Below are 131,881 nucleotides of genomic sequence, written 5' to 3' on the forward strand. Positions count from 1 at the left end.
TACTTATTCACACTGTAAGCGCGTCAATGCGCACACGGTAGTAGGCTATAATCGTGAATGTTCCATCAGCGGAAAACACCATTATCAAAAGTGAACGCAAATGTAATTATGCATAAAGGTTTATAAAGGTGCATTTCTATGGTGAAAATGATCTCTCTCAAACTTGAAACTCACCTCTGCTTGTGTATGCCAGTTAAATCCTACACCCCTTGTAAAGCAGATTAATGTGCTACATTTTAAGAAGTTTTATGGCCACTTTAGTTGTGATACAAACCTTATGAAAACATTTAAGCCTATGGGCTAGGCTACATGAGGTGCGAATAGGATTCGAAGGAAAAAAACGGTGTCCCTTCCCACAGGAAGGTTAAGCAAATGAAGGCTAATGTGATTAGCATGAGGTTGTAAGTCACATGAACATTTCCCAGGACAAAAACACAGTTGAAGTCGGAAGTTTACATAAACTTAGGTTGGAGTTATTAAAACTAGTTTTTCAACCACTGCACACATTTCTTGTTAAACAAACTATAGTTTTGGCAAGTCGGTTAGGACATCTACTTTTTGCATGACACAAGTAATTTTTCTAACAATTGTTTACAGACAGAATATCACTGTATCACACATCCAGTGGGTCAGAAGTTTTCATACAGTAAGCTGACTGTGCCTTTAGACAGAAAATGATGTCATGGCTTTAGATGCTTCTGATAGGCTAATTGACATAATTTGAGTCAATTGGAGGTGTACCTGTGGATGTATTTCAAGACCTACCTTCAAACTCAGTGCCTCTTTGCTTGACATCATGGGAACATCAAAACAAATCAGCCCAAAAAATTGTAGACCTCCACAAGTCTGGTTCATCCTTGGGAGCAATTTCCAAATGGCTGAAGGTACCACGTTCATCTGTACAAACAATAGTACGCAAATATAAACACCATGGGACCATGCAGCCGTCATACCGCTCAGGAAGGAGACGTGTTCTATCTCCTAGAGATGAACGTACTTTGGTGCGAAAAGTGCTAATCAATCCCAGAACAGCAGCAAAGGACCTTGTGAAGATGCTGGAGGAAACATGTACAAAAGTATCTATATCCACAGTAAAAACGAGCCCTATATCGGCATAACCCGAAAGGCCGCTCAGCAAGGAAGAAGCCACTGCTCCAAAACCACCAAAAGAAATCCAGACTATGGTTTGCAACTGCAAATGGGGACAAAGATCATACTTTTGGGAGAAATGTCCTCTCTTCTGATGAAACAAAAATATAACTGTTTGGCCATAATGACCATTGTTATGTTTGGAGGGAAAAGGGGGAGGCTTGCAAGCCGAAGAACACCATCCCAACCGTGAAGCACGGGGGTGGCAGCATCATGTTGTGGGGGTGCTTTGCTGCAGGAGGGACTGGTGCACTTCACAAAATAGATGGCTTCATGAGGGAGGAAAATTCTGTGGATATATTGAAGCAACATCTCAAGACATCAATGACCCCAAGCATACTTCCAAAGTTGTGGCAAAATGGCTTCAGGACAACAAAGTTAAGGTATTGGGGTGGCCATCACAAAGCCCTGACCTCAAGCCTATAGAAAATGTGTTTGGCAGAACTGAAAAAGCGCGTCCAAGCAAGGGGTCTACAAACCGGACTCACTTACACCAGCTCTGTCAGGAGCAATGGGCCAAAATGTACCCAACTTATTGTGGGAAGCTTTTGGAAGGCTAACCTAAACGTTTGACCCAAGTTAAACTATTTAAAGGTAATGCTACCAAATACTAATTGAGTGTATGTAAACTTCTGAACCACTGGGAATGTGATGAAAGAAATAAAAGTTTAAATAAATAATTCTCTCTCTTATTATTCTGACATTTTACATTCTTAAAATAAAGTGGTGATCCTAACTGACCTAAGACAGGGAGGTTTTACTAGGATTAAATGTCAGGAATGGTGAAAAACTGAGTTTAAATGTAGTTGGCTGAGGTGTATGGAAACTTCAGACTTAAACTGTACCCCCTTTATTTATTCTATGGTGCTGACTTGGTATACAGGGAGAATACGGTAAGAACGGCCCATGTTCTGAATTCTCTCGCTGTACATTTCTATAGTGCTTAACAAATAGTTATGTTGACTGTCCTAGCTATATTGTCTGTCCTAGCTTGCTCATTAATGTCTTAACCAAAATTATGGATTTCTTCTTATGCACTCATCGTCCCCTTATATCACAGTTTGTACTTCTCAATTGTCAGTAGAAACCACATTTGTTTAAGAAAGTCAGCGATATCAGCTATGTTTTTTTTAAAGACAGTAAATGAGGCTGAATGAACTGTTTCACTGCCAGACAAGGCTCAGCTGATAGCCAGGTGTAACAGTGGTAAGTTGTTGGGACTGCTGTTTGGCCCTAACAGTTCGTGGTCACTGTTATAGTCCAATGAATGTATTGTTTAGCGTTGTGTTGCGTTGTAACTTCAGTAGTACTTTAAATTATTTTTACTTAACTACTTTACAACACTGATGTTAGTTTTACCACATAACATTCTTGTTGAATACCCAGTTCTCTTTTGAGTTAGCATTAAATAGTGTATACTCCCCTGTATTTTAGATTTGGACAAATATACATTATTTAGACATATCTGAATATCTACCATCTGTTTGATGCTAAAGAGCCCTGTACAGCTTATTTATATTTTATGTGATTCCATAAAGGGTAGACAAGTTCCGAAGATGAAATAAATATGGACATTTTCTATCAATGGTGTTCTATATGGTCTTATGCTGAGCCACACTGTCTGCGTTTATGGCTGTGTTTACACAGGCAGCCCAATTCTATATATTTTCCACTAATTTGTCTTTTGACCAATCACATCAGATCTTTTTCAGAACCAATTAGTGAAAATGACATCAGAATTGGGCTGCCTGTGTAAACACAGCCATAGTCCTTTATCCGGCTTCAATACGCTGGCAGTGGTGTTTGGCATGGTGGCTTGTGAAAGCTGAGACTGTTTGTGCTTGTGGTGTATGGTCTTGTTTTGTAGACGTGTCTTTGTATTGTGTTTTGAGAATATGCAGAGAGAAGAATGAGGTGGCTGTGTCATTATTGTTCTAGTCTTGATTTTATACCTTTCTGGGTCCCTTGCTGGTTTTTAGATCACAATCTTGTTGTGCTCCATAATCGCAAGGTTTGTCCCCTCCGTCATGCTCTTGTACCCCAAATTCTGCCGCTTTGGTGTATTTTTCAGCAGGGCACTGTGGAAGGACTCCAGATTACCAGAGTTTTACAAAGAGAAAAGGTAAAAAGAGAAAATGGATAGACTAAATTGATTACATGGTCTGGAAGGTACTCTATGGTCACCAGCCAAGTTTCTGGGAGAGCACGATGGTCCCCTTTTGATTAGGTACCCTGTGGTATTGGTATTTATTAAGCAAAAGCAGCAGCTACTTTTCTTGGAGTCCACACTGCTAGCCAGCTGAGAACTAACTAACCAATCATAGATGATTTATACACATTCATCATTGCTACCAACACACGAACAGAGCGTGAGTAAGCTATTTCGACAATTATATTTTTAGTAACAGAGTGTTTTCCAAACCAGGGTGGAATAGATGGCTACTAGATTGAGCTACTCTTATTTGCGAATGTTAGCTAGCTTATGTTAGCTAATGTTAGTAAAAAATAGAACGAACAAACAAACATGTTTACTCTACTGAAGGTAACAGTCTAGCAGTGACTACCATGGCATAGGCAAAATTGATTGACAGTGTGTATCCAAAAGATAGCTAGCTAGCTATTTGATTTAGCTGATGGCTTTCAGAGTTCAATACAGGACTGTAATGTTAGCTAGCTAGCTAATTTACCTAGTCCAACTAGGCTGGCATGCTAGCTAATGTTATGTTATCCCTAAACAAGAATCTTATGTTTTGTTGTGAAGGAAAAAAATAGGGTTTCGCATTACTTCTCTGCTATCGTCCAAATGAATTCCCCATCCATTGGATGGGGGTCCCGAGTGGCGCAGCAGTCTAAGGCACTGCATCTCAGTGCTAGAGGTGTCACTACAGACCGGCCGCGATTGGGAGTCCCACAGGACAGCGCACAATTGGCCCAGCGCTGTCCGGGGTAGGCCATTATTGTAAATAAGAATTTGTTCTTAACTGACTTGCCTGGTTAAATAAATAAAAATCAGTTCACCCTGAAAATCCCTGTAATCCCTCTTTGGTCACTGTAAGCATTACACTGTGGCAGCATCGGGATAAATCTCTGGTAGGTAGAACAGTGAAAGATAACTCATTTTCACACTTGTTTGTAATTAGCACAGCCAGACACAGAACACCACATGGGCATGATGAGAAACATTAGTCAAAAACAAATGTTTTCAAACAAATCTTGCCTAGAGAAGTTCTGAGATTACTGTGTGCTGGTTGTCCGAAGTAAACAACGCCATCATGCAAGTTTTTGGGCAGACCCATCTACCTAGCGGGGCGGTATCTGCATTAGCTATGAATGCTGGACTTTGTGGTTCACTATGAGCAGCCGAAAACACATAAAGTCGAAACTTCCCGATTCTACCAGTGAAATTAAAATGCGCTTGTTCTAGCTTGTGGTTTCACAAATTTGGATGTTTCTGACCAAAAACGTAATGTTGTTAATATAGTAATGACTATATGTTGTGGCAGAACCAGGGTGAAATTCCCCCATTAATCTTTGGTACTTCATTCAGCTGACTAATGTTAACTAGCAAGCATTTGATGTTGAGACACTACACTGTTAGACCTACTGTGTAAAATGTTCCCTTACCTCGGTTCTTTTAACCTGTTGAGTGTAGGGGCAATTATTTTGATGTTTTAATGAAAAACGTACCCAAATTAAACTGCCTATTTCTCAGGCCCAGAAGCTAGAATATGCCGGATTAGGATAGAAAACACTCTAAAGTTTCCAAAACTGTCAAAATATTGTCTGTGAGTATAACAGAACTGATATTACAGGCGAAAACCTTAGGAAAATCCAACTAGGAAGTGCCTCTTATTTTGAAAGCTCCCTGTTTCATTGCATGCCATTTAAAGGGATATCAACCAGATTCCTTTCCCTATGGCTTCCACATGGTGTGAACAGTCTTTATACATAGTTTCAGCCTTTTATTCTGAAAAATGAGCGAGAACGATCACATCGCTTCAGTGGATGGCTGGGTGCAAGCAGAGTTTTGCATGCGCAACAGCTTGGAGCAGACATTTCTCTCTCTCTCCTATTGAAAAAGCTAAGGTCCGGTTGAAATATTATTGATTATTCATTGTAAAAACAACCTGAGGATTAATTATAAAAAACATTTGACATGTTTCTACGAATTTTACGGATACTATTTGAAATTTTCGTCTGTCCCGCCGTGACCACTTGAGCTTGTGGATTTCTCAAAAAAACGCTCCAACCAAATGGAGGTATTTTGGATATAAAAATAATCTTTATGGAACAAAAGGAACATTTATTGTGTAACTGGGAGACTCGTGAGTGCAAACATCCGAAGATCATCAAAGGTAAGCAATTCATTTTATTGCTTTTCTGACTTTCGTGACCAATCTACTTTGCTGCTAGCTGTTTGTAATGTTTTGTCTGCTGAGAGAGATGTCCTTACATAAACGCTTGCTTTGCTTTAGCTGTAAAGCTTTTTTGAAATCTGACATGCCAGGTGGATTAACAACAAGCTAAGCTGTGTTTTGCTATATTGCACTTGTGATTTCATGAAAATTTAATATTTTTAGTAACTTAATTTGAATTTGGCTCTCTGCAATTCAGCGGATGTTGACGAAAATGATCCCGCTAACGGGATGGGTGCGCCAAGAAGTTAAAGTCCTTCATAGTCGACTTTGTTGAAAGTCTTGTTCAAGTCTTCTCATTAAAATCACAGCTATTGAGGACAGGCGTGATTTTTTTTAAGGCCCTCTAAAAATGTATGTTATTGTGGTTCAAGGCCCTCTCCTCTTCTCTCTACACACCAAGTCACTTGGCTCCGCCATATCCTCACGTTGTCTCTTCTATTATTGCTATGCAGATGACACTCAACTACTTTTCTCCTTCCCCCCTTCTGACACCCAGGTGGCGACACACAGTGATGCATGTCGCCACCTGAGTTTCAAAAGGGGAAGGGGATCACTGCGTGCCTGGCAGATATCTCCGGTTGGATGTCAAACCACCACCTTAAGCTCAACCTTGACAAGCCAGAGCTGCCCCTTCCTCCGGGGGAAATCCTGCACACTCAAAGACCTTTCCATCATGGTTGACAACTCCACAGTGTCGCCCCCTAAGAGTACAAAGAACTGTGGCGTGACCCTGGACAACACCCTGTCATTCTCTGCAAAATCAAAGCAGTGACTCATGCTTTACAACATCTGTTGAGGGCAACCCTACCACACACAGAAAGCGGCACAGGTCCTAATCCAGGCACTTGTCATCTCCTGCCTGGACTACTGCAATTCACTGTTGGCTGGGCTCCCCCTTGTGCCATCAAACCCCAGCAACTTGTCCAGAATGCTGCAGCCCTTCCAGAGATCACCCATGTCACCCTGTTCTTCCGCACACTCCACTGGCTTCCAGCCGAAGCTCGCATCCACTGCAAGACCATGGTGATTGATTATGGAGCAGCAAGAGGAACTGCCCCTCCCTACCTTCAGGTTATGCTCAAACCCTACACCCCAACATGAGCACTCCATTCTGCCACCTCTAGTCTCTTGGCCTTCCCACTGTTACGGGAAGGTAGCTCCCACTCAGTCAAGACAGTCCAAGCTCTTCTCGGTCCTGGCACTCCAATGGTGGAACCAGCTTCCCCCCTGAAGCTAGGACAGTAGAAACCCTACCTCTTCAAAGAGTATTTGAAATAATTTCCCTCCTCTCCACGACCCCCCCCCAACACTTTCACTTGACCCCCTCCCTTTTTAGCTCTGACTTTGCTGATAACTACTTCATTGAGGAAAAGTGTACTTACTATGCCTGTGATGTGTGATTGTCCCAACTAGCTATTTTAAGATTAATGCACTAACTGTAAATCGTTCTGGATAAGAGCGTCTGCTAAACGACTAAAAAGTAAACTGACACTGAAATTATAATATCCCCACCTCAACATGAGTTGTACTAGCTAGTTGGTCAAGTTTGTACTGACATGACACTATGATGTCTCCTCTTTCCAAAAGCGAGTGTCACGCAGTTTACACACCAATTTTTTTTAAATATACGTTAATGCACAATAATCGGTGTGCACGATCCCAGAAATCCTTGTTAATTTGTAATTGGGAGTGTCCAATCCCAGAAATACTTGTGTCAGTGCGTGATCAGGAGTATGCAGCGATCGGCACACAAATTTGAGATATTACAGCTTACAGCTCAAATTTCACAAAATGTGTACAGTTTGGAAAATACCCAGAAACACTTTTTGATTTGTAATAATGTGATTAAGGTGTATGTTTTCTCAAACGATGCATACTGATAATGGGGGACGGCTAGTTAATCAGCTCCTGATAGATGTAGTGTATGTTTCTAGCCTGATCCCAGTTCTGTTTTACACTGTCTGCACTTGTGACAAGGAGTGACATTACCAAAACATCTGCGATCAGTCGAGTATGTTACTAGGGATATAAGTGAAAATTCAACAGGCTTTAACACATGTCCATTCTCAAATAATGTTTGACCTTTTAAAACAGTCCTCATTGCTAGAATGGCTTATCCATGAACCTTCTGAGTTACATACAGTTCAGGCCTGTCAGGAAGCCAGCTTATCATGGAAAGCACAAGGGATTCTACCTTGTTTTAGTTATTTATCTACCAACGTCCTCTAACACAGGACGTTTACACACACACACACACACACACACACACACACACACACACACACACACACACACACACACACACACACACACACACACACACACACACACACACACACACACACACACACACACACACACACACACAGTAGAGATGACAGGAAAGATATGAAGAGATTGAGGCAAAGGGCAGTGTGCCACATCTGGCATATGTGTGCTAGGGCCGGAACATGTCATATTTATTTGCTGAATAGGGTTAAGGTGCTGTGTGTACATTTCTTTGGGAAACGATGGTGGCTGGAATTTTGGCATTTGTGGAAGCGGCAAACCCTAGTCCCTGCATGCATGCACAAAAGATTACACATGATGGTCAGACAGCTTTCATGCTCAGACTCAGCCCAGTGTATCCAACACACGCGCACACATGCGCATGGGCGCACACACACATACGCACGCACGCACGTACACAGACACACACGCACACACAAACAGCTGTGACCTTCTGAGGGATCCCACAGGAATCTGTCCTATTAAACTGCTAGTAAACTGTGTCAGGTTATACTGTTTATCATCTGTCAACACACAGATACACGCGCGCACACACACACACACACACTCAGTATAATCATTCAAATGTAGTGATTTATCTATCGCAGTTTACACACCATCTCAGGCTATGCATGCTTCCAGAATACCGTACAGTTTATATGGAGATCTATAAATTGCTCTAACTAATTGTAGGCTACACAGCCCAGGACAGACCATCCCTTTGAAGGCCACAATGTCTTCTGCTGCTGGTGCCTCTTGCCTTTACATATTTGCTGTGGCCTAGGTCGGTCTAGCAGTCTTAAGCTGCTATCTCTGGAATACTGCATCATGGGTTTTAAACCTACAGCCTACTGCTATTTCAACACCTCTTGCCACTATCTTTCCTCTTCAGCTATCCTATCCAATAAACAGAAAATACAAGAGGAGTGGGCCTTCAGAAAACAAAGAGAATTGCTATCTCAGTGCTGGACAACAAGGTTATAGGACTCTCTCCAATTAGTGTTCTATGATGACCTGTATCATTTACAGTAAGTTCTCCAGAGAAATGTAACCCATCTGTCATAGCAGCCCGTTAGGACTTGACTTCAAAAGGATTTAGAAGACAAACTTGAAAACACAAGACGTATCATTCAATAAAAATGAAAGGCTCTATTAAATCTGTAAAGCTGAAGCATTATAGCTTCCTCAATAGAAAATGTAAAGTTATTTTCCGATTGAGCCGACATATGCAGCATTTACCGTGAATGCAGTCTCTCCGCTAAAGAGGAAACCTCGCCTTAAAATTTCAATCACTCTGTATAGCCTTAACTTCCGCAATGTGGATTGAATAGAGCCCGAAGAGTTTTATCCCATTTGTTTACAGAACATGTCATGGGGTTGTTAAATGACAGACATGTACAGTGGGGCAAAAAAAGTATTTAGTCAGTCACCAATTGTGCAAGTTCTCCCACTTAAAAAGATGAGAGAGGCCTGTAATTTTCATCATAGGTACACTTCAACTATGACAGACAAAATGAGAAAAAAAAATCCAGAAAATCACATTGTAGGGTTTTTAATGAATTTATTTGCAAATTATGGTGGAAAATAAGCATTTGGTCACCTACAAACAAGCAAGATTTCTGGCTCTCACAGACCTGTAACTTCTTCTTTAATAGGCTCCTCTGTCCTCCACTCGTTACCTGTATTAATGGCACCTGTTTGAACTTGTTATCAGTATAAAAGACACCTGTCCACAACCTCAAACAAAAAACAAAATACTTTTTTGCCCCACTGTATTTGTTTGAAACCTATCACTAGATGGTTTAATTTCAGAGAGACAAACAATCATGTTTAGTTGCAAAACACTATATATCCACCTCACTCTCAAAGAAAAAAGTAGCAAGGTTTTACACAGTCAAATGTGACTATGCAAATTAGTCATTTGTGACATCAATATTTAAAAATAAATATATAAAAAAATGTATCAATACAGTAATATGAGATCTGTATGTAAAATACACAGGAGAACATTCCATTCCAGCTAAACAATAGATACATAGCATCTTGTAGCAAACCCAATTTTAATGCACATTTAAAATCTGAGTCTCATTAGGTCATTACCAAGGACTGTTTCCAAGAGACCATTCCCTAAATGTCAAACAAAACTTACACAGACCATGGTTACTATCTTCTCGGAATATTCAGTATTAATATTCTACACGTTTCAATGGACCATTGCAAGAATATTCCAGTTTTCTGAGGGTTAGGAGAATAGTTCAACGTCACACAGAATATGGTTTCAGAATATAAGACATTAATGTTCTAGACACTGGAACAAAACAATAAACGTGAATAAACTAAACAGTCCCGTGTGGCAACAAGCACTGACACGGAAGACAAACACCCCCAACTCAAAAGTGAAACCAGGCTACCTAAGTGATTCCGTGATTCCATTATGCATGTTTATTTATACAGTAATTATTATTCACAACTCTAGTTTCACAGCAATCTGATCTTCCTGCTACGCCACCATGTCTGCATCAGGTATCAGTTAATCTGACTATTTTCTCATCATTTATTTAATTTACTTAGTACAGCAATTTTAGGGTTTTCTATATACAGTAGTTGCCTAATTTTGGTGGGGCATTTTCATATGTTTTAATGCTACTTCCTTTTTTTTAATATATATTTATTTTTGCATTTTCCAATTAAGAACATTCAAAACAAAAGTGAAAAGATATTAGACAACGATAGGACAAAGTGACAGTAACAGACGAGCGTAACAAAAATAAGTTATAATTATAATGATAAAAACAAACATACAATAAGAAGAAATATATAAAAAAATAACGAGACATTGGATAACCTGCCGTAGGCTACATATTATACATTACATATGAAACATTATGTGAGGATTATATATAGATTCAATCAATGAGATGTGGGGGGAGATTCTCCATATAGTCAATAAAAGGTTGCCAAATTCTGTAAAAATTCTTTAACTTATTCCTCAAGCAGTAAGTGATTTTCTCCAAAGGGAAACAACTATTAACTTTCGATAGCCACATTGCAAATGGCAGGGAGGAATCCAATTTCCATTTCAAGGCAATACATTTCTTGGCAATCGCTAGCAATATTTCTGTTAGCTTTATAGTATGGCTTTGCCTAAGATTGGTGTTAGTAAAGTTACCCAGTAGACAGACCTCCGGGTCTAAAGGGAATGCAACCCCATGAATTGAGGATATGGTATCGCATACCCCCTGCCAGAAACCGTGTAGTTTTGAACACTGCCAAGTGGAATGGAGGAATGTTCCTTCATCTGAGCCACATCTAAAACATAGGGAGGAGATATCTGGGTTGAACTTGTGCAGTCTAGATGGGGTGATATAGAGCTGATGGAGGAAATTAAACTTTAATGCTACTTCTTAATCACTATGACAAATAAAATACATTTTCTTGAGTGTAATTTTAACAGAGCTGAGATTTATTTCAAAGTGCAAAGTGTAGCAATACATTAACAGGAAGCTCGGAATGCTGTGAACCAAGAGGTTGTGAGTTCAAATCCCAGGAGAAGACATGTTGAATAATAATCATCACTGTATAAATGAACAATGGAATCATGTGTGCCAAATAATGTATGTCAGATGAAAGAACTGTGTGTGGGTGTCCCTAACCATGCCAACAGACAAAGTGCTGTGAATGGATTACTCAAATCCAATTTTATTGGTCACATACACATATTTAGCAGACATTATTGCGGGTGTAGCGAAATGCTTGTGTTCCTAGCTCCAACTGTGCAGTAGTATCTAACAAATTACAACAATACACACACATCTTAAAGTAAAATAATGGAATTAATAAATCAATCAATATTAGGACGAGCAATGTCTGGTTCACCAATCAGGGCCTTTTTTCTTCTTCTTTGGGACCATCAGGCAACGTCCTAAGAACATCTTTAGGGACATTTTCGGAACAAGCCCGGGAACTAGACAAAAACCTCCAGTGAACCAATACAGAACGTCCTGTGCTGTAAATGTCCATAGACACATGAATGTTCTTGCAACGTTCCCATGAAACGTGTCTAGAATATGAATATCTTATATTCTGAGAACATGAGCACCAGGTTCTGTGTATGTTTGGTGTGACATTGGTGGAATATTTTCCCAACCCACAGAAAACTGGAACGTGAATGTTCATGCAAAGTTCCTATGAAATGTGTCTATAACATTCATATCTTAAGTTCTGAGAACATGGTAACATCGTTCTGGGTAAGTTCTATTTGACATGAAGGGAATGGTCTCTTGGAAACATTCCTTGCACATCATGGGAAAATTACCTAAGGAACATTGTCTACACAGGCAGACCAATTCAAATCTTTTTTTCCACTAATTGGTCTTTTGACTAATCACATCAGATCTTATCATATAGAGAAAAGAGGCATGAAGAGTGAGGGGAGCACAGCGAGAAAGAGAGAGGGAAAGACAGAGCTGGGCTAAAGAGAGAGTAGATAGAACAGATGTTTAGAAAGGGAGACAGGTATGTGAGAGGAGAGCAAGAGCGAAGGAGGGGATATCGAGTAGAGGTAAAGGGAGAATACATGGGCCGTTCCTCTACTAGGTGCCTTTTCATAAGTGTAACTTGGTAATTTTTTTTGATTTAACCTCAGTTTAACATTCTATCATAAAGAGCATACACTGAAGCCCAAGGCAAATACTTGGTATTTTGTTTGAACGACTTAGTATCTCGTTTGAACTACTAAGTCATTCAAAAGAGATAAATCGTTCCAATGAGATACTAAGTCGTTTGAACAACTTACTTGTTGTTTTTTCTAATTAGGCCTCATTGGTTATGCAGTTATGCTTCTCAGACCGTTGCTGCAGCCATATATTCACTGACTCCATCCATTGATATGATTATTCATTGATAGTTTTTTGATAGGGCTGCTATTGAATGCCACAGAATGTAAGTGGACCATGGTTATCTCACGGTTTTACCAATTTGACTTCAGATTCTGACGTTTATCCACATTTCTCCAAACGTCAAATTTCAAAGTGTTTTTGAATCTTTATTTGTTAACTAAGTCATTTAAATGAGATACTAAGTCATTAAAACTTGATACTGTCGTTAAATTTTTTAAAATTTGTTTTGCCTTTGGCTTCAGGGCACCTGTAAAAGCACATGTTCAACTTCATAAAAATCGTGTTTTCCCATCTCAAGCGGTTAAATAAAAAACAGACTAAAGCAAGTGCCTATTATATAAAATATATAAATAAAGTAACACGGTTGACCATAGTAGGGTCGACGATTTAAATCCCCTTGTGACAGGAGGAATGGATGCTTGTGGTGTGCAACAGGGAGTGGCAATTGAATTTAATCTTCATAAAGCATATATATTTTTTACATTGTTACAACATTTCTAGCCTGTCTATCTACGGGTAACAGGGTTGACGTGTTATCCTCGACTGGCTCAGTTTTCTACCACAAAACACCAGAACATTTCCTAAAATAGTAGAACCAGCTCACCTGCTTTTACACTATGATTTGACTATTAGATGTTCAGTTTTTCCTCTGAAAAAACATTTTAGAAGGAGTACTTTTTCCATATTAAAAAGAGTTCAGCTCACGTTCAAAGGTTAACCTTAAAATGAGGGCCAGACGTAAATGAATCACTAATCACATGAAATAAATAATCATCTTCAGAAATGACCTTGTCAAAGAAACCAAATAACCATGGCTTTACAATGATTGTGAAAACTTGGAGAAATGTTGGGGTTAAGTGGGTTCAAATCTTCAAAGAAGTGACACAGGGTTGATGGAGGGACATGTCAAAATGCTGAATTTTGGCACTTTAGCTATCCAGCTAGTACCAAATGTTCCGAGAACTATATGTTTCTTAGATCTTGGTATTTCTTGGAATTTCGTTACTTTAACGAAACGTTTCCTAAAAGTTGAAACGTGGTTAAATGTAATAAATGTTTTGGTAATGCTCTAGCTTCGTTCTCCAACAGATGTGACATTGGGAGTGTTCTCAAATAGTTCAGAGAACGTTAAGAAACAAACGTTCTTATGTGGGTACTTCAGCATAATGTTTCCTACAGGTTTTCTCATGGTTCTATTTAAAGTCATGTTCTCAAATTGTTCAGAGAACGTTAAGAAACAACAATCTTCTGTGGGAATTTCAGTACTTCCACAGAACATTCCGCACAAGTTCCCATGTTGTTCTATTTAATGTCCTATTTTACATATTTTTATTCTGGGAATGTAAAAAACAATGAAACAATGTGTGATTTAAGCAATGGACTCAGAACGTTCAGAGACTATACAGTTCTCCTTTATGTAATTTCTTGGCAATATTCTGGGAATGTAATAAAAAACAAGAATTCTACACATTAACATCAATTAGCTCTCAATTCTGTTCTCAGAACATGGAGAAAAAGTTCCATAGAAACCACAAGAAAACTTTAGTAACGTTCAGAAAACGTTCTAAGAATGTTATTTAAAAACATATTCATTCCATTCTCAGCGTCAACAGGGGTGTATTCATTATGTTTTGCAATGGAAACCATTTACCGTTTTAAGAACCAAACAGAAGAAATTAGAGCAAACAGAACAAAAGAGGTAGGAACCTACCTGCATTTATCTAATAGAAACTCTTGTAGAAACAGTTTTTGTGGAACAACCCATATAGAAGAACAGACTTGGGGGATTAGAGCAGTGAGTGCCAGTGACCCTTGGGGGTTACGAGTTGTTCAGCTGGACCATAAAAGTCCTAAATATACAGGTGGAGAGGGCCTTCCCACTCATAGCCTTATGGTTAACCGACTGTTAAACCTTATGGGTAAACTCTATGCGTATATTTATGGTTAGCCAGTTTCCACCCATAAACAATGACCTACAGTGTATTCTTCTATTCTATTTTTAACCCCTTTCTGTTGTTCCTCCCTTTACCCCTGTGTTCATGCCTTTAAACTCCCATCCCAGAATTGGCTTCCTATTTCGCAAAACAAAGCATCCTTCACTCATGCTGCCAAACATACCCTCGTAAAACTGACCATCCTACCGATCCTCGACTTCGGCGATGGCATTTACAAAATAGCCTCCAATACCCTACTCAATAAATTGAATGCAGTCTATCACTGTGCCATCTGTTTTGTCACCAAAGCCCCATATACTACCCTCCATTGCGACCTGTACGCTCTCGTTGGCTGGCCCTCGCTTCATACTCGTCGCCAAACCCACTGGCTCCAGGTCATCTGCAAGACCCTGCTAGGTAAAGTCCCCCCTTATCTCAGCTCGCTGGTCACCATAGCAGCACCCACCTGTAGCACGCGCTCCAGCAGGTATATCTCTCTGGTCACCCCCAAAACCAATTCTTCCTTTGGCCGCCTCTCCTTCCAGTTCTCTGCTGCCAATGACTGGAACGAACTACAAAAATCTCTGAAACTGGAAACACTTATCTCCCTCACTAGCTTTAAGCACTAGCTGTCAGAGCAGCTTACAGCACCTGTACATAGCCCATCTATAATTTAGCCCAAACAACTACCTCTTCCCCTACTGTATTTATTTATTTATTTTTCTCCTTTGCACCCCATAAAAAATCCTCTGTCCCTTCTTTAAACCACCCAAAGTCCTAGTTGTCAGCCCTTTCTTACCCTTATTTCCCTTTCATCCGTCTCCGCTCTTCTCTCCTCATTCTCCCTTACACCTCGGTCCCCATCTCCCCCCCCCCCCCCCCCCCCCCCCCCCCCCGCCTTGTCCCCCTCTCCCCCGTTGGGAGACACATGGCGCTACAGCATTCCAGGCATTCCATTATAACAAGCCACATTCCCTGGAACACTTCCTCACTCCCATCTGTTCCTGTGGTCCTGGAGGGGTGCAGATATATAAACCCTCCTCTAGTTTGTATGTCTCCTGCCCCCCTACTCCCACTATACCACTCCTTCTCCACCTCCTGCTTCTATACCCCTCCTCTCCCTCATAACCCCTATTCTCTCTATATACCTCTCCTGCCCCTCCTCTCCTCTGTACCCCTCCTTCTCACCCCCCAACCTCATCATCCTACTATATTCCTCCTCACCCCCTCCATAGTATTGATTCTTATCCTTTCAGGGCCACTACAGACCACACTAACTCCAGCCCTGTACACCGAGTTGTCTTACTAAACACACAAACGGGACAGAACAAATACTATTCTATTACCAGACTCGTCACCCCTGTGCTCAACTGAGCTGGGAAGTTCATCTTACTGTGCCCACTGCTCATCCCAGGAGAGAGGGACAGAAACAGTGGACAGAAGAGAAAGAGGAACTCCATCGATATGGGAGGGAAGGAGAAGAAGATTTTGGGCATTACTGATGTTCCGAAATACCAGGGGTGAGTGTCACTCAATCCAGTTTGCTTTTACAAATGAGCTGTTATAACCGGAAAAAGAAGACTTTGATAATGCAAAACAATAATTCCGCCAGTCTGACTTTTTTAAAACATATTTGCATTCTGGTATGGAAATAGATTAGAGCCCTTTTGGTTGAACCTCTTGTTAGCTTTTGTTATTTCTGTGTTGGTCTCTGTTATTCTACAGAGGTTCTGTGCAATCCCATGCATGCACAATAACAATGCTATGAACGTTAACACCCCAGCTAGCAAATAACGTTCTGAAATCCATGGGTTTCTTAGAGCTTGGTGAGAGTGTGGTTGTCCTATGATTATTTTGCATACAACCATCCCACAACTTTCTTGGAATGGTGCAGGACAGTTGCTTGTCTTCGGAACATTCTCAGCACATTTAACGTTAACAGAACGTTTCTTAAAAGTTTCAACATGGATACATTTCGTTTAAATTGGTTTGACGTTGGGAAGTTTCTAAAATAGTTAAGAAAAGTACTGTGGGATTTTCAGTACTTAAGGATAACATTTCATACAGATTTCCTCATGGTTCTATTTAAAGTCGGTACTAGTGCATAACGTTTCCTACATGTTTCCCCATGGTTCTATTTTAGGTAATGTTCTCAAATGATTCCGTGAATGTTAAGAAACAACGTTCTTCTGTGGGATTTTCAGTACTTAAGGATAACATTTCATACAGATTTCCTCATGGTTCTATTTAAAGTCGGTACTAGTGCATAAAGTTTCCTACATGTTTCCCCATGGTTCTATTTTAGGTAATGTTCTCAAATGATTCCGTGAATGTTAAGAAACAACGTTCTTCTGTGGGAGTTTCAGTACATCCACAGAACATTCCACAAGTTCCGATGTAGTTCTATTTATGGTAATATTTTTACTACATTCTGGAAATGTGCTCAAAATTGTGTAACTTAAGCGATGTTCTCAAAATGTCAAGAGAATATATGGCTGTCTGTTATGGCAGTTCTTGGTAATATTTTGTAAAAAGAAAATGGAACTCTACATATTAACATCAAATAGCTTTCAATTCCATCTTTGAATTTTCCATAAAAATCACAAGAATACGCTCAGGAAACGTTCTAAGAATGTTATTTAAAAACATATATGTTCCGTTCTCAGTGTCAACAAAACTATCTCTTGCCTCTCTCTTGTTAAGTATGTTCAGGTGTGCTAAAATGAACAGCTTTGTATGCATAAAAAAACATGGCATGCTAGCTCCATCCTGGCGGTGCAGTGGTCTAATTCCTGGGGTAGAGAACAGAAGATCATAGGTTTGAATCTCACTCTGTCAAAATATGTGGTTTCCATGATTAATGCCTAAATGAATATCCATGTGTCCTACTGTGCTTACACTTCAAAGATGTTAACAGATGATAAGATAACAGTGTAATTAAAAAGATTTAAAAAATTTGAGTGTGAAGAAAACTTTCACTAATAACCATAGCAAATTTTTCGCAACATTGAGAGAATGTTCTCAGAATGCTATTTAATTACCTTCAAATAGCCTGTCTGACAGATACTTTTCCAACCGCTTACAAGAAGCCTGATGCAAGCCTATATCAGTCAACCTTTGGATGAGAATGTGATGGCCAATGGTATCGAAAGCCTTGGAAAGGTCTATAAATAAGGCGGCACAATGATTGTTATGATCCAAGCAATTTAAAACATAATCTAAAACAAGCGTAGCAGCTGAAACTGTACTATGTCCTGGTCTAAAACTGGATTGGTGCACATTCTTAACTGAGAGTTAGTCCGGGATTCTAAAACTTTGGAAAGACAAGATCGTTTGGAAATTGGACAGTAGTTATCTATGTCGGGAGGATTTCCTCCTTTATGTAGGGGGAAGGCATGTGCCTCTTTCCAGATCCTAGGGATAACACCGGAAACAACTGTCAAGTTAAACATCTAGGTCAGTGGTTCTGTACAAAGTGGGGAAGAGAGCTGCAGTGAGAAGGGATCACGTGTATCAGCCCCTGTGCTTTTTTTTTTTTTACATCAATCTTTAACACAGCACTTCATACATCATAGACATCAAAGGGTTGACATGAAAATAAATAGGTGGCCAGCTGAAGCAAAATGGCTATTAAAAGCTTTACAATTTTCCATTTTTGTCTAGGGACCACAGGCTGTCAAAACTTTCTGGGGCAATGAGGGGTTGGAGTTTTGTTTCAAATATTTGACCACTTTTCCAGAAATTGGCTGGATTACCACCACTCTCTGAGACACAACTCAAGACATTTGTTGATTTCCTTTTTAACCAGGGATGGACGTCTATTTCTCAAATCTCTGAAGGACTGCCAATCAGACATAGAATCAGTCCATCTAGCCGCGTTTAAAGTTGGGGTGAATTAGTTGAGTTATCAGCTGAGTTAGATTTAGCTTGGTACAAATATCTTTCAGCCCATCAAATGCTGGCATCAACCAATCTAGATTAAGATCACCCACTATCAGTAAGTCAGATTGAGCATGGTTAGACAGCAGGTCACACAATTTTATTTTCTAAGAACTCATACAGTATGGAGGCAGAGGGAGGGCGATAAATTCCCACTAGCTTCAGATTGCCATTTTTACCAAGTCCCACATTTAGGACTAGACATTCGAATTGCTTAGGGACAGAGTTTGTGATGGATACCAACACATTTAAATAGCTCTTTATGTATATGGCGACATCCCCTCCTCTGCCAACTCTATCATCTAAAAACATTATAACCAACCAGATACACATCAGAGTCCTTAATAGACTTCTTTAGCCAAGATTCAGTTTAACCAGAACATCCACGTTGGTTTGAAAGGCCGGAGTTACAATAAAAACTATTATCGAAAAATAACTTCTGGAATTTACATGAATCAGTCCAAGGCTGCATCTGCGGGATTTCAGATCAGCCTGCGTTATAATACACACAGGCCATGTTCAACAGGTAACCCCCCTACTTTGAAAAATGTCAAATCATCCAACTTCCAGTAGGGGGCCTAGTCGCCTTCCGGACCACCCCCCAGCCATCCTCACATACTTTGTCTTTCCTCATATTTTGGGTGTGTATGTCACTCCTGCTGCCCAGTGTGAGAGGCCTGATAAGGAGGAGGCCATCGTTGGTTTTGTCTCCCACTTAAATTTTGGGGTTTACTGAAGCCAAGTGGGTGACTGAAGCCTGCTTGATTGAAGCAGGGTATATGGGTCCCCCTCCTTTCCCTATCCTCTCCCCATCAATCTCTGGAGTTGATTGCTTCTCATAAAGCCTAAGTAATTCACTTTTATGTGATATGATATGATACGGGCAGCAGGGTATCCTAGTGGTTAGAGCATTGGGCTAGTAACCGAAAGGTTGCAAGTTTGAATCCCCGAGCTGACAAAGTACAAATCTGTTGTTCTGCCTCTGAACAAGGCAGTTAACCCACTGTTCCTAGACCAAATAAGAATTTGTTCTTAACTGACTTGCCTAGTTAAATAAAGGGTAAAAAAAGATGCCTTTGTATAGTTTTTCCCCCCAAGCATTCGGATGGGAGATGAATGTTACAAATGATACAAATCAATGGGTCCTGCATACTGTAGGGCGGCCGTGTACCTATATTAGGCTTAATACCTCAACAAATATTTTTATGTCAAATTATGTCTCACCATTATTTCTCAACTTTATTTATCATTCGTGTTAATGTTGATCAATATTTCAGCTATGCTGGCCAATTGTAAATGATCAAATAAATGTCTGATCAATGGATACAATTCTGAACAAATTGTCATTTATAATGATAATTATGGCAGAGGCACCAATATATTGTCGAGTACACTAATTGTATACTGTTTTCATGTACATTCCCTCAATGTCTAAGTTTTTAATGTGGCCCGGGCTTTACTAATTCTTATGAAGCTAGGTATCACTGAACTGTATTCTGTGATGAGTTACAAAACAATAGAAATGCAGTTGTGTATTGCTGCTTTTTACCTGATATCCAACAGTCCATGATCAGTTCTGTTGACCATGAGATTATTTTGAGGAGAACATTTGTTGAGGCATACTATTTAAGCTCGGAGTGACATGTCGCCCATTGTTTGCCTTGTCTTCAATTACATGTGGCCATTGTTTACCGTGTTACCTGGCAACGACCACAACGGCGTTTCAAAGAGCTATCAGTCAAGGTGAGCTCGTGAATTTTAAGCTCCCCGTCCACTCAGCCTTCCTGATAGTTAGAGATGAGAGAAAAGGTACAATTTCTTAATTTCTGAACATTTTAATAGCATAAAAATATTATAATGTTTTGGTCATTGAAAAGCTATTTTTACTTGGGAAATAGGATGGACACAGGAACATTCACAGTTTAGCTATTGTAGATTTAATGGTGCCCCAAGGAACATTTAATAGATTTTTAATACTATTGGCATACAGTACATTTCAACTCAAAAACAAAAACCAATCAGGAAGGCTCTGCTGTTTGTAACACGGTACTCTGAAGGTAGTCAGCAGGCCACGCTGACAGGAAAGACACTTATATACATTTTAGGGAATTCACCTTTAAGATTATATGACAACACAAATCATTGAATATTTGAAGCTAATAATTATTCAACTGCCAGTACTGAACCCTTACGGAATTGAACCTTTGAAATGCAATGATAACAGATGCTATATTGTCTACTTCTCCACTTCTTATAGTTCAATATACCTCGTTTTTTAACTTTATCAATATAATTACTTGTACTGCAAATAATAATGGAGCAAATGAGTGCTATAACAGTTACAGTATAATGCAGACTACAACATCAACACCTACTGTGAGTCCATCTGCTGCATACTAAAATAATTAGTAATTAGTAATAATTGTTCTCTGCCGTGGAATGGAAAAGTACATTGGTTGGGAGGAGACGGGTACAGTTACACTTTTCTGCAAGGTTGCTTGGCTGTCGCCTTCGTGAAGGCTGAGGAACGAGTGTGTTTGTGTGTGTTTTTGTGTTTGTGTGTGTGAGCGAGCGAGCGAGCGAGCGAGATAGAAGAGATAGGTAGAGAGAGAAGAAAGAGACTTAGCTATCAGCAAGGTAAGAGCTACCAAGGTAAGAGCTACCAAGGTAAGAGCTACTAAGGTAAGAGCTACCAAGAGGGAAAGAGTCAAGTGCAAGTGTTAGTTCACAAAATGGGGGGGGGGGGGTTGCTGTGGAATGATTTAAGATAGTCTTTGAAGATGGTTTCAGATGGTTTCATGTGCCTTCATGTTTGTTTGCCGCATACATGCAGGCCTATAGACTTGGGGTTAGGTTATGGAGCATTTAGGTGTTGTAATCGTATACACCCCCAGTCCAGCCTTTCAGTAAAAGTAATGGTGATGATACTGTGATACTCTGATCTCTGTGTGTGTGTGCGTGTGTGTGTGCGTGCGTGTGTGTGTGTGTGTGTGAGTGTGTGTGTGCGTGCGTGCGCGTGTGTGTGTGTGTGGGGGAATGTTGTTGGCTTGAATGGAGAAAATAAACTTGCTGATAGCTCACATATTATATTCAATTTATTTGGCATTAACCTACTATTAATTAGTGAAGTGACCTCTGTCACAGTGTCAGAGAGATAACGTCACGCAATCACACATCCTCTCTTTGAGGGCCTCTAAAGAAAGGGGACAAGGGACAAACACAATCTACTTGGCCTCCTTTGGGATCTTTCTGGTAAACTGTGTTCGTGTTTGGATAGTGGCGTCAATTAGTCCGGGGGTATTTGGAGATCTACACATTAGACTCTGGCTAAAGGCCTGGGAGCTGCCAGTCAGATCTACACGTTAGTCTCTGGGCTAAAAGCCTGGGAGCTGCTAATCAGATCTACACGTTAGTCTTGGGGCTAAAAGCCTGGGAGCTGCTAATCAGATCTACACATTAGTTTTGGGGCTAAAAGCCTGGGAGCTGCTAATCAGATCTACACGTTAGTCTCTGGGCTAAAAGTCTAGGAGTTGCCAGTCAGATCTACACATTCGTTTCTGTGTTAAAAGCCTGGGAGCTGCCAGTCAGGGCCAAAACTGGGTTCAAAAATATTTGTATCAACATAACAAGGTTCAACAACTGAGACAAAAACGGAACAAGTTCCATAGACATGTGACTAACATAAATGGAATAATGTGTCCGTGAACAAAGGGGTGGGGGTGGGGGGGTCAAAATCAAAAGTATGGCCACCAGCTGCATTCAGTACTGCAGTGCATCTCCTCCTCATGGACTGCACCAGATTTGCCAGTTCTTGCTGTGAGATGTTACCCCACTCTTCCACCAAGGCACCTGCAAGTTCCCGGACATTAATGGGGGGAATGGCCCTAGCCCTCACCCTCCGATCCAACAGGTCCCAGACATGCTCAATGGGATTGAGATCCGGGCTCTTCGCTGGCAATGGCAGAACACTAACATTCCTGTCTTGCAGGAAATCACACACAAAATGAGCAGTATGGCTGGTGGCATTGTCATGCTGGAGGGTCATGTCAGGATGAGCCTGCAGGAAGGGTACCACATGAGGGAGGAGGATGTCTTCCCTGTAACGCACAGCATTGAGATTGCCTGCAATGACAACACGCTCAGTCTGATGATGCTGTGACACACCGCCCCAGACCATGACGGACCCTCCACCTCCAAATCGATCCGGCTCCAGAGTACAGGCCTCGGTGTAACACTCATTCCTTCGACGATAAACACAAATCCGACCATCACCCCTGTTGAGACAAAACCGTGACTCGTCAGTGAAGAGCACTTTTTGCCAGTCCTGTCTGGTTCCGCGACGGTGGGTTTGTGCCCATAGCCAATGTTGTTGTCGGTAATGTCTGGTGAGGACCTGCCTTACAACAGGCCTACAAGCCCTCAGTCCAGCCTCTCTCAGCCTATTGCGGACAGTCTGAGCACTGATGGAGGGATTGTGCGTTCCTGGTGTAACTCGGGCAGTTATTGTTGCCATCCTGTACCTGTCCCGCAGGTGTGATGTTCGGATGTACCGATCCTGTGCAGGTGTTGTTACAGTTGGTCTGCCACTGTGAGGACGATCAGCTGTCTGTCCTGTCTCCCTGTAGCGCTGTCTTAGGCGTCTCACAGTATGGATATTACAATTTATTACCATGGCCACATCTGCAGTCCTCATGCCTCCTTGCAGCATGCCTAAGGCAGATGAGCAGGGACCCTGGGCATCTTTCTTTTAGTGTTTTTCAGTCAGTAGAAAGGCCTCTTTAGTGTCCTATGTTTTCATTACTGTGACCTTAATGGCCTACCGTCTGTAAGCTCCGTTCCACAGGTGCATGTTCATTAATTGTTTATGGTTCATTGAGCAAGCATGGGAAACAGTGTTTAAACCCTTTACAATGAAGATCTGTGAAGTTATTCGGATTTTTACGAATTGTCTTTGAAAGACAGGGTCCTGAAAAGGGATGTTTCTTTTTTTGCTAAGTTTACAAATACAGATACGTGTTTGTTGTGCTTAAGATCCCGGAGTGCATCGTTAAGCTATGCACAGAGCTTCATTAGACCCCTTCAAAGTCTCTAGACTCTTTCTCTTGTTCTCCGTCCAGCGCGCTCTATTTCTCGCTCGCTCACACACACAAACATTTACCACGCATACACACATTGTGAAACGCAATACCACGTTGTCTCACATTTTTCTTCTCTGTATGTCAATCCTATATTTAGCACTTTGTTGCTATCCCACATTCTCCCAGACTGCTTTATAACAAACTGTCTTTTACCAATGGAGTTTTCCATTTCTGGTGATAGCATGCCTTCCTTTAACCCCTTTAACCTCTGTCCACAACCTTTGACCTGCCACCGCTCTGCCCCTCTGATGCCCCAAAATAACCCTCTTTAAAGCAGGTGATCCCCAGTCACAACTCCCTGGGGTGACCCAAAGCGCCCTTGAGAAACACTAAGGTCCCTGAGGTTCTCTGCGGTCTGTTCTGGTCTGCGTCCTAAGTGGCTCCCTATCCACAGGCCTCATAAGACTTGTCTAGCGGTCCCCCGGTACTAGTTGAAAAAAAAATGAATGGAAAGTACATTATATGGACACTGTTTAGTGCCAAAAATAAGGGGTTAAATAGATGTACAAAAAAAATAGAACAAATATTTCCTAATCTTTCTTGTATCTCTCAGAAATAGGAAATACACTTCAGAACAAACTTCCTTTATATTTTTTTTGGGGGGGGGCTATTTGTTGTTTCAAGTATTGAATCTGTTATTCAATGCGTTTGTATGGGTTAATAGCACTAAGGCCAAATAAAATGTTTCATCAAATATTTTTTTAAATATTATTTTTAGTTATACTTCAAGGGATCTTACAATTCTAAATCAAATACCTAGATTATCCTTCGGTATGACCTTCTTCAAAAAATATGTATGGTTTAGTAGAACCCCCCTCCCCTGGTTTAGACAGGGCTTAGACTGTTCAGTGCCAAAAATAAGGAGTTAAATAGATGTAAAGAAAATAAATGTTTCCTGATCTTTCTTAAATATATTTTTTGTACCTTTATTTAACTAGGCAAGTCAGTTAAAAGAACAAATTCTTATTTACAATGACAGCTTAGGAACAGTGGGTTAACTGCCTTGTTCAGGGGCAGAATTACAGATTTTTTACCTTGGGGATTTGATCTAGCAACCTTTTGGTTACTGGCCCAACGCTCTAACCACTAGGCTACCTGTCCTCCCCAGGTATCCTTATATTCCACAGATATAGGACAGACACTTCAGAACAAACTTCCTTTTGATTTTTTTTGGGGGGGACTATCTGTTGTTCCATGTAGTGAATCTGTAACGGTTTTCTAGGTGTGAAGGAGAGTCGGACCAAAATGCAGCGTGTAGATTGCGATCCATGTTTAATGAACAAAATGAAAAAACACAAATCAATATTAAACACTACAAAAACAAAGAACGTAACGAAAACTATACTAGTGTAAACTAACAGAGACAGGAACAAGGACACTAAGGACAATCACCCACGACAAACTCAAAGAATATGGCTGCCTAAATATGGTTCCCAATCAGAGACAACGATAAACACCTGCCTCTGATTGAGAACCACTCCAGACAGCCATAGACTTTGCTAGATCACCCCACTAGCTACAATCCCAATATATACACACCACATACAAAAACCCATGCCACACCCTGGCCTGACCCAATACATGAAGATAAACACAGGGCGTGACAGAATCTGTTATTCAATGCGTTTATATGAGCAAACAGAAGTAAGGCCCAAAATAATGTATATATTTTTTTTATCTTAAAATTCAAAATCAAATAGCTACATAGATTATCCTTAGGTATGACCTGCTTATAACACTTCCATATAGCATTTCTCAATCACAGTCCATCAGATCAGTTTTAGTCCTGTCCTCCGCATATGGTCCAAATTCTGACACCTCATTCTATCCCATTATCCCATTATCCTTGCATCTCTATAACCCTCCTCCTTTCTACTAACCCATCCACTCACCCACCCACCACAGACAGAAATGTGGTATTACAACCCTTGCACTGGGACCACTAAGGAGTCTGACAGCCATGTCTCTGGGCAGCTACTGTATATTCCTAGAGATAGTGATAGGAACTTATCATTGGTTTACACGTTTCCTCTTTGTGAGACGTGTAATTACCACTGTCCAGATACATGATTTGGTATAGTCTTGTAATGCTTTTGTGTAGATATTTGTACATATTTTGAACTTAGTTTTTAAATTTTTAAATTTACTTATCAATTTTTTTACTTAACACATATTTTTCTTAAAACCACATCGTTGGTTAAGGGCTTGTAAGTAAGCATTTCACTGTAAGGTCTACATACACCTGTTGTATTCGGCGCATGTGACAAATACAATATGATTTGATTTTGATTTGTGTTAGGGACAGTTTGAAATCGGTCCAACTCAAGGTGTCATAAAAAATGCCCCCTCCTCCCCAACCTTCAAAATATTTTCACATTACCCTCCCCTTGTACCGTAAAATAAATGCACACCCTTCCCTCCCATAGAAAACTAAAAATAATGTTTTACAACCACAAATAACAATAACTGTAGCGACCCTGTGTTTATAAACGTAGATATCAACTTTGCCACTTTCGCATGTTTTTGTGACACAGTCAATGCAACGCAGGGCTACGGGCCAGAAGTTGAGGGTTCACCGACCACCACAAACGTCCTCACTCTCCCTGCCTGTTCCATTAATTACAGTACGATCAGAGGCGGCTGCAGACAATGATAAGCTAGGGGGAAATCAGACTTTCCACATTTTGATGCCATATTTATAATTATGTAACATATATGCAACACGTTTTCCGCCAACAGGTTTCTGTACCAATGCACCACGCAACCAATAAACAAAGCATACCAACTTCGGGAACTTCAATACCAAGGTTTGCATTTTCAACACCACAGTAAATAGACTATGTGAATCTCAACAACCAGAAAATGCATCCCTCCCTACCTTGTAGGCCTACCCAGTATCGAAGGTTGGGTAGGCCTAAAGTCATGAAACTTTTTGCCGTTTTGTAACAGATGTATCTTTCCATTAATCAAATGGCCGCTGCAGTTTGGATTGATTTGATTTGTCGGTAAAAAAAATCCACATATAAACACAACACAGCGATTTTAAAAGTGCAATATAAAGTCGGGACATATTTCCATTGTGGTCCATTTTGTTTGTTAGTATAGATACAGAAACATGTATACAGACACATTACAGAGATACAGACAAATAAATGCTCAACCTCCAGATGAGAGGGGGTTCAAGAACAATTCTAACAAGTTTGTTTTGGCTTGTCTGTAGCTTATTCTTTAGATCAGGGATCATCAACCAGATTCAGCCACGGGCCAATTTTGTTCTTGAACGGATGTTCGGGGTGCCGGAACATAGTTATGAATAATTTGTAGACTGCAAATTGACCAGAAAAAGCACAAATAGATATGATATTTCACTAAAACATAATCATTTCAAACCTTGCTTACATTTGATTACAATGACGTGTCTCTCTATTTTGCATAGGAATACTTCAGAACATGTTCTTAAATTAAAATCACTTTTAGCTGATTTCCTGGTGTTTTCACATTCTCATGTCCAGCAAAGAAAATTCCATCCCAAAATGTTTATTTAATTTGTAGTTATTGTTGAGGAGTATTTCTGTCCTTTTGTGGGAAAAAACTCATTCTGATTGGCTGGGCCCTGGCTCCCAAGTGTGTGGGCCTATGCCCTCCCAGGCTTACCCGTGGCTGTGCCCCTGCCAAGTCATGTGAAATCTATAGATTAGGGCCTGATTTCCTTATGTGAACTGGAACTCAGTAAAATCTTAGAAATTGTTGCATGTTGTGTTTCTATTTTTCTTCAGTATATTTTGGACAAACGTATGCATACCTACAGGAGCCCTTTGTAGTAGCCTATTTAGATTAAAACATGTTGACTGGTTGTATTTATGCCACATTGTCACGCCCTGGTCTTAGTATTTTGTGTTTTCTTTCTTTATTTGGTCAGGCCAGGGTGTGACATGGGTTTATTTTGTGTTGTGTTTATGTATGGGGGTTTTTCGTAGGTTTTGGGATTGTGGCTTAGTGGGGTGTTCTAGCAAAGTCTATGGTTGCCTGAGGCGGTTCTCAATCAGAGGCAGGTGATTCTCGTTGTCTCTGATTGGGAACCATATTTAGGCAGCCATATTCTTTGGGTGTTTCGTGGGTGATTATTCCTGTCTTTGTGTTAGTTGTCACCAAATAGGCTGTATAGGTTTTCACGGTCCATTTGTTGTTTTTGTATTGTCGTGTTTATTTGTCATTAAAGATGTATCGTATTAACCACGCTGCATTTTTGTCCGACTCTCCTTCAACGGAAGAAAACCGTAACAGAATCACCCACCTGTCTATTTCCTCCCAAGTCGTATATTCCAACCTTGGTTGCTCCTGCTGCCGCTGCCTGTCACCACGCTGATTGGTCCTGGTGTGGTGGGTGATTCTGTTCCTGTCTCAGTGTTTTGTATTTCACCAGATAGGCTGTATAGGTTTTCACGTTCCGTTTGTTGTTTTGTTTTGATCGTGTTTATTCGTCATTAAACATGATCGTATTAACCAGGCTGCATTTTGGTCCGACTCTCTTTCGACGGAAGAAAACCGTAACAGAATCACCCAACACACCAGGACCAAGCAGCGTGGTGACAGGCAGCGGCAGTTGGAGCTACGAAGTTTAGAGTATACGACTTGGGAGGAAATAGACAGGTGGGCGGTCGACCCAGAGAGAGTGCCGGAGCCCGCCTGGGATTCGCTGGAGCAGGGCTATAGGAGAATGGAGTCGAAGAGACAAGCACGGCGGCGCAGAAGGAAACCTGAGAGTCAGCCCCAAAGATTTATTGGGCTGGGGCTCAGGGAGAGTGTGGCAGAGTCAGGGTTCAGACCTGAGCCAACTCCCCCTGTTTATCGTGAGGAGCCAAGAAGGAGACCAGAACCAGAGCCGGTGTTGGAGGTGAGTGAAGCAGAGACTGTGAAGGAGTTAATGGGGAAAGTGGAGGAGAGAGTTATGAGGGAGTTGCTAGGTTGGTGCTTTAGATACGATATTCGCCCGACGGAGCATGTCGGGGATTTGATGGCACCTGGGTCAGCGCTCCATACTCGTCCTGAGGTGCGTGTTAGTCGACTGGTGAAGAGTGTGCCAGCCTCACGCACTAGGCCTCCTGTGTACCTACCTAGCCTTGCACGTCCTGTGCCAGTCCTGCTCTCAGGCTCTCCAGTACACCTTCACGGTCCGGTCCATCCTGTGCCACCTTCACACACCAGTCCTCCGGTGGCAGCTCCCCGCACCAGGCTTCCTGTGCGTGTCCTCGGCCCAGTACCACCAGTGCCAGCACCACGCACCAGGCCTTCAGTGCGCCTCGCCTGTTCAGCGCTGCCAGAGCCTTTCTCCTCTCCAGCGCTGTCGGAGTCTCCCGCCTGTTTAGCGCTACCAGAGCCTTCCTCCTCTCCAGCGCTGCCGGAGTCTCCCGCCTGTCTAGCGCTATCAGAGCCTTCCTCCTCTCCAGCGCTGCCGGAGTCTCCCGCCTGTTTAGCGCTGCCAGAGCCTTCCTTCTCTCCAGCACTGCCGGAGTCTCCTGCCTGTTCAGCGCAGCCAGAGCTGCTAATCTGCATGGAGCAGCCAGAGCTGCTAGTCTGCATGGAGCAGCCAGAGCTGCCAGTCTGCATGGAGCTGCCAGTCTGCATGGAGCAGCCAGAGCTGCCAGTCTGCATGGAGCTGCCAGTCTGCATGGAGAAGCCAGAGCTGCCTGTCTGCATGGAGCAGCCAGAGCAGCTAGAGCCACCAGTCAGCCAGGATCCACCAGTCAGCCAGGATCCGCCAGTCAGCCAGGATCCGCCAGTCAGCCATGATCTTCCAGATCCGCCAGTCAGCCAGGATCCACCAGATCCGCCAGTCAGCCAGGATCCGCCAGTCAGCCATGATCTTCCAGATCCGCCAGTCAGCCAGGATCTGCCAGAACCACCACCTAGCCAGGATCCGCCAGTCAGCCAGGATCTGCCAGAACCACCAGCTAGCCAGGATCTGCCAGAGCCTACTACCTGCCTGAGTTTCCTCTCAGTACTGGGCTTCCTCTCGGTACTAGGCATCCTCTCAGTGCTGAGCTTCCCCTCAGTGCCGAGCTTCCCGTCAGTGCCGAGCTACCCCTCAGTGCCGAGCTACCCCTCAGTGCCGAGCTACCCCTCAGTGCCGAGCTTCCCCTCAGTCCCGAGCTTCCCCTCAGTCCCGAGCTTCTACCTCAGTCCCGAGCTGCCCCTCAGTCCAGTGGGGTCCTTGGTGAGGGTTATTAGGCCAAGGTCGGCGGCGAGGGTCGCCAATCAAAGGACGCGTTACAGGGGGACTAAGACTTGGTTGGAGTGGGGTCCACGTCCCGAGCCGGAGCCGCCACCGTGGACAGACGCCCACCCGGACCCTCCCCTATGGGTTTTAGTGTGCGGCCGGGAGTCCGCACCTTGAGGGGGGGGGGGGGGGGGGTTCTGTCACGCCCTGGTCTTAGTATTTTGTGTTTTCTATATTTATTTGGTCAAGCCAGGGTGTGACATGGGTTTATTTTGTGTTGTGTTTATGTATCGGTTTTTTTAGTAGGTTTTGGGATTGTGGCTTAGTGGGGTGTTCTAGCAAAGTCTATGGTTGCCTGAGGCGGTTCTCAATCAGAGGCAGGTGATTCTCGTTGTCTCTGATTGGGAACCATATTTAGGCAGCCATATTCTTTGGGTGTTTCGTGGGTGATTGTTCCTGTCTTTGTGTTAGTTGTCACCAAATAGGCTGTATAGGTTTTCATGTTCCGTTTGTTGTTTTTGTATTGTCGTGTTTATTCGTCATTAAAGATGTATCGTATTAACCACGCTGCATTTTGGTCCGACTCTCCTTCAACGGAAGAAAACCGTAACACACATATAAAAGCTAATACATTTAAAAAGTTAAATGATACATATTTAGGATATATTGAAGCATTAGGTTCTAGGTTCGTGGTGAATAGCCGCTCGGATTGGAGAAGAGGCAGGCAGAGCACACATGAAACTTTACAGAATAACTTGGCCTGCCGGGACATACATTATACAGTGGGGAGAACTGTATAATTATTTGAAACACTGCCGATTTTGCAGGTTTTCCTACTTACAAAGCATGTAGAGGTCTGTAATATTTTTTATCATAGGTACACTTAAACTGTGAGAGATGGAATCTAAAACAAAAATCCAGAAAATCACATTGTATGATTTTTAAGTAATTAATTAAATCAAATCAAATCAAATGTATTTATATAGCCCTTCGTACATCAGCTGATATCTCAAAGTGCTGTACAGAAACCCAGCCTAAAACCCCAAACAGCAAGCAATGCAGGTGTAGAAGCACGGTGGCTAGGAAAAACTCCCTAGAAAGGCCAAAACCTAGGAAGAATTCTAGAGAGGAACCAGGCTATGTGGGGTGGCCAGTCCTCTTCTGGCTGTGCCGGGTGGAGATTATAACAGAACATGGCCGAGATGTTCAAATGTTCATAAATGACCAGCATGGTCGTATAATAATAAGGCAGAACAGTTGAAACTGGAGCAGCAGCACGGTCAGATGGACTGGGGACAGCAAGGAGTCATCATGTCAGGTAGTCCTGGGGCATGGTCCTAGGGCTCAGGTCAGTTAAAACTGGAGCAGCAGCACGACCAGGTGGACTGGGGACAGCAAGGAGTCATCATGTCAGGTAGTCCTGGGGCATGGTCCTAGGGCTCAGGTCCTCCGAGAGAGAGAAAGAAAGAGAGAAGGAGAGAATTAGAGAACGCACACTTAGATTCACACAGGACACCGAATAGGACAGGAGAAGTACTCCAGATATAACAAACTGACCCTAGCCCCCCGACACATAAACTACTGCAGCATAAATACTGGAGGCTGAGACAGGAGGGGTCAGGAGACACTGTGGCCCCATCCGAGGACACCCAGGGACAGGGCCAAACAGGAAGGATATAACCCCACCCACTTTGCCAAAGCACAGCCCCCACACCACTAGAGGGATATCTTCAACCACCAACTTACATTCCATTTGCAGCTGTATAAACGGCTTTTGCACCATTATTCAAATGACATTTTCACTGAAGCCTAGAGTAGAGTTTTGTACTCACTTGAAACAATAATGCAATTATTCATTACATTGTGGTGTTATAGGGTAGTCTAGGTAGGGTCATTTGAAAATGATATTGTCTCTAAGCAAGATCATTTGGGGAGCTTTTTGTCTCATGTTTTCGCTTTTCTTTCATGAGATGCACATGCACTCTCAGCTTGTCCTAATTTGTTATTGTGGATTCATGTTGAAAATTGTAGCATTGAATGCTTTTTTTAATGTGTGTTATGACTGCTAGTAGGCCTATTGCATATCTGGACAAACGATCCACCTACCACTATTTTCACTATGAATGGTGGATAGAGGGCAGGATAGACAGTTAGACTGGTAAACTATATTGACCTGTGGTATAGTGAAAGTTAGAGTGAAAATGCGTACATAAGGCAAGTGCCAAAGGAAGTGCCAAAACACCTTGATATAAGGGAGGCGCATGCAAGCAGATGAGGAAATGTGGCTATGATGGAAGAAATGATCCAGTAAAACATGCAAAAGAGTGAATGTAAACTAGTGAAAAAACGTACAACCCTTTCCCGTGCCCAATAAAAAACAACACAACCATCCCCAAAGCAAAAAAAAAAAGTTAGACAACCCTCCCCTATTTTGGAAAGTCGACTTAGTTGACTAATTCGACCATTGAAAAAAAATAAACAAGCACACATAACTTGAAAAAGCCATACATAAATTTTTATTTTATTTCATTTGATTTAGCTAGGCAAGTCAGCTTAGAACAAATTCTTACTTACAATGACTGCCTATTTTTTAAAGCTGCCCAGAGAGGACGTCATTTTTATGGGAAGAGGCAACTCATTCCCCTCTGAGGCTCCAGTATCCAATAAATGACCTTTCCCAGCGTTATACCGGAACCTGTATAAGCACACATTAGCAACACCTGATCTGGTTGCTGTGAATGTGTGCATTCCTAACACAGGGAAAGTAAATCAGTTAGATATCTGGGCGCAGAACCATAAATAGTCCTGTAAACCAAACCCAGTCTAGGTTTGAGGCTAGGGGACACCCTAGCCTCAACAGGCAGCCAGTTAAGTTCCTGAAAGCAGCTCCTGCCTATGTAGGTATGTGAACTCACCTTTAATACTACCCTGGTCAGCTTATTCTGGGCTATCTGGAGCTTCCCTTTCATAAGCTTAGATAGAAGTACTAGCGTAGTCAAAATGTCATTGAGTGAGGGCAGTGGCTAGCACGTTCATGGAGTCCTTATCAAGCAGCTTGGACTTTCTAGACCAACAGTCTTGGCATTAACCTTCCCTAGCACTTTAGTGGCCATGCTCACACCTCCCAAGCTTCCATCAACGATACATCCCAGGGAGCTATCAGAGGTTTTAGTAGTCAGCACCTCAACCCTAGCTCTACTCTGATTTCAGAGGACCTACTCAATTTAGGTCTGGATGCAAAAACAATTCCCTCAGATTTACCTAAGTGTAGAGATAGCGTATTATCTCCAATCCATTTGTTAATTTTAGTAAGCTCTGCGCTAAGTATTCTCTCCAACATAGTTTTACTTTTGTGAGACACCAGAAGTGTAGAGTCATCGGCATAAAGGAAAAGACGGCAAGAACAACCATCTTTCATATTGTTAATCTACAGTAGAAACAGTAGAGGCCCAAGCACCCTCCCCTGCGGAATGTCACAACTCATTGGTTTTGCCTGACACAGTGAACCATTAACCTCTACTACTTGTTCCCTACTTGATAAATAGGACTACAGTGGTTAACTGTATCAAAGGCCTTTTGTAGGCCAAGCAGTACCATTCCACAGAGATTTTTCTCATTAATCTCTTTCCAGATGAATCAAATCAAATCAAACGTTATTTGTCACATTCGACGAAATGCTAACTTACAATCCCATAATCAACAATGCTGTTGTAAGAAAAATAAGTGTTAAGAAAGTATTTACTAAAATAAACTGAAGTAAAAAATAAATTTTTTAAAAAAAATTAAAGAGCAACAATAAAATAACATAAGGCTATATACAGGGGGTACTGGTAGAGAGTCAATGTGGGGGGGGGGGGCACAGGTTAGTCAAGGTAATTGAGGTAACATGTACATGTAGGTAGAGGTAAAGTGACTATGCTTAGATAATAAACAGAGAGTAGCAGCAGTGTAAAAATGGGGGTGGGGGTAATGCAAATAGTCTGGGAAGCCATTTGATTAGCTGTTCAGAAGTGTTATGGCTTGGGGATAAAACCTAAACTTGGTGTTCCGTTACCGCTTGTCATGCGGTAGCAGAGAGAACAGTCTATGGCTAGGGTGGCTGGAGTCTTTGGCAATTTTTAGGGCCTTCCTCTGACACCGCTTGGTATAGAGGTCCTGGATGGCAGGAAGCTTGGCCCCAGTGATGTACTGGGCCATACGCACTACCCTCTGCCGTGCCTGCGGTCGGAGATCGAGTAGTTGCCATACCAGGTTGACGATGCAACCAGGATGCTCTCGATGGTGCAGCTGTATAGCTTTTTGATGATCTTAGGTCCCATGCCAAATCTTTTCAGTCTCCTGAGGGGGAATAGGTGTTGTCATGCCCTCTTCAAGACGGTCTTGGTGTGTTTGGACCATGATATTTTGTTGGTGACATGGACACCAACGAACTTGTAGTCAGTCAAGTAAAGTAGACATGAATCAGTTGAGTATGTTCCACTAAAACCTGACTGAAAATCATACATTAGACTTTGTTTGTTGACATAATTCATACATTTTCTCATGTACAAATCTCTCCAGGATCTTTGATGTTATACTGGGGATGGATACAGGCCTATAATTCCCAGGGTCAGACTCTATCCCCTTCTAATACAGAGGTATAGCTTTTGTCTGTTTCATGTCCCTGGGAAAGATGCCTTGTTCAATTTGCTCAGCAGAATCTATAAGAAACCCTGCAGGAATAGTATCCAGGCCTGTGGCTTCTTATATAATGTAGAAGTTGCTTTAAATGTTGAGAAATAAACTGTGTGTGGAACAGGACAGAAATAGGCAGGAAGAACAGGTGTGTTCCTGACAGGCTGTGTGGTTTCAACATTGCTGACTGAGATTGTCTTGAAATCCAACACTGAGAAATAGTCCCTTGATTCTGAGGAAGAAGAAATAGGACCTTGAGGGGGAGGTTTAGGATGGGACGGAGGCGGTAGGACTTGTGCTAACTTGAACCTGCAGACCACTGGCCCTTGATGACGTCTGTAAAATCCTTTATGAACACTAATGAGCCAAGCCAAGCTGCACTGTTCTGACTTGGCCACGAATCCCTGTAGTTGCTGGAACCCTGCTGGAGAGGACAGTGTAATAAGATAATATCCACACCAGTGCAGTATGATTAGGGTCAGCACCATACTAACTTGAGCCTGCTGACTACTTGCTGATCTGGTGATATAAGTGTCTCACAGACTCATACAGTTTTAGGAACTATTAAGAATCATTTGAAGTTGTTGTTTGGCACAGTCAAGTTCCCAAATCATCAAAACCAGACAGAATTGGGTTTCCTGAAAGCACTAAGATCATCTTACATCTATTATAGGCAACATACAACAATTATGCTACTTAGTGTTTCGAAGCTTTATAGAAACTCACCCCAAAGGACTTGTCATGCTATAAACACTTGTTGAGATTACCTTTGTAATTGTAAAAACTGTGAACACCAATGCCGCTATGCAGTTACATCCAATGAGTGTACAAAACATTAGCAACACCCGACTATGATCATAGACTGACCAGGTGATTCCAGCTGAAAGCTATGATCCCTTGTTGATGTAACTTGTTAAATCCATAATTGAGACATGAATTGTATGTGTGTCATTCAGAGGGTGTATCAGTATAGATTCCTCCTCCGTATCATCACTCAACAGAGTTAGATTGTAAAACTGTCCCACTGGCATGGAGGATTAGCAAGATTAGTGAGGGAGAGCTTTACAGCTACCGGTATTTCAAAGCACTGCCACCATCTCCAGATATAGACTGCTTCAACAGAGCTGGAAACTGATGGATGATTGAATGATACTGTATTAGGACCTGTAAATCTGCAATTCAGTATCAGATGAGAAAAACACATTCCCTCTCACGAGCAATAAAATAGTATAATATTTGATTCTATTTCAAACTGATCTCATTTTGTTTGTTTGTTTGTTTGTTTGACGTTGCTGTTGTAGGTCAGATAAGAAGCCTTCTCCATGCTCTGAGGGTTGTGGTAGTGAGTCGACCTCAGGAAGCAGGAAGCAATATGGAAGAGTCCATCAGACCCAGACGTCGGGGCTTCCATGGTCCCAGCCCTGCTCCAACTCCTCCCCTGCTGGGGACAAGATGGAGCGGCTAAAGGTGATCCGTAACCATAGCAACAGCCTTCGTCTGGGTCGACTGGCGTTCTTCAGACACCTGGAGAAGGTGGAGACCATGAGGAGCTTCTGGGAGCTGAAGCATGTGGAGCTGGAGGGAGACCCACAACAGGTAGGCCTTACGCCCGAACACTCATTACCTGTACTCCTCATCTTCTTCTCTATACCCCCAAACCTCATTCATACCCTAACCCTCTTATATACTCATCCTCTAACCTATACCCATCCATCCTCTTACCCTTTACCCTCGACAGGTAGGGTCTTCACCCCATTCCTCAACTGTATCAAATCAAAGTTTACTGGTCGCCTACACAGATTTGCAGATGTTATTGCAGGTGCAGCGAAATGCTTGTGTTTCTAGCTCCAACACTCCTGTAAAAAGTAAGGCTATCACCCCCGATCCTCACCTTTATCCCTCTCCAACAGGTAAGTCTTACAACCAAATCCTCACCTGTACCCCTCATCTGCTGGCTTGCCTCTGAAGCTAAGCAGCTTTGGTCCTGGTCCAGCTGCTGCTGGAAGTGGTGTTGGAGGGCCAGTAGGAGCAATGGTGGGAAAAGTACACAATTGTAATACATGAGTAAAAGTAAAGTTACGTTAATAGAAAATGACTGAAGTGAAAGTCACCCATTAATACTTTAGTAAAAGTCAAAAAGTATTTGGTTAAAAATATACTTAAGTATCAAAAGAACTTGTAATTGCTAAAAATATACTTAAGTATCAAAAGTTAAAGTATATTTTACAGATAGCCAGTGGCACACCCCTGCACTTAGACCTAATTTACATAATTGAATGAGTCCGCCAGATCAGATGCAGTAGGGATGACCAGGGGTTTTCTCTTGATGTGTGTGAATTGGACAAGTTCCCTGTCCTGCTAAGCATTTCAAATGTAATGAGTACTTTTGGGTGTCAGGGAAAATGGAGTAAAATGGAGTAAATGGAGTAAAAAGTACATAATTTTCTTTCAGAATGTAGTGAAGTAAAGGTAAAAGTTGTCAAAAATATAAAAAGTAAAGTACAGATACCCCCAAAAACTTCTTAAGAAGATCCCTGTACAGGGACAGCAGCCATAACAGGGGTAAAAGTTGTCAAAAATATAAAAAGGAGAGTACAGATACCCCCCAAAACTTCTTAAGAAGTACTTTAAAGTATTTTTACTTAAGTACTTTACACCACTGAGTAGGAGGCACGACAGGCAATAGTTAGGCACTATAGGCTAATGATAATTTAACTGATGTCAGACAATACATTGCGCATATGATTTCCCACACCCAGCAGAGAATTGCACTCAGCTTGCATTTTGACTCACAGCCATAGCCTAGTCTACAGTTGAAGTTGGAAGTTTACATACACTTAGGTTGGAGTCATTAATAAAACTCGTTTTTCAACCACTCCACAAATTTCTTGTTAATAACAAACTATAGTTTTGGCAAGTCGGTTAGGATATCTACTTTGTGCATGACACAAATCATTTTTACAACATTTCTTTACAGACAGATTATTTCACTTATAATTCATTGTATCATAATTCCAGTGGGTCACTACAAAACCGCCATCAAAAAAGCCAGACTGCGGTTTGCAACTGCACATGGGGACAAAGCTTTTACTTTTTGGGGAAATGTCCTCTGGTCTGATGAAACAAAAATAGAACTGTTTGGCCATAATGACCATCGTTATGTTTGGAGGAAAAAGGGGGAAGCTTGCAAGCCGAAGAACACCATCCCAACCGTGAAGCACGGGGGCGGCAGCATCATGTTGTGGGGCTGCTTTGCTGCAGGAGGGCCTGGTGCCCTTCACAAAATAGATGGCATTATGAGTTAGGAAAATGATGTGGATATATTGAAGCAACATCTCAAGACATCAGTCAGGAAGTTAAAGCTTGGTCGCAAATGGGTCTTCCAAATGGACAATGACCCCAAGCATACTTCCAAAGTTGTGGCAAAATGGCTTAAGGACAACAAAGTCAAGGTACTGGAGTGGCCATCACAAAGCCCTGACCTCAATCCCATAGAAAATGTGTGGGCAGATCTGAAAAGCGTGTGCGAGCAAGGAGGCCTTCAGACCTGATTCAGTTACACCAGCTCTGTCAGGAGGAATGGGCCAAAATTCACCCAACTTATTGTGGGAAGCTTGTGGAAGGCTACTCGAAACGTTCCACCCAAGTTAAACAATTTAAAGGCAATGCTACCAAATACTAATTGAGTGTATGTTTTATCTTCTGACCCACTGGGAATGTGATGAAAAAATATAATAGCTGAAATAAATCATTCTCTCTACTACTATTTTGACATTTCAAATTCTTAAAGCCGAAGAACACCATCCCAACCGTGAAGCACGGGGGCGGCAGCATCATGTTGTGGGGCTGCTTTGCTGCAGGAGGGCCTGGTGCCCTTCACAAAATAGATGGCATCATGAGTTAGGAAAATGATGTGGATATATTGAAGCAACATCTCAAGACATCAGTCAGGAAGTTAAAGCTTGGTCGCAAATGGGTCTTCCAAATGGACAATGACCCCAAGCATACTTCCAAAGTTGTGGCAAAATGGCTTAAGGACAACAAAGTCAAGGTACTGGAGTGGCCATCACAAAGCCCTGACCTCAATCCCATAGAAAATGTGTGGGCAGATCTGAAAAGCGTGTGCGAGCAAGGAGGCCTTCAGACCTGATTCAGTTACACCAGCTCTGTCAGGAGGAATGGGCCAAAATTCACCCAACTTATTGTGGGAAGCTTGTGGAAGGCTACTCGAAACGTTCCACCCAAGTTAAACAATTTAAAGGCAATGCTACCAAATACTAATTGAATGTATGTTTTATCTTCTGACCCACTGGGAATGTGATGAAAAAATATAATAGCTGAAATAAATCATTCTCTCTACTACTATTGAGACATTTCAAATTCTTAAAATGAAGTGGTGATCCTAACTGACCTAAGACAGGGAATTCTTTCTAGGATTAAATGTCAGGAATTGTGAAAAACTGAGTTTAAATGTATTTGGCTGAGGTGTATGTAAACCTCTGACTTCATAGGCTACGGCTGCCTATTATGATTATTGCTGTTATATTAGGAACTGAGTGAGTAGTGTTTGGTCTGATGCTATTTTGAAAGCCAAGAAGAAGAATATATATTTTTTAAATTAAGTAAAGTACATTCCTCTACGGGATCGGTGTGGCCCCCCTCCCCCGCGCGGGATGGTTGAGCTAATGTAGGCTAATGTGTATAGCATGAGATTGCAAGTAACAAGAAAACTTTCCAGGACATAGACATATCTTATATGGTCAGAAAGCTTAAATGTGTGTAAATCTAACTGTTAATCTAGTTATTATAGTGAAATAATACCATGCTATTGTTTGAGGAGATTTCACATTTATTATCTTCAAAATGTATCAATAAACCAATTAGGCACATTTGGGCAGACTTGAAAATAAATGCAATGATCAATTTGATCAGTCTAAAACTTTGCACATATACTGCTAATTTGTACCTAACCTGAAATAATACATTATGGCCTTTCTCTTGCATTTCAAAGAAACATGTTTTTTCCTTTGTATTATCTTTCACCAGATCTAATGTTTTACATTATCCTACATTAATTTCACATTTACACAAACGTCAAAGTGTTCCTTTCAAATGGTATCAAGAATATAGTTATCCTTGCTTTAGGTCCTGAGCTACAGGCAGTTAGATATGGGTATGTCATTTTAGGCTAAATTTTTAAAATAGGGTCAGATCCTTTTAAGGCTGCCAGGCTTGCTAGGACAGACAATATACAACTTCAATTAGCACTGAGGTGTGAAGTGAGGGGTGTCGAAGCCTTTGGGCCCAACAAGTGGCAGTAGTCTCTCGCAGCCTGCCCCACCCAAATCCAGAGGCCTTTGAAGCCCCCTTCCGCTGTTCAGAGACCATCCACTGGCATTTTCTACAAGAAATCTGCCTCCAGAAATAAAAGCTTCTCCCAAAAGGGTGTGACACGTACTCCCGTTGCCTACTGCACTGCTGTTTGGATTCCACCTGGTGATCTGTTCACCATCTGCCCTGGCCTGTCTCCCCATGTCTGGCACAGGTACCTCCACCACACTCCCCCCTCTCTCCCGAGCTTTCGCTCGCCTCCAGCACGTACGCACTGTTGGGGCAAGTGACTCTGAACTTACAATGACTAGATTGTTATTGACCAAGTTGTTATATATTTAAAAAAAAATGCATTTTGACAATTTTCTATTTGCTTCATGACTCCTACCTGCTTTGTTGACTATGAACTTTCTTTGTTACCCAACCATGGTACAGACTATGTTTGTTCCTACACTCGGGACTCGGACTCTCTATTGGTTATACAGACTTTTGTTCTCCCATCCTATTCTAACCACCTCTCGCCGGCTTTGTATTCATGTTACCTGATGGAATTTCAATATGATCTTGTTGCCATTTAATGAACATTCAAATGTCATAAATCAACACTGCTAAGCTCTCCCTGTCCTCTGCCATGCCTTGATTGTATTACTTCTGATGATATCTGGAAATGTGCATGTACACCCTGGCCCATCTACTGTTGCTAGCCCCAATTCTGACTTGTGCTCTGATATCTGCTTTACTGATTTCTGCTCTCGTAAAAGCAGGGTTTTCTGCAGGTTAAAACTAGAAGATTATTACCTAAAATTGATCAATTGAAAGTGTGGGTTAACACCTCCAATCCAGATGTGTCGGTCATTAATGAGACATGGTTAAGGAAGAATGTTTTAAATACACATTTTTCTGGTTATAACCTTTTTCAGCAAGACAGATCTTCAAAAGGTGGGGGAGTGGCAATCTTTACCACCAGTGCTCATTTGTCTCCACCAAGTCTGTCCCCAAACAATTTGATTTGCTGGTTTTAAGCATTAAACTTCAAATAGCTCTTTGTTGACTGTTGTCGGATGCTATCGTCCTCCATCAGAACCTGCCCTAAGCTGTCTCCTGACCCTATGTCTGAATTTGTCCTGCTAGATGACCTAAACTGGGACATGTTTGAATCACCTGACCAAGTCTAAAGCAATGGGACCCCCTACATGTTTTCTCAGATTATTACCAATTGACTCCAATTTTTTACCTTTATTTACAAATTCTTATTTTCAATGATGGCCTAGGAACAGTGGGTTAACTGCCTGTTAATTGCCTGTCAGGGGCAGAACGACAGATTTGTACCTTGTTTTGTACCTTGTCAGCTCGGGGATTTGAACTCTAACCACTAGGCTACCCTGCCACCCCAAATAATCCTGATAGATATCCGTCTGGTGTTTTCTGTAATGACCTTAGTTATCACTGTTTTTACAGCTTGTTCGTGATGGCTGCTCAGTGAAATGACCTGTCCTGATTTGTCATAGACGCTTGCTAAAAAACTTTAATGAGCAAGCCTTCCTACATGAACTGGCCTCTGTCAAATGGTATAGAATCAGCTTGATCTCCTCTGTTGAAGACGCTTGGACATTTAAAAAATATATTTTTACTGGTATTGTTAACAAACACCCCCATAAAGAAAATGAGAATTAAAAACAGGTTTAGCTCCTGGTTCGACCGTGATCTGGCAGAGATACTCCACCTCAAGAATTGCATTTGGCGAAAGGCTCGGCACACACATACTCAGGCTGACTGGCTCTCGTTCAGGCAAATGACAAATAAATGCAATCAGGCTATCCGGAAGGTCAAAGTTAGTTACCTTAAGGAGCAGTTCTCCCTGTGGGTCTAACCCCAAGAAATTCTGGAAAACGATTAAAGACCTGGAGAATAAACCCTCCTCACAGCTGCCCATGTCCCTTACAGTGTCTTGCAAAATCACTCATTCCCCTCTGCGTTTTTCCTATTTTGTTGCATTACAACCTGTAATTTAAATAGGTTATTATTTGGATTTCATGTAATGAACATACACAAAATAGTCAAAATTAGTGAAGTGAAATGAACAGAATAACTTGTTTAAAAAGAATAAAAAATAAAAGTGGAAATGGAAAAGTACTGCGTGCATATGTATTCACCCCCTTCGCTATGAAGCCCCTAAATAAGATCTGGTGCAACCAATTACCTTCAGAAGTCACATAATTAGTTAAATAAAGAACACCTGGGTGCAATCTAAGTGTCACATGATCTGTCACATGATCTCCGTATATATACACCTGTTCTGAAAGGCCCCAGAGTCTTCAAAACCACTAAGCAAGGGGCACCACCAAGCAAGCAACACAATGAAGACCAAGGAGCTCTCCAAACCGGTCAGGGACAAAGTTGTGGAGAAGTACAGATCACGGTTGGGTTATAAAAAAACATCTGAAACTTTGAATGTCCCACGGAGCAACCATTAAATCCATTATTAAAACATGGACAGAATTTGGCACCACAACTAACCTGCCAAAAGAGACCCGCCCACCAAAACTCACGGACCAGGCAAGGAGGGCATTAATCAGAGGCAACAAAGAGACCAAAGATAACCCTGAAGGAGCTGCAAAGCTCCATGGAGTATCTGTCCATAGGACCACTTTAAGCCCTACCCTCCACAGAGCTGGGCTTTACGGAAGAGTGGCCAGAAAAAAAGACAATACTCGAAGAAAAAAATTTGCAAACATGTTTGGTGTTTGCCAAAAGGCATGTGGGAGACTCCCCAAACAAATGGAAGAAGGTACTATGGTCAGATGAGTCTAAAATTGAGCTTTTTGGCCATCAAGGAAAACCCTATGTCTGGCACAAACCCAGCACCTCTCATCACCCCAAGAAATCTATCCCCACAGTGAAGCATGGGGGTGCTGTGGGGATGATTTTTTATCTGCAGGGACTTGGAAACTGGTCAGAATTGAAGGAATGATGGATGGCGCTAAATACAGGGGAACTCTGTTTCAGTCTTCCAAATATTTGAGACTGGGACAGAGGTTCACCTTCCAGCAAGACAATGACCCTAAGCATACTGATAAAGCAACACGTCGAGTGGTTTAAGGGGAATATTGAAATGGCCTAGTTAATGCCCAGACCTCAATCCAATTGAGAATCTGTGGTATGACTTAAAGATTGCTGTGCACCAGCGGAACCCATCCAATTTGGAGCTGGAGCAGTTTTGCCTTGAATGGGCAAAAATCCCAGTGGCTAAGCTTATAGAGACATACCCCAAGAGATTTGCAGCTGTAATTGCTGCAAAAGGTGGCTCTACAAAGTATTGACTTTGGAGGTGTGAAAACTTGAGCGTAACTTTTCGTTGTTTAGTCTTATTTATTGTTTGTTTCACAAGAAAAATTATTTTGCATCTTCAAAGTGGTAGGCATGTTGTGTAAATCAAATGATACAAACCCCCCAGAAATCTATTTTAATTCCAGGTTGTAAGACAACAAAATAGGAAAAATGCTAAGCAGGTGAATACTTTCGCAAGTCACTGTAATATTGATGATGTGGTTGTTACTTACAAAAAGCACATAGCTGAGCTCTTCAATCACCACTTCGTTAAGTCAAGATTCCTATTTGACTCACCCATGCCACCTTGCCCATCTAACATTTCCTCATCTCCCACCTCCTCTAATGCTACTAGCCCCAATGCTCCTCCCTCTTTTCCCCCTGCCCCTTAAAATGAATCACTTACCTTTGATGATCTTCATCTGATGGAACTCCCAGGTCTCCATGTTAGACAATAAATGTTTGTTTTGTTCGATAAAGTTAATCTTTATGTCCAAATACCTCCTTTTTGTTTGCGCGTTTAGTTCAGTAATCCAAGTGCACAAGGCGCGGGCACTAAGTCCAGAGAAAAAGTCAAAAATGTTCCATTACAGTTCAGAGAAACATGTCAAACGATGTATATAATATATCTTTAGGATGTTTTTATCCTACATCTTCAATAATATTCCAACCAGACAATTCCTTTGTCTTTAGAAATGAAAGGGAACGGAGCTCGCTCTCACGGCCGCGCGAGAGACTTAGCTAATGTCTTTCAGCCAGACCCCTGGTTCAAACAGCTCTTAGTCATTCCCCATTCATAGTAGAAGCCTGAAACAACATTCTAAAGACTGTTGACATCTAGTGAAAGCCTTAGGAAGTGCAATCTGACCCCATAGACACTGTATATTGGATTGGCAATCACTTAAAAAACTACAAACCTCAGATTTCCCACTTCCTGGTTGGATCCTTCTCAGGTTTTTGCCTGCCATATGAGTTATGTTATACTCACAGACATTATTTTAACAGGCTTGGAAACTTTAGAGTGTTTTCTATCCAAATATGCATATTCTAGCTTCTGGGCCTGAGTAGCAGGCAGTTTACTCTGGGCACCTTATTCATCCAAGCTACTCAATACTGCCCCCCGTTCCCAAAGAAGTAACAAAGTTTCACCCTGCAGACGGCCACTGAGTCTGTGGTGCTAAAGGAGCTTCTTAAACTTGAGCCCCAAAAAACATCTTGGTCAGATGGTTAGACCCTTTCTTCTTTATGGTTGCTGCCCCTATCATCGCCAAGCCTATTTATTGACCTTTTGAGAGTCTCTCCTCTCTGGGGAGGTTCCCATTGCTTGGAAGGCAGCCACAGTTAGTTCTTTATTTAAAGGGGAGATCAAGCTGATCCTAACTGTGATATGCCTATTTCTATTTTGCCCTGTTTATCAAAAGTGTTGGAAAAAAGTGTCAATAATGAACTGACCAGCTTTCTTGATGTCTATAGTATTCTCTTTGGTATGCAATCTGGTTTCCTCTCAGGTTATGGATGTGTCACTGTAACCTTAAAGGTCCTCAACGATGTCACCATCGCCCTTGATACTAAGTAATGTTGTGCTGCTATTTCTATTGACTTGGCCAAGGCTTTTGATACAGTGGAGCATTCCATTCTTGTGGACCGGCTAAGATGTATTAGTGTCTCTGAGGGGTCTTTGGCCTGGTTTGCTAACTTCCTCTCTCAAAGAGTGCAATGACTGCTGTCTCAGCCACTGAATGTCACCAAGGGAGTACCCCAAGGCTCAATCCTTGGCCCCACGCTCTTCTCAATTTACATCAACAACATAGCTCATGATACTGTAACATTTCCATCTGTTTAAAGTACATTTGATGACATGATAATGTTGGCAAAGTTGTTTCCTACTAAATCAAATCAAACGTTATTTGTCACTTGTGCCAAATACAACAGGTGTAGTAGACCTTACAGGACATCTACGACAACATCCGGTGAAATTACAGAGCACGAAATTCAAAATATTAAAATCGTAATATTAAACATTCTAGAAAATACAAGTGTCTTACACCATTAAAAGCCTAACTTCTTCTTAATCCAACCGCGTTGTCAGATTTCAAAAAGGCTTTACGGCTGAGGATCAGAAATCACTTACCTTTGAAGATCTTCCTCTGTTTGCAATACCAAGGGTCCCAGCTACACAATGAATGGTCGTTTTGTTTGATAAAGTCCTTCTTTATATCCAAAAAAGTTTAGTTGACGCCAATGATCTCAGTAATCCACCCGTTCAACTTGCATACAAACAAATCCAAAAAGTTACAGGTAGAGTTCATCCAAACAAGTCAAACTATGTTTCTAATTAATCCTCAAGTACTCTAATATCAAAATGAACAATAATATTTAAGACAGAGAATAGTATCTTCAATAGGGAAGATAAATAACGAAGAGTGCGCATCTCATTCACGCGCCAAGACTACTTTTCTAATGAGAGACACATTGGAAAAACTACAACTACTTGTTCATTTTTCAAGAAACAAGCCTAAAACCCCTTCTAAAGACTGTTGACATTTGGTGGACGCCATAGGAACCGCAATCTGTGTCCTATCTATTTGTATATCCCATAGGCTAGCATTGAAATGGCCTGTGACCTCATAAAAAAAAATCTGGATGGATTTTCCTCTGGCTTTTGCCTGTCATATCAGTTCTTTTATACTCACAGGTATTATTGTAACAGTTTTAGAAACCTCAGAGTATTTTATATCCAATGCTACCAATCATATGCATATCCTAGCTTCTGGGCTTGAGTAACAGACATTTTACTTTGGGCATGTCAGCCAATCGAAATTCCGAACACTGACCTGTATGCTGAAAAAGTTAACCAACATTGCAGTTTTAAGAAAAAATAAGTGTTAAGTTAAAAATAGATGAGTAAAATATAAAAAATAATAGTAACAAATAATTTATGAGCATCAGTAAAATAACAATAACGAGGCTATATAATGGGGTACCGGTACAGAGTCAATGTGCAGGGGCATCGGTTAGTCATGGTAATATGTACATGTAGGTAGAGTTAAAGTGACTATGCATAGATAATAAACAGAGAGTAGCAGCAGAGTATAAGGGGGGGGGGTGCAATGCAAATAGTCTGGGTAGCTATTTAATTAGCTGGGGGGGGGGGGGGCGCAATGCAAATAGTCTGGGTAGGTATTTAATTAGCTGTTCAGGCATTTTATGGCTTGGGGGTTAAAGCTGTTAAGAAGTCTTTTGGACCTAGACTTGGTGCTCCGTTACCACTTGCCGTGTGGTAGCAGAGAGAACAGTCTATGACTAGGGTGGCTGGAGTCTTCAACAATTCTTAGGGCATTCCTCTGACACTGCCTGGTATAGAGGTCCTGGATGGCAGGAAGCTTGGCCCCAGTGATGCACTGGGCCGTACGCACTACCCTCTGTAGAGCTTTGTGGTCTGAGGGCAAGCAGTTGCCATACCAGGCAGTGATGCAACCAGTCAGGATGCTTTCAATGGTGCAGCTGTATACATTTTTGAGGATCTGAGGACCCATGCCAAATCTTGTGAGTCTCCTGGGGGGGAATAGGCTTTGTCGTGCCCTCTTCAAAACTGTGTTAGTGTGTTTGGACCATGATAGTTTGTTGGGGATGTGGACACCAAGGAACTTGAAGCTCTCAACATGCTCCACTACAGCCCCGTCAATGAGAATGGGGGGGGTGCTCGGTCCTCCTTTTCCTGTAGTCCACAATCATTTCCTTTGTCTTGATCACGATGAGGGAGAGGTTGTTGTCCTGGCACCACACGACCAGGTCTCTCACATCCTCTATATAGGCTATCTCATCGTTGTCGGTGATCAGGCATTCCACTGTTGTGTCATCGGCAAACTTAATGATGGTGTTGGAGTCATGCTTGGCCATGCATTCATGAGTGAACAGGGAGTACAGGAGGGGACTGAGCACACACCCCTGAGGGGGCCCTGTGGGGGGTGGCCCGTCAGGAAGTCCAGGATCCAGTTGCAGAAGGAGGTGTTTAGTCCCAGGGTCCTTAGCTTAGTGATGAGCTTTGAGGACACTATGGTGTTGAACGCTGAGTGTAGTCAATTAATAACAGCATTCTCACATAAGTGTTCCTTTGTCCAGGTTGGAATCGGCAGTGAGGAGTGCAATACAGATTACATCATCTGTGGTTCTGTTGTATGCAAATTGGAGTGGGTCTAGGGTTTCTGGGATAATGGTGATGATGTGAGCCATTACCAGCCTTTCAAAGCACTTTATGGCTACATACATAAGTGCTACAGGTCAGTAGTCATTTAGGCAGGTTACCTTAGTGTTCTTGGGCACAGGGACTATGTTGGTCTGCTTAAAACATGTTGGTTTTACAGACTCAGTAAGGGACAGGTTGAAAAGGTCAATGAAGACAGTTGCCAGTTGGTCAGCCCATGCTCGGAGTACACGTCCTGGTAATCTGTCTGGCCTTACGGCCAATCAAAGGATTTCTGCCAAAACCACTGGGACTATTACCCCTATCTTTACACCCTCACCACCATTACAGCCTAAAAGTGGCCCTGTTGAGGACAAGCATTAAACTGTGTGTTCACTCACCTATTCAGAGCGTTTTTTTTTGCCTGTGGTTATGTATGTGTTTGTTTGTGTGTTTGTGTTTTTCTGTGTATGTGTGCATCACAGGAAGTTGGTGGCACCTTAGTTGGGGAGGACGGGCTTGTGGTATAGCTGGAGCTGAATAGGTGGAATGGTATCAAATATATCAAAGACATGGTTTGATACTGATACAAACACTGTTCCAGCCATTATTTTGAGCTGTCCTCCCCTCAGCAGCCTCCACTGGTGTGCATTTATTTCTCTATGTATTCTGTACTGTAAAGGCACAGGTGCTTTCTTACTGTGGTGTTGTACTGCCCTCTGTTGGTGAAAAATGGCAGCTACATTTACCCTGATGAAGACAGCTTGTCTGTTGGACATAACATTTTTGCATCTGAGCTCCTAGAGTGTGCGTCTCTCCTTTATTTGTTTTTTAAGAGCTACGTTTACACAACCTTCAGCATCACCAGCTTGTTTGACGTAGGATCCCAGCTGCTTTAAATAAGCAGCTCCTCTAGTCCAGGCAGGATTTGCATCCCAAATGGCACCCGATTGGTCCTGGTCAAAAGTTGTGAATATGGACCAATTTGGGACGTAGCAGGATCTATTCTAGCCTCGCAAGCTGCCTGATCTCACAAGTTTACATGCACGTTCGCTATGTGGAACAGGCCGAACATGCAACACAGCACACGCGGGCTGATGTAATATCTCACTTCTAACACTAGTGGAGGCTATGGCTCTGTGAATCTGCATTGAGAGCCCCTCTCACACGCTACAGTGGAACTATGGTGAGGACGGCACTGAATCCAGCATAAAATTACTTAGAGCCGCAAGGTGGTGTCTAGGGACGGAGTAAAATATTTCACAATAGTTAACCAGAAAACCACAGTAATGTGCTGCTACTGAACATGCCATAATTGTGTTTCCGCTATACTGTATCTGTGTTGATTATATATATATTTTTTTTTTACATGTGCCCATATAAGTGTGGGTTTGAAGAGGTCAGATATCCAAACGAAGTGGTCTCATCACAGCGATGTATTTTTGTCAGTGCATACAACTAAAGTAAGCATAATTATCAATATCATTTCAAGTAAAATCTCCTTACAAAATAGCTGTTTGTGCACCACAGCAGAAGTGGGTTCTCTTTTGCAGGCTGAGCAGCAAATGAACTGTTCTCTGCTTTCATTTTCTATTTATACCACTGTTTGCCCAAGCAACAGCCAATGAGAGCCCAGGGAAAGGTTCCAATTAGACTCTGGGCTGCATGTAAGTGTAACTCAAGATTCCTGGCTATTTAAATCAGACTGCTCTCTCTCTCTCTCTCTCTATTTAAATTTAAGGGGCTTTATTGGCATGGGAAACATATGTTTACATTGCCAAAGCAAGTGAAATAGATGTTAAACAAAAGTGAAATAAATAATAAAAGATTAAACTGTTAACATTACATTTACTAAAGCTCCAAAAGAATAAAGACATTTCAAATGTCATATGTCTATATACAGTGTTGTAATGATGTACAAAAGGAAAAATAAATAAACATAAATATAGGTTGAATTTACAATGGTGTTTGTTATTCACTGGTTGCCCTTTTCTTGTGGCAGCAGGTCACAAATCTCACTGCTGTGATTGCATACTGTGGTATTTCACCAAATAGATGAGGGATTTTATCAAAATTGGATTGGTTTTGGAATTCTTTGTGGGTCTGAGTAATCTGAGGGAAATATGTGTCTCTAATATGGTCATACATTTGGAACGAGGTTAGGAAGTGCAGCTCAGTTTCCACCTCATTGTGTGGGCAGTGTGCACATAGCCTGTCTTCTCGAGAGCCAGGTCTGCATTTGGCGGTCTATTAAATTGTAGAATTTAACTCCCTTTCCTGGATTTTAGCGGGTATCGGCTTAATTCTGCTCTGCTTGCATTATTCGCTTTTTTTTTACTCAATTGTCATACTTGACTAAAAGTAAAGTTAAGGTAAATACTATACATACAATTCCTTATTCTAAACAAACCAGACAGCACAATGTTTTACATTTATGGTCAGCCAGGGGCACACTCCAACACTCAGACATTATTTACAAACACAGTATTTGTATTTAGTGAGTCCGCCAGAACAGAGGCACTAGGGATGACAACGCGTTATATTGATAGGTGCGTGAATTGGTGTCACGTTCGTTGAAAGGAGTAGACCAAGGCGCAGCGTGAGTAGAGTTCCACATATTTTTAATACATCGAAACTCAGCACAACCGAAACTCAGCACAACCGAACCAGCACGCTACTGGTGCACACAGACAACTATCTGTAGACAAGAGCCCACAAATACATTGATGGAAGAAGGCTACCTAAATATGATCCCCAATCAGAGACAACGATAAACAGCTGTCTCTGATTGGGAACCATGTCAGGCCAACATAGACATACAAAAAACCTAGATGACCCACCCTAGTCACTATCACAACCAGCATAGAGAATAAACAGCTTACTATAGTCAGGGCGTGACAATTGGACCATATTACTGTCCTGCCTGAGCATTTGAAACGTAACAAGTACTTTTTGGTGTCAGGGAAAACATATGGAATAAAAAGTTAATTATTTTCTTTAGGAATGTAGTGGAGTAAAAGCAAAAGTAGTCAAAAATGTAAGTAGTAAAGTAAAGTACAGATGCCCCCCAAAAACAACTTAAGTAGTACTTTAAAGTATTTTACTTAAGTACTTCACACGTCCCATGATTCATGAGCTGAAATAAAACATCCCAGAAATGTATCATATGCACAAAACACTTATCTATCTCACATTTTGTGCACACATTTGTTTACATCCCTGTTATTGAGCATTTCTCCTTTGCCAATATAATCCATCCACCCGGCTGGTGTGGCATATCAAGAAATGCATGATCATTAATTGGGCAGGGGACAATAAAAGGCCACTTTTAAATGTGCAGTTTTGTCTCTCTGTGCAGAAAACACTGGATATAAGATTGAAACTATTTTAAGGCAGTCTTACAGACCTCTAAAGTTGATTTCCAAAATGTATCAAGGTTTGATAGAGGCTCTTCCTGATGACACAAAACATGTGAACCAAAACTGTGAGGAAGACCTGAGAGACACAATTGATGATGATGAATGGATACAGATATGTTTGAATGCCCAGTCATGTTCATATCATCTCAGACATAAATTACTGCAGTTTAAGACCATCTATAGAACATACTATATGCCAGTTATACTGAATATCATGCACTCAGAAATGTAATTCTGCTGGAGGTGTATAACACAAAAGGGGACATATTTGCATATGTTATGTTCACGTGAATTCTGGGCAAAGAGTATGTTCTTTCATCTCAGCATGTGTACAGATTCTCCCAGTTTTTGTTTGCTTGGAAATGTTGATACTGGAGAGACTGACAGAAGAGACATTGTAACCTTGCACTTATCGCAGCAAAGAAATGCTGTGCCATTAATTAGATGGTTGGTTATCCTCCCACAATGTCACAATGGATGGCAGAAAATTCATGTTTCACTAGATTTTATTTATTACAAGAGGCACACTGTGCAACTCTCAAAAGGTCTGGATGCCTTACATGGAGTACTGTACGACAAAAGGAGTTGGTATTGAAAACATGCCCACGTCAGGGGAGATACAGAGCATTCAGAAAATATTCAGACCCCCATCTCTGCAGCATGGTAGAGTGGCTAGACAGAAGTCACTCCTCAGTAAAAAGGCACATTACAGCCCACTTGGAGTTTGCCAAAAGGCACCAAAAGACTCTCAGACCATGAGAAACAAGATTTGCTGGTCTGATGAAACCAAGATTTAACTATTTGGCCTGAATGCCAAGCATCACGCCTGGAGGAAACCTGGCACCATCCCTACGGTGAGGCATGGTGGTGGCAGCATTATGCTGTGGTGATGTTTTTCAGCGGTAGGCACTGGGAGGCTAATCAGGATCGAGGGAAAGCTGAACAGAGCAAAGTACAGAGAGATCCTTGATGAAAAACTGCTCCAGAGCGCTCAGGACCTCAGACTGGGTTTACCTTCCAACATGACAATGACCCTAAGCACACAGCCATGACAACGCAGGAGTGGCTTCGGAACAAGTCTCTGAATGTCCTTGAGCTGCCCAGCCAAAGCCTGGGCTTTGGAGAGACCTGAATTTCGTGATTTTCTTAATTCCTTGGTCAGATTTGTTTGTTTTTATTTGTCCTTGTCGATTGTAGGCCTTACTATGTCCTTTGTAGGCCTTTTATTTGAATGCATGTGTAGGATTTATCTGGCACCGTTTGCAATCAGTCAGTTGTTTTATGCTCTGGTTACCTTCACATTGAGGTGGGTGTTTGAAGTCGGCCTTGATAGCGTGTTTTATGCATCTATTTCATGTTGCACTGTATGCCTGTTCCACAAGTAAATGAGTCAATGGAGCCTATGTATGATGAGGTTGAGTAGTACATTTTACACGCCATGCTGCAGACCTTTGAACCTAATATTGCAGTCATAATTGATGTCTGGGGTCTTTTTTTTCTTTTCTTTTGCTGTTCTCCAAATAGCATTTTGGAGAAGAAAAAATAATAATTAATGAAGTCAAAACCCCCTCCACCCCCAAACTACAGTACTTCCCACGGCTATGGCTCTACAGTAATAGTAGGCCTATGAGATAAATGACAGTGTCCTCCGTAGCAGTCTATTTACTTTCAAGCATGGTTGGCTATTGAAGGAGCAGTGGATAAATGGTTGCCTAATATTTGTTCCCATGCATCAAACACCTCCATTTCCCCCCAAAGAACAATATGCTTGTAATGCAATTGATCAACCACTAGAAGTTGTGCATATGTGCAAGTTCCACATTTATAAATACCAACCTTTAAGGGAAAACAGGCACATGCTAGGTTTAGATTTTTTTTTTTGGTGCACACGCACCTTTGACAAATGAGGCCTCTGTTCCTTACTGAGGTCAGATTATTTTCCAGTATACATCTAAGAGGTATTGCTCTCTAACCCCTGGGTATATCCCAAATGGAACCTTATTCACTATATACTGCACTACTTTTGACCAGGACCCATAGGGAATAGTGCACCATATAGGACATAGGGTGCCATGTGGGGAGCCCACCTGCTCTATGCTCTCCCACCTGCTGTTGCCTGTTAAAGGTCCAGGAGACCAGGTTTCGACCACCGCTGGGATTTGGTTCACAGTGTGTAGAGGTGGCGTCGCACGGTTGACCGTAAATCAACCCCTCTGGCCAGACAGATAGGTGCCAGAGACCGCAGTCCAGATAGGGTGGCGATATCAGTGACAGTAGACCTGTCTCAATATGCTGTCCCCCAAGTCATCGCTTTGCCTACCATTTTACAGTGTCTTCAGAAAGTATCGATACACCTTCACTAATTCCACAATTTGTAGTCTCACAGCCTGAATTCATACCCCACAATGACAAAGTGAAAACATGTTTTTAGACATTTTTGCAAAATGATTATATAATTAAATACAGAAATATCACATTTTACATAATCGCCAAATACAACAGGTGTAGACCTTTCCGTGAAATGCTTAATTACAAGCCCTTAACCAACAATGCAGTTCAGAATTTTGTATTATTTTATTTACACAAGTCTTGATATTGTGCAATAGACAATCATTCTTGCACCCCTTTGCCGTGACACTCCAAATTGAGCTCAGGTGCATCCAATTTCCTTTGATCATCCTTGATGTCACTACAACTTGATTAGAGACCATCTGTGACCAATTCAGTTGATTGGACATGATTTAGAAAGAAACACGCTTATCTGTATAAGGTCCCACAGTTGACAGTGCAGCTCAGAGCAGAGACTATAGGACAGCACTCCGGTAAATTAACTTCAATTGAAATGTTGTGACATTGATTGTCATTGCCTTGCACGCTGAAGAGTGCTGTCTTATTTATGTTCTTTGGATTACAGTATATTTAATCCATTTTTAATTCCGGGACTGACGCAACAAAATGTGGAATACGTCAAGGTGTATGAATACTTTCTGAAGGTACTGTATGTGTTGTCTGAGCGTGTGTGTGTCAGTGAGAGAGAGAGAGGTGCACAACATATGTACTTAGCACCTTGCCAACACAGGTGTGTGTGTGTGTGTGTGTGTGTGTGTGTGTGTGTGTGTGTGTGCGAGAGAGAGACAGAGAGAGAGGAAGGGAGAGAAAGATATAGAGCTGAGGAGCAAGCGACTCCACAACAACAGAAATAGTTAGTGCCTTGTGGATGTAGGCAAGAGTATGGAGAATATACTCTGCAGGCATGAAGTGCTGTGGACAAAGTTAAAGGATACCAGGCATGAGTTGCGTCCAAAAGGGCTCTGGTCAAAAGTAATGCACTCTACAGGGAATAGGGTGCCATTTGGGACAGAGCCAATGGAGCACACACACACCTGTCCCCCTCTCGTCTCTGAGACAGCATGTTCTCTCCTTTTAGGTCCCTTGGCAGGCGGGGTGGAGGGTCGGGGGTCAGGGTAACATGGTCAATGGGGGGTGGGTTGGCACAGCGTGACTGGACAGAGACGTGCCTGTCATTCTGTTCTGAGTGGGGGGGAGTGTCTGAATGACAGTGCGATCAGATCAGTCAGAGAGCGACAAAGATAGGCCTCACTATTTCGTAACTGCTGGCGCCCGCTGTGGTTTCCATGTCAACAGCCCCAACCTGCTGCCGATCGCCCCACGAGACCCGATCGTCGCCGCCGTTGACAAGAGAGCGACAGATTGAAATAATCCAGCCCTGAGCTGAGACTATAAAGTGGAGCACGAGGAAGAGGAAGAGCAGCAGTTACCGTTACCATGGAGAACTTTCTGAAGGATAAGGATATTTGGATAGTAGGCAGCATGTGTCTGGTGGCATCATTCCTATGGCAACGGATCTGGAATTTATTCACCTTCAAGAGGAAGAGGGGCAGGGAAACACCCTCCCCAGACATACAGGTACTAGTAGTTTGCTGTCTTAATGGGTTCATTCATACTACTGAGCTGAGCCAAAGTGAACTGTGCTGGCTGGTTTATGCATCCACTATTGTTGCTGGAGGACAATGTAAAAAATAAAATGGTAGAGTTTAGGTCAGCATGATAGAGTAAATAGGGTATATGATTGCGGGGCTTTGTGCATGCTCAGGTAGTGCAGGTGTGACTGGTAGAATCTTTTTGCGGAGGTGAGTTTCTGTTCACCTTTTGACCCATCAGATTTGGACATCTTTGTTAGTGAAGCAAGTTCTACACAGGCTGTTTTCATGTTTTTCATCATCCTGTCATAATTCAAAGATGGTAGAGGATAGAAAGACAGAAAGTGAGAGTACCAGTTGGCCTGTAGGAGGAAGTGATGTCTTGAAAGATGACACATTATCACCTTAACAGACATGTTAATCCATAGTGACTTTGAAATGCATACTCAAATGGCTTGACATGTGTAAAGACAGTGATAGTTTGTAGTCTTTGTCGTTACGTGAAAGAGACTTAGAACCGGTTTCCTGTACACAGAATAAGCCTAGTCCTGGACAAAAAATGACTTTCAATGAAGATTCTCAATTGAGTATGCTTTAAAATCCAGGACTATGCTGGATTGGGAGCTCTCTGGTTTTGCAGGATCAGTTTATACAATTCTAGGCCTTAATGGCTAGGAAAGACCAACCTGGTCTCAGAGCATTTTGTATTATTCTGTATGTAAATCCGAGATACTGCATTTAGTATGATATGTTACATTTGGTATGGTTACATAAGGCAGATGTTTATATAAGGCAAAAATGAAAAGAGGGTGGTTGGGTTGGCATATAAAATGGATGTACAATGACATTCTAGATGATTATGTGCTTCTAACTTTGTGGTAACAGTTTGGGGAAGGCCCTTTCAGGTTTCAGCATGACAATGCCCCGGGCACAAAGCGAGCTCCACACAGAAATGGCTTGTCGAGATCTGTGTGGAAGAACTTGACTGGCCTGCACAGAGCCCTGACCTCAACCCCATCAAACACCTTTTGAATGAATTGGAATGCCGACCGCAAGCCAAGCCTAATCGCCCCCTCATCAGTGCCCAACTTCACTAATTCTCTTGTTGCTGAATGGAAGCAAGTTCCCTCAGCAATGTCCCAACATTTAGTGGAAATTCTTCCCAGAAGAGTGGAGGCTGGTATAACAGCAAAGAGGGGACCAACTCCATATTAATGCCCATGATTTTGGAATGAGATGTTTGATGAGCAGGTGTTCACATACTTTTGGTCATTTAGTGTATAATATGAATTTGAATTCGTAACATATCATACGAAATAGGTGATGGACATCTACAAAGTAATACAGTGGGACAAAAAAGTATTTAGTCAGCCAACAATTGTGTAAGTTCTCCTACTTAAAAAGATGAGAGGCCTGTAATTTTCATCATAGTTACACTTCAACTATGACAGACAAAATTAGAAAAAAAATCCAGAAAATCACATTGTAGGGTTTTGAATGAATTTATTAGCAAATTATGGTGGAAAATAAGTATTTGGTCACCTACAAACAAGCAAGATTTCTGGCTCTCACAGACCTGTAACTTCTTCTTTAAGAGGCTCCTCTGTCCTCCACTCATTACCTGTATTAATGACACCTGTTTGAACTTGTTATCAGTATAAAAGACACCTGTCCACAACCTCAAACAGTCACACTCTAAACTCCACTATGGCCAAGACCAAAGAGCTGTCAAAGGACACCAGAAACAAAATTGTAGACCTGCACCAGGCTGGGAAGACTGAATCTGCAATAGGTAACCAGCTTGGTTTGAAGAAATCAACTGTGGGAGCAATTATTAGGAAATGGAAGACATACAAGGCCACTGATAATCTCCCTCGATCTGGGGCTCCACGCAAGATCTCACCCCGTAGGGTGAAAATGATCACAAGAACGGTGAGCAAAAATCCCAGAACCACACGGGGGGACCTAGTGAACGACCTGTAGAGAGCTGGGACCAAAGTAACAAAGCCTACCATCAGTAACACACTACGCCGCCAGGGACTCAAATCCTGCAGTGCCAGACGTATCCTCCTGCTTAAGCCAGTACATGTCCAGGCCCGTCTGAAGTTTGCTAGGGAGCATTTGGATGATCCAGAAGAAGATTGGGAGAATGTCATATGGTCAAATGAAACCAAAATATAACTTTTTGGTAAAAACTCAACTCGTCGTGTTTGGAGGACAAAGAATGCTGAGTTGCATCCAAAGAACACCATACCTACTGTGAAGCATGGGGGTGGAAACATCATTTTTCTGCAAAGGGACCAGGACGACTGATCCGTGTAAAGGAAAGAATGAAAACCTCCTTCCATCAGCAAGGGCATTGAAGAGGAAACGTGGCTGGGTCTTTCAGCATGACAATGATCCCAAACACCCCCCCTGGGCAACGAAGGAGTGGCTTCGTAAGAAGCATTTCAAGATCCTGGAGTGGCCTAGCCAGTCTCCAGATCTCAACCCCATAGAAAATCTTTGGAGGGAGTTGAAAGTCCGTGTTGCCCAGCAACAGCCACAAAACATCACTGCCCTAGAGGAGATCTGCATTGAGAAAAAATACCAGCAACATTGTGTGAAAACCTTGTGAAGACTTACAGAAAACGTTTGACCTCTGTCATTGCCAACAAAGGGTATATAACAAAGTATTGAGATAAACTTTTGTTATTGACCAAATACTTATTTTCCACCATAATTTGCAAATAAATTCATAAAAAATCCTACAATGTGATTTTCTGGATTTTTTTTCTCTCATTTTGTCTGTCATAGTTGAAGTGTAGCTATGATGAAAATTACAGGCCTCTCTCATCTTTTTAAGTGGGAGAACATGCACAATTGGTGGCTGACTAAATACTTTTTTGCCCCACTGTACATACCATACGAAATATAACACATCATACTAAATGGAGTTTCTCAGATTTACGTACAGAATAATACAAAATGCTCTGACACCATGTTGGAAAGACAACTATGTCCAAACTGCCAGGCGAGACAACGTGCTGGGTAGACTGTGATATGTTTGATTGATCATGTCACAGGCCTTGGAAAGAAGACCTGGCCATCTCTCATCTGAACTATGTCCATGTGATCTGAGGGTGGCAGTGGCTGCATTTAGTTACACACAGCTTTCTCTCAGAGAGATCTGAAGAAAAAAAAGGTTCTGCTTCTATGGTGCAGCTACAGATCTGGTGAGGATCAAAACCATGACAAAGACATTGTGTCCAATTCAGAGGTAGTAAGTGTGCACAACATGAGTAAATCATTGATTGACGTCAAATGGAGAGTTGTCGGAACACCGCCACTGAAGTTGCTGCACACTGTTTACATGCTCCCAGTTATAAGCCTGACTCAGACTCGCGGGGTCTGACAACTTGGATGGAGAATTACTGTTGATAACAGCGGACGATATTGCCACTCCTATTTGCCATATCTTACTACTAGAAAGTGTGTGTGCTCAGGCCTGGAAGGAAGCAAAAGTAATTCCGCTACCTAAGAATAGTAGAGCCAACCAATCAGCCAGTAACCAACTCTGTTTGACTAGATACAATGCTATTTTACAGTAAAAAAATTGACAACAGTCTTTCAGCACGCTTATAGTGAAGGTCATTCAACAAGCACAGCACTTACACAAAATGACTGATGATTGGATGAGATAAATTGATGTGTTGTGGGGGTTGTTTTGTTATACTTCAGTGCGGCTTTTGACATTATCGATCATAGTCTGCTGCTGGAAAAACATGTGTTACGGCGTTACACCTCCTGTTATATTGTAGATAAAGAGCTACCTGTCTAACAGAACACAGAGGGTGTTCTTTAATGGAAGCCTCTCCAACATAATCCAGGTAGAATCAGGAAATACCCCAAAAATCATAAATTAGATGTACATTTATTGAATTGTTTTGCTCAATCTGATTGGGTGGGTCTGGCTCCCCATTGGGTGGACTGATTTAGCTTACTCAGAAATGAATGAGAGCGAGGAAGGAAGAAGGACACAGTCATAGGTAGAGTGACCAACAAAAAGATGGCCAAATTCTAAGAAAGAGATATCCAATTTGGGTTGTCAAGGGTGGCAAACAGCTACAGTATAGAGACAGGAGCTGAAGGGTTAAAAAAAAGAGAGAGTGTGTCTGTGTATGTCAGAGAGACTGAGTGGGTATGTGGTTGGTATGTGTCAGTGGCGAAAGAACGCAGCTTAATATGTCATCATGTGGTCCTGTGAGGTCTATGCGTGTCATTAGTGTGTCCGGTAATACAGTGTGACCACGGATACGTTAGGTTAACAACAGGTTAAAGGACAAGCTTGACTTCTCTCACTTTTACCCAGAAGATGTGAAGATCTCTGTCTGCCTCTCTCTTTTCTACTCTCTCTATGAAGAGTCAGTTTTCATCTACAGCCAGTGCGAATTACGGGGGTCAAACATTGGATCTCTAAATAATGCTAATTTAACCATTCTCCTATTTGTTTAAGTTGCAGCTTGTACTGCTACAGTGGTAAACATTAATAAAATGTTTACACCCCACCTCTGTGTCATGTTAAAAGAAAATGATATCAATGTTGCTGCACTTGTCATCCCGGGACAGTCCCGAATCTCAGCACCTTTTCAGGTGTTACACTCAGGTAGCCTACTTTTTGAATTGATTTGTTTGACAATATGATGAAACATCATGATTGGTTAAATTAAAAGGTATAAAAAAATATATACAGTTAAATGACATGTCTTTACTATTAAGCCCATAGAACATGTGTATTTGCAAGGTCCTGTGAAAAAAATGGTGACCCCAAAATGACACGATTCTCTCTCGCACTCGCTCTTTCACTTCTTCTCTCTCTCTCTCTCTCTCTCTCTCTCTCTCTCTCTCGCGCTTCTTCTCTCTCTCTCTCTCGCTTCTTCTCTCTCCTCTCTCTCTCTCTCTCTCTCTCTCTCTGTGTACTGGTGTACTGGACACCTGCGCAAAAAGTCATTCATACATTTTTTTACATTTCCATATGCGCTAGGAAGTGTTTGATTCTTTAGGCTTTAAACAGTTCCTTATCTCTGGTATATCTTGGCCTGCATTATTCAAGACTAAGTTTAAATAGTGTGTTAAATAGCACAATGTCTCTGGAAAGACTGTCTGGCTTGGCAATATTCAGTATAGAAAACAGTGGGGGTCGTAACCTGGATCTAGTCTCCTGAGGACTTCAGGGGAGTCTCTCAAGTTAGATTTAATTCGATTGAATTTACCTTGAATAATGCATCCCTTTTGCATAGGCTATTAAGCCAGACAAAATTAGCTGAGTTCAACAATAAATAGTGTCTGAATTTATCCTCAATCTGACTACTTTTTTCCCTCATTGTTAGGCTATTTGATGTGTATTTTATTGATGTTGTTCATAAATAGCAGCTAAATAGTAAATAGTAAAAGTTGCCAATGGTGCATCACCTAGATTTGAAGTCAACAGAGGAGAAAGGCAAGGTTGCCCAAACAGTCCATTCTCCAGCCCTTTATGTATGTACAACTTTTTCAAAGATCTCAGGTTTAAATCTGAATTTGAAAAAGTGTGACATTTTTAGCATTGAAAGGTACTGATATCACTGAAGCTTGCAGTATTCCAGTCAAAGGCACAGTGACTTATTTAGGGATACAAATTACAAAAGAAAAGGAGAGAATGAAGAACCTTTAATCTTTCCCCAGTTGTCTCAGCTATAGAAAAATAAGTTCAAGTCATGGTGAGGCAGAGATTTGTCCATTCAAGGAAGAGTTTTGGTGACTAAGGCTGAAGTCTTGTCTAGAGACTCTTATCTGTTCTCTTGTCTATTAGATAAGATACGGTTTAACTATATAAGGAAAAATAAACCTCAATGTGAAAAAATGACGTTCCTACACTGTGTGAGGGCGGTCTTACTGTGTTGATCTTCACTGGTTTTAACCAAGTCTTAATTCCAGGCCGTAAGGCAACAAAGAAACAATGCTAAGGGGGGTGAATACTTTCACAAGACACTGTAGTTTTGTGAAATGTTAGGCTTAACATAAGAATATGACCACCAAATAGGCCTGTTAATCAACATTTATCCATTACCTAAAGAAAAGCTGTACTTGCCCGGGCACTAAAGAAACCATATTATCAATTCACCATAGACAGTGATTGGTAGTCTACACTTTGTGGAGGGGGGAGAGGGGAGGAGTGCTCGAACTCCAACCTTGTGGGAGTCCAGAGTAACTGTGTTACGCCAGTGTGTCTCTGGTGTCTGGAAATGGGCCGTTTGTGTAACTCATTACTAGCGCAGATCAGCCTGGCATCTACTTGGCTTGCTGCTTGACACTTGGTCAGAACTCAGAGCACAAACAGATGCACCCTGTGCAGATGCACATACAGGAAATCGTATACACACACACATAGAAACAGATGCCTCTATCGCTTACTATGTATGTCGTCTTGCAGTATCTCATGCAATAAATTATAATGATTGCAAACTGTGCCAGTTGTGTTTCGTGTGTGTGAAAGTGAGTGTGTTTAGTAGCTCTTGCCTGTGGTCTATGTGTGTGTGTGTGTGTGTGTCTCCCCAACAACGCGGAGTCATGTGACCAGCCCAGCCGCATCCCATGTCTCCCTAAGGCCAATGATAGCGAGATGAGATGGGAAGGAAGGGAGGGATGGAGGAGGGGCAAACATACCGAGTGAGTGTGAAGGAGAGCGAGATTGTGGGAGGAGTAGAAGCTAGGGAGACATTTTGAGGGTTTCGAGGGAGGGAAGGGAAGGTGAGTGTCAAAGGGGCAGAAGAGTGTCTATTTCTTACATCACCCATGTAGCACTGGACAAAGAGGAGGGATGATGGGAGGAGGAAGTGCAGGGAGAGAGGGAGGAGAGAAAACAGTTGAATTGAGCTTTTGACTGACACACGATTACAGTAGGTAGTTAAAGAGCTATTCTACTGCAGTCCCACTTTATGGGCTGTCAGCGCGTTGGGCTTTTAAAGACGGATAGACGACTAGATTTGAAAGAGACAGACCGATAGATAGAGACAGAGAGAATTCAGAGAGGACATGGATATACAAGAAGACATCAGTGAACATGGATAAGCGAACCCACTGGGGAAAAAACTGGTTGAATCAATGTTGTTTCAACATTATTTCAACCTAAAAATTCTACGTGATGACATTGAATCAATGTGGAAAACTGATTGGAATTTCAAAAAGTCATTAATGCAAGGGCATTTATTCAATCGTTTTTTTTACCCTGTTTTTTTTTAACCTAAATCCAATGACATGGTGACATGTTTTGTTAATTTCACATTTAAATTCAACCAAATGTAAAATCAAAACTAGATGTTGACGTCTGTACCCAGTGGGATGTTTGTAGTCTATTCTTATTCAACCACTTGACTACAGAGCCAACTATAACCCTCTGATGTATGATTAGTTAACAACATTTCCAGGGACACCAATGGATTACCATGTACTTAAATGATTCAGTCGGTGTGACTGACGAGGCCAGTTCTGTAGCATCCTGGAGAGTTTGTGTGGCTCTCCTGATCTCTAGTGGTCGGGGAAGGAAGGACAGGAGTAACTCCATTAAAATATAATCTGACTTCTAATTCTGCGTAACCCTCTCTGACTCCAGTTGGAGCGAAAGATGAGTGATGGTTCTTGACTAATCCAGCTAATTAGCTACTGTTTGATTGACACTTAAGATTTAATTACAGGTGAGAACCAGGATAGAGTATGCTGACTTGCATTAGACTGTCCTTTGAGGACTGTTTGGCGGTAGTTTGTAAAATTAGGTATGTGCAGTACGTTTCTAAATAATATCCTGTTATGAGTTTTGGTTTTTAAGTATCTCAAGTTTCACCAGGGGTAACTGAGGATGGCTGGAGTTATTATTATTTTAACACCCTGGCCTTCTCAGTGTGGCCTTGGTCTGTGTGTGTATGCGCATGTGTGCATGCATGTGTCGGGGCTAGGAGGAGAAGTCAGTCTCACTGCTCATACCACAGGGTCAGAGGGCACCGTTTACCCAGAATACCCGGCTTACGGGTACTTCTTTTCCGAAAAAGTTGTCTTGAAGGCATAAGCAACGTTACATAATATAATCCTGGGAAACAGGTCGTTGTGTGTTTATGTTTGTGTGTTAATGTGTGTGTCCCCGCATGAGTGGCCAATTTAGTGTGTAGCCCGTCGGTCAGCAAGCAGCTCACAAAGCTGACATCACTAGCTACCTCTACATGGAAACAATCTCTCAACTAAATCAGATTCTGAGGTCATTCAGAATGAAGAACGTGTCATATCTGGACGTCACTGACACAGTCCAGTGACCATGAAAGGACAAACCGATACATACCAGTGACAAAGATAAACAAGCCTGTGACACATAACGTCAGGCTTGAGAGACGGGCTGTGGGTTGAGGGGGCTAGTGTACAGGACATGTTAGGCTTGTGTGTGTGTGGGGTGTGTTTGTTTATATTCTGATAATTTGTCCACTCTTACGGATATCTCTCCTTCTCTACCTTCACATTCTAGACAAGTCATCTACCTGATAAGTAATCTACAATGGCTATTAATGTATTGTAGCTAGTGGCTAAGCTATGCTACACTATCTCCTATATGTAACCCGAAACTGAATTCTAATTATGTAGCAAGTGGCTATGCTAAGCTATCTCCTACGGTGTAGGATTTTACATTTTATGCAATGTAACAGATACCTTTATTTTAGCACGACTAGCTAGCGCGGCTTAATTCTATTCCTCTTCATCTGAGGCTATTATTGTAGCCTTGTGTTCAGGCTGAGGTATGCTCCCAGTCCCTCCTCCCATGTTGTGAAGTCAGTCTATTACCGTGGGCTGACTGAGGGGATAGCTGATGGTGTATAGTGTTACAGGATGGTGTGCAGAATACAGATGATCTAGATTAAAATAACCATTGTGTATTGACTTTGTCTCTTGGTCTTGATGAGCAACCCTGGTTTAGTTTCTGGTTTAGTTGATGAGTAACCCTGGTTTAGTTTCCCTGGCACTTTTACCACATGCTAACATTTTAGCATTTGTGGCACAAATCCGATTGTAGTCACAAGACAGATATGACATTTTTCGCACATGTCTAAATCATCCAAAAGTATCTCAAATTGACAGTGAAGCTTAACAAAGTCACTTTTAGATCATGTGAATATGATACGCGAAAAATGCTAATACCCATCCCTTGACCTAAAGTGGGATTTGTGGCACGAATGCTCAAACGTTAGCATGTGGAAACAATGCCAGGGAAACTAAACCAAAGCATTGATTACTGTCATACCTTGTCCATAGACTGCTTACAAACTGAGGAAACCAATATGTCATTTTGTAATTTGGGTGAACTATCACTTTAAGTAAAGAAGTTGCAAACCTACTTAACCCCTCTTGTCTCTTATTCATTTTTGTATTCACTCAGCAATTATACTATCCGTCTCATCATAGTCGCTAATTGAGAACTTTTAATGTCAATGTGAATTAGGCCTCGAGACTTGCGCTGAGATCAGTGGAAGGCAGGCTCTCCAGGAAAGATTTGACCCTGGAACTGACCGGATGGCATTTGGAGAGGTTCAGAAATACTCCCGATGTGTTGTGTTTGTAACACAGGTTCAGAAGAGTTAATAGAGTCTTAGTGGCCTTGCATGCACTCCCACCTGTCACATGCATTCAGCACACACACACACACACACACACACACACACACACACACACACACACACACACACACACACACATACACACAATGTGAGAGCAACAACTTACGCACCAACCAAGCCATTAAAGAATCAAGTTCCTGTGTTCAAACCAACGGGGTTCAAATGGTCTGAACTGTCCCTCGCTTTTTTCACTCTTCACTGCAGCGGCTGTTTGTATTTCAATTTTTTTTGTCTTTGGATGTTGGCTGATTTGTCTTTTAGACGTGGCTTGTGTTTCAAAAGAACATTCTCAGGATCGTGACATCTGACTGGAAGCTTTTGGAGCATCTCAGATGTCACACAGATATCCCATGCATCCCCCTCCGCACCCACCAGTGCTCAACCCCCAGCCTCTAGTGCCCATCACTAGCCACTCACCACTGTGAGGTCCTGACGTCAGATGCGGGCTGCACTGTATTTCGGAGGACACCCTCTCTGCCCCATTCTATTCATAAAACTCCACCTCTGTTGAGCTGTGTAGAAAAGAGGACATACTGGCACCTCTCTCTGTTCTCTGTCTCTCTTCATAGTCTCCTCTGACTGTATTTTTGTCTTTGGGAAATTATTTTAATTTCATTGTTCTTCATTAACAAGCTGGAACTGGACTTATTGGACGTTATTCCCATTGTGAAGAGGGTTCAGTGGTCAAACAGTCAATTGGTTGGACGATCTGACGGTTTTCTGGTTGGACTATTACCACAGAGGGAGTTTTCTGTGTTTGAGGAGAGCAGGGAAGAGACGAGCTAGCTGCTGAGTGAAGGAGTGAAAGAGTATCATCTTGTAATTAGTGGACTGGACTCAGAAAGAGGTGCTGGTTTAAGATAAGGAAAAGGAACAATCACCCTGGATTCCCATTTAGAGGAAGTACAGGACGAGGAGGGTTACATTTAATTTCAACCAACCATTGACTGTTGTTTAACCAAGGATGGAACTTGCTTGTGTTTGAGAAGAGCAGGGAAGACCTACCGTAGCTGCTGAGCGTGAAGAACACAGGTGGTTACATTACGGTTTAACCAGCCATTGACCATGGTTGACCGCTCTGCTGCGGAACCCACCATGAGCTCCAGTCTGGTCAACTCTCTTGCCAAGGTGTACGACCCCAACCCTCTTCATGGTCAGAAACTGGCCGGGACAAAGCTGATACGTTCACCCACTGGACCTGACAAACAACCCCAGACACCGTCCTCACCCTCTTCCTCCTCCTCCTCCTCTTCTCCGGTCATTGTTACATGGTGCGTTGAGACTGAAAGCCGCATGGACTCTCTAAGCAGCCAGATGGAGCGTCTGCTTAACCTCCAGGAGACCGTCATCACCCGGCTGGACGGCCTGTCCCGGGACCTGGGGGGCGTGGGGAGGGAGGTGGCCTCTCTCCGGTCCGGGGCCTGGGGGTCGGCTGGAGGTCTGGGCCAGACCCAGGGTAAGACCCAGACCCAGGGGGTGGAGGTGGAGGGTCAGGCCCAGGAGGTGGCTGCGGCCTGTAGGGTGCTCCAGGGGGTGGTGCAGGAGGCCAGCCAGCGAGTGGAGCAGCAGGGGAAGAGGCTGGAGGGAGTGGAGAGGCTGGTGGAGGGAATGCATCAGGTCATCGGTTTCATCGGAGAGGTGGTGAAGAGCTCTCTGCTTGCTGAGTTGCTGTTTAATAAGCCTGGAGGCTGTAAGGGGGCTAAGGCCAAACAAGCCAGGAAGGTGAGTTTGTATGGGACACTACACACACCACACACGCCCCGAGGAAGGCGTTAGCTGAAACGCATGCCAGTGTGCGGTGTATAAAGACACGTTGCTATGAAAGAGAATGAATTAAAAGCTTCAATTGTAAATCATAATCACATGAGTGCTGACCCTTTTTTTTCTTCATTTTTATATTGAAGCCAGGGTTCTGTATCTTAATATCAGGGCTGACACACGCCATTGCTGGTCCTCTTTGTATCGTCATTAGAGGCTTCGCTAGCTTGAATCACCCCTCAACTTTGAATGTCCATATTCAACCCTGGTCATATCATCTACACAGCATTGGAGAGGACTATAGTGTCTGTGAAATGAGAAAAAAAATGATTGGTCTCTGAGAGTTAATATTAGGGTTCCTTAGCATTATGTGAGCTAAATTCAGTGTCCAGTGAAGGAGTCTAGAAGTCAGAGACTGAGCCAGACATTTATAGAGGATAATTGTGTTAGTGGATAACTCTCTGAATGTGTGACATGACTTCTCATGATTCATCAGTCTACCAGTTGGACAGTTGGCTTTGTGGAGGCATCTCCACATATCCAGCATTACACTGTGCATGTCAACCATGCTTAGTCATTTAACTATCCTTCAACCATTGTATGGAAGTCCTATTCTCAAGGCTGAGATAATATTGCCCCAACATAGAACTAAAGGCAACAGGAGTGCTAGTGGGTTTTTTAGATGACTGGTGTGGATTTTATTAACACTTTAGAAGCAGCCAACATATTTTAGGTTTGACCAATGTCGAACCGTATACCATGTGTCTGTTTTCTTTGTGCTTATGTATTCAGGCTAATTTCATATTTACATTGTGTGTTTATCGTTGTGTGTCTGTAAGTTTGTGTGAACTGAACAATACTGTACTCTGTCTGTGTGCGTGATGTGCACACATGAGTCCGGTTTCATTCATACCTGCTTTCTGCTGATTCAGTAGCTCTTGTCGGGACATGGCATGTACCCCTGTAATTGATAGCAACCGTTTTACGGGCTCCTGAACAATTCTGCTATTTTTTATTTTTTTTGCATTGATCATGATTTTTTATTTTTGGGCATAATGTTTCTGACACTGTTTACTATGACCGAAAAGAGCATCTGGACATCAGAATAGCTATCATTAACCTTCATTTGGATGAAGATTTCTACTTCAACGAATCAGAGGCCCAGGACATACTACTCACCCGGGACCAGGCCTTAATCCCCAAGACTCGGAAGAGAAAAAGGCGGCGTTAGAAGGGCGATGTGAAGGCACCCTGACAAAACTACATCCGCGAGTACATAAACCGCATCCACCCTCCGTTCTATTGGCAGACATACACACAACCACTGCAGAACACACTTCATTCAAGACTATCCTATCAACTGGACATGAAGAACTGTAATATCCTATGTTTCTCAGAGTCATGGCTGAACACGGACATGTTTAATATACTGTACATCTAGCTGGTTTTTCTATGCATCGGCAGGACAGAACGGCAGCGTCGGGTAATCTCAAGGGGGGAGGTGTATGTCTCTTTGTTAACATTAGCTGGTGCACAATCTCTAATATTAAGGAAGTCTCGAGGTACTGCTCGCCTGAGTTGGAAAACCTCATGTTGAGCTGTAGACCATACTATTTACCAAGAGTTTTCATCCATTTTTTATTCACTGCCCAAACTGATTCTGGCACTAAAACCGCATACAAGGAGTGGTATAGGGCCATCAGCAAACAAGAAAATGCTCATCCAGAGGTGCTCCTAGTGGCCGGTGATCTTAATTACGGAAAACTGAAATCCGTCTTACTTCATTTCCACCAACATGTCACCTGTGCAACTAGAAGCAAAAAACCCTAGCTCACATTTACTCCACATAGAAACACATACAAAGCTCTCCCTCACACGCTTACAAGCAAAAACTCCAACCGGAAGTACTATGTTCCAAGATTGATCCAATGGCATTGAGGAGTTTACCACATCAGTCACCAGCTTCATTAAGAAGTGCATCGACAACATTGTCCCCACAGTGACCATACATACATATCCCAACCAGAAGTCATGGATTACAGGTAACATCAGCACCGAGTTAAAGGCTAGAGCTGAGCCTTTCAAGGGGCGGGACACTAATCCAGAAGCTTTTAAGAAATCCTGCTACATGCTCGGACAAACCATAATGTAGACAAAGCATCAATACAGGACAAAGATTGAATCCTACTACACCGGCTCTGACTCTTGTCAGATGTGGCAGGGCTTGCAAACTATCACGAATTACAAAGGCAAACCCAGACACAAGCTGCCCAGTGACGTGAGCATACCAGACGAGCTAAATGCCTTCATGCTCGCTTTGAAGCAAGAAACACTGAACCATGCATGAGAGCACCACCTTTTAAACAGGTTAACATACACAAGGCTGCAGGGCCAGATGGATTACCAGGACATGTACTCAGAGTATGCGCTGACCAGCTGACAAGTGTCTTCGCTGACATTTTCAAACTCTCTCTGACCAAGTCTGTAATACCTACATGTTTCAAGCAGACCACCATAGTCCCTGTTCCCAAGAATGCCATGGTACACTGTCTAAATGACTATTTCCCCATAGCAATCACATCTGTAGCCATGAAATGCTTTGAAAGTCAGGGCTCACATCAACACCATCATCCCAGCCTCTCCGTCAGAATCAGCAAGACAAAAGAGCTGAATGAAGGTCTACAGTAGCCACAACAGCACTCTGTAGGGTAGCACCATGGTGTAGCCGGAGGACAGCTAGCTTCCGTCCTCCTCTGGGTACATGGACTTCAATACAAAACCTAGGATGCTCATGGTTCTCCCTCCATTCCATAAACTTACCCAGTAATTATGACAACTTCCGGATGACGTCCTCCAACCTATCAGAGATCTTGCAGCATGAACTGACATGTTGTCCACTCAATCATAGGATCAGAAAATGTATCTAGTACTGAAAGCATAAGCTATAGCTAGCTAGCAGTGCATAAAATGTGGTGAGTAGTTGACTCAAAGAGAGAGAGAGAGAGAATAGTTGAATAGTTTTGAACAAATCAATTTCTTCAGAAATTAAGAAGATGAGAGAGTGCGAGAGCCAGAGGGTGCTGGCAATATTTCTTTCCACTTTCATTTTCTTAGCTAGCTAATGCAGCTTGCTAGTTTAGAATATTCAAACACCCGGCTCAAACAGATGGGATGCTATGTTAGCTAGCTGGCTATGACTATCCAACACTGGAACTCTTCCAAGTCAAGGTAAGCTTTTGTTATACTAATTTACTTCCACCGGGGCCCGCTGGTGTAACTGCTAAACTGCTTACTGACTGTACACAGTACTGCATGATTGTAGCGGGTTTACTAACGCATTAGTTCTAGTAGCTATGTTGACTATGACGTTACTTTAACTAATATGGTGACAACAATGTAGCCTGTGTGTAGCGGTTAGCGGTTACGTTATCAAGGTTTTTGTTGGATTTTTTTTTTGCCTAGTCCCAGACCGCTGATGTATTTTGCATTGAAGTCCACAAATTAATGGAAAAGGTGAGAGGAGGAGAGTGCGTAGATGGCTGCTTTGAAAGTGAACTGTGCTTATGTGTGATCAGGGGTCTATTCATCCAAGCAGACGCTTGTTGAAAAACATTTCTTAAACGGAAGCAAGTGGAATGAAATTGGGATAAACGTACCTGAATTTGTTCAATAGAAACTCTTGTTTGCAACTGCAACTAGTGATTACACCCTATATCAGCTAGATGCAGGCAAGAGTGTGCAAAGTGGCATTGAATGTGTCACTGTCTGTCCATGTGTCACCGTCTGTCACCTCACATTTTTCTCTCAACCTGTGTGTCACCAACATATGCTAGGTTGTAGCAACCCCATGATGGGTATAGGAAATATTTGAATATCACGTAGTAGCCTAAACCTATCGATGTTACATTGAACTGGGTGAATGGAATATGAATGTCATCCAACATGCTGTAATAGAAATAAGGCCATGCTCATAAAAAAAAGATGGTTCTCCCTCATCTTTAACAGCACCGACCACCACTGACTGGTACCCTGTGTATATAGCCATGTTCTCATTACTCATATTGCATTTTTAGTTTTTTATTATTACGTATTTACTTTTCTATTATTTCTTTATTTTCTTTCTCTCTGCATGGTTGGGGAAGACCAGAGTGAAGCATTTCACTGCTAGTCTACGCCTGTTGTTTTTCGACGCATGTGATGAATAAAATAAAATAACATTTGACACACACACACATATACACAGTCTTGCTTAACTAACCTTGTGGGGACACACAATTGATTCCCATTCAAAATACTATTTCCCCTAACCTCTAACCCTAACTCAAAACCTAACCTCAACCCTTTCCATATTTTGTGTGTTAATTATTCTTGTTGGGACTTCTGGTCCCCATAAGTCTAGTTAGACACGCCACACACACACACACACACACACACACACACACACACACACACATACACATTAATACATGATAGCCCTCTACTGTTCCTGTCGAGGAGATGATCTGTCCGCCATGACATGACAACCATGCTTCAGTTATGATGGCAACCATAGCAAAGGCTACAAACACCTGCATCTGTTTATGCGTAGTGAAAGATACAACTTAACTGTTGCTAACAGAAATGTGCTGCTGTATGCACACTCTGTTATATAATACATGCATGGAATCTGAACTAATAGCTTTCACAGATAATTAAAGCACCCTGGCCACATGTGCAAATTGTTGGTAATGGGAGGTGCAAACGAATGTGCCAACACTTTTGGAGTCTCAAATATTTCCCTTCTAAATTTCTTTCCATCACTCCCTTCTCTTTACATTCACTATCATAGCATTAACAAGTCACATAATAAGTTGTATGGACTCAACCTGTGTGCACTAACAGGGTTTAACATTATTTGTTGATGACTACCTCATCTCTGTACCACACACACATACAATTATTTGTAAGGTCCCTCAGTCGAGCAGGGAATTTCACCCACAAAAACCAGGGAGTCCAATGCCTCGCAAAGAAGGGCATCTATTGGTAGATGGGTAAAAAAAAAGCAGTCATTGAATATACCTTTGAGCATGAAGTTATGAGTTATTAATTACACTTTGGATGGTGTATCAATACACCCCGTCACTACAAAGATACAGCCGTCCTTCCTAACTCAGTTGCCGGAGAGGAAGGAAACCACTCAGGGATTTCACCATGAGGCCAATGGTGACTTTAAAACAGTCACATAGTTAACTTTGCTTGAAAATCTATGTCAAGACCTGAAAAAAGGTTGTCTAGCAAAGACCAATTTGACAGAGCTTGAAACATTTTGAAAATTAGAAATGGGGAAATGTTCCACAATCCAGGTGTGGAAAGCTCTTGGAGACTTACCCAGAAAGACCCACATCTGTAATCGCTGCCAAAGGTGATTCTAACATGTATTGACTCAGTGGGTTGAATACTTCATAGCATTATTAAACAAGATATATTAGTGTTTTATGTTTCATGATTTTTTTCACAAATGTTCCTATTTTTCTTCCACTTTGACATTACAGGGTATTTTGTATAGATCGGCGACAAAAAATTTGAATCCTACTTTTTAACACAACAAAATGTGGAAAAAGTCAAGAAGTGTGAATACTTTCTGAAGGTGCTGTATACTTCGCACATGTTTTGTTTAGTGGTACCAGGCTGCCTTCAGACGAGTCTTGAGGCTGGTGGGTGTCCTAGAGCAAATCAAGACTCGCCTTTTCCATAGAGGGGTCATATTAGTATGTAGCCCATACTGTTCGGACGTTACAAACAGAAGTTGGCAGATCGGCGGCACCGACTTCAGAGGAGTCCCGTGATGCTTGTTGGTGTTCTTGAGCAAAACAGGTGACATGTAAGTGTCCATGAGAGTCTCACCGTTCCCTATTAGTTTGTAGGCCAAACCGTTCGGACATGTCTTCTGGTCTGACAAACACAGATGTAGCTCGGCCACCTTCTAGCGAAGATGCAGAAGGCCGACATTGGAGGATGTGGGGGATTGAAACACAGCCCATGCAAAAAAACAAATATCTCTAGCTTAAACGGACAGCTTTTCATGGGGATTTCTTCGGTTTGCTATGTGAGTTTAATGTTTCTATGTCTCCTCCTCTCTCCCTGTCAGCTGAAGGGCAACGGGATGAGGGATGGGAAGGACAAGGCCAAGCTCAGCCTGAAGTGCCTGAAAGCCCAGAAGAAGAAGCCTCCAGATGCATCAGGTAGCAGAGATAGATACACAAACTTCACCTCAACTTTTAACACAATGAAGCAGTCAAATAAATGTAAATGAACTAGAGCAGGAGTGCTCTTTGGTAATACACATCCAATGAAGGCTGCTCTTTGAAAGTAAGGATGATTGTTTCAGGAAAATAAAGATGTTGATGGGGTGAATCTACCCCAAAGCATGATGTTGTCTGCTCTGTTTGTCCCTCCTCAGACTCTGTAGAGGCCCTCCTCCTAGACCAGGTAGAGAAGCTCAACAGGCATAATGCTGAGCGTTCCCATGGTAATGGGGTGGTTCTGGACATGCCCCACATCCCTGTTGTCCAATACATGGAAGAGCTAGAGGGGAAGGAGGAGGAGAAGAGGAAAACCCCTGAGCAGGAGGAAGAGCAGAGGGCCAGAGAAGAAGAGGAAGGGGAGGGGGATATATTTGGTGAATCTGACCCTGAGGAAGAGGAGGGAAGAGAGGGAGAGGCACTGAAGATTAAGGTGGAGCACGTTCAAGAGGAAGACTGGGAGAAGAGAGGGGAAGGAGGGGAGAAAGAGTCATCAGAACCTCTAGAAAGGTACCTTTCGACACTCAACCCATCTTATGACATTATTACTATGACTGTAAATCTCAACTTCTGTATTCGCTTACCAAAATAACTACTGGCAGTTACTTACTTAACACAATTGATAGTTGTTTTGATGTTTGTTCGTTATTTAGTTCTGGGGAGTTAGGTGAGGTGGCTGCCAGCAGTAAACGTGGAATCAAAGAGGAGTATTGGGTGAAAGATAACTTGAAGAAGAGTCGAGTGGAGGAAAGGAAAGAGGGGGAAGAGGAGGAAGAAGGAGTTCCTGAGGGTTCAGAGCTTCAGGCTGCCCAATCAGAGGCAGAGAAGACGGAGAAGGAAGAGGAGGTGGATGATGGACAGCCAAAAGAGTACATCATTGGTGAGGTTCATCATTTTTCAGAATGGGAAACTGGCAAATGTTTGAAAACAAAGCTAATTTGGACTTTTGTTGCCATTCTGGCAACATTCCTAAAATAAAATAGGGTAGTGAGATATTTTCTGTAAATTAAGTTAAGTATCTTGATATTACCCTGGATGGGCAAGCAGTCTGATAAACATTCAGAAACTCTAACTACTAGTGTCTTTCTAGTTAGGGACATTAGACTTTCAGTCACTCACACCACAGATCACATTACATTAAAGGCATACTTCTGAGTACTTTCCCAGAGCCAGATGAACTTGTGTATAACATGTCTATGTCTCTGTGTCCAGAATACAGGAAATTAAAGGACATTTCAATAGCCAATGCTAGTATGCTAGTAGATACAGTTGAAGTCAGAAGTTTACAGACACCTTAGCCAAATATATTTAAACTCCGTTTTTCACAATTCCTGACATTTAATCCTAGTAAAAGTTTCCTGTCTTAGGTCAGTTCGGGATCAACACTTTATTTTAAGAATGTGACATGTCATAAATAACAGAATGATAATAGTGAGAATGATTTATTTCAGCATCTATTTATTAAATCACATTCTCAGTTTACATACACTCAATTAGTATTTGGTAGCATTGCATTTTAAATTGTTTAACTTGGGTCAAACATTTTGGGTAACATTCCTCAAGCTTCCCACAATAAGTTGGGTGAATGTTGGCCCATTTCTCCTGACAGAGCTGCTGTAACTGAGTCAGGTTTGTAGGCCTCCTTGCTTGCACATGCGTTTTCAGATCTGCCCACAAATGTTCTATAGGATTGAGGTCAGGGTTTTTGATGGCCACTCCAATACCTTGACTTTGTTGTCCTTAAGCTATTTTGCCACAACTTTGGAAGTATGCTTGGGGTCATTGTCCATTTGGAAGACACATTTGCGACCAAGCTTTAACTTGTTGACTGATGTCTTGAGATGTTGCTTTAATATAGCCACATAATTTTCCACCCTCATGATGCCATCTATTTTGTGAAGTGCACCAGTCCCTCCTGTAGCAAAGCACCCCCAAAACATGATGCTGCCACCCCAGTGCTTCACGGTTGGGATGGTGTTCTTCAGCTTGCAAGCTTCCCCCGTTTTACTCCAAACACAATGATGGTCATTATGGCCAAACAGTTCTATTTTTGTTTCATCAGACCAGAGGAAATTTCTCCAAAAATTACGATACACTAGTCTGTTTTTTTTATGGCGGTTTTGGAGCAGTGGCTTCTTTCTTGCTGAGTGGCCTTTCAGGTTATGTTGATATAGGACTCCTTTTACTGTGAATATAGATACTTGTGTACCTGTTTCCTCCAGTATCTTCACAAGGTCCTTTGATGTTGTTCTGCGATTGATTTGCACTTTTCGCACCAAAGTACGTTCATCTCTAGGAGACAGAACACGTCTCCTTCCTGAGCGGTTTGATAGCTGCATGGTCTCATGGTGTTTATACCTGAGTACTATTGTTTGTACAGATGAACGTGGTACTTTCAGGCATTTGGAAATTGCTCCCAAGGATGAACCAGACATGTGGAGGTCCACAAATGAAGGCTGCTGGGGTCTTTGCTGATTTCTTTTGCTTTGCATATGATGTCAAGCAAAGAGGCACTGAGTTTAAAGGTAGGTCTTGAAATACATCCACAGGTACACCTCCAATTGACTCAAATGATGTCAATTAGCCTATCAGAAGCTTCTAAAGCCATGACACAATTTTCTGTTTAAAGGCACAGTCAACTTAGTGAATGTCAACTTCTGACCCACTGGAATTGTGATACAGTGAATTATAAGTGAAATATTCTGTCTGTAAACAATTGTTGGAAAAATGCCTTGTGTCATGCACAAAGTGTCATGCACAAAGTAGATGTCCTATCCAACTTGCCAAAACAATAGTTTGTTAGTTAACAAGAAATTTACGGAGTGGTTGAAAAACGAGTTTTAATGACTCCAACCTAAGTGTATGTAAACTTCTGACTTCAACTGTACCTGTAGACTTCCAGACTATACACTAATGCTAGTTAGCAACTTCCTCCAAGCTGCACGCAGAGGTATGAAAATGGTATCCACGAGTTCATCTGACTCTGTGGAAATGGATTGCCAAAATTCCCAAAGTATCCCTTTAACACCATGCATGTATGTACTTTACACACATGACACAGCATATCGGATTATGAAATGCTGGCATTACGCCATATGATCTGTTTGGTTACTAAGAAAGGAATCTGTCTTCTGTATGCTCCTCCCTATCCTCACTTCTGTCCCCTCACACCCTTTCTCCCCATGTCCATGATATCCCTTGTCCCTCTCCTTTCCTCCATCTCTCTCTCTTCTCTCCAGACTCTAGCCCTCCGCCAGCAGCCCCCTTTGACCACCGCATCGTGACTCCGAAACCTCACCAGGTTACTACCTTCTACACCATTAACAGAGAGGAGGTCCTAGGAGGGTGAGTTGGGAGGAGAGAGAGAGAGACATGGAGAGAGAAAGGGAGAGAGAGAGAGAGAGAGAGTGAGAGACATAGAGAGAGTGAGAGACATGGAGAGAGAAAGAGAGTGAGAAACATGGAGAGAGAGAGAGCATGAGAGACATGGAGAGAGACAGGGAGAGACATGGAGAGAGACAGGGAGAGAGAAAGAGAGAGACATGGAGAGAGAGAGGATGGCAGGCCCAGGCAGGGGATCCATAATACACTCACAGTTCAATTAGACCCTCAAACACACACTACACTGAAACCCCCAACCTCAGCTCTCATAACATCACAGTCAGGCCATGTATTTTTACTCCACAGTATGTGAAACAACCCCCCCCCCCCCCCTCCCAGTTGGAATGAAATCAGGGGAAATCTCACACTTGTGGTGGGGCCAGTTACAGTATTTTCCAGAGCTGTTTAAAATGTCCTCTCCATGGCAGATGATTAGACGGCCCAGGGGGCATTTATTACGCAATGACAGAGTGTGTGTGTGTGTGTGTGTGTGAGTACGTGCACGCAGTGGTAGAAAAAGTACTTGAGAAACATTTAAGATACCTTCATAGAAAATAACTCAAGTACAAGTAAAAGTATACAATTATTTGGTTTTAAATATACTTAAGTATCAAAAGTAAAAGTGTAAATAATTTAAATTCCTTAATATTATGCATGTCAGACCACAATTTTCTTGTTTTTTTTAAAATTACGGTTAGCCAGGGGCACACTCCAAGACTCAGACATAATATACAAATGAAGCATTTTTTATAAGCGTTCAAAATTTAAAGAGTACTTTGGGTGTCAGGGAAAATGTATGGAGTAAAAAATACATTATTGTCATTAGGAATGTAGTGATGTAAAAGTACAAGTAATCAAAAATATAATAGTAAAGTACAGATACCCCCCCAAAATGACTTAATTAGTACTTTAAAATATTTTTTACTTAAGGACTTTACACCACTGTGTGTGTGTGTGACAGGGGTCTCTGATTCAACCAGCCAGTGTTAAAGCCAGTGTGTGTGTGTGTGTGTGTGTGTGACAGGCCTCTCTGATGCAACCAGCCAGTCAGCCAGTGTTAAACCCAGTGTGCGTGTGTGTGAGACAGGCCTTTCTGATGCAACCAGCCAGTCAGTGTTAAACCCAGGCTCTGTATCTGCTGATTACTGTATTACTGCTCTGCACGCTAACACATCTCCCAGATAGCTGCAATAGTGACACATCATTTATATTAGTGATTGACGTCATTACAGAGAGAGAGAGAGAGAGAGAGAGAGACTGTGTTTGCCATGCCTACGCCCTACGCCCTACAATGACAACCCCAAAAGCCTGATATAGAAAATAAAGATTACTATAAAGTTATTGCTGTACTATCCTTAGCCTAGACAAAAAGAACAGGGTGTCATCACTATTTATGAACGTGTTTCTCTGTTTGTGACTTTGGGTCCATAGGGGACGTTTTGGACAAGTCCATAAATGCGTAGAGAACTCTTCTGGACTGAAGCTGGCTGCCAAGATTATCAAAGCCAGGAGCCAGAAAGAGAAGGTAAAGACCTTGATCTAAATATTAGACCTGAAACAGATACTTTAATAGAGGCCTCCCAGGTATATATTTCAGAAATCGATGGCATATGTCGTAAAGAATTCGTATGTCCCAAACGACACCCCATTCCCTATCTAGTGCACTACTTTTGATCAGGGCCTTGGTCAAAAGCAATGCTCTACATAGGGAGTACAGTGCCATTTGGAAAGGGGCCATTATGTCAGTTGTACAGTATGTGTCCAATGTCCCCTCCATGAAGATGGAAGGATATTTTATAATAGCACAACGCCATAAAGAATAGAGAACCATTTTTAAATAGATATAGCTTAATCCCCCCTAATACTCACGGCACATGAGTCAGTCTCATCTCAGTTTAGTGTGACATGTGAGATGAGATAGCCATCAGATGTCTGTGGCAGTGCATCGCTGAATGGCTACGTTGTCATTTCAGATATTCATAAAGTGTAGTTAACCAGGCTCAAAGCCGTAGCTGGCTCAAGTTTCTGTGTGGTGCTGTAGGTCTCAAAAACAGACCTCGTTGGGTCTCTGTCCGTCCGTCCGTCCGTCCGTCTGTCTGTCTGACTGTCTGTGTCTAAAGTATTGGCCTGTTTCCCAGGACGTGGTGAAGAATGAGATCCAGGTGATGAACCAACTCAATCACGCCAACCTGATCCAGCTCTACGCTGCCTTCGAGTCACACCACGACATCATCCTCATCATGGAATAGTGGGTCTCCTTCTCTCTCTCTTATTCTCTGTATATATACAGGTATATATATGAGTTTGTATCTGTGGCCTTTGAAATGTTTGAATCCTTCCGTTTGTAGTGTGATTTTGAAGATTCAAATAAAGTATCTAAAGTGTTTGTGTTTCTCCTCTTTGCGCTACACCATATATCACCGGTCTATATTCCTGTGTGTGACGTGATCTCTCTCCACTCTACCATCCAGAATGTGTGTGTGTGACTGTATTTCTCACCTCTACACAGTGTGGATGGAGGGGAGCTGTTTGATCGGATCATAGACGAGAACTACAACCTGACAGAGCTGGACACGGTGCTGTTCATCAGACAGATCTGTGAGGGATTACAGTACATGCACAAGATGTACATCTTACATCTCGACCTCAAGGTACATGACACACACTTTAGGTCTTCGTTTGCTATTCAAATCGAATCCCATTTTATTTGTCACATGCGCCCGAATGCAACAGGTGTAGAAGTTACTGCGAACTGCCTACTTATGAGGCAGTTGGTGCAGTTCAAGAAATTTAGTTTTGAAAATATTTACTAAATAAACTGAAGTACTAAATCAAATAAAAAGTAACACAATAAATGTACAATAGCGAGCCTATATGTGGGGGAGGGGGGTACATGTAAATAGTCTAGGTGGCCATTTGATTAATTGTTCAGCAGTCTTATGGGTTTGTGGGTAGGAGCTTTTTGGACATAAACTTGGCTTTCCGGTACCGCTTGCCATGCGGTAGCAGAGAGAACAGTCTATGACTTAGGTGACTGGAGTCTTTGACAATTTTTTGGGCCTTCCTCTGACACGCCTAGTATATAGGTTCTGGATGGCAGGAAGCTTGGCCCAAGTGATGTACTGTGAGGTACACACTACCCTCTGTAGTGCCTTACGGTCGGATGCCGAGCAGTTGCCATACCAGGTGGTGATGTAACCGGTCAGGATGTTCTCGATGGTGCAGCTGTAGAACTTTTTGAGGATCCATCTCTTTCCCATTTTCTCCTCGAACCGTGCACTTCTCTCTATTTATCTTTATTGAAGACCTTGCCTGTATCACCACCTTTCGGTCATTGTCTTAGAATAGGTAGCTAGTTTCTTTGTCTCACTCTTGTGTGTCCTTTCCTAGCCGGAGAACATTCTGTGTGTGAGCAGAGCTACAAACAAGATCAAAATAATAGACTTTGGGCTTGCAAGAAGGTAAGATACAAATATCTACAGTATATATGGTCTATTTCTCTGTCTCTCTTCAGGGGCATTCTCTACATGTTCTTATTAACACTCTTCTCTCTTCATTCCCTCCTCTATCCCTGTCTCAGGTATAAGCCCAGGGAAAAGTTGAGGGTTAATTTTGGAACGCCGGAATTCCTAGCTCCAGAAGTCATCAACTATGAATTTGTCTCATTCCCCACAGACATGTGGAGTCTGGGGGTCATCACATACATGCTGTGAGTCCTCATAAACAATAACATTTCCAGCGACATGGTTTTAATTCAATGTGCTGACACCTAAATAACACTATTCAAAGGAAACAAGCTCCCGCGCAACGGAGCTTGCATGGTATTAATAGCTAACGTTTCAGCCTCCTAGCCTTTGTCAGAGCTTTTGTGATCACTTATCCTCAATGTCATCACTGTGGCTCACCTCTCTCGCTGTGCCTCCAGGTTGACTGGTCTGTCTCCATTCCTTGGTGACGATGACAATGAGACACTGAACAACATCCTTGCCTGTCAGTGGAACTTTGAGGAGGAGGAGTTCACCGACATCTCTGAGGAGGCCAAAGACTTCATTGCACGCCTGCTGATCAAGAGCAATAGGTAAAAGTTAGTGTGTGTTACTTTTTGTGAACTGTCTAAGGTTGTATTATTATTCAGTTGTAGACCTGTGTATCCCTGTGATAGTGTGTGTTTCAATCATGCATGTGTGTGTTTGTGGGTGTGTTCCCTAGTTGGAGGATGAGTGCCTCACAGTCACTGAAACATTCCTGGCTGTCGGACCGTAATCTTCACTACCGCCTGCATCAGAAGGTAAAACACGCACGCACGCACGCACGCACACACACACACACACACACACACACACACACACACACACACACACACACACACACACACACACACACACACACACACACACACACACACACACACACACACACACACACACACGCACACACACACGCACACACACACACACACACACACACACTATTTTCCATCCTTGAGATTTGTTTGGTATGATGCATTTAACCCATTTGTATCACAGTACACTAACATGGTAAACACACTGTACATTTTCTTACAGAAAAATAAGTGCCACTCAACGCACCCTCACCCTCCCCGAAAATCTAGACCGGTAAGCCCTCAAAACCACCCAGCCAACCAGCTCACAAACCTTATTGACTTTCCTTTCATCTATATTCACAAATATACTGTAGGTGCCAAACATCAGGGGCTTATTCAGTCTTTCTTTTCTATTGGTTTAGTCCCCCATCCAGAATGAGTCTCCCCTCCAAAAGGACTCCCAAGACCCTGTGGGCACCTTATGATGACACGGGCAGGTGCCTATTGTTGACACTGGGGCCAGGGGCGGGGCCCAACCTGGACCAACACTGCTGTACCTGTATGGCTACTCGATCACTACTCTCTGCACGGCCTCACATCCTCGCATTCGTTATCTTTGCACCGCGGCTCGCTATAGCTCTCGCCACAGATGGGAGGGCGTGAGGCCGGCAGGAAGTTTAGGGTTACATTTCTACCTCCAGCCCCCTCCCACTCTGTTACTCTGGCCACAACATCACCAAAGACTCTCAGCTAACAACCCAGCTAACAATGTCCACAGTGGCGCGCGGTTCACCATGCGGTCATTCAGTCCAGCAAGCACAAGAAGAAGGAACCTTCGCCATGACAAGGGAAGAGGGGATTGCAGGTGGGGTGGCCAACAACTGTTTGTTCAGCAGCTGAATGTCCCTTATGGGCCAGTGTATTGCTCTCCTAGCTTCAGTTGGGTAACTGAAAGAACCCCGTTGGGACAGAGCAGACATGTGCAGCCCCTGGGCTGAGGTTTAGGAGGATGGCTTCTAGTCTGAGAGGACGTCATGCACAGCCCCTCGGACCCAGTAAGGCATCATCCTGCTGAATGAAAGATGAGGCGTGGCGTGAAATAGCGGAGTGCCCGTTTTCCCCTAGTAGAAATTGTATCCAGTATTGATGTAGTATTTATCATATTGCAATGAATGTGGTGTAACGGCTACCTAAAAGTTGACATTACTTGATAAAGAAATGTATGTGTTAATAGGATGGCTACCGTCATAATAGTTTTGTGTCATTCAAAAAAGGTATTTTGCACAGTCACATGTTATAAGCATCATGCCCTGAACTTTAATGGATCACTATCGAGTACAAACGGAACCCCCATCATATTATTTATGTGCATTTTCAGCATACTGTGGATGTGAAATACCTTATCATAGGTCTAGTTTACCAAGTCTTGTCATGCCAGTGCTTTATTATTTATTTGAGGGGTTTTGAATTAGAAGTCTGGTGTGGGAGCATTTCTTTTCCTTGTATTTTCCTAGCATAGTTTCTGGAGTTAGGAGTACTGTCCATTTCTTCCTCATTTGCCCCATTGAAGTTTGTTGTATTATTTGATTGAAATTGGAACATTAACAGATTATTCCTTAGTATTTGCTCTTCCCATTGCTGCTAACGTTACTTTTCTCCTGGCACCACAGGTGTGAATTTACTATAAAACCACCTCTGTGCTTGCATGCTGTTGGCATGACCTTTGACCCTGCTTTGCTTTGGCCATTTGGAGTAGCCCTCTCACCTTCCATGAAGGCATACTACTGAACACTACCTATATGATTGAATAATTCATGTTTATCACTGAAGTTAGTCGCCATCCACTGGGCACAGATGTCAGTTCGACGTCTAGTTTTGATTTACATTTGGTTCAGTTGTCAACTAACATGAATTCAATAATTATTTAGGTTAAAATATTTATGTTAAAAGTTGGGTGAAAAAAAGATGAAATGCCCTCACGTTGATAACGTAAATTCAATTATACTGAACAAAAATATTACCACAACATGTAAAGTGTTGGTCCCATGTTTCATGAGCTGAAACAAGGGACATGTCCCCCCCCAGTTTTATCATTGGAATGTGATACTAAACAAGGCAACGGTGTGCTTTTTTAAATGTATTTTTTATTTTACCTTTATTTAACTAGGCAAGTCAGTTAAGAACAAATTCTTATTTTCAATGACGGCCTAGGAACAGTGGGTTAACTGCCTGTTCAGGGGCAGAATGACAGATTTGTACCTTGTCAGCTCGGGGGTTTGAACTTGCAACCTTCCGGTTACTAGTCCACCGCTCTAACCACTAGGCTACCCTGCCGCTCCATTTAGGACCATGCAGACGCCTCCGAGCGGTCGGGTAGGCTGTTAGGAATGTTTATCCAACTGAAAACAAGTTCTAAAATAATAATCATAATTATTGTCCCCCCCACTTAGATTATCACACAGGTGCACCTTGTGTTAGGGACAGTAAATGGCCACTCTAAAATGTGCAGTTTTGTCACACAACACAATGCCACAGATGTCTCACGTTTTGAGGAAGCGTGCAATTGGCATGCTGAGTGCAGGAATGTCCACCAGAGCTGTTGCCAGAGAACTGAATGTTAATTTCTCTACCATAACCACATCCAACGTCGTTTTAGAGAATTTGGCAGTTTGATTGGCTGGGCCTGACTCCCCAGTGGGCGGGCCTATGCCCTCCCAGGCCCACCCATGGCTGCGCCCCTGCCCAGTCATGTGAAATACATAGATTAGGGTTTAATGTATTATTTTCAATTAACTTACTTCCCTATATTAACTGTAAATCAGTGAAATTGTTGACATTTTTTGCATGTTGCATTTATATTTTTGTTCCATATAGTTTTACATGTTGATTCAACATCATCACATAGATTTTTGGGGTTGAAATTACATGGAAACAACGCTGATTCAACCAGTGCCAGTCTATTTGTGCTCTCACACCAACTTCTTCTCACTCATTGTCATGTCAATTATAATTAGCTTGACACTGACAGCAATGAAGTTGGCAAGAGCACAAACTGAGCTGGGACCAGGCTATAAAGTTAGAATTTATGTTCATGAGTTGTCTTGGTTCCTAAACAGATTTTACTTGAAACGCAAGGCTTAGCGTCCATGAGAAGGGTATATAGTAGTGTATAAGACCCAGGAGAGAATAAAACACATAAAATAAGAGTTTATTTATTTATTTGTGTTCTACTGATTACATTTGAAGTGTTTGAGGAATTCTATTGTAGATCTAAATGAAATAACAATGTGTGTATTATTGCCTCGCTATTCTCAAACTATGGAGAGTGGGTTGATTATTATTTGGTCTGATATTGATTGATTGTCAGATGATTTCTTGGTCAAATGTGCCCTCCATGATCTCAAGTTGTTCTCTTTATACCCTTTCAAAGTGGAAAAGCGTTGTGAATTGTTACAAAATATGTCATTTGTTTTTCCAAGTTTGTTTTCCTGTGATGATACCTAGATGGAAATGTAGAAAGATAAATAAATAAAAATCCTGACATGATTTATTCCTGGTTTTACTCTACAATGTGAACAATACTTTAATTGACAGTATAGAGAAAGTTAATTGAAAGTAGTTATGGAAAATCGTGAGGCAGTAGAATCCTCCTATTTTCTACAGCAGGGATGGGCAACTTGTGTTTCCCCCACCTTGCGAGCAAAACATTTTAGCATCCCCCTTTTAACAGCGGAGAGAAAAAATATAGGTTTAGAGTTCATTTCCTGCAATTTTGCAACTTTTGCCATAGGGTTGAGGGAAATGTTTACAGTTTTTAATAGGATATTTGAGTGAGTAAAAAAATCAATGGGGGCCCATGGTCGGTAATTTGACCAAGTTCAGATAGCTGGCCGCTAGACTAATTTATGAATCTAAAAATGTTTTGCTGACATGGGCTATTTGAGTGACTGAAATAACAAGAGAAAAACTGCTGAATCACAACAAAATGTCCCCTCTTTTGTATCCCTGTGGGATCCCTGTTGTACAGGGCATATCAATCAGTAATAATTTGGAGACTTTTGTTTATGTCTGATACTGGCCACCAGAGAGCAGTATTAGACGGCAACAATCAACCCTCATACTGACTGAGGCAGCCCCATATTTCAAGCAGTGCGGCTCATGCTTGATTTGTTTAAGGTCCACATCATATTGCATTGATAGTCCCTGGTGAATCAACACCATATTTCTAGTATTTTATATCTCTTTTTGAAGACGACATAGAGAGTAAGACATAGGCAGTAAGACAAGTTGCCTAAATATGGAGAAAACACATTTTAAAAATTGTATTTTATTTCACCTTTATTTAACCAGGTAGGCTAGTTGAGAACAAGTTCTCATTTGCAACTGCGACCTGGCCAAGATAAAGCACAGCAGTTCGACACATACAACAACAGAGTTACACATGGAATAAACAAGCGTACAGTCAATAATACAGTAGAAAAGAATAAATCATATTAATGTGCAAGTAGAGATACTGGGGTGCAAAGGAGCAAGATAAATAAATAAATACAGTATGGGGATGAGGTAGTTGGATGGGCTGTTTATGGATCCTATACATATTCTCTGGATAGGGGCTATAACAAAAGCATTAACACTACTTCTTCAATGCCTATTTAGAGGTACCTTTTTTTATTCACCCCACAGACATAATCATTGTGAAACATATAGTTTCCCAAACTCGTTCCTGGGGCCACTCCTGGGTACACGTTTAGTTTTTTTGCCTTAGCACTACGCAAGCTGGTTCAAATATTCAAAGCTTGATGAGAAGCTGGTTATTTGTCACATCTGTGTAGTGATAGGACAAAAACCAAAACGTGCACCCAAGGGGGCCCAGGACCGAGTTTGGGAAAACCTGGCCTAAGGGGTAAATGTCTTGGCTGGTCAGACCAGATGCTGGTCCAATAGGACAAAAGTGAGACGGTGGCTAGATTATAACTTTCTATTAGGCCTACAGTACATGATCCTAGACAACAAACCTACAGGTCTAACCTCTGCTTGATGCCTGTGGTGGGCTCATGATTAGACCACAGGACCTGACTTCTTACCATGGGTGTGCTGCTAGTGCTCCTTGTGCCCTGCCTCCAGGTATTTACCTTAAAACCAGGCCCTGAGCGATGCGGCGGGATATGCGTGCCACGCAGAGCAAGATGAAAGCATCAGGTTCTAGACGTAATTAGGCCCTCCAACTGAGAAGCCAATATATTCACTTCACTACGCTCACCTGAACAAATAAACTCTGAAGGGATGGCGGGATTGATGGGGGTGTTTTGAATGAGAGAGAGAGAGAGAGAGAGAGAGAGAGAGAGAGAGAAGGTCAAAGAATAGAACAGAGCAGAGCTGGTCGGTCACCCTGTGGTCAACCAGCAGTGTGAGAGGTTCCAATATGCCTATAGCTAAACTGTGGAATCTGATCTATTTCTACTGACATCAAAAACGAAATCAGTCACCCTTGAAACATAAACAAATGAACTCTAATTGATTTTAATGAAATCTACCTGATGTGTTTATTGACGTATAATGAGTGTCCGTAGCGGTCCATAGAGCCTGATATAGCGGGGCTTTACACACAGCAGCTGCTTCAGGGTGAGAAGAGGACTCAGGAGAAGCCAAAGAAATCACATGTTGTACCTACACTCACATTTAGTTCCAGGGTCTGTAGGACAAAGGTTCCACCACTCCTTTCTTTTGTCCTCTGTCCTTGTTTTCCTTTCTGCCTCCTTCTTTCTCACTGCGTTTCACCTGGTGTGCATTACTTTCCGTGAGGTCAGCCAGGTAGGAGTCGCTCCTGACAGGTAAGGAAAAAACTCACCAAACCGATTGTCTGGGGGGGGGGGGGGGGGGTTCATTCGCTGTCCTTAGGGGGCCTGGCCCGCCCTACCATACCTCCTTGCTTGTCCAAATAAAATAATGAAATATTGATCATTTGACCGAGGTGCGCACCGACAGAAAGACGCATCAATCTCAGATAAATCATCCAAGTGAGCGAAACAGCGCCTCCCGTATGTGTAGACCATGTATCTGATGCTGTCTGGACAAAAGGAGTATGGCAAGTCATACTTTATCTGGACAGAAAGCATCAGATACATGGGTTACATATGGTAAGACAGAGGGGCGCTGTTTTTCTCCACAGTTTCAGCAAAGAGGAAGAGGCGAATCTAGAGCTCTCACTCTCGCCAAATTCTGTCCTGAATAAGCCCGATGTGTTTCTATGGGCATAATATGCAGACCTAAGCTTGTCACCTGGCTTTGGGACAATGACTCACATTGTTAGGGTGGAAATAGAAACAATCTCGTCATAACATAAGGATCTTTGGTTTCGGACCTTTGCGAATTGGAAAAGAAAGTTGGCGGGTGCACAGCGCACTGTTCGGATTCTGGCTTCCCCTAAAGTCAATTGATGCGCATCTGTCTGGTCCTCAGCCCTGATACAGTTGAGGGAGCGCGTGAGCACCCCGATCTGCTAAAGTGATATAATGTCGCCGATAGAAAGGGGCTTAGAGAGATTAATGTGATTGAAGGAACCTGCATTTTCATCAGAATATTTTATACTGTTTTTAATTTGTCAGCTTTAGGCCTATGTATTTTACTTAGATGAGGAGAGAAGTTATAGGGCTACTACCTACACGAGACACTAATACTTTAGAGAAAAGAAAACGCTAATATTGAAATGGTTGTTCCATGGACAGACGCATATAAAAATAATCGTAACTGGCACGCAGATAGGTTGAAATAGTGGGATAAATTGTAAGCTTTCCCAAACGTGAAACTCACTAACTGTCTATGGTGCGATCTGTTTTTACATGTCTTGCAGTGAAAATGTGATTCAATGTGTTGTATGGGTTAATAGCAGTAAGGTGTATGTTAAATGTGTACCTTTGAAACAAAGTCAGATTTTCAACGTTACATACAATATCAGAAAAAGAAACAATAGGCTGGGCAGCAATGCCTACTACAGAGTTGATCTTTCTAGAGCTATTCATTTGATCTCCCAGCCAAGGTTTTAACCAAGCCTTGCTTAGCTTTGAAATCTTTGACTGACTACTCTATAATATTAGTATAGTAATAACATTCACTGTTGCTATTGAAGTCATTCCAAAGGGTCGGTTTAACGGACCAAATGAAACGTTTACCATCCTTTACAACTCATACAGTGCATTCTGAAAGTATTCAGACCCTTTGATTTTTTCCACATTTGTTACGTTACAGCCTTGTTCTAAAATTGATTCGATTTTTTTTCATCAATCTACACACAATACCCCATAATGACAAAGCATAAACAGTTATAACGCATGGTGTGCCAAGCTTGTAGCAAAAACAAAAAAATCAACAGTTTTTGCTTTGTCATTATGGTGTATTGTGTGTAGATTGATGAAAAAAATATGTATATATATGACGTCAATCCATCATATTAGTTATAATTTTTTTGTAGACAAACAGGATGTTGAATTGTGTTTGGTTGTCAAATACAACCAAATGTCAACATTTGAAGGAGTTGTATCTTCTGCTTGGATAGTTCCATTTGTGCCACTGACCCAGTCTGGTATGTTGGATTCACATCATCATCTCAACCATAAATCTAAGTTAAAGAATAATACTAAATCAAATCAAACTTTAAATTCACTTTAAATTAAGTTTCATTTGATTTTGTCTTATTTTCTACATTTAGATTGTTGGTTGTGTTGTCAACCAAACACAATTCATTACTACTTGTGATATACAGCAAATAGCCTAAAATGAAGGCTATCTTGCAAACTAATGTAACAGTATTTATTCAACCTTGGAAATAGTGACACACTCACATTTTGAGGTTACTGTAACTATAATGTCTTCTTATGTAATCATATAAAGAATGCCTGTTCGAGATAGAATGCAAAAGTTGCAGGTCTGTGGAGATCACCACCATTTCTATTATAATATGCCCAGAATCTCAAACAGCATTGATCACTTGCACTATGTACTTTTCATGTGATCTCAACTCCAATCCGGGTTTTGTTGTGCTATTAGATGAAGTACAGCGATAACATTACGTTGTTGTATAAATACAAAATATCTGACATTGTCTTCCCATTTGAACTTTGGGCTAGATTGTATCAGATCCGTGCTAACCCGACACCCGAATAACGGTTAATTTGATGGTGTCTGAGGTGGAACTGCTTTAGAGAGTCTGCCAGCATTATACCTAATGTAGACATTGGCTGCACGGAGTCGTATTAAGAGAAATCCCATGCAGCCTTATTTACACCATTATCATTATCATTATCCCAGAAACCCTAGACCAATTGCAATTTGCATACCGCCCTAACAGATCCACAGATGGTGCAATCTCTATTGCACTCCACACTGCCCTTTCCCACCTGGACAAAAAGAACATCTACGTGAGAATCTATTCATTGACTACAGCTCAGCGTTCAACACCATAGTGCCCTCAAAGCTCATCAATAAACTAAGGACCCTGGGATTAAACACTTCTCTTTGCAACTGGATCCTGGACTTCCTGACGGGCCGCCCCCAGGTGGTAAGGGTAGGCAACAACACATCTGCCTTGCTGATCCTCAACACGGGGTCCCCTCGGGGGTGTGTGCACAGTCCCTACCTGTACTCCCTGTTCACCCTTGACTGCGTGGCCAAGCACAAATCCAACACCATCATTAAGTTTGCAGATGACACAACAGTGGTAGGCCTGTTCACCGACAACAATGAGACAGCCCAATGGGAGGAGGTCAGAGACCTCAACGTGATCAAGACAAAGGAGATGATTGTGGACTACAGGAAAAGGAGGGCCGAGCACTCCCCCATTCTCATCGATGGGGCTGTAGTGGAGCAGGTTGAGAGTTTCAAGTTCCTTGGTTTCCACATCACCAACAAACTGTCATGGTCCAAACACTATGCATAGTTACTCTACCTCTACTTACATGCACATATTACCTCAATTACCTCGACTAACCGGTGCCCCCGCACATTGACTCTGTAACGGTACCCCCTGTATATAGCCTCATTACTATTATTTTATTGTTGCTCTTTAGTTTTTAGTTATTTTTCCCCCCAAAAATCGTTTTTTTCATTTTAATTTAAATGGATTGTTTACAGTTTAATTCAGTAAATACTGCCCCAACGCTTATTTTTTCTTAAAACTGCATTGTTGGTTAAGGGCTTGTAAGTAAGCATTTCACTGTTGTATTCAGCACATGTGACAAATACAATTTAATTTTGTTTGATTTTATTTGCAAGTTTGAACAGATCTACATCAATCTACATCCCCGATTAGGCTGACAGAAATCCTCATTATTTCGTTTAATGACTTCCAATTTGAGCATCATTTTTTCCATATAGCCTACCCTTCCTCATTCTGAACTTTTAACACAAGTGGCTGGGATTGGGGCGGGCATGGCTTTATGGCAATGACCACACGAGTAGCCGCTCTGATTTGACAGCTGTTACACCTCCCACACCACCAAAGTACCAGCTATGCGGGTGTCGGCTATCATCTGTTAACTCTTGATCTGATCTAGGCCTTTGCTAAGCTTTTAAATCAAATCAAAATCAAAGTGTATTGGTTGAAAGCGCAGTGATAACACGTGTTGATGACAACTAAAGCAAAAAATTCAACATTCCTCTCGTTGTCTTTTTTAGTGGGTGAATAAAAAGGTGAAAAATCGATCAATGTGCCCTTGAGCAAGCCACTTAACCCTCCGTACTACTATGGCTGACCCTGTAAAAGAACACATTTTACTGCACCTATCCGGTGTATGTGACAATGAATAAAACATGAAATCTCATTGATCAACGCCTCGACCAAATATGACCCACATTTCCATGTTGAAATGATGTGGAGTGCACAGTGGGGTATTACGCATTCATGTCAGTACAGCACATATCTACTCCCCCCCCCCCCCCCCCCTCCTCTCCTCTCTTCTCTCATCGGCCCTCAGGAGTCTGAGGCTTTAGGGGGCAGGGCTTACTGGATATCTGTGTGACAGCCGCCCAGAACACCCACACCCAGCACTTGTCAGGGGCCCAACGCCAAATTGGTGAGAAACTACATTTGAGACCCGAGAGAAAAAGAGAGATCCTCTACCCCCACACACATGCACGTGCACACACACTCTTTTACTCTGCGATCTTAGAGAGTGGAATCAAAACCAGCTGGACTTGCTGGAGCTTAACACAACAAACAGAGAGCATGGGGATTCTCTCTGAAGGAGACAGAAAGAGACCACCACAGAACATGGGCGTGCTTGTCACATGTCATTACCAATAGCAGCACCCCCTCTTGTGTAGCATTTTTAGCACTAGAACTATTGATATTTTGTTCATTAAAGTTAGCATGAATTGATTTGAGCTGAAAATGTGAGTATACGTGGTAGTTTATCATATGTCTGATATGAGGTGAGGGTTGTAAATATTTTAGCAGCTGAGGGCGGTTAGGAAGCTGAGGGCGGTTATCTGCCTGAAGACTTGGGTGGCCAACACAGTTACAAACACAAACAAACATGCACGTGCGCACACACACACACACACACACACACACACACACACACACACACACACACACACACACACACACACACACACACACACACACACACACACACAGACACACACACACACACACACACACACACACACACACACACACACACACACACACACACACACACACACACACACACACACACACACACACACACACACACACACACACACACACACACACACACACACAGGGTGTACAGGGTGTAAGGGTGTTAAGGGCTTCTCTCCTCTCCTCAGCAAGACACACACACAGTGAGACTCACATACCAACAGATATACAATGAAACACACACAGTGAGGTTCACATACCTAGCCACACACAGTGAGACACACACAGGCAGGAAGTGAGATGAAAAGATCAAACCACAGGAAAAATGAATGCTCTAAGCTTTTCCCTTTTGATCGGAAAGGGTGGATGGACAGCCTCTGTGGTTCTCAGGACCCCAGGCAGGTGGTTTTTATTTGGAAAGCCAATGAGACGGTATTTACATTTAGGTGTAATGGAATTGTATCGGTCATCACGCTGTGCAATGCACTCGGGGAAGTCAGAGTGAGCGCTTTCATAATATTACCGACAGACTGAGGTTGCATCCTGCAAACTGTTGCACCCTATTCCCTATGTGGTACTTTTGACCAGAGCAGTGCACTAAATAGGTTATCATTTTGGACACAGACCGAGACACCGACTAACTGTGGGAATAGATGTTTTCAGACACATTTTACTCAGATGAATAAGGGATTTGATATTTGCTCAGTGTATTTGATTGCCCCGTAAGGTATTTTCTGTCACCCCAAATGTTCCAATTAAATGGGAAACTTATCAGGTAGAACACAAAACTAGCAGGTTCCAGACCTTATAGGATAATAGTTGAATACCCCTGCCCTAGGGGCATCAATTTCTCAAATGTTGGAGTGCTTTGGAGTTCATTCCACATGTGAGGTGGAATTAAAGCAGATCTACCTAACTCAGTGGAGATGGAAGGGATCTCCAGAGTTAGCCTTCCCTGTGATAAGGTCTGGTGACTCGCATGTCTGCAATTTAACAATCAAGTAAGGTATGAGGGAAGTTTGCACAAGAGGGCCTTATAAACAAAAAAAGAGAGCAGTGCATTGATCTACAAGAAGAGAGGGCCTACTTTCTGATGCAGAATGAGGTGATGTAACCTATCGCCTGTATTTAGTGGGGTGGTAAAGGAGTTCAGGTAAATATTTCAAGGATACAATACAAGAAAAGTGTGTGAGAAGTAGATGAACTATCTGACATAATGCAAGACGTGTGCTGATATTTTTTTTTTACAACCTCCAATTTGCATCACTTCTGTAGAATCCCGAATGCAGGTAATAAAGGTTCCATTTGGAATGCAGGTAATAAAGGTTCCATTTGGAATGCAGGTAATAAAGGTTCCATTTGGAATGCAGGTAATAAAGGTTCCATTTGGAATGCAGGTAATAAAGGTTCCATTTGGAATGCAGGTAATAAAGGTTCCATTTGGAATGCAGGTAATAAAGGTTCCATTTGGAATGCAGAAATGGTCTCATGGGATTAGTCTGTGCTGCAAAATAAATGTCCCTGCGAGGAGGATAAAGATGTTGGTTGTTGATCATTGCTAGACAGCCATGTTCAAGTCTGGCCATAGGTTTTCAAGCCGATGTAAGTCAACTAGGCTACTCAGGAACATTTAATGTCGTCTTGGTAAGCAACTCTAGTGCATATTTGGCATTGTGATTTAGCAGTGGTGTAAAAATACTTTAAAGTACTACTGTTGTAGTTGTTTGGGTATCTGTACTTTACTATTTATATATTTAACTACTTTTACTTCACTACATTCCTAAAGAAAATAAAAGTACTTTTCACTCCATGTATTTCCCCTGACACCCAAAGTACTTGTTACATTTTGATTGCTTAGCAGGACAGGAAAATGGTCCAATTCACCCACTTATCAAGAGAACATCCCTGATCATCCCTACTGCCTCTGATCTGGTGGACTCATTAACACAAATGCTTTGTAACTTAGTGTTGGAGTGTGCCCCTAGCTATCTGCAAGCTAAAAAAAAACAATACAATTGTAATGTCAGGCTTGCTTAATATGAGGAATTTGAAATGATTTATATTTTTACATTTGATATTTTAGCAATTGCATTTACCTTTGACACTTAAGTATATTTAAAACCAAATACTTTAGGACTTTTACTCAAGTAGTATTTTGCTGGGTATGACAATAGTGCACCTTTTGCACCACTGTGTTTTAGGTTATTGAACTGCTGAAATGTGAATTTGTCTCCCAGTGTCTGTTGGAAAGCAGATTGAACCCGTTTTTCATCCAGGATTTTGCCTGTGCTTAGCTCTATTTCGTCTCTTTTTATTTAAAAAAACTACTCCCTAGTCCTTGCCAATGACAAGCATACCCATGATGCAGCCACCATCATGCTTGAAAATAGGAAGAGTGGTACTCAGTGATGTGTTGTGTTTTCCCCCGAACATAACACTTTGTATTCAGGACATGAAGTTAATTTCTTTGCCACATTTTTTGCTGTTTACTTTAGTGGCTTATTGCAAACAGGATGCATGTTTTGGAATATTTGTATTGTGTGCAGGCTTCCTTCTTTTCACTTTGTCAATTAGTATTGTGGAGGTAACTACAATTTTGTTGATCCATCCTCAGTTATCTGAGCCATTAAACTCCGATACTGAAAGTCACCATTGGCCTCATGGTGAAATCCCTGAGCCGCTTCCTTCGTCTCTGGTAACTGAGTTAGGAAGGATGCCTGTAACTTTGTTGCGACTTGGTGTATTTATACAACATCCAAAGTGGAATTAATAACTTCACCATGCTCAAAGGGATATTTAATGTCATCTTTTTTACTTTTAAGCATCTGCTAATAGCGCCCTTCTTTGCGAGGCATTGGAAAACCTGGTGTTTGTGGTTGAATCTGTACTTGAAATTCACTGCTTGACTGAGGGATCTTACAGATAATTGTATGTGTGGGGTTCAGAGATGATGCAGTCATTCAAAAATGACGTTAAACACTATTATTGCACACAGAGTGAGTCCATGACACTTAGTATGTGACTTGTTAAGCAAACGTACTCCTGAACCTATTTAGGCATGCCATATCAAAGGGGTAGCATAGGCCCTACTTATTTACTGCAGACATTTCACCTTTCATTTTGAATTAATTTGTAAACATTTCTAAAAGCATAATTACATTTTGACATTATTGTGTGTAGGCCAGTGACACAAAAGCTAAATGTAATCAATTTAAAATGTAGGCTGTAACACAACAAAATGTGGAAAAGGTCAAGGGTTGTAAATACTTTCTGAAGGCTCTGTATATTTCACACTCATATTTCACACCCAGTGCTTGATAAGAAGCCTGTATATTTCACACTCAGTGCTTGATAAGAAGCCTGTACATTTCACAATCAGTGCTTGATAAGAAGCCTGTATATTTCACACTCAGTGCTTGATAAGAAGCCTGTATATTTCACACCCAGTGCTTGATAAGAAGCCTGTATATTTCACACTCAGTGCTTGATAAGAAGCCTGTATATTTCACACTCAGTGCTCGATAAGAAGCCTGTATATTTCACACTCATATTTCACACTCAGTGCTTGATAAGAAGCCTGTATATTTCACACTCAGTGCTTGATAAGAAGCCTGTATATTTCACACTCAGTGCTTGATAAGAAACCTGTATATTTCACACTCAGTGCTTGATAAGAAGCCTGTATATTTCACACTCATATTTCACACTCAGTGCTTGATAAGAAGCCTGTATATTTCACACTCAGTGCTTGATAAGAAGCCTGTATATTTCACACTCAGTGCTTGATAAGAAGCCTGAATGGAAAACCCTGGACCTTGAATTGAAAGGGAATTGACTCCAACTCTAAGCAGTACACAACAGGTGAAACACTCATCTAAAAATTGCTTATCTGAACCATGTTAAGACAATGTTGACTCAGTCGTCTGCTGTCCTTTAGATGTGTTCTGAATGTGTTGATCTAGATCAGTGGTTCCCAAACTTTTTATAGTCCCGTACCCCTTCAAACATTCAACCTCCATCTGGGTACCCCCTCTAGCACCAGAGTCAGCGTACTCTCAACTGTTGTTTTTTGCCATAATTGTAAGCCTGCCACACACACACTGTACATTTATACATTTATTAAAGCAGGAGGGTGAGTTTTTGTCACAACCCGGCTCGTGGGAAGTGACAAAGAGCTCTTATAGGACCAGGGCACAAATAATAATAATCAATCATTTTGCTCTTTATTTAACCATCTTACATATAAAACCCTATTTATTCATCAACAATTGTGAATAACTCACCACAGGTTAATGGGAAGGGTATGATGAAAGGATGCACATAACTCTGCAATGTTGGGTTGTGTTGGAGTCTCAGTCTTAAATCATTTTCCACACACAGTCAGTGCCTGCATTTAGTTTTCATCTCATATAGGTACGTGATTTCAAAGGGCATCAGTTTCTTATCAGCGCGATATGCCAAGGCAGGATACTCTGAGCGCAGCTCAATCCAGAAATCTGGCAGTGGCTTCTGATTAAATTCCGTTTTCACAGAACCGCTTGTTGCAATTTCGATGAGGCTCTCTTGTTCAGATATCGGTAAGTGGACAGGAGGCAGGGCACGAATCCAGTTGTTTGTGTCGTCCGTTTCGGGAAAGTGGGTGCGTAATTGCGCACTCAACTCACTCAGGTGCTTTACTATGTCACATTTGACATTGTCTGTAAGCTTGAGTTCATTTGCACACAAAAAAAATCATACAATGATGGAAAGACCTGTGTGTTGTCCATGTTAATGCAGACAGAGAAGAGCTCCAACTTCTTAATCATAGCCTCAATTTTGTCCCGCACGTTGAATATAGTTGCAGAGAGTCCCTGAAATCATTTATTACGCTCATACAGGGGAGAAAAAACATCACCCAGAGAGGCCAGTTGTGTGAGAAACTTGTCATCATGCAAACGGTCAGACAAGTGAAAATTATGGTCAGTAAAGAAAACTTTAAGCTGTCTGTGTCAATACGTGTCAATACTTTGCCCCTTGATAACCAGCGCACTTCTGTATGTGGTAAAAGTGTTACATGGTAGCTGCCAATATCATTGCATAGTGCAGAAAATACACGAGAGTCAAAAGCCCTTGCTTTAACAAAGTTAACCATTTTCACTGTAGTGTCCAAAACGTCTTTCAAGCTGTCTGGCTTTCCCTTGGCAGCAAGGGACTCTTGGTGGATGCTGCAGTGTATCCAAGTGGCGTCGGGAGCAACTGCTTGCACGCGCATTACCACTCCACTATGACTCCCTGTCATGGCTTTTGCGCCATCAGTACAGATACCAACATTAGCAGCAGCTACATTTGGCTACTTATGGACCGTTAGTGGAATTCCCGTGAGAGAGTAACGGTTAATGTGATTGGATGTTCATTATTTGACGAGGCTACCTGTATTTCACATTGTGCTGTTATTTCCCTGAACACTAGATGGTTTAATTTTATTTTTGCCAGTGAAACGATGCTACTCAGGCGAGAAAAAACCTCACCCAGATGTATAGCTCCGTTTGGAAATGTGAAAAAAGTACAAATAAAAAAAACGAATGAGAATCACATTTTTATTTGGCGTACCCCCGACGGAATTGCTCGTACCCCCTGACGGCATTGTGTGCACCCCTTGGGGGTAACCCATTTTGGGAATACCTGATCTCGATCAATAAAGCACTGTGTCAATATTGCCGTGCCTGGCCCTTACTGGGTAGTTTCCGTAACTGACCAGATGTTTGCTCATGCTCAACGCTGCCGGGAACTATTGTTATGCCAGAGGGTTTGCCGAGAAGAGGGTCGTCAGACGGAATTACTATTGCCAAGGTTTCTGAATCTGTGGCCGCATCCGGGAACACACTGTTACAGGATTTGAATACCGGACACATTACACACACACACACACACACACACACACACACACACACACACACACACACACACACACACACACACACACACACACACACACACACACACACACACACACACACACACACACAAAGACGTTTACTGACTTGCATTATTTCCAGTGCATTACTATTCTTCCCAGAGTGGGGGGTTTTGGGCTCTATTGGCTTTCATTGGCTCATTTAGAGTAGGCCTACGTCTATCCATGCACTTTAGCCACACACACATGCTGCTATCCCCTGTGAGATGACTGGCCATAGCTACACACTTGGCTCTCCTTTAGAGAACAGTCACAATAAGTGTTTGTGTTTGTGTGTGTGTGCGTGTGTGTGCATATGTGTGTGTGTATTCACCAGCAGGTTTCTCTCTACAAGGCCTTCGGAGATCAGTGGATATCCATCTATAACAGGGATGGGCAACTTTGATGGGGGTGGGGGCCACAAAAAATCTGAACTCATCATGAGGGGCCGCAGTTGATTGCAGGTCTGCGTATCCACATCAAAAAACTCTCAGCTTTTTGTACAATGCACATTAGTGACATTGGCTGGTCAGCAATAAAAAGCAGTGTTTGATGTTCATACAGACATTTTTCATCAAATCTCCGTGGCTCGGTGGTTAGTCGTGTTAACAGCTAGAGGACCAAACTCCACTCCATGGTGAAGGAAGTTTATGATGAACTTCACCAATGGCGTGGAGCCGAGACCAGGCTTTGTGGAATCTATATATACTGAACAAAAATATAAATGGAACATGTAAAGTGTTGGTCCCATGTTTCATGAGCTGAAAAAAAAGATCACAGACATTTTCCATACGCACAAAAAGCTTATTTCTCTCAAATGTTGTGCACAAATTTGTTTAAATCCCTGTTAGTGAGCATTTCTCCTTTGCCAAAATAATCCATCCACCTGACAGGTGTGGCATATCAAGAAGCTGATTAAACAGCATGATCATAACACCTTGTGCTGGGGACAGTAAAAGTCTGCTAAAAAATGCGCAGTTTTGTCACACAACACAATGCCACAGTCTCAAGGAAGCGTGCAATTGGTTTGCTGACTGCAGGAATGTCCACCAGAGCTCTTGCCAGAAAATTGAATGTCAATTTCTCTACAATTAACTGCCCCCAACATAATTATTTTAAAAAAATGTTTAAAAAATAGTTTACCCCTTTTTCTCCCCAATATTGTGGTATCCAATTTTTAGTATCTTGTCTCATCGCTACAACTCCCATACGGGCTCGGGAGAGACGAAGGTCGAAAGCCATGCGTCCTCCGAAACGCATAGGCAATATGCAATAGATGGTATAAAATACAGTACATACATGTGATATGAGTAATGTAAGATATGTAAACATTATTAAAGTGCCATTACATAGAGTGCATTGTATAAAGTGACCAGTGATCCATTTATTAAAGTGGCCAGTGATTGAGTCTCAATGTAGGCAGCAGCCTCTCGGAGTTACTGATTGCTGTTTAAAAGTATGATAGCCTTGAGGTAGAAGCTGTTTTTCAGTCTCTCAGTCCCAGCTTTGACGCACCTGTACTAACCTCACCTTCTGGATGGTAGCGGTGTGAACAAGCAGTGGCTCGGGTTGTTGATGTCCTTGATGATCTTTTTGGCTTTCCTGTGACATCGGGTGCTGTAGGCGTCATGGAGGGCAGGTTGTTTTCCCCCGGTGATGCGTTGTGCAGACCGCATCACCCTCTGGATAGCCTTGCGGTTGAGGACGGTGCAGTTTTCGATAACCAGGCTGTGATACAGCCCGACAGGATTCTCACAATTGTGCATCTGTAAAAGTTTGTCAAGCCAAATTTCTTTAGCCTCCTGAGGTTGAAGAGGTGCTGTTGCGCCTTCTTCACCACACTGTCTGTGTGAGAGGACCATTTCAGTTGGTCTGTGATGTGTACGCCATAGAACTTAAAACTTTCCACCTTCTCTACTGCTGTCCCTTCGATGTGGATAGTGGGGTGCTCCCTCTGCTGTTTCCTGAAGTCTCTATGATCATCTCCTTTGTTTTGTTGACGTTGAGTGAGAGGTTGTTTTCCTGACACCACACTACGAGTGCCCTTACCTCCTCTCTGTAGGCTGTCTTGTCGTTGGTAATCAATCCCACTACTGTTGTGTCGTCTGCAAACTTGATGCTTGAGTTGGAGGATTGAATGGCCACGCAGTCGTGGGTGAACAGGGAACACAGGAGGAGGCTGAGCACGCACCCTTGTGGGGCCCCAGTGTTGAGGGTCAGCGAAGTGGAGATGTTGTTTCCTACCTTCACCACCTGGGGGCGGCCCGTCAGAAAGTTCAGGACCCAATTCTTCTGTATACCACCCCTACCTTGTCACAACACAACTGATTGGCTCACACTGATTAAGAAGGAAAGAAATTCAGCAAATTAACTTTTAACAAGGCACACTAGTTAAATGAAGTGCATTCCAAGTGACTACCTCATGAAGCTGGCTGAGAGAATGCCAAGAGCGTGCAAAGCTGTCATCAAGACAAAGGGTGGCTACTTGGAAGAATCTAAAATGTTAAATATATTTTGATTTGTTTAATACTATTTGGGTTACTACATGATTTCATTTGTGTTATTTCATTGTTTTGATGTCTTCAATATTATTCTACAATGTAGAAAACCCCGGAATGAGTAGGTATGTTCAAACTTTTGACTGGTACTGTATACAGTGGGGCAAAAAAAGTATTTAGTCAGCCACCAATTGTGCAAGTTCTCCCACTTGCACGCCCAATTTTTCAGTTTTTGATTTGTTAAAATAATTTGAAATATCCAATAAATGTCGTTCCACTTCATGATTGTGTCCCACTTGTTGTTGATTCTTCACAAAAAAATACAGTTTTATATCTTTATGTTTAAAGCCTGAAATGTGGCAAAAGGTCGCAAAGTTCAAGGGGGCCGAATACTTTCGCAAGGCACTGTATATATCTTATCCTTTGTATAGAGTTGGAATGGTTATGTTGTCCCACTCCTCTTCAATGGCTGTGGGAAGTTGCTTGATATTGGCGGGAACTGGAACACGCTGTCGTCCATGTTGATCCAGAGCATCCCAAACATGCTCAATTGGTGACATGTCTGGTGAGTATGTAGGCCATTGAAGAACTGGGACTTTTTCTGCATCCCAGAATTGTGTACAGGGTCAGCGACATGTCCTTGCGACATGGGGCCATGCATTATCATGCTGAAATATGATGCACGGCGGATGAATGGCACGCCAATGGGCCTCAGAATCTCATCACAGTATCTCTGTGCATTCAAATTGCCATAGATAACATGAAATTATGTTCATTGTCCATACCTTAGGGATAGCCCTCTTTTTTTCAATTTTCACCTAAAATGACATACCCAAATCTAACTGCCTGTAGCTCAGGCCCTGAAGCAAGGACATGCATATTCTTGGTACCATTTGAAAGCAAACATTTTGAAGTTTGTGGAAATGTGAATTAAATGTTGGAGAATATAACACAATATATCTGGTTGAAGAAAATACAAAGAAAAATACAACAATTGTTTTTCCACCACCATCTTTGAAATGCAACAGAAAGGTCCCAAATTTAGCCATCACTCTGGTTGTAATTCTGATGGTGTCCGCAAGATGGCAGCAGTGTATGTGCAATGTTTCAGATGGATAACTTGAAGTATGCATGACATTTAGTGTGACGTCACCCAGGTACATTTGGGCAAATCGTGAAGGAGACATTTACATTCACATTACATTTCTCTGGAAGAATTTAGTCAAATCTGTATACTTGGACTTTAATTTAGCTTTTCCAGTATAAGTAGCCATATTATTAGTTAAAAATTTGCAAAATACCCAGTTTTCATAACTTCATAACTCTCAATTTTTGTCCAAAAGGAAAGGCTTGCTGTCGCACAAGGTTAGCAGCTATATATTGTGACAGACACGGGGTTTCCCGATACTCCCGTAAATCCCAGCTCATTTGCTATCTAGCTAGCTTTGTTTGATCCCGATTGGTGCTTATTTGACAAAGTTACAATCAATCAGGTGAAGACCGCCCACGTCATCGGCATGCCATGAAGGCATCGCTCTCTGACCAAATGTGGTGTCCTATAGGATATACTACACCCTTAATGATATAGCGAAGTCTGGTTATATTCTAGGATCTCTGAGGAATAAATACAAACATGATTTGACTGGTTGAAACAACGTTTAGGGTTAGATTTTCACAGATTCCTTTCTTTGCAAATTGAACGAGTGGAAATACAAAATCGATCATGCATGCTATATGGACCTTTTTAGGATATGAGAAAGGATTTTATCTAAGAAAACAACACTTTTTTTTCCTTTTTTTTCTCTACTGTGTTATTGACTTGTTAATTGTTTACTCCATGTGTAACTCTTTGTTGTATGCTCACACTGCTATGCTTTATCTTGGCCAGGTCGCAGTTGCAAATGAGAACTTGTTCTCAACTAGCCTACCTGGTTAAATAAAGGTGAAATAAAAATAAATTAAAAAAGAATATAAAATAAAAAACTTCATGTTATCTCTGGGACCCTTGGAAGATAAATCAGAGCAAGATTTCAGAGTGTTAGTTCACATTTCACCTTCAGAGGTGAATTTATCAAACCTGTCGCGTTGAAATAAGTGTTTTGTTGTTTTGAGCTCTCCTCAAACAATAGTATGGCGTTATTTTGCACTAATAGCTACTGTAAATTGGACAGTGCAGTTATATTAACAAGAAATTAAGCTTTCAGCCGATATAAGACACTTATGTACCGACATTTTTTGTTTCTCTAAATTCTGTGATCTTGACACATGCCACTATCCCTAAGTTATGCCTGCCTGCCTGCCTGCCTGCCTGCCTATACCATAACCGCACCACCACAATGGGACATTCTGTTCTCAACGTTGACATCAGCAAACCATTCGCCCGCACAATACCATACACGTGTGAGGCCGGTTGGAAATACTGCCAAATTATCTAAACATAAAATTCTCTGGCAACAGCTCTGGTGGACATTCCTGCAGTCAGCATGCCAATTACACACTCCCTTACAATCAGTCAAATGGATTTAATTTGGACATTTTGCACAGAAAATCTTTAAAGATCTTTGCTCCGCGAAAGAAGCTCTGGTTAGAGCCAGTTTGCCCTGTTATGTGAAGGGAGTAGTCCACAGCGTTGTACGAGATATTCCGTTTTTTTGGCAATTTCTCGCATGGAATAGCATTCCTTTCTCAGAACAAGAATAGACTGACGAGTTTCAAAATAACGTTTTTTGTTTCTGGCCATCTTGAGCCTGTAATCGAACCCACAAATGCTGATTCTCCAGATACTCTAAAGAAGGCCAGTTTTATTGATTCTTTGAAAATTAATCAGTACAACAATTTTCAGCTGTGCTAACATAATTGCAAAATGGTTTTCTAATGATCAATTAGCATTTTAAAATGATAAAGTTGGATTAGCTAACACAATGTGCCATTGGAACACAGGAGTGATGTTTGCTGATTATGGGCCTTTGTACTCCTATGTAGATATTCCATTAAAAATCAGCCATCCAGCTACAATAGTCATTTACAACATTAACAATGTCTACACTGTATTTATGATCAATTTGATATTATTTTAATGGAGAAAAGAATTTGCTTTCTTTCAGAAACAAAGACATTTCTAAGTGACCTCAAACTTTTGAATGGTAGTGTACATCCAGTCAACTTGACACAACTGTGGAAAGCATTGGAGTCAACATGGGCCTGCATTCTTGTGGAACACTTTTGGCACCTTGTAGAGTCGAAGGCCCCTGCAGTTCTTAGGGCAAGATGCTGGATATTATAAGCAGAATATCTAAATTAGGCACCCCCCAAAAATGGTTATGTCTTCTCTGACTGTAGCCTACAGCACATTTTCTATATTTATTGGTTAAGGTCGGGTGTGGGCCTCACATATAGTCGGGTAGTTGCGGATGGGTTATTAGCAGAGAGAGAGAGAGAGGGAGAGAGAGAGAGAACAAACTAACATGTCATCTGGCCCAGATATTCCTTCCTAGAAGCCCTCCCTGAAGACAGAGCCATCCCATTAACCATTCCCTGATATTGAAAAGTAATTTCCAACCTCTCACATGCCACCCTCTGCTCGGAACACCAGATTACTCCTGTGGCATTCTCCCTTGGCTCCCCCCCCCCCCCCACTGTCTCTCTCCCTCTCCCTCTTCCCCCTCCCTCTCTCCAGTGTTATAACATTTTTTTATTTTGCCCTTCTGTCTCTTTGATATATCTCCCCCCTAACAAAGCAGTAGAATGCTGAGGCCCCTAGAACCTGCTGTTGAATTTCCATACAGGAATATACCATCTGGATATACCATCTCAGACTCAGGGGGTGGCTCTCTAACACCAGTGTGGCGATAGGTAGAGGGGATACCATAAATCGCCAGGCCAACTACCGTTAAAAAATAGTGACTGGGCAGATACGTTAGGCTGCTTGTCTTGTGGTGGCCTCAGGATCCTCTTACTGTGGTTGGTTGAGCTGCAGGAGTCAAAGAGCTGGGGGACCACTCTGTGCTCTGTTCTCTGCTGGCTGTCTTAGTATCAGGACAGGGAGGGGGAGGAAGGTGAGGACTTAAAAGGCCTGATTCAGCCCCCCCCCCCTCTTCTCTGGTCAGCAGTAAAATGGGCCTTTATTTTGGTTTAGGGTATTACTCCACTACACTGCTCTCTTTAACTGGTCTTGCTAGGAAAACAACACTGTGTTTTGATACACCCCCAACCTATTTGATGTGCAACCTACAACCCCTCTCCTTAACTCTTTGTTGGAGTTCTACACTGCACACTGCTCCTATCCGCTCCCCCCTCCCTCCGTTCCACAGACTGCATTCAGTAGTGGTCACACAAGGGAGACAGAGTTGTTGGAATGCCAGGAATAATAATCATAAAACTAAGAATCCGTGCACATATCCTCTGTGATCTCTCCTCCGTTGCTCGTAATCGCTTCTGATCGCCCCTCCAAGGCTGATTCTGCCTTGGGATGAGATCTATCTGGAGATCCAACAGGACTCATTAAATAAGAAAAAAGGTTCTGTTTGGAGCCGATCCAGAGAGGCTAAACCTTAACTTCATATTGGTGGAAAGTTATAGCATCACCTTTTTACGCTTGTGGGGCATTTCAGCCCTAAATGAGGCATGACATAGCCCTGCCTCCTAGGCTGCATGCCGACCACAAGACCAGAGCAAATCTCATGAACAGCGGCAACTGCAGGGCTGCTTAACATGCTAACTTGGCTAGCTATTCTTGTTAGCTAGCTAACTTGTTAGTTAGCTAGGTCGTCTTGTTAGTTAGCTAGCAAGCTAGCAAATTATGTATGCTGGTTGTTAGCTTGCTTAACTGATATGTGTATAATTACAAGAGACATTTCTTGTTTTGTGGATAATATTACAATTTACAGAGTGGGTGAGCTCCATTCCTGACAGGCTGAGCACATGCAATAGCATGCCGCAGAGCTGGATCATATGCATCAGCCTATAAGGCACTTTGAGAGATAATATGCTTGCAAGAAACGTTGCTCATGAAACAGGCACCAATGCAGCATCCTGATTTATCAGCCCATGAGACTGCTATTGAATCCCCTTATGAAAACAGATTGCAGCCAGAGTGCAGTTACCTTTATTGCAGTTTCAAAACTGCAATCTTTTTTTGTAAGGATCAAGCTCTGTGGTTGAAATTTCATCTGATCAGCCTGTCAACAAAGGAGCTTGCATTTAAGTACTATCCACAAAACATGAAGTGTCCCATAACTGATATGTGTATAATTCTAACCTCCAGCATAGATAACTAGCTAGCTAGCTAACAGGACTACCTAGCTGAGTATTTACAGTAGCTAGCTCAAAAGACTAGCTAGCTAGGTCAGCTTGCTAAGCAACCCTGCAGTTGTGTTGTTCCTTGCATGCAATTGTCTCTGGTCTTGGGGCCGGCATGGAGCCTTGGAGACAGAGCTGTCTGTCAGGTGTCATTCAGGACTTAAATGCCCTATGAGCCCTTTTTGATGTAAAAATAAAACATCAGAGCCAGCACTGTACGGTTCGGGTCGGCCGTATAGTGTGAATCTGGCGCTAGTCTCTCCCAGACAGATATTTTCCCTGTGAGACTACTATGGTAGTGAGTCTAGTGCTAAGCTAATCAAGTATGAGCTAATGCCCCTATATGTGTCTGCTCCTATATCCTACTGCCATGAATCTGAGCTGTAATAAAACAGAAATAGATCACAGGAGGCTGTTGAGGGGAGAACAGCTCATAATAATGACCGATAATAATGACCGGAACAGAGCAAATGGAATGGCATTAAACATCTGGAAAGCATGTATTTGATACCATTCCACTGATCCAGTAATTACCACGAGCCCGTTCTCCCCGATTAGGGTGCCACCAACCTCCTGTAAAGTAGAGGTATACTGTAAATAAGAGAGACTGTGTGTGTGAACAGTAGTAGATTCTGTAGGCTCTATTTTCGGCTGCCGCTAAGGAGACCCGCAAGTGTCAAATGCACATTACTTTGCAATTTCGTCATTAAAAAACTGGTGCACTGGCATTTTCTAGCCCTAATGCCAGGTTTGGCAATTTACCTGCCTAACATCAGCTCACTTGCGCTGAGGTGGGGGGGGGGGGGGCAATATTTGAGGTGTGTCCTTAGAAAACATGCTGTGTAGGCTACATATAGCATTCCTAAATAGCTGCATGTAACTCCCCTCCTGAAAAAAGAACATCAAATTGCTAGACAACCTGTTTGTGTTGCGCTTATGTTTGCAATAGCCTACTATTACAACAGACAAATAACCACATTGTTCAATGCAGCAGCAAAGGCACGGAGTGACTGAGCATGGGAGCAACAGCTGAAACAGCTCAACTCCAGCCACTTTAATCATGGGAATTGATGGGAAATGATGTAAAATATGTCACTAGCCACTTTAAACAATGCTACCTAATATAATGTTACATACCCTACATTATTCATCTCATATGTATATGTATATACTGTACTCTATATCATCTACTGCATCTTTATGTAATACATGTATCACTAGCCACTTTAACTATGCCACTTTCTTTACATACTCATCTCATATGTATATACTGCACTCAATACCATCTACTGTATCTTGCCTATGCCGCTCTGTACCATCACTCATTCATATATCTTTATGTACATATTCTTTATCCCCTTACACTTGTGTCTATAAGGTAGTAGTTTTGGAATTGTTAGCTAGATTACTTGTTGGTTATTACTGCATTGTCGGAACTAGAAGCACAAGCATTTCGCTACACTCGCATTAACATCTGCTAACCATGTGTATGTGACAAATAACATTTGATTTGATTTGATTTGAAGGAGGAAGGGTAGTGGATCCCGCATGTGCAGAAATCATCGTATTTTTAGCAACAGCAAGTCGGGTTCCAAAAAATCTGGAACCACAGATACTCTGATTTAATAAACTCAAACCACAATGGACCAGGAAGAGAATATTCAGTGCCCGCAGCCGAATATGAGTTGATGACAACGGAAAGACCGTCAATGACCTACAGAACTTGAGACAAACGCATGTAGTATTAAGCCATGGGACACATTGATTGGCCAGTGAGTGGCCAAGTCCTCCTCACACCTAAAACTTTATTCATCAAACCCAGCGCTTTCACGCCACCGCCAGCTTTTGCACTCATAATTATGTCTGTGAACACAAAACAAATTCGAACACCTGACCTATAGCGCTACTGCCAGTGTTTAGGTTTTTGTTCAAATAGAGCCCTCTGTGTGTGTGGTTTGGTTTTATTATGCTTGTGTGGACCAGAAGTCCTCACAAGGATAGTAAAACAAGGAACATTCAGACAAGTGGGGACATTTAGCCGGTCCCCACAAGGAAAAATTATATTTTAGGGGTTAGGGGTCAAGGTTAAGAGTTAGGGTTAAGGTTTAGTTTTAGGGTTAAGGTTAGGGTTTAGGGTTAGGGGTTAGGGGTTAGGGAAAATAGGAATTTGAATGGGAATACATTTTTTGTTCCTTACAAGTATAGTAAAACAAACGTGTGTGTGAACAGTAGCTGTGTGTGCGATGTCACTCTCCACTGTGAGAAGACGTAAAGTGATGTATTTCCTGTGTGGACAGGAAATCCCCTCAGAGCTCACATTGGAATATGTGAGGGATTCTGCACATGCTCAGTCATTCACTTTTTTTTATAGTGACATGCCTGGTTTGGGCTAAAGGAGAGGGTTAGATTACGAGTGCTCACTCCAAGAGAATACTGTATACTTATAATGTTATTTTAGTCTGTCTGTGTGTGGTTGTGTGTCTGTGTGGTTTTGAGCTTGTGTGTGTGTGTGTGTGTGCTACGCTGTATATGTGTTTGTATGTATTCTGTGGTCTCTGATTGCGGCTTCATTAAACTCTATCAGCTCTAATTACGCCTAGTTGTGTGCCTGGAATCCTCTCTCTGTGGTCTAAAGAAAGCACATTAAATTGATTAATTTATACACACTGACAAATAAGCACGCTCAGTACGTACACACTCTGAAACACACAAGCATCACGTTTTTAATACACACACACACACGCACACGCACGCGCACACGCACACGCACACGCACACACACACACACACACACACACACACACACACACACACACACACACACACACACACACACACACACACACACACACACACACACACACACACACACACACACACACACACACACATTTCAGCTGTCTCTGTACAGATTGTTCTTCTACATCCCCAATATATGTGTCACTCAAGCATAAAGACAAATATCATGTGAATAAATACCCTCGACTTGAAATAAAATCCAGTCATTTCAATTTTAGACCAGCAGGGGACGCCAGATTAGCTTTCTATGGCACATCGCTTATTATGTCTATCATCCCAAATGTTCTGCTCTGTCACATATTGTTCTTCTTCCCCCCCCCTCCCTCTCTCTCTCTCTCTCTCTCTCTCTCTCTCTCTCTCTCTCTCTCTCTCTCTCTACTGAGGCATGGCCATGCTTATATAGGAATAATAAACACAATCACTGTGTCTTGCTAATACGTCACATTTTCCCAGAGTACAACAGTAACACTAGACTGAGATGTAAGCAGTGTTGTGGATACTGGATACCTTATTGGAAAGAATGTCGGGAGATGGGAGTAAGGATTGCTTTACCATAATATGAAACCTTTAGAAGACAATGTAGCATGTTTTGTCTGTTCTTACCAAAAGTTTCCACTGCACTGCTTGCTGTTTGGGGTTTTGTGACATCAGCTGATGTAAGAAGGGCTTTATAAAAACATTTGATTGATTGATTGATTGACTCACTATGCCTTCACTATGCCCATCGATGCCAAGTCAATGCTTTCACTAACTGAAACCATACAAAGTGGTGATGATGATGGTTCTGATTATTGGATCTAATGATGGACTTGGGGGTGTTTCTGATGAGCTAACATAGCAAACATACTTCATACATTTGGATTGGTGTAGCAGGCCTAGGCGTTGTTCGTTAGGGCAGAGATTGTTCGTTAAGCTAGGTGGTCTGTTGAATCTTTGGTGGGACAACACACACAGGCACGCGTCTTCACAACTTGTCCCTATAGAACATGTGCTTCTGCTTCTGTGTGTGTCTGTAAAGGGAAACGTGTTCCTCTGTATCCCATTGTTGGACAGTAGAATGTGTATAACACATCATCAGGTTCAGGTATGTACTATATACCCCTGGTCCTGGACTAGAAAGGGAGGATTCCTCCCAAATTACACCCTATTTCATATACAGTATATTGCACGACTATTGACCAGGGTCCATATTGCTCTGGTCAAAAGCAGTGCACTATGTAGGGAATAGTTTGTCATTTGGGATGTAGACCCCGATTCCACTGCCAGAGGACCATGGAAAGTACATCTGGCAGGTCTACTCTCCCCCTTTGCTAAAATAGCCTTAGTTCAGCATTCACATGTATTATTGTCTCATTGTCACTGTACGTGCGTAGTAGCATAAACCTGGGGCTTGTGATTGGCTGGCTGCTTTCTCTGGTGTGTAGTTTGAGGTGAGGCACTGTATATTTCACCTGGACCTGTCTGATACAGGTGTGCTCTACATGACTCTGACTCCTACTGCAGGTGTATCTCACACACTGCACCCTGAGAACAGAATGTACTGTATTGTAATGAACTAATCAGACTTACCACAGATACATATTTGTTGTTCCCTTAGTTTCAAATCCGGAAGGAAAGATATCAGTGACAGACCAGTCAGATGCTCCAATCCCTTTAGCCCTGACCTGTCACCTCTCTGACCAATGGAATTGTTGTTTAGTTTAGTTGCTGAAGCATGTGTGTGTGTGTCCTTGTGTCTGTGTGCGTGTGCCTGGATTTGTGCATGCATGCATGTTTGTGTCTCCCCACCCTCCCCTGGCTCCCTGTAACAGGAAACAGAGAGGTGAGGCCAGGGTTTATGGGCTGAAACAGCCTCAAAAGAGCCTCTTGTTTTCAAAAAGAAAACCAAGTCTTTATGTTTTTTTCCAATAATTAATTTGGCACGTCGAGGTTTGACCCTGGCACTGGGGCAGGAAAATATGACAGGACCCAGGGGCCGGAGGTTTGAATGCCGTGAGGTTACGGAGTTATGGGGTATGTCCCAAATGGCCCCCTATTCCATATATAGTGCACTACTTTTGACGGGGGCTCATTGAACAGGGAGGGAGAGGCTACATGATGTAGTACCAGGCTGGCAGTGTTAACCTCTCTCTTGGTACCAAGACCGACTCAGTCAGGCTGGTGTCAGTCGTTCTTCAGTTCCACCATCCACCCTCCAGAGAGCTAGAGAAAGAACCAAAGAGACAGAGCCACCTCCAGAGTCAACTTCCTGAGCCTAAATGAACCTTCCTTACCCAAGAGGGGGGCTAATATGGCTAGTCCCTCATACTCCAGCTCTGTGGTGACCAGAGCCACTTGGTTAAATCAATTTGAATTCAATCACTTTTTGACACCATCCCTTTGTTTCAAACAAAACTTTCCGTACATGTTCGCCTACGGAAGAAGTTGTCAGAAAGGGACTTTTTGGACCTGAATGCCAAAATATTCAGTAGATAAAGGTACTCAATGCTGACACATTTTGAATACACCACCCCATCACTGGAAAAGATTAACAGCTGAATTTGATTTCATTTAAAAGCTCACAGAGTTCTCAAACTACTGTATTTCAACCTTTAACTTCAATTATCTAAAAATGCGCACAACATATGGGAATAGGAAAATAATCAGAGTTAACACGTTTTTAGATAATTTATGTTAATGGTAAAATGGATCTTTTTTTGTTTTTTTTTGTTGATAATATTAAATAGTTTTAACAAACCTGTTTGTAAGCTTTTAAATTAGGTAAATTGCAACCAGTTATCTTTTCCAGTGATGAAGACCTGGATGTCTCATGATATGGTGTTGTATGCAAAAGGCATCCACTTTGAGCACTTTTATCTACTGAATATTTTGGCATTCAGGTCCAAAAAGTCACTTTCTGAGCACTTCTACGAATGCTAAAAGTGTATGGAAGGTTTTGTTCAAATCAAAAGGGATGCTGTCAATAAGGTGATTGAATTCAAATGGATTTACGCACTTGTAACCTCACTGAACCCCCACTGAACTGAACTCTATTCTACCATACTGGTTCATTCTGGACTATGGTGGCCCACAATGAGTATGAGGGTTCATATGGCTCTCTTTGGACAGTATGGTAGAATGAGCTAGACATCCATCTGACTAGAGTGGTCGACCATAGAAATGAATAGCACAACTGTCACGCCCTGGCCATAGAGAGGCTTTTTATCCTCTATTTTGGTTAGGCCAGTGTGTGACTAGGGTGGGCGCTCTATGTTCTTTTTTCTATGTTTTTGTATTTCTTTGTTTTTGGCCTGGTATGGTTCTCAATCAGGGACAGCTGTCTGTCGTTGTCTCGGATTGAGAACCATACTTAGGTAGCTCTTGCCCACATGGGTTTTGTGGGTAGTTATTTTCTGTTTAGTGTGTTTTGCACCTGACGGAGCTGTTTCGGTTGTTTCTTTTGTTCCTTGTTGTATTTAGTGTTCAGTTTATTCAAATAATGATGAACACTTACCACGCTGCGCTTTGGTCCTCCTCTCTTCCTCCAGACGACAACCGTTACAACAGCCTTGGAACCTCTGACCTTGGCAGTTTGACCGGTACATTCATTCTAATTCTACGCTTAGGTCAGAGCTCCTCATACTGTCCATTCTCCCATGGAGTCTATATCAGGCCGTTGCCTCATATACCCCTCACCCCCGTGCCAGTAGGGCGCAGACAGGCAACACATCCAATAGGCATAGCCTACAGCAGACACTTAGCATAATGGTCAGATCTTTTCTACAGGCCAAGGCTTTAACAGGGTCAGGGTTCTGAACATGGCTTAGGTGTTGTCATTAGGAGTTGGCTAGACAGCACAAACTGATCTGGGACCAGGTTACTCGAACATGGCTTGGCTTTGGTTGGTAGACTAAAATATGCGTCTCTTCCCACTTTCTGTCTCCCTTGTTCCCCTTCTGGTCTGGAGAACTGGAGGTCTGTGGCCAAATCACCCCCAGACCTGGAGAAGAACTGTTGGGGTGGTGGAGGGGAATGGGGTGGAGGTTGGGGAAAGGTAATGCCATGACTGGTTCGGAATGTTCCACAATGTGCGGTTGGAAAAGACCGAGGGGGGAAAAAGAGAAGAGAAGTTAGGCTACATGGTTGAGAGGGAACAAGACCTTATTGAGAGGGTGCACATACACTCCCAAACACACACAGTCATGCACCTGTGTGGACATGCACGCACACACACACACACACGCATGCACGCACGCACACACACACACACACACACACACGCACACACACATGTACATGCACACACACACACACACACACACACACACACACACACACACACACACACACACACACACACACACACACACACACACACACACACATGTACACACACACGCACAACGCCCACAGGAACGTGTTTCAGTAAAAGAGTGGTCCTTTCTGTCGTCCTTTTCACCTTGTTAGTCATGGCAGGGTCGGTGAATCAATCAATCAAATCTATTTATAAAGCCCTTCAGCTGAAGTCACAAAGTGCTGTACAGAAACCCAGCCTAAAACCCCAAACAGCAAGCAATGCAGGTGTAGAAGCACAGTGGCTAGGAAAAACTCCCTAGAAAGGCCAGAACCTAGGGAGAAACCTAGAGAGGAACCAGGCTATGAGGGGTGGCCAGTCCTCTTCTGGCTGTGCTGGGTGGAGATTATAACAGAACATCAGAACATGGCCAAGATGTTCAAATGTTCATAGATGACCAGCAGGGTCAAATAATAATAATCACAGTGGTTGTAGAGGGTGCAACAGGTCAGCACCTCAGGAGTAAATGTCAGTTAGCCAATCAAATCAAATCAAAGTTTATTTGTCATGTGCGCCGAATACAACAGGTGTAGACCTTACAGTGAAATGCGTACTTACAGGCTCTAACCAATAGTGCAAAAAATTTATTAGGTGAACAATAGGGAGGTAAAGAAATAAAACAACAGTAAAAAGACAGCAGTGAGGCTATAAAAGTAGCGAGGCTACATACGGACACCGGTTAGTCAGGCTGAGGTAGTATGTACAATTAGACATGGTTAAAGTGACTATGCATATATGATGAACAGAGAGTAGCAGTAGCGTAAAAGAGGGGTTGGTGGGTGGTGTGTGCGGGACACAATGCAGATAGCCCGGTTAGCCAATGTGCAGGAGCACTGGTTGGTCGGCCCGTCATTCAGAGTATCTCTACCACTCCTGCTGTCTCTAGAGAGTTGAAAACAGCAGGTCTGGGACAGGTAGCATGTCCGGTGAACAGGTCAGGGTTCCAGTTGAAACTGGAGCAGCAGCACAACCAGGTGGACTGGGGACAGCAAGGAGTCATCAGGCCAGGTCCTGAGGCATGGTCCTAGGGCTCAGGTCCTCTTTCTCCGAAAGAAAGAAAGAAAGAAAGAAAGAAAGAAAGAAAGAAAGAAAGAAAGAAAGAAAGAAAGAAAGAAAGAAAGAAAGAGAGAGAGAGAGAAAAAGAGAGAGAATTAGAGAGAGAATACTTAAATTCACACAGGACACCGGATAAGACAGGAGAAACACTCTAGATACAACAGACTGACCCTAGCCCCCCGCCACATAAACTATTGCAGCATAAATACTGGAGGCTGAGACAGGAGGGGTCAGGAGACACTGTGGCCCCGTCCGACGATACCCCCGGACAGGGCCAAACAGGCAGGTTATAACCCCACCCACTTTGCCAAAGCACAGCCCCCACACCACTAACTTACCATCCTGAGACAAGGCCGAGTATAGCCCACAACGATCTCCCCCACGGCACAAACCCAAGGGGGGGCATCAACCCGGACAGGAAGATCACGTCAATGACTCAACCCAATCAAGTGACGCACCCCTCCTAGGGATGGCATGGAAGAGCACCAGAAAGCCAGTGACTTAGCTCCTGTAACAGGGTTTGAGACAGAGAACCCCAGTGGAGAGAGGGGAACCAGTCAGGCAGAGACAGCAAGGGCATTTCGTTGCTCCAGTGCCTTTCCATTCTCCTTCACACTCCTGGGCCAGACTACACTCAATCATAGGACCTACTGAAGAGATGAGTCTTCAATAAAGACTTAAAGGTCGAGACCGAGTCTGTCTCTCACATGGATAGGCAGACCATTTCATAAAAATTGAGCTCTAAGGAGAAAGCCCTGCCTCCAGCTGTTTGTTTAGAAATTCTAGGGACAGTAAGGATGCCTGCGTCTTGTTATGTACAGCAGGACAAAATCGGAAAGAGAGGTAGGAGCAAGCCCATGTAATGCTTTGTAGGTTAGCAGTAAAACCTTGAAAGCAGCCTTTGCCTTAACAGGAAGCCAGTGTAGAGAGGCTGGCACTGGAATAATATGATCACATTTTTTGGTTCAAGATTCTAGCAGATGTGTTTAGCACTAACTGAAGTTTATTTAGCACTTTATCTGGGTAGCCAGGAAAGTAGAGCATTGCAGTAGTCTAACCTAGAAGTGACAAAGGATACATGGATACATTTTTTGGCATAATTTTTGGACAGAAAGTTTAAGATTTTTGCAATGTTTCATAGATGGAAAAAAAGCTGTCATTGAAACAGTCTTGATATGTTCGTTAAAAGAGAGACCCGGGTCCAGAGTAACGCCGAGGTCCATCACAGTTTTATTTGAGACAACCATCAAGATTAATTGTATGATTCAACTGAATATCTCTTTGTTTCTTGGGACCTAGAACTAGCATCTCTGTTTTGTCTGAGTTTAAAAGTAGAACATTTGCCGCCATCCACTTCCTTATGTCTGAAACACAGGCTTCAGGCAATTTTGGGGCTTCACCATGTTTCATTGAAATGTACAGCTGTGTGTCGTCCGCATAGCAGTGAAAGTTAACATGTTTCCGAATGACATTACCAAGAGGTAAAATACAGTGGGGCAAAAAAGTTTTTAGTCAGCCACCGATTGTGCAAGTTCTCCCACTAAAAAAGATGAGCGAGGCCTGTAATTTTCATCATAGGTACACTTCAACTATGACAGACAAAATGAGAAGAAATAAAATCCAGAAAATCGCATACAGTATCTTATGCATTCTAAATTACCGCCCATTTGGAAAAGTAAAATGCAATAAATATTTGCTCTGAGCTGCGCTTCGGTAGGTTGGTGGTAGATGGAAGGCTGTGTTGCCCAACCGAGTCCTTTGTCCTTTGAAGAATGTCTTTGCTGGTAAATTAGATACGTTGTAGTAACGTTGTTGTATGGTAGACAGAATACTCTGTCTGTTCCTTCCTAACCTGCATTTGCAGCTGCTGTTGCTATCACAACCATTCGCAACCAAAGCTCACGCTGACGTTGGCTTCATTCTGTAGTTATTATCTGAACCATTCTGACATCGGACCGTCGTCCTCACATCCTCGGAACAGGAGGTTATATTGTCATCAAGGCTTTGTATAGGAAGGGAGAGGAGGGCGTGTTTGAAAAGTTTTATAGCCCATGTCCCTTCACAGGGGCGGGCCACTGATTGAGCAGAGCCCTACCTTATGAAAACCCAAATCTCACATTTTAGAAGCTAAAATCACATTTCATCATATCACGAATAATTTCATATTCAAACATTTAAATTGAACAACAATTCCATGTGAATCCGATAACTCTGATGTGTAGACTTTCCACTGTAGAGTTTATGTCATCTTATCATTGATGAGAATGTCTCAGATGACAACCGAACTGACATCATATTCATTAAGTACCACCGCATATGTTCAATTGGTCGGATTACCAGAATATAGTTCATTTCCCCCACCTTCTGGTGTTCCCAGAATCTCTATGTTAACCAAGGGGTTTGCAAATGTAACATCAGTAGGGTAGACAGAGGAAAAAGTGGAAAATAGGTATTTATGACTGTCATAAACCTACCCCCAGGCCAAAGTCATGACACTAACAAATGTGTGTCAAAGTGTGTCAAGCAAGTGAAAGTTATGAAAATGATGTCAACTGTTTTGACAAGGAATAATAGCTAAATGAAATCCAACTGATGCCATTGTGTGATGATGCACACAATATATGAGCTGACAATATTTGACTAGTTTTATCTGCTGTCATATCAACACTTATATTCATTATAGTGCCATTATTGGTTTTGTGCTGAGTGTCACTATTTATCAAGGCCACTTGGTGTTTGTAATGATGTTTAGGCTACTGCTGTTTTCATAATTTGACCACATGTCTTTTGACCGTTCTTCTTGGTGATTGGGGTATTTTAATTGTTATAAAAATAAGCTGTTACCGTGTTTTAACACATATGCTTTCTGTTTCATAGTTGTAACAAAGGCACTCCACGAATAAAATTGACTGAACACTTGAATTTTGGAATTTCTTTCTTAAAAAAAAAATATGTATATATATTTTTTTACATATAGCCTACAGTAACATAAACTAATGAAAATGCAATTGTGTTATTTGAAATCAAATCAAATAAATATTCTAATCTTACCCAAGGCCTTAATAATAAACACAACCAAATTACTATTTTTGTGATGGTATACTGTATATGAAATATAATAATTACACTGTTAGAAGGTTGCAGAAAGAATTAGCTTGAAGTGGGGTCCATCGAGGTCCAGCGGTGTTATCCAGGAAAGTGCTGTTATACCACTGTGAATGAACGTTGGCACTCTTTTTTAGATTTAGTCTGGTCTTAGTCATTTTGACTAAAATATAATTAGGTCTTAGTTACAAAAAATTCATTTGAATGTGGATTTAGTCTAGTTATTGTCAAAATTATGAAAACAGTGGGATTTTTTTTTGTTTTTTCTGTTTTAGTCACATCACATTTGTATTGCCTCATTAATCTACAGTATAGTAAACATAAATAACTGACTTTCATTTTCACAAACATACAGTACATAGCCTTGTTCTACCAACATATTTTTTATCTTCCCACCAGCAGAAATATGACAAACATATATAAGAATATATAACAGTTATCTGGCCATGTAAATTCGGATATAGAGAGAGACTAAGAGACAGACAGACAGACAGACAGACAGACAGACAGACAGACAGACAGACAGACAGACAGACAGACAGACAGACAGACAGACAGACAGACAGACAGACAGACAGACAGACAGACAGACAGACAGAGACTGAGAGACTAAGAGACAGACAGACAGACAGACAGACAGACAGACAGACAGACAGACAGACAGACAGACAGACAGACAGACAGACAGACAGACAGACAGACAGACAGACAGACAGACAGACAGACAGACAGACAGACAGACAGACAGACAGACAGACAGACAGACAGACAGACAGACAGACAGACAGACAGACAGACAGAGACTGAGAGACAGACAGACAGACAGAGAGAGAGAGAGAGAGAGAGAGACTGAGAGACTGAGAGACTGAGTCTCTGTGGTCCTAGAGACCATGACTTTGCTCTCAACCTCCTACAGTATGTGAATGATCCTTCCTGGGCCAGGGAGAGAGATAAGCACAATCACCAGATGGTGCCGCAAAGTAGTATGGGTTGTACTTCATCAACGTTTCACAGTCGCAGCAGCCACATTGATGTCCAAAAGCAGAATGGGGGCTAATGACTTTGATCGGGAGCCGATGACTGTTTTGCCCAGTGATGTAGTCTAGTCACTAAACCTCAAGTCCGAATGGAGCACCAAACCCCTGTGTTTGAGTCAGAGTCATCAATGGTTGAGTCGAGTCACGAGTCCCTATGGCTGAAGTCCGAGTCCCAGTGCTCAAGTCCTGGTCCATGTGCTCAAGTTTGAGCCACATTAACTCAAAATAAAGTTATTTACCCAGTCAGATATAATGTTGTGAAGAGGGTTTTAAACAATAAATTGTTTGCTATACATGTTCCTTTCTTTCTATGCCACCAAGTGTTTGCGTTTACAGTGGCTTGCGAAAGTATTCAACCCCCTTGGCATTTTTCCTATTTTGTTGCCTTACAACCCGGAATTAAAATTGATGTTGGGGGGTTTGTATCATTTGATTTACATAACATGCCTACCACTTTGAAGATGCAAAATACTTTTTATTGTGAAACAAACAAGAAATAATACATAAAACTGAAAACTTGAGGGTGCATAACTATTCACCCCCCAAAGTTAATACTTTTTAGAGCCACCTTTTGCAGCAATTGCAGCTGCACGTCTCTTGGGGTATGTCTTTATAAGCTTGGCACATCTAGCCACTGGGTTTTTTTCCCCATTCTTCAAGGCAAAACTGCTCCAGCTCCTTCAAGTTGGATGTGTTTTGCTGGTATACAGCAATCTTTAAGTCATACCACAGACTCTCAAATGGATTGAGGTCTGGGCTTTGACTAGGCCATTCCAAGGCATTTAAATGTTTCCCCTTAAACTACTCAAGTGTTGCTTTAGCAGTATTATTCGTGTCATTGTCCTGCTGGAAGGTGAACCTCCGGCCCAGTCCCAAATATCTTGAAGACTGAAACAGGTTTCTCTCTGGAATTTCCCTGTATTTAGCGCCATCCATAATTCCATCAAGGTGTTGGGTTTGTGCCAGACATAGTGTTTTCCTTGATGGCTAAAACGCTCAATTTTCGTCTCATCTAACCAGAGTGCATTCTTCCATATGTTTGGGGAATCTCCCACATGCCTTTTGGCGAACATCACTCGTGTTTGCTTATTATTTTCTTTAAGCAATGGCTTTTTTCTTGACACCCTTCAGTAAAGCCCAGCTCTGTGGAGTGTACGGCTTAGTGGTCCTACAGACAGTTACTCCAATCTCCGCTGTGGAGCTTTGCAGCTCCTTCAGCGTTATCTTTGGTCTCTTTGTTGCCTCTGTGTTGCCTCTCTTGTTGCCTCTCCTTGCCTGGTCCATGTTTTGGTGGGAGGGCCTCTCTTGGCAGGTTTGTTGTGGTGCCATATTCCTTAAATGTTTTAATAATAGATTTAATGGTGCTCCGTGGGATGTTTAAAGTTTCTGATATGTTTTTATAACCCAGAACAGGTGTATATATACTGAGATCATGTGACAGAAACTGTGACACTTAGATTGCACACAGGTAGACTTTATTTAACTAATTATGTGACTTCTGAAGGTACTTGGTTGCACCAGATCTTATTTAGGGGCTTCATAGCAAAGGGGGTGAATACATATGCACGCACCACTTTTCCGTTTGAATTTTTTGAAACAAGTAATTTTTTAAATTTCACTTCACCAATTTGGACTATTGCCAAGGGGGGTGAATACTTTTGCAATGCACTGTAAGCTATTGGCAATGTTACCATGGCCACGTTCAGGTGCAGAAAAATGATTAAATGTTCTTCCTTCTTCAACATGTTTGTTGTTCTACATAGAAATATGCTATCTTAATGTTCCAAAACATTGCCTCCTGCTGAACGTGCACCAGGTTATTAGCTATAGCTAGCTAATGAGGTAACATGACTGCCATTGGATCATAAACAGATTGATCTAGTTCATCTATGCAGTCCAAATAATGATGATCCACATTCCACAATAAAAAATAAAATAAAAAAATATATATATATTGCCTCTCTGGCACCAAAAGCTTTACAAAAATGGATAGGGGGCAGAATGCAGTTAGATCACTGGCTATGAAATGCAGTAGGGAAAGTGCGAGGGTTGAGCGAGACTACAAATTCAAAAAAATGATATATTCAAGGGAGAAAAGGCATAGCTAGACTGTTGTTTTACTATTACATTTAATGCTGCTATAGTTTTTAATTTCATGAAGCAGCTTGTGTTTCTTAACCAGGCAAAGGGTATCTAACTAGTTGTACTGGTGGTGACTGGTTATCCCTTCTGCCCACACTCATTGCAGCTGATGTAGTCTAGGTTGTGTGTGTTGGGTGTGCCACATCCTTCCCTTAGTTATAGTTTTTTTGGGGGGGTTTAGTCATTTATATAGTAATGTCGGTAATCGGCTTGGACCATTTTTGTTGACGAAATGAACACTGTATTATACGACTCTGAGTGAGGTCATCCATCACTTTCACCCTCTGCTACTACACAGAAGCACAGCTCCGTCAGAGAGTCAACATGGCCACACATTTTTACAGGGTGCTGCTGACTGAAAATGAGTATGTAGCTAACACTCTTGTGGTGATATAATGAGACTTCTGTGACTTCTTAACATTCATTTACGTCAATCACACAGACACAAATACCCACACACTCTCCATGCTAATGATTTCATTTCCCCTGGGTGTTTTTTTGTTGACATTTACATAAGTCATTTAGCAGATGGGAGGTTAAAGACCACATACAGTATCCCCGTCATTGCAAGTAAAACCTTCTTCTAAATAGCCGACGTCTGCACAATCAGTGCTCGAAAGAAAAGACTCGCCCCTGTCATACCAGCCCTGCTGCCCCCACAGTGGACAGGAAGTGCCTTCAGGCACCACAGAAGGTGGCTCTGCTCCAGGCTTCAGACTGGGGACTCGTTGGGAGGGGGGATGATAGAGGGGTGGGCAGGCAGGCAGGAAGTGGAGAGTGAATAAAGGAAGGGAGGTCAGGACACAGTGTCCTCTCAGTAAAGTGGTCCCCAGTTATCTCATTCACAACAGTGCTTCTTATGCAGCCCCAGAACACCAGACCTTCCCCAAAGCCAACACCCCAACCTTCACATATACACTGAGTATACAAAACATTAAGAACACCTGCTCTTTCCATGGTATAGCCTGACCAGGTAAATCCAGGTGAAGCTATGAGCCCTTATTTATGTCACTTGATGAGTATAGATGAACAGGTTAAATATGGATTTTTAAGTATTGAGCCAATTGAGACATGGATTGTGTATGTGTGCCATTCAGAGAGTGAACGGGCAAGACAAAAATGTAAGTGCCTTTGAACGGGATATGGTAGTAGGTGACAGGCGCACCGGTTTGTGTCAAGAACTGCAGCGTTTTTCAAGAACTGGGTTTTTCACGCTCAGTTTCCCGTATGTATCAAGAATGGTCCACCACCCAAAGGACATCCAGCCAACTTGACATAACTGTGGGAAGCATTGGAGTCAACATGGGCCAGCGTCCGTGTGGAAAAAATCTTACCCATCTACACACAATACCCCATAATGACAAAGTGAAAACATGTTTTTTTGGGGGGGAGGGGGGGCAAATCAATTGAAAATGAAGTACAGAAATACCACATTTATCTAAGTGTTCACACCCCTCAATCAATACATGTTGGAATCCCCTTTGGCAGTAGTGAGTCTTTTAAATCTTTTAAAAGCTTTGCACACCTGGATTGGAAAATATTTCCACATTATTCTACTAAAAATGTTGGTTGTGGATCATTGATAGACAGACACAAGTCTTGCCATATAATTTCAAGCTGATTTAAGTCAAAACTGTAACTAGGCCACTCAGGAATATTCAATGCTGTCTTGGTAAGCAGTGTCTGTTGGAAAGCCAACTGAACCTGTGGTTAGCTCTATTCCATGTATTTGTTATCATAAAGCCTCCCTAGTCCTTGCCATTGACAAGCATACCCATAACATGATGCAGCCACCACCATGCTTGAAAATATAAAGAGTGGTATTCAGTGATGTGTTGGATTTGCCCCAAACATAACACTGTATTCAGGACATAAAGTGAATTTCCTCACCACATTTTCTGCAGTTTTACTTTAGTGCCTGAACTGCAAACAGGATAAGTGTTTTGGATTTTTAAAATTCTGTATAATTTTCCTTCTTTTTACTCTGGAATTTAGGTTAGTATTGTGGAGTTGTTAATCCAGCCTCAGTTTTCTCCTGTCACAGCCACTCCTGTCACAGCCAACTCTGTAACTGTTTTTAAGTCACCATTGGCCTCACGGTGAAATCCCTGAGCGGTTTCCTTCCTCTCCGGCAACTGAGTTAGGAAGGATGGACGCCTGTATCTTTGTAGTGACTGTGTTTATGAAACACCATCCAAAGTCTAATTAAAAACTTCACCATGCTCAAATATACAACGTCAGTTTTTATACACATCTACCAATAGGTGCCCTTCTTTGCGCAGCAATGGAACACCTCCCTGGTCTTTGGATTTCAAACATTCATGGCCATGGTGTAAATAAAGTCTACTGTATAGAATTGTGTCTGTAGATAATAGATATCCTACCTTGACGTGGCTCTGGGCTCACACCTGAGTAAAAGCTCGACAGTTTAAGTCGGTTATAAACGATACTATGCTTGCGGGATGATCATTTGAGTGGCCATTCGGGCTTGATGTTCCGGTAATGTGGTGAGCGAATCTTGTCATTTACATTGAAGGGATAATTCAATGATACTTGCAATGAGGTACTTTAACTACTTCCCCAGAGTCAGATGAACTTGTGGATAACATTTATTTGTCTATGCCTGCAGTTTGAAGGAAGTTACTAACTAGCGTTAGTGCAATTGATAACTAGCATTAGCGCAATGACTGGAAGTCCTGGTAACTGCTCGAATGCTAGTAGATACCATAGACTTATAGTCATTGCGCTAACGCTAGTTAACATTGGCTCGGGAAACTACCTCTAAATTCCTTCATACTGGATGTAAGACAAATACAAACGGTATCCATGAGGGGGAGTAGATAAAGGACTTAATTGCCAAATTCCCAAAGTATCCCTTTAAGACTGGATTCAAGCACTGGAAACATTGAAACATTTCTCAATGGAGTTTTTTCTGATCTGGGCAAAGACTAGAGATACTCACCGATCTGATTCACATAATTAATAGATACTGTTTATGATGATAATACACAGTCCGTAGGTCAAATCCATGAACCAAATGAAAAGAGCACAGTCATGACAGAGAGAGGGATTTCAGATGTCAATTTTTTTTTTTTTTGTGTGTTTGTTACAGTAACTGAAGATAAAATGGCTGATAGTAACATCATCAACAGCTGTCAGGTTTCACCAATCACCTCTTTCTGAGTGTTCTGAGAATTTGAAATAACTGAAATCTGAAAGCTTGTCAGAGAGATCACAGAGAGGAAAACGGCTCTTCACCTTAAAAGTATCTACACACAGCTGGCGCTATAAAGCCAAACTCAATGTCTGTTTTTTTTATGTGACTTTTATCTCAATATAAACACAAAAATGGCATTTTCCACCATTCAATTTTTTTAAAAGTCAGTATTACAGTGAATGAGACAGCATCAACACCAAAAACTAGAGACAAATTGAAAAGAAAATCTCTGAAAAGATTGGTATAGTAGTGGGGGCTACTGTTCAGAAGACTCAAATTTTCCTGTTTCAGTCTTGATTCATTAGATCCAATAACATCTCCAAAAATGATCCTTTCCCATCTCCCATATCCCTATAAACAGTGCCTTCAGAAAGGAATGGACTCTTTCCAGATTTTGTTGTGTTATAGCCTGAATTTAAAATGTGTTAAAATGAGATTTGTGTCACAGGCCTACACACAACACCTCATAATGCCAAAGTGGAATTAACTTTTTAGACATTTGTACAAATGATTTATGAATGAAAAGCTGAAATGTCTTAAGTCAATAAGTAATCATCCCACTTGTTATTGCAAGCCTAAATACATTCACTGGTAAAAATGTGCTGAACAAGTCACATAAGTTGCATGGACTCATTCTATGTGTAATAAGTGTGTGTTCAGCGCGGGGTAGGAATAGGGTAGGAATAGGGTAGGAAGAGGATGTTCTCTGCTGTAGTCTTTGGTAAAACATGCTGAAACATTCCTCACGTTTGTTCGAGCACAGTACAAATAGGCCTGAATTTTGGCGTGGTGCATTCAAATTCCCTTTGTGAATTAGATTTACTATAACTCAGATTTCTTCAGTTTGTATTGACTGCTACATGTGTAGATAAGAACATAAACATTGGGAATCGGTGCTTTAGAGGATATTGTGGTGGATGAAGCAGGATGCTGTGGTTCTTGGATGTGTGTGTGTGTGTCTGTGTTTGTGTCTGTGACACAATGTCCCTTTTGTTGGCAATCTCCTCCAGTGGATCCCAGGAGATCCCTGTGTAATGCCTCCACCTCCTGTCTGCCTCTGCAGCCTCACTGGGATCCGGACAACACAAAGAACCACTCTCTCTGTGCCTGTATGTGTGAGAAATAAAGTGAAGTGTGTATACACTGTGCCTGTGGTGTGTGTGGGGGTCTCTGTTTGTGTATGGGAGAGAAAGAGAGAAAGTGAACGAGAGAAAAGCACACTGTACCCCGTTACCCTTTATATTGCTTTCACTCCTATGCTTGTCATCTGGACACAGCTAGAGACACATAGAGAGAGAAGACTAGCCTCTGTGTCTCTCCCACTCTTGACCCTCACCACCACATCCTCTCTGTGGTCCTGAAGACCATGACTTTGCTCTCAACCTCCTACGTGGGATGATCCTTCCTGGCCCAAATATGGACACACACATACAGAGTATTTTCTGTATTTATTAGTTCATTCACCAGTGAGCCTATGCCATCCTATACTCCTGAGTCACTGGCTATCTGGCTAATGGCTGGGCCATCGAGATTACTGGCAGGAAACAGTAGAGACGTTTCCACTCCTCCGGTCACACAAGGGAGGAAAACATCTTTCTTACACCATACCCAAACCGGACACGTACTTGCGTCCGCGTGCACCATCGTGCGCAAATGCATTTTGTCCTCCCACACCAAACGTGATCAGGACACGCAGGTTTAAATATCAAAACATATAATTTGGGGACAGATCGAAGAGCATTAAACATGTATGGCAATTTAGCTAGCTAGCTTGCAGTCGCTAGCTAATTTGTTCTATTTAGCTAGCTTGATGTTGCTAGTGTAACAGTATAGCACCGCTAACTAGCTAGCCATTTCACATCGGTTACACCCCTTTTGACCTCCTCCTTTTCTGCAGCAACCAATGATCTGGGTCACGGCACCAATGTAACAGTATAGCTTCCATCCCTCTCCTCGCCCCAACCTGGGCTCAAACCAGGGACCCTCTACACACATCAACAACTGATACCCACAAAGCATCGTTACCCATCGCTCCACAAAAGCCGCGGCCCTTGCAGAGCAAGGGGAACCACTACTTCAAGGTCTCAGAGCAAGTGACGTCACCGATTGAAACTCTATTAGCGCGCACCACCGCTAACTAGCTAGCCATTTCACATTGGTCACACTAGCTAATTCTTACTGGGATATAAACTCCGACAATTAATCCACACATAAATCGATCAACCTAATCGTTTTTAGTCATCTCTCCTCCTTCCAGGCTTTTTCTTCTTTAGACTTTATATGACGATTGGCATCTAACTTTCATAATAAGTTGTATTACCACAACAACCAACTGACCTCAGTTCATCTTTAAATTAATGAGGAGATGGCATGCAGATTTATGCTTCTATAAACCAATGAGGAGAAGGGAGAGGCAGGACTTGCACCGTGTTCAGCGTCACAAATAGAACTGACAACTCTTTTAGCGCTTGGCCATGCAGACGCTCGTTGGCACGCGCGAACAGTCTTGATTCAATGATTGAATAACATGTATGTGCACATTTATTTTGCAACTCTCGTGCACACTACGCGAGTGGAGTGGTCAGCATGTTAGGAGAGACTTATCTCTCTACCTCCCCTTCCTCTATGTATGTCAGAGCATCATATTATTATTTATTTAAAGGGAAACCCAGAAGAGTTATCTCTCAACATTGTACATTGTTGTAGTGTGTGTGTGTGTGTTTCCACGAGTCAGTATGTTGAATCTCTGTATGTTTGAATGCTCTGTGTTTTCGTGTTTGTGTGAGTTTGTCTGTGTGGGTGCTTGTTTCCTCAATCATTAGTAACAGTGCTAGGGAATAGTATACAGACACTGGAGGGCTAGGGACCCAGCTGCAGCATTAAAATACAGTCACTAAACAAACACACAAAACAAAAGGCCTTTATTAGGATAAATGTGTATTTATATATCTCCAACAGGGCTTTTCTCTGAATTCTGTGTTCAATCAGTATACGTAGATGGAAATACAGCATGTTTATTACAGTGACTATTACACTAAACCTGTTCAAGACAGATGCTGTAAACACCAGGTAGTATACGCTGTCCACAACAATAGTAATACATAGTAATTCATTATACATCTAGCTAAATCTTAAATACTTTGGAAATTTCCCACTTGAAATATGCATGATGCTGTGTGAATAGTAGTGTAAATACAGATGTGGATACGGTGATGATCATCAGTCTCACACCATTTCACTGTTCTCTCTCACAGAGCCCCCCTGTCAGTAGGCAGGAGGAACAAAACCCCAAAGGTGTCTGTCTAAAACAGCCAACCACACGCAGCTGTCAGGGGAGAGTGACAGTAGTGTGGGGCTGAATAGACTGACTGGAATATTAACACACTGACTGAGGAGAGATAAAGGAAGAGAAAGAGGTAAGGAGGGGAAGAGAGGGGGAAGGGAGAAAGGGAGGGGTGGGGGTTGAGAGTGTCAGTGTGTGACGGGTTTCAAATCAAATCAAATCAAATGCTATTGGTCACATACACGTGTTTAGCAGATGTTGTTGTGGGTGTAGTGAAATGCTTGTGTTTCTAGCTCAGACAGTGAAGTAATATCTAACAGGTAATATCTAACAATTTAGAATATATAAATATTTGGACGAGCAATGTCAGACTAAGATACAGTAGAATAGTATAGAATACAGTATATACATATGAGATGAGTAACGCAAGATATGTAAACATTATTAAAGTGACTTGTGTTCCATTTATTAAAGTGTCCAGTGATTTCAGCAGCCTCTAATATGCTAGTGATGGCTATTTAACAGTCTGATGGCCTTGAGATAGAAGCTGTTTTTCAATCTCTCAGTCCCAGCTTTGATGCAGCTGTACTGACCTCTCCTTATGGATGATAACGGGGTGAACAGGCAGTGGCTCGAGTGGTTGTTGTCCTTGATGATCTTTTTGGCCTTCATGTGACATCGGGTGCTGTAGGTGTTCTGGAGGGCAGATAGTTTTCCCCTGGTGATGCGTTGGGCAAACCGTACCACCCTCTGGAGAGCCTTGCGGTTGCGGGTGGTGCAGTTGCCGTACCAGGCGGTGATACAGCCCGACAGGATGCTCTCAGTTGTGCATCTGTAAAAGTTTGCGAGGGCTTTAGGTGCCAAGCCAAATGTCTTCAGCCTCCTGAGGTTGGACTATTTCAGTTTGTCAGTGATGTGTACACTGACACTGTGGATCAATTGGGGCGGAAAGCAAATTGAAGTGGGTCTAGGCTGACAGGTAAGGTGGTGTGATATGATCCTTGACTAGTCTCTCAAAGCACTTCATGATGACAGAAGTGAGTGCTATGGGGCAGTAGTCATTTAGTTCAGTTACCTTTGCTTTCTTGGGTACAGGAACAATGGTGGCCATCTGAAGCACTGTGTTATCCTCAAAGCAGGATAAGAAGGTGTTTAGCTTGTCCGGAGGCAAGACATCGGTGTCTGCAATGTGGCTGTTTTTTTTTAGTAGTCTGTGATTGTCTGCAGACCCTGCCACATACATCTTGTGGCTGAGCCGCTGAATTGCGACTCCACTTTGTACTAACGTTTTGCCTGTTTGATTGCCTTGCCGAAGGAATAACTACACAGTTTGTATTCTGCCATAACTGTTTGTATTCTGCTATATTCCCAGTAACCTTGCCATGGTTAAATGTGGTGGTTCTCGCTTTTAGTTTTGCACAAATACTGCAGTCTATCCACGGTTTCTGGTGAGGGTAGGTTTTAATAGTCTCCTATACACTTCCTGATAAACTCAGTCACCGTATCAGTATATTCGTTAATATTACTCTCGGAAGCTACACGGAACATATCCCAGTCCACGTGATCAATCTTGAAGCGTGGATTCTGATTGGTCAGACCAGCGTTGAATAGTCCTTAGCATAGGTACTTCCTATTTGAGTTTCTGCCTATAAGAAGCGAGGAGCAAAATCGAGTCGTGATCAGATTTGCCGAGGGAGAGCGGGGGAGGGCCTTGTAGGCATCCCGGAAGTTGGAGTAGCAGCGGGTCAAGTGTTTTAGCAGCACGAGTTCTACAGTCAATGTGTTAATAGAACATCAGGCAGCCTTTTCATCAAATTTACTTTGTTAAAATCCCCAGCTACAATAAATGCGGCCTCATGATATGTGGTTTCCAGTTTGCATAAAGTCCAGTGAAGTTCATTGTGGGCTGTCGTGATTTAGACTGACATGACTATAACCAAAGAAAATTATATTCGGAGATAATACGGTCGATTGTGAGGTATTCTAGGTCGGGTGAATAAAAGGACTTGAGTTCCTGTATATTATCACAATTACATTATGTGTTGTTAATCATGAAACATACATCCCCGCCTTTCTTCTTCCCGGAGAGATATTTATTCCACTCCAATGAGGGTATAGTATGTGGTGTGTCTGATTCAGGCCAGGTCTCACATTCAGTCAGCTGAGAAAATCCACAGCTCATACTGATACCATTCATGAACTCCATAAATAGACAGAGTTTCATACTTAGCTTCATTATTTTTAGACTATTTCAACTCCTACAGGAAAGAAAGTGTTTTCAACATCCTCCTTTCTCCTGAGTTTCTCTCCTCCTCTCCTCCTTTATCCCTTGTTCTTTCCCTTTTTCCCACATCCGGCCTGACTGTACAGTAACTCCCACGCCAGTGGTTTACTAAGCTTGTTTCCCTAGAACCTGGGAGGGTTCTCAAAAAGCCTGGTCTATTGTTGGTTTTGCATGTGTGTCTGTCTTTGTGTGTATTCGTGGTTTTTGCGTATTGACTGTTGATAGTGAGTAGTCATATTGTGTAATGTGATGTCTGTGTTGGCAATACCATGTGGTAGAAAGTACTGTACTCTATTGTGTGTTGGCAGAATGTGGTTCTGTGTGAACAGTATACTGAATCCCATGCTTTGGTATTCCCAGTGCATTGAAGAGAGTATTTGTCGGCTCTATTATCTGTGATTTGGGGAATAACTTCCTTTGTTTTGTTCTTGACGTCTGCATCCTAATATGCACCCTAAGGAGGAGGCCTGGAAGAGACACTAGGGTTTAGGAGCCAAACAACCTCCTTGTTTAATCACAGAGAAACAGCTCCTAATCCGCCTACACATTTCCCTGTTTCTCTAATTGTACTATTCAATTATGCAGTACAGTTACACTGTACCTCTTATAGAATTGCTGTATCATTGGCCATTACTAACTCCCCTAGTATGTCTTTTGGAACACCTTTGGGCTCTCTGAGAATGTTCGGGTTAGACCTCAGATATTGACTAAGAGCAGATGTTTATTCTCCCATACTATTATTTATTTAACCTTTATTTCAACTAGGTAAGTCAGTTTAGAAAAAGATATTGTTTACAATGACGGCCTGCCCTGGCCAAACCCGGACGATGCTGGGGCAATTGTGCGCCACCCTATGGGACTCCAAATCACAGCCGGTTGTGATTCAGCTTGGAACTGAACCAGGGTCTGTAGTGACGTCTCTAGCACTGAGATGCAGTGCCTCAGACCGCTGCGCCACTCCTGTGCCATTCTAGCCATCTCCAGCAGATGTTGAATTCTTGTGGGAAAAGATAGAATATTCACAAAGCCCCCCTCACTACACCAAACCAAATCACAGAGATTATAGAGAACATGCCCTGGGGTATAGTGTGGTGTGGTGGTGTGTGATTGTGCGAGCTGCTTTATATGAGAGCTCATGCTTAATGTGAAGAGTGTGTTCTCCTCAACATCCCATTGGCTGAGTTTAACCTCACTCTGATTAGTGTTTACATTACCACCATCCAACCTGCCCCTCCAGTGGCACTCTCCGTATATGTGTGTGTATGTGTATGTGTGTGTCTGTGTGTGTGTGTGTGTGTCCTGTGCAAGTGAGCGTGTGTGTGTGCGTGTCTCATCTGGACTCAAATTAGCACATTCCCAGTGAAGTGATGAAGTTTATTTTCTATCTCTGATGAGTCATTGCGTGTCTGTGTGTGTATACTATGTGTGTAAAACGACACTATTTTGTGTCTAAATAATTGGATTATAACAGGATTTTGGTAATCTCTGTTTACCCAGAAGTCAAATCTTGGGTAATTTGGTCAGCTGCATGATTACCTTCTGTGTTCATATGTGTTAGAAATTGAGAGTTCCAGCAAAAACAAAGTCCACTCTCGCGAAAGAAAACTATCAGCACTCCCGTCACGCCCAAATAACCAATGACGAAAACCCCCAAAAAACAAATTTATGTTGTTTGGATCTCACGCATCCAATTCAGTCCTGGCAGATTATCTCTGTCTACACACAGAATCTGCCCACGGGAGATTTGGATCATGGTGATTATGCCCAATAGAGAAAGAGGCAAAGAGAGTGAAGTTTTACCCAACTCCAGAGCTCACATTGAACAACAAGAGAGATAGGCCAGAGTTGCCCTGGCGGTCTATTCACTCTGTCATTCAGTCTAGCTAAGCCTCTAAACAGATAAACAGACAGACAGGCAGACAGACAGACAGACAGACAGACAGACAGACAGACAGACAGACAGACAGACAGGCAGGCAGGCAGGCAGACAGGCAGGCAGGCAGGCAGGCAGGCAGGCAGGCAGGCAGGCAGGCAAGCAGACAGGCAGGCAGGCAGGCCCAGAGGCATGTTTTGAAAGGTTGGGGATTATAGCGGACTTGGCTGCCTAATTTGAAGTGAAAGTGAACTTTAAATGAAGAATAGACAGCTTCATGCCAAGATGAGCAAGTCTGTCTCTTTCTGTGCTCAGTATTTTGGAATGAGGGGAGATGTTTTGTAGTAAAAAAACAAAAAGGACAAACAAAACGAAAGCATGAAAGGAAATGATTTTTGAAACAAAACACAATGAATGAAATAGTCTTATCCGATCTTAACCAATTTGTTTCTGTTTTAGTCTCTATGGAAAGTAGTAAGTTCAAAGGCACTGAAATTGTTTGTCTTGCCCTTTCACCCTCTGAATGGCACAAACGCAATCCATGTCTCAACTGTCTTAAGGTTTAAAAATCCTTCTTTAACCTGTCATCTATACTGATTGAAGTGGATTTAACAAGTGACATCAATAAGGGATCATAGCGTTCATCTGGATTCACCTGGTCAGTCTATGTCATGGAAAAAGCAGGTGTTCTTTATGTTTTATACACTCAGTGTACATCTCTCTATTATGCGTGCGGAAAAATTCGGAATAAATTCCACATTTTTATTCATTTGATTTGCTGGTGTTTTTACAGTCTTTTATGTCCCAAATAAAATAATTATAAAAAATATAAATAATCAGACACGGTAGAGAATCAGGGGCTGCCCCAATGGCTGTAGTTCCTCCTGTGACAGATAGATGGCAGCAGTGAGCCACCAAGGCCTCCCTTGACAATACAGTGCGTACAGTACAGGGACCGTAGGATAGAGATTAATGCTGAGCCCCCTGCACCTATTACATATACAGACACTTGGTTCCTCTTATGAAAATTCTGTTGGACCATAACAGGTTCAATAGACAAATATTCAAAAGTCTCAGAGAGGAGTTTCAAGTTGTATTTGTCACATGCACAAGTACAGTGAAATACTTAACTTGCATGCCCTACCCAACAGTGCAGTATTCAATATAAAAAGGTATAACTAATTATAAAAAATAAAAAATAAATATTAGAAATAAGAGAGGAAGCTATATACAGGTTCAATGCCAGTATTGAGTTAGATATGTACATGTACAGTAGGCATGGATTAGGAGAAAGTGATAAATAGATAATAATGTTAATGGCAATCAATAATCAATGAACAGCAGCGTAATGGTAGTAATAAATCTAACTTTTTTCACCAGCGTAGGTGTGAGGGGAAGCAGTAGCTGTTAACCATTTAACAGTTTTATGGCCAGGGGATGGCAGCTGTCTTGGGCCTTGATGCACCTGACGGGAGCATGGAGAACAGTCCATGTCCTCATTGGCAATTTTTTGGCCTTTCTAAGACACCGCCTGGCACGTGGGTCCTGGATGGCTGGAAGCTCACCCCCAGTGATGCGGGTGAGCTTCACTCTCTGTAGCGCCTACCAGTTGAGAGCGGTGCAGTTGCCATTCCAGACGTGTGATACAACCAGGATACTCTTGATGGTGCAGCTGTAAAAGTTCCATTAGAATCTGAGGGGCCATGCCAAATCGTTCCAGCCTCCTAAGGGAGAAGAGGCACTGCCTTTCCACGACTATGCTGGCGTGAGAGGACTATGTTAAGTCCTCATTGATCTGGACACCAAGGAACTAGAAGCTCTTGACCCTCCCCACTGGGGCCCCGTCGATGTGGATGGGAGTGTGCACCCGCTGAGGTTGAGGGAGCGGTTGTTGTCCTGGCACCCCACTGCCAGGTCTCTGACCTCCACCCTGTAGGCTGTCTCATCATCATTGGTGATCAGGCCTACCATCATCGTGTCATCAGCAAACGTGATGATGGACTTGGAGTCGTGCGTGGCCACAGTCGTGGGTGAACAGGGAGTACAGGAGGGGGCTAAGCACACACCCCAGGGGGGGGGGCGTGCTGAGGGTCAGTATGGCTGAGGTGTTGTCGCCTACTCTTACCACCTGGGGTCGGCTTGTCAGGAAGTT

At 42.2% G+C, this 131,881-nt stretch overlaps 1 protein-coding gene and 1 pseudogene across 3 annotated transcripts; one reads left to right on the top strand and one right to left on the bottom strand.

Annotated features, from left to right (window-relative positions):
* Positions 1-6,010: 6,010 nt before the first annotated feature.
* On the bottom strand, positions 6,011-6,114 carry LOC116376051 (uncharacterized; annotated as a pseudogene).
* A 9,740-nt stretch (positions 6,115-15,854) lies between these two features.
* LOC109898091 (myosin light chain kinase family member 4-like) lies at positions 15,855-83,797 on the top strand. 3 transcript variants are annotated; one of them, XM_031833600.1, is made up of 15 exons: positions 15,855-16,187; positions 35,937-36,231; positions 72,393-72,486; positions 72,705-73,056; positions 73,200-73,426; positions 75,786-75,891; positions 77,359-77,452; positions 78,066-78,175; positions 78,437-78,578; positions 79,318-79,388; positions 79,508-79,636; positions 79,853-80,005; positions 80,137-80,215; positions 80,493-80,543; positions 80,674-83,797. In XM_031833600.1, exons 1-15 carry the CDS (start codon positions 16,132-16,134, stop codon positions 80,734-80,736), a joined length of 2,022 nt encoding a protein of 673 aa, XP_031689460.1. In that variant the 5' UTR covers positions 15,855-16,131; the 3' UTR covers positions 80,737-83,797. The 3 variants fall into 3 exon arrangements, with proteins under 3 accessions (XP_031689460.1, XP_031689461.1, XP_031689459.1); XM_031833601.1 differs by lacking the exons at positions 15,855-16,187; positions 35,937-36,231 and adding an exon at positions 54,416-54,822; XM_031833599.1 differs by lacking the exons at positions 15,855-16,187; positions 35,937-36,231 and adding an exon at positions 65,012-66,229.
* Positions 83,798-131,881: the final 48,084 nt, after the last annotated feature.

Source organism: Oncorhynchus kisutch, linkage group LG10, assembly GCF_002021735.2.
Source record: "Oncorhynchus kisutch isolate 150728-3 linkage group LG10, Okis_V2, whole genome shotgun sequence".
Lineage (NCBI taxonomy): Eukaryota > Metazoa > Chordata > Actinopteri > Salmoniformes > Salmonidae > Oncorhynchus > Oncorhynchus kisutch.

Coding starts and splice junctions, on each gene's coding strand:
- LOC109898091 (XM_031833599.1), top strand. CDS start 65,573: ATGGTTGACCGCTCTGCTGCGGAACCCACCATGAGCTCCAGTCTGGTC. Junction 77,453..78,065: donor CCAGGAGCCAGAAAGAGAAG/GTAAAGACCTTG, acceptor CCTGTTTCCCAG/GACGTGGTGAAGAATGAGAT. Junction 80,216..80,492: donor ACTACCGCCTGCATCAGAAG/GTAAAACACGCA, acceptor ATTTTCTTACAG/AAAAATAAGTGCCACTCAAC.